This window comes from Eumetopias jubatus, unplaced genomic scaffold (assembly GCF_037043125.1).
Source record: "Eumetopias jubatus isolate StellerSeaLion01/CBP00866 unplaced genomic scaffold, mEumJub1_p1.0 scaffold_6, whole genome shotgun sequence".
Taxonomy (NCBI): domain Eukaryota; kingdom Metazoa; phylum Chordata; class Mammalia; order Carnivora; family Otariidae; genus Eumetopias; species Eumetopias jubatus.
The window spans coordinates 106834835-106956730 of NW_028274812.1; the positions used below are offsets into that span (position 1 = coordinate 106834835).

Sequence of the window (121896 nt, forward strand, 5' to 3'; positions counted from 1 at the left end):
CTTCAACAGATGAATGGACAAAGAAGATGTGGTCCATATATACAACGGAATATTACTCAGCCATCAGAAAGGACGAATACCCAACTTTTACATCAACATGGATGGGACTGGAGGAGATGATGCTAAGTGAAATAAGTCAAGCAGAGAAAGTCAATTATCATATGGTTTCACTTATTTGTGGAACATGAGGAACAGCATGGAGGACATCAGGAGAAGGAAGGGAAAAAATGAAGGGGGTGGAAATCGGAGGGGGAGATGAACCATGAGAGACTATGGACGCTGAGTAACAAACTGAGGGTTCTAGAGGGGAGGGCATGAGGGGATGGGTTAGCCCGGTGATGGGTATTAAGGAGGGCACGTACTGCATGGAGCACTGGGTGTTATACGAAAACAATGGATCGTGGATCACCACATCAAAAACTAATGATGTATTGTATGGTGACTAACATAACATAATAAAATTTAAAATGTTAAAAATAAATGAATAAATAAATACAGAAAAAATGAAAAGTCAAAAAAAAAGTCTGTGATATGTGCCCCAACATGTGTATATTTATTTGTTTAAATTTACATGTGCTACCATACTAATAAATTATGTACATTATTGAAAAATACACCCCTAAATAGACATTTTTAGAGGATGAAAGAAAAAATAAATAGGAACTTCCAGTGCCTTCCCAAATATTGATGGGCCAGTCTGGCACACCCTGTTTTGGAGACCGCTGATGCACTTCAAGAGTGTGGGTGACACATTGCTAAGCTCCTTAAATGAGCAAATGTTTCTGTGTTTGCAAATTCAACATCAGCCAGTCCTTCCAGGTTAAGGTTAAGATTAGTGGCCATCTCAAAATTGGTTTGAACTTGAGCTGACCCTAATGCTGGGCTAGAGATGGTGGCAGCGCTGGCAACGTCAGCTGACAACGGGCTCAGAGTGCCCCCCCAGCCCTCATTGTGACTGTGCTGTGTCCTTCCCTCTGTGTGGACCGCCCTGCCGCTTTCTCTGCCCCCGACAGCAAGTCAGCCCTCCAAACTCCAGCTCTGCTCTCTTCTCCTCTCCGGGACATCTTCCCTAAGTCTCAGACTGGTCAAGGGTCCCACCTCTACGTTCCCGCGGCCTGAGATGGATACCTCTATTCTGGTATTTACTGCGTTGTGCTGGAATGATGTGTTTAACCCTCTGCTCCCTCGCTAGACTATGAAGTCCTATAGGGCAGGGGCGGCTCTGCTCACCTTTGTCTCCCCAGCAGCCAGTGCACACAGACACGAACATACCCACTCAGACCTCCACAGCACTCCCCATTCTGATGGGGTTTTTTGTTTTTTTGTTTTTTTTTAAGATTTTATTTATTTATTTGACAGAGAGAGAGACACAGCGAGAGAGGGAACACAAGCAGGGGGAGTGGGAGAGGGAGAAGCAGGCTTCCCGCAGAGCAGGGAGCCCGATGCGGGGCTCAATCCCAGGACCCTGGGATCATGACCTGGGCCCAAGGCAGACACTTAATGACTGAGTCACCCAGGCGCTCCACCATTCTGATGTTTTTAGCCCTCTTGGCTTCACGTGCAGAGCAGACCAGGAAGGCCAGGGACCTGACACCAAACCCCAGGATCTCTCAACTAACAACCACAGGATGGGGGGATGATACCCGAGCTCACATTCCCTTGGGTGGTAACTTTGAGGTGACTATTCTACCCAGTCTCCAGGGTGTCCCCAGCATGGGGGGGGCAGGTGCCCACAGCGGGCACATGCCCAATCACACATATTCTATTGGCTTCCTTCCTTTCCCTGCCTCACTTTCTCACTCCCTGACCGCCGGTTCATGGGATCACCTCCCAAATGAGCTACTGGTGCTCGAATCCTCATCTCGATGGGGAACCAGCCCAAGATACCGACCTAGAGTTAGGTGCTTGACACATTCTAATTAAAGAAGGTCTATTGAGCAACTTCTATGTCCCAGCCATGAGGGTTCAAAGAGCAGAAAGCTCACCAGGCTAGAGCAGTAGTAGAAGCGTTCCTGAGGAGGTAGATGGAACTGGGCCATTCTGGGGGGCAGGGTGGAACAGACAGACAGCAGTGGAGATGGAATTCCCAGAAGGAAGGACAGGAGCGAAGGAGGCTGGCAAAGGGCAACCAAACAAGAGGGCTTTTCCCTTTTCCATTCCTCGTTCACAGTTTCCTCTTTCCTTGAATTCAGAGCCTTGGCAGCTAAACTTGGGGCTTGGCATCTTGGGGGAGGGGCTTCTCAGAAATTCCGTGCACTGGCAGAGAAGCAAGCCCCCTCCCTGCCCCCACCCTTTCGAACAACCCTCATTAAGAGCTTTCCCAAGACAGGCAAAGGGATTAGGCTGACTTCTGGGAAGGCTGCTGCCTCCACCTGCCCCTCTCCCCATGTCTGCAGAAGGGAGGGAAGCCAAAGGAAAGAGCCAGGGATTCTCTGGGTTCCTCTGCTGATCATTAGGTACGATTAAAAGAGGCGGAGAAACAAATCTGAGCATGCTGACACTGGGCCCTGTAAATACCCTCATCCACTCTGGCTTCTGGGGGTCCTGCCTTAGCTGGCAGCTTTCCAAGCAGTGGCACCCACCATCCTGGGCACCCACACTCAGTCAGAGCTTGTCCTGAGGCAACAGGCTCAGCCCCCACCCCTTAGAATTGAGCTCAGAGAGGGCTGGCCTGGAGTCCAGATACTTGTGCCCCGCCTGGCTCTGCCATCCGCTAGTTGGGAGACCTTGGGTGAGTCCCTTACCTTACATGTGACTTAGTTTCCCCTACCTGTACCATAAAGGAACTGGGTGCTATCTAGGGTCACTTCAACTCTGGTGTTTTATATTCTAAGTCTGAACTGCTTTGTGTCCAAGATTCCTCAGTCCAGAGATTGCAGAGTGCTGACCCACAAATCACACTCAAGCGGCTCTGGGGGCCCAGGCTGGGGCCCAGGTGCTGTTGTAAACACTGTGGCATTCAGACGGAAGGCAGCCTAGCATCTGAACACTCAAACACGTTCCAGGGGAAGAAGATCTTACACCGGCCCTTCTCTGAACCTCCCACGCCCCAGCAATGCCAGGCCCACATATTTCGGGTGAGGTTGTATCTGACCTCTCCTTGAGGAATGAATTTCAGGAAAGTGTGCTGATCACCTGGAGCAAGAGTGGATTCACATAGAACAAATCATGAAGTTAACCTTGTTTTCTCCTTCTATAGGGTCTCTAGTCCTGAGGGACACCACGAATATTGTGAATCTAGGAAGACTAAAAGGGGCTTGGCTTCTAGTCATTCACGGGAGCCTCTCATCCTGTGATTCTCCCATACCATAGAGAAGCAGCCTAGAAAAATGGCATGGTCTTTGGGTAACTTCCCCACTAGTGTGAGGTCCCAGCAACCTGGCGGGGGAAGACTCTAAGGCTCTAAGCTGATATACCCAAGGCCCCACCCAACCTATCCATACTGCAAGGATAAGCTGATGTGGCTTTTCCAGGCTCCTTCAGATCTGGAGATGACTTGGGTGGCTCCTGTTGCAGTTAAGAGTCTCTCCCTGGGCCAGGTTTCCACAGATTAAAGCAAATAAGGTCAGGTGCTTGAGCCCTGGAAAATCCTTCACTCCCCAACAGAACACTGCATCCTTCACCTCCCAGCCACACACCTTGTAAATAAAAGCATGTCCACAATTAGAACTATAGTAAGATACAATTTTTCACCTATCAGATTGGCAAAACTAATTTTTTTTTTTATAGCACACTTCGTTGGCCGGGCTGTGGGTAAATAATCACACTCATCCATTGCTGGTGGGAGTTTAATTGTTAAATCTCTGCAGAGAACAATTTGGCAATATGTATCAAGATTACAAACACATATACCCATTGACCAACAATTCCAGGTCTGAGAATTGATGCTACAGATATACCTAGTACGTGCGAAATGACGCATGTACAAGATTATTCACTGCAGCATTGTTTGTAAAAACTAAAGAAGGAAATGACGTAACTCAACAAAGGACTGGTTGAATAAATGACAGATCGGCCATACAATGGAATATTATGCAGCTGTAAAAAAAAAAAAAAAGGCTCAAAGCATTCTTTACATACCATTATCAAGAGCCCTCCAAGATGGAGTAAACTGAAGAAGTAAGATACAGAACCGTGTGTAACGAATGCCACCTTTTGTGGAGAAAGGGGACAAAATAAGAATAGGAATTTTAAAAAGTCATGTCTTCCCTCACAGAGACAGGGCAAAAACTCAAGAGACTTGGAAGGAACTTGCCCTGCCCACCTCTCCACCTTGAAATAAGAAGCAAATGAGTTCATGGGTGAAAGTTAGGAGCTCTGGAGACAGTCAGGGACCAGGAAAAAGCCAGGCTAGAACCTGGCTGCAATTAATCCTGTCCTCAGACCTGCCCCTTACCCCTCAGGGTCTTTGCACTGACAAGCTAACCTCATCATTAGGACCAATTGTCCTTGGCCAATGAGGAAAGAGCAGGGGTGGGGCTTAATATGTAAATGAGGTATTAGGTCCAGTGGGCACCCGCCACTCCCAGGTCCCCTTTCAAAGAAACAAAACCCTGTATTCTGGTGTCCCAGCTGTTCACACTGCAAGTGATGATTTGGTTTCAGTACTAAAGTGTATGTCCTCCCTTTGAAATCGACTGCTCATATTGTTTTCTTTGTACTTCAACTGCAGATTGATTTTCGTTTTTGAGTTGTGCATAAGCTGAAAGTGAAAGGTATTTTATATCTAGTTGTATGTCTGCATATATCTAAGCAAACCTGATTTGAGTTAATACTGGGGTCCCATGAGAATATTTGTCCTTGAAATGAGATCCTAGATGTTATTGATGGTTGAGAAAAATCTGTTTGATTACAAGCTTCTCAAGGGCCTAGAAGAAGTCTTTTCTTCTTTTGGGGGTAGAGGTGGAAGGGGGGCTATCTTCTCAGGAACAGAGTAAGTGCTTAGGAAATGTAGGTCGAAGTAATGATCTGATTGAAGTAGGAATCTCAGCCCCAAGCAGACGAAGCCCTGTCCGCCTCCCTCCCCGATTGCCGTGGCAGGGAAGTCAGAGCTTCATGGTGGGGAAGCAGATGCGGCGGGGCCCAGCGCCCACACCTGGCCTGAGTCCTCCATGCGCCTGCCTGGAAATGGGGGTGGTGGCGGCGGCAGCAGACCAGGGCGGACCACTGCCGATGTCGGGCGCGGTCCCCCAAGTCGATGGGAGCGCGTTCCTGAGATAGGGGTGCGATGGTTGGAATGTGAGACCAGAGGCAGTGAGGGACCATGCCAGCCCAAGAGCTGAACAAATATTGAACCTGAGCAGGGCAGCCTCTTGAAAGCCCTCCATGGGATGCCTCTCGGTGTTCCCCTATCTCCCGCCAGCCTCACAGCAGGGTGTCTCCAGCCGGGGTGGGGGTGCGGGAGGAGGGTGCTGACTCTCCCTCTGGGGCCCAAGGCCCAGAAACCCTACGTCACCTCAGTGGTCCTGGCATGAGGTTCCAGGGGATTCCAGGCCTGGGTCCCACTATCCTCTGGGGTCTCCAGCCTGGACATGGGTGGCCTGGATGTGGGATTAGGATGTGGGCCTCCCTGGAGCCAGGCTGCCTTTAAAATGCCCCATGGAGGGGGTGCCTGGGTGGCTCAGTTGTTAAGCGTCTGCCTTCGGCTCAGGTCATGATCCCGGGGTCCTGGGATCGAGCCCCGCATCGGGCTCCCTGCTCAGCCGGAAGCCTGCTTCTCCCTCTCCCACTCCCCCTGCTTGTGTTCCCTCTCTCGCTGTGTCTCTCTCTGTCAAATAAATAAATAAAATCTTTAAGAAAAAAAAAAAATAAGGCCTTCTGCCCAGGTCATTCAATGAAAAAGAAACCCACTACAGGCCTCCTAATTATTTTTTTGTGTGCCAGGCACTAGATGCTTTATGTGTATTTACCCATTTAATCCTCACAACAAACTTGGGAGATAAGTATTATTTTTTATCCCCATTTTACAGATGCAGAAACTGACTCACAGGGAGAGTGAGAAGTGCCAGATGGAGAAAAGCCTCTCAAAGGTATCGTGTAAAACATGGAGATTGGAGGGGGGTCCTTTAAGAAGGCTGGGTACCAGTCTCCTTTTACAGAAGGGGACACTGAGGTCCTGAGCAGGGATGGCCTGCACAAGGTCACCCTAGGCTGCAGAGCAAAGGCGCTGAGTCAAAGGTGCTGCTGGCTGGCAGACATTCCTAGGGAGCTGACTGCAGAGCCTTGGGGTTACCTGAGGTCTTGTCTTCCAAGATCCCAAATGCTTTGTTTTCTTTCCCTGCAGGCCGGATACCCTGGGCAGACATGCCCAGCCTCACTCCCCATTGGATATCTTTCTCCTTTCCCATCTTATTCACCCTAACCCTGACATTTTCCCCACATCAGCCCCACAGACTGCTTTCCAGGGCCCAGTCCCAGAGCCCTCTCTTCTGTGGCTTCTCCAAGATGTTTTCCCAAAACCTTTATGGATGTCAGTTACCCGAGCTGTCCAATGAGGACATTTGGGCCGGATCATGCCAAGACCCTTGCTCTGTACTCGGAGGTGCTAGGACTCTCAGACTCTATATCTATACTTGACAAGAGTGTCTGCTGTCCCCACCTAGGACTGATGGGAACCTGCACTGCCACCTCCCTCTCAGTTTCACAGCCAGGCTGGGAGGAGGAGGCCAAGACTGGAGACAGGGAGACAGGCAGGGTATTCAAGGGGTTCGCTCCATTGCCACCCCTCAGTCTCCCATCCAGATTTCCACCACTCCATCCCCACACACTGTTCCAGCCTCCAAGGCCTGGTCCAGACCCCAGGACCCCTCTGCCAGTAGGGGAGGAAAAGGGAATGTAGGCTGGGGTGGGGTGGAGTGAGCACCTTCCCAGGACAGGGTACGGTTGGCTGTAGCCCACTGGCCTCACAACCTGGCCTCCCCTCAAGGATGCTGAGGAACCCTGGCTGGGAATGGGGTGGGCCCCTCCAGTTCTGCCAAGGGCAGCACCTTCTGCTTAGAAGGAAACACAGCCTGTGTGTGTGTGCATGTGTGCACATGCCCCAGCCTGCCCAGCCCCAGGCTTGCCCTTTCCTTCCCAGGTCAATGACCCCTGGAACTCCGAGAACACTCAGGGCCTCCCATCCTTTTGCCTGGTTCCAGGTCAGACTCACTGAATGAGAGCCACAAGTAAAGAGAAACCTCCTGGGCCCTCTCCTCAGCTCTCACTGCCCACGTGCTTCTTGGGGAAAGGGCAGGGCAGCCCCCAGTTCCCCATACAGACCCGCACTCTGGCCCACCCTGGCTCCGCCCAGCTCAGTCTGAGTGACAGTATAGAGTCTGTGTCTTGCAAGGGAGATTCTCAAGGAGGCACCCACCTCCCACATGCCCTCAGGACATGCATTCCCTGGTTCCAGGAGAGACTGGAAGCGACGAAGGACACACAGACACCTTCTGGGAACCAGGGACAAGCACTCAGGGGAAATGATTGACACACTGAGCAGGCTAAGAATGAAGGAGGTTTCCTCGGATGGGAAGGAGGAGCCAGGCCCACGGCAGAAGTGGGTGCTTCAGAACACAGAGGAACCCCTTCATTTCTCTCACATGATCCAGAGGAGCTGGGCTTGGGAACTCTGTGAACACAGGGCTGTCTCCCCCCATTAGACTGGGGTTCCCTGAGGCAGGTTTGTGCCCCCCCTCAGACTGGGGCTCCCTGAGGGCAGGGCTGTGTCTCCCCCTCAGACTGGGACTCCCTGAGGCAGGGCTGTGTCTCCCCTCCTCAGACTGGGGCTCCCTCAGGCAGGGCTGTGTCTGCCCTCAGACTGGGGCTCCCTGAGGGCAAATCATGCCAAGACCCTTCCTCTGTACCTCTGAGGTGCTAGGAATCTCAGATTCTATGTCTTCCCTCTCAGACTGGGGCTCCCTGAGGGCAGGGTTATGTCTCTCCCTCTGACTGGGGTTGAGAGGTAGAAATTGGTTGTTTTCCTCATCAGACTGGAAGGAGCCAAGGGTGTAAGGAAATAGGAGCCAAGGGTATAAGTTAAAGAAGACCAATTCCAAGTCATGATCAGAAAGAAGTCACTTTTTTCTTTTTTTGTCATCTAAATTAATTAATTGATCTTTATGGAAAATAAGGACCACACACATTCTAGATACCAAAAAATGTTCAGCTCAGGGATGCCTGGGTGGCTGAGTCGGTTAAGCGACTGCCTTCGGCTCAGGTCATAATCCCAGGGTCCTGGGATCGAGTCCCCCCATCGGTCTCAGTGGGGAGCCTGCTTCTCCCTCTGCCTGCCGCTCTCCCTGCTTGTGCTCTCTCTCTCTCTCTCTGACAAATAAATAAATAAAATCTTCTTTAAAAAAAATGTTCAGCTTGCCCATCAAGCTCATCTACTCTGAGAAACGTATCTTCCTCTATCTACCAGGAGGGAAAAAAAACGAAGTTAAAATTCCATCCCATTTATTTTTACAATTAGATAATATATCTAAACGGTTCTAACATCAAGGTAATACACAGGGCTATACCTTGAGCATTCTCACCCCCAGCGCCTCCATTCCTCCTCACTCCCTCCCGTATGTAACCACATTCGCTCCTATGTGGTCTTCCAGTGTTTGTTTATGCAAATGCAAGTAAATACTCCTGCCGTCTTCTCCCCAGAGAGAACGTTCTGGCAGCTAGAACTAGTCCGATCAAAAGCCCAGGTTTGTAGCCCAGTTGTGACGTTGACCTGTTTGACTTTCAGGCCCCTCTCCTGGGTGGGGGATGACAGCCTGAGGTCCTGTGGGCCTTGCGGAAGGATGCAGCTTCTGTAATGGCCCAGCATACAGCAAGTGCTCAATAAGGGAGTGCTGATTGGTTTGTTGTTGTTTTTTTTAAAGAAAATATCTGAACTCCATGCGTTCCCTCTGCCCTTAAGTCGGGCTTAGCTGGGCTTGTTGGCAAGTGGATTTGGAGAGAAGAGGTCTTCAAGTGAAGAGGTGGCTTGGGAGAGAGACTGGGGAGTGGGGTGAGGCTGATGCACACGTAGAGGCAAGTGGCACTTCTGAGGTCTGCGGGTTCTGGGACTCTCCCAGCAAAGCATCCTGGTCCTGGGAAGAGAAGGCCAGCCTGCGTATCCCCGGCAGCTCGGGGCCCAGCAGCGTCAGAGGCCAGACCGAAAGCCCTATCTAAGGTACACAGCATTCTCTCCATTCCTCCCTTGGGGAGAGCCCAGGCCTCCCAGAGGGCCTGCCTCCCACCGCTTCGTTAATATTTACCGCCACTGGAAAACAGCCGGCACCCTGGCACAGGCTACCTACCACCCAGTAATGCATACGGGGGCGGGCGAACCCCGCACGCAGCAGATTGCGTCCAAGGGTCCCCGTGAGCCCCTTCCACCGCCAGGCAGGCGCCAGCACCGAGTCCCTGCACGCCCACAGGCAGCCCTGGCTCCTTCCAGCACAGAGAAGAACATGAGACAGAAAACCGAGCCCTCGCTGCCCAGCGCCCGAGGCTGGTCCGAATCGAGATGGGCTGTGAGTAAGCAGAGGGTGCACACAGCTTGTGAAGACTGAGCATGAAAAAATCATGTAAATTATCCCATGACGTCTTCATACCTTGATTACCTGTTGAAAGGAGAATATTTTTGGATTTTTTAGGTTAAATAAATATATACATAAATACATAAAATATGTCAAAATGTATTGCACCTGTTCATTTTGCTTCCTTAATGTGGCTTACTAGAAAATCGAGAAAATACAGATGTGGCTCACATTACAGTTCTTTGGGACAGCCATGACCAGGAAGGCTATAGGAATTCTATCTTGGAGGCTGCACCCTTCCCCTCCTGCCAGACGAGGGGTATGGTCACACCAACGCCTCCAGCCCCTGGAGCCCCTTCCACCCCCACCCCCATCACAGACGGGCCCTGTGAGGACAAGAGCTGGCTCTCTGCTCTCTCCTGGTTTCACTCCCGCGCCCAGACACTCGGGAGGGGAGAGGGGCTGCACTGTGGGAGCTGCTTGCCCATGCTGTCTGCCGGGGCAGCGACAGCATGTTCCCGGGAAGACCAAGCCCCGAGCCCTGTGGCCTACCCATTATAAACCTCCTCTGCCTCGGTTGATGATCAGATTAGAAGTTGCTCCTTTCATTCAGCTGATCTTGAGAGGAAGCATTGTTTTCCCAAGACTGGAGATTCAGGCATTCAGCAAGTTGTGGGTCACTCCTGGGTCAGAAGGGGTTTGAAATGATCACAAATTATAAAATTTCATGGAGAATCCACAGTAAATATAGAAAAAGTCACAGCACCGAGTCTGGTCACATTTCAGCTTCCACTCACTCAGCCTTGTGCCACCACTTTGAGACATACCTTCATAGGAGAGCTCTTCTCGGAACGGTAGACACACATCCTCCCTCCCCAAGCTCACTCCTTTGCAGGCGCTTGGCCCTCTGGGCACTCCCTGCACGCACCTGCTGGGTCTACTCCCACCTCCCCTCCCCCAGCCGAACCCAGTTCCCCGGTGCGCCTTGCTCTGCTGAGCCCAGCAGGTCAGTCACCTCCCTCGTTCCGGATACGATATGTCCATTAACCCAGCTTGTAATTGCCATGCTCTTCGGATCACTACACGTCACTGCTGACACACCAGGAGCTGTCAACAAGCCTCAAGTCTTTTGTACTTGGACGGTTGGTGTGTGGGACCCCTGTGCTGAACCTGGCAAATGCCACCTTGTATCACCACGTCCCTCACGGCCACCTGTCGTGGCCCTTCTGGGTCCCCACTCCTTTCCTGGTGGTTCACTTTTCCTCCCAAGGGGATTACCATAACATCCAGGCCCTCCTCCAAGTCCTAGCTAGTGGGAGGCGGGATGTCACCCCCACCACCCCCGCATGGTGCTCCGGTCCCTCCCAAGGTCCTCCCCCCAGTTCACCCCTCGGCAACAACTGCTTCATTGAAACTTTTTTTTCACTTTATTTTCAAGCTCTCACACTCTCCTGGTACCCCCCCCGCCACCACCACCTTCTGGCCACTCCTTCTCAGCCTGCTTTGCTGGCGATTTTCTGTGCCCCAACTCTGTAACATCGGAATGCCCCATGGCTAGGGCTTGGACCCCTTCTCGTCCTTGTCTTCGCTCGCTCCCTGGGCGATCTAATCCAGATGAGAGGCTTTAAATATGATTTATAAATTGCTGGCTCCCAGACGTCCGTCTCCAGCCCAGCCGTCCCCTCTGATTCCCGGGCCCGCATGCCTTCTCATCGCCACCTGGGTGTCTCCTGGGCACCTCAGACTCAGCATTCCAAACCCGGCCTTCCCGTTGGCCCCATCCAGCCATCCCATTCACCATCTCAGGATCTCCGGTCAGGTCAACTCCATCCGTCATTTGCTCAGACCAAATGCCTTTGCCATCCCGTTTCACACATGCCTTTCTTTGACATCTCCTAGCCAATGTGTCAACAAATCCTGTTGGCTCTATCTTCAGAACATAGCAGACTCCATCCATTTCTCTGTCACTTCCAGTCAGGTTCAAGCCACTGTCATTTCCCGCTTGGATTTTTGCAAGAACCTCATGACTTTTGCCCTTGCTCTTTGGATCACTACAGTTTCCCTGCTCTGCCTTCTCTGTCTACCCTCAGCACAGCGACCAGAATCAGCCTATTAAAAACCAATCCAGATGCCACCCTTCCTCTGTGCTGACTCTCCAATGGTTCCTGCCTCACTCAGAGTAAAAGCTGCAGGCTTCACAGGGGCTGCCACACCCTGCAGGATCCAGCCCCCCTTCCCCGCTGTGTCCCTTCTCCACACTCCCCCTTGCTCTTTGCTCCTCCAACACCCCAAGCATTGCTTCAGCCTCCCGGGCTTTGCAACAGCCTTCCCTCTCCAGAAAGCCTCATGGCTCCCTTCCTCCTTCAGGTCTTTGCTCAAATGCCACCTTCTGAGTGAGGCCTTTCCTGGCAGTCCCATTTGGAATGGTGACCCCACTCTCTGGTACTCTTTATCAGCCTTCCCCACCTAATTTGCCTCCATAGCACTTTTTTTCTTTCTAATACGCTATATACATTTCTTTTTTCTTTTTTTCTTCGATTATTTATTTGAGTGAGCGGGGGGGGGGGAGAGAGAGCGCGTGCACTCACGAACAGGAGGAGGGAGACCCAGAAGCAGACTCCCCACTGAGCAGGGAGCCTGATGCAATGTGGGGCTCGATCCCAGGGCCCTGGGATCACGACCTGAGCCGAAGGCAGACAGACGCTTAACCAACTGAGCCACCCAGGTGGCCCTATTTTTCTTATTTAATTTGTTATCATCAATCTCCTACCAATGGAGTGTCAGCTCCAGGAGGGCAGGGATTTCTGTCTGATTTGTTCACAGCTCTATCCCTAGTTCCTAAAGTAACACCTGACATGTAGTGGATATTCAACAACTATGTGTTGAATGGACAAGACGAGACTAATGACAGAGCCCCCGTGGCATCTATTGTCCTTTTCTAGACCAATGTGGATTTATTAAGCAATACCCTTGGCATATGGCCTTCTAATATACCACATAATTTACTTATTTATTCTGGTTTTCATTCATTGCCTGTATCCTCCTGTAGAACGTAAGCTCCATGGATGTTTGTTGAATGAATGGATGACCATTTTTCCAGCTACTGATCCATAAAACTACTTCAGGGTCGCAGCTCTATTTCTCCATCTTGACCATCAAAGCACCTGAGAGACGTTATCAAGAACTTTGCGGAGTTCCCGCACCTCCCACAACTTCTGCATCTACCAGTCTCCAATCCTCTTGGGAGTCAGAAAATCCATTAGTCAGAAATCTTAATGAGAGAAACACATATTAAAACTGGAGATTCCTTCTCTCTGACTGCCCAGCACCAGTAAGACCTGAAAGTCGGAAAACACGGTTAGCCCAAATACAGGGAAACAGACCCTCCTATATAGATGGATGGGGACATGAATCCACACAGTTTCTATGGAGTTGGACAATTTGACGGTATCTATCAAAATTAAACGTGAGCAAATTCTTTGCTCAACAACTCCATCTCTGAGTATTTATTCTATAGAAACGCATACATATCACATATGTCAAACACGCAGAAAGTGATGTGTATGCAAAGTTATTCATTGCAGATAAGACAATGAGAGAGAAAGCCTGGCGACTGTGGGGGGCCAGTAGAATAAATGACAGGGCATCGTACTACAGTATTCCCTGGACATCGAAAGAATGAGGCAGCCCCACGTGCACTGTTGAGTAAAAATCTCCAAAACCTACTGTTAGAGGAAAAGAAAGTTAGGTAAAACGTGGCAAGTGAAATATGCTCCATTTGCCTTTTTTTTTTTTTAAGGACTTTAATTATTTGACAGAGAGGGACACAGCGAGAGAGGGAACACAAGGAGGTGGAGCAGGAGAGGGAGAAGCAGGCTTCCCGCCGAGCAGGGAGCCCGAGGTGGGACTCGATCCCAGGACCCTGGGACCATGACCTGAGCCGAAGGCAGACGCTTAACGACTGAGCCACCCAGGCGCCCCAACACATTTGCCTTTTTTAAAGCGTAGACAGATAGGTGGATCATATACATGAGCAGCGGTAACACTGGGTGCCTTTGAGGAGTGCAACTGGGGGGCTAGAAGGCAGGGGTGAGAGGAGCACTTTTCACTGGATACTCTTTGGTGTTTTTTGAGTTTTATCCCAGGGGTGTTTCTTATCTATTTCACAACACTCTTGTTTTTAATTGGCCTGATGCGCTAGTCATGGCGAGCCCTTGCTGGCTCCCGGACCGCCCTCCCCCGCCTTTCTAAGTGCGGGTGAGCCATCCTTTTCCCAGTCTGCAAGGATCCTGGTCCAGGACTGCCCTGAGCTGTGAAGTTACAGATTCCAAACCCCTCCTCTTTTTGAAATTCAGAGCCGCATTTTCCCTGTACCCAGCCCCGTGCTCCGAGCTTCCTCAGAGGGGACCGAGAAGACCCAGCGGTCTTGTCCAGAAGCTTCCGTTTTGCCTGAAATGTTGTTTTACAGGGAGAGGCCCCCTTGCAAACCCTGGGAGCAGCTGCTGGGGAGGGGCTTCTCTTTCCTCTCCCAGTGTGGCCCCATCTCTGGTCTCTGGCAGAGGGGCAGCAACAACACAGCCCCAGGAACACCCCCTTCCTCCAGTCCCCATCGCCTAGGCCCAGCCACAGCCTCCTCCTTCCCCGGTCTCCACGGGCTCCAATCTGGCTACACAAGGCTCGGTTGCCCCTAGTATCTTTCACGAAGTTCTGCCTATTTTTGTCTTCCAGGCACCGTGTTCACAGGCTCATGGCCCTGTCTCAGATTTGCCCTTCCCTTCTCTGCTCAAGCCTTCCTAAAACAGCAACGCCGCGAGCTGCCACGCCGCCCGCTCATCTCCTTAGCCACAGCTCCTCTTTCTTCAGCACTGGGACATAGACTACCCGGTGTGTGATTGCACAATCTGATGTACATTTTTGGGAGCTTCCCAGCCCTCTTGAGACATCTGTCCCTCCAGAGATTCGTGCCATGGAATCCTTCCTATCTTGTCGCTGAAATATTGGCAGGCAGATTTGGAAAATCTTACTACAGGCCCTCAGCAGCTCTCGTCTGGATGGTGCAAGAACCTTCCCAGCCTCTCCCATCCACTCTCGGCACCAGCTCCTTCCTAAAAATCCCAGCTCATCGGGCCCCTCTTCTGCCGAAAGCCATTCAAGACCCTACAGGGTAGAATCCAAGTTAGCAGCAGGACTTGCAAAGCCCACCACGGTCTGGTTTCTCGTCACTTCTCCACCTCTACCTCTGGAACTTCCTGCTTTAATTAAACCTCTGTGCACACATCCCTGGACGCCCTATACCATTTCACATCCCTGGGCTTCTGCTCCTGCTTTTCCTTCTACCAGGTTCCCCTTCCGACTGGTCTTCATAGGGGTGCTCCAGATCTCGCTCAGGGATCCCCTATTCCAGGAAACCTTCTCTGACCCACCCAGGGAGGGCTAACTCTGCCCAGCTGGTTTCTCTCTGCATGCCGGGCCGGACCTTAGCTCTTACTGCATGTGAAAAACACTTCCTTCTACCTAACGGCCATTCCGCCCCAGCCCTTCCTCCAGAACCCCCACCTTTCAGGTGGCAATGTATCCAGGCCCCGGGGCTGAATCAAGGCTCCTTCAGCTATCACGAGCATCCTGCCTCCCCGCCCCACCCCACCGCCTGACCCTCACTTTCCCCGTCTCCCCTGCAGCGTTGCCTTTCGGTCCCGGCCAATGAGACACGAGAGGTCCTTTTCTGACAGAGTTCCTGGGAAACACTTTTCTTCCCTGATAAAAATGCAGCCGCATTTTCTCCTCGGCCTTTTTGTTTTCTGCCTTGAATATAATTGTAGGAGGCTCCGTAGCCGCCATCTTGCAACCCTGAGGCAACACTCATGTGGACAGTGAGTTAATGTGCTCAGGACAGCAGAGCAGAAAGATAGAAAAAGCCTGAGTTTTTGATGACATCACTGAGTTCTTTCACCAAACCTGGAGCCGTAGCATGTCATAGGAGATGCTCTTGTTGGAGTCTGTCTCCATGGCCATATGATAGGCTCTTGAGGACAGGAACGGTGTCTTACTCCTCTTGGCATTCCCAGAACCTAACACAATGACTCAAGAAATGACTGTTCAACTGAATTGGACCAAATTCGCTTCCCTGATGATTCTGAATAAGGGGACAGGTTCACTTTTATCCCACGTTTCCCTGATCACTGCCACTCTGCTAACCCATTCTTTCAACCAATGCTTTTTCCTTCATTCATTTCCCCCAATCCTCTGAGAGATGAAATGGTCGCCAGCACCAGGCAGAAATGAGCCAGATGCCTGCAAGTCTTCACAGATGAGGTGCCCACCCAGTGTGTCCTACCCTGGGCCAGGGGGGCACCATGTGTCAAGAAAGCACCATCTCTGCCCTCCCTCTGCCCCTGTGGGTCAGGCACAGGACATACCCTGTCAGATCTGACCAGGCCTCTGGACCCAGATCCTGACTGCTTCAGGGCGTCTCCTCTTCACTCTCTTTAAGAGCAGAAGTTCTTCAAAGGCAGAAGCCTGGCTTCCAGGATGGACCCCAGCCTCCACAAGTGCAGACACACAAAGAGGGCACTGCATCCACCACCCCCAACTGCACCCCCGGCTGCCCTCACAGTGCTTGGCTCAGGAGAATGCGAAGTTCCAGAATGAACTGCCAGCCCTGTGCCCCACTCTGGCTCATTATTAATGGAATCAATGATTTGAGGTACAAAGCATACTCTTTAAGACTGATGCTGAGCACTTAAGCCACTGATAGCATTTCATGTTGATTCCCGAGGGCTCCAACTATGTGTACTAAGTACTGAACACAGACTTCGTCTTCTGGCAAAACATGACAGGGCTGCTGTCCCCCTTGCCCACATTCTCAGTGGGTAACTGACCTGGCCCGGGGCTTCATTTGTTACCCCTCCACTCTCTCTGAGAAGCCTGCAGAGCAATGCCCCACCACCCACCCAGGGGAATCAGCAACGTGCCGGCCCACTTCTGCTCCCACAGCCCAACCACCGGGACCCCCAGAGCCACTGTGTTTGTCCCCAAACCTGTTTGTCAGTGGCGCTTGTTACTGTCATTACACAGTTTAGTTGAATCCGGGATAACACAATGAAATATGACTGTGAGAAGAACAAGGGTTCTTGTTTTCTCAAAAGTCCAAGTTGAATGTTTGGAAGAGTCTGGTAACAGCAAACCACTGAAAACATGGCCATTGGGTTGGAGGTGAAAAAGGCAGACTGTAAAGAATGGAGCCAGCAGGCCGGGTGGTTGGGGGTGCTCAAAATCTGGAAGAATCCTGCCCTTGATTAGTTCTTAAGAGGTGTAATAAACTTTACTGTAAACCAAAACCGGAACCCAGAGAAGACAGCATGTCATGGGATGGTTTATACAAGAGAGAACATTCCGGGCGCAGGAGAAGCTGTGCCCAGGGGAGGCCTCAGCCACACATCAAAAGGCTGGCAAATAGGAGCGCAACCATAGGTCTCCAGTTAAAATGAAATATTCACCCCGTATATGTCTACGACCCCCTTGCTAACCAACCCACTGCAAGCCTTGATGGCGAGAGGTGTTAGGAGGGCTTCACGGTGCCAAGTGTAAACCCTACAGCAGAGAACTTAATCACTCTGAGCCTCCGATTCCTCGTGGATGATATCGGACCCGCCTCAGAAGGCTAGGAAGATTAACTGGGTCAGTGAAGTGGTTAGCTGAGCGCCCAGCACATAGGAAGCCCTCAGCTCACCAGCCAACCAATTAAGCAAGCGAGAAATCTCAGACCCACTCCAGACAGCTCCCTCCCCCACCCCTCCCAACTGCCACCGGGGGGCGACCCTGGCAACCCCACCCCTCTGCTGCTGAAAACCTCCTGAAAACCCCCCTCCTAGGGGCTCCATCCCCACGGCAACTACCAGAGGGGCAGAGTCCGCACCATCTCTCACTGGCAGGACAGCACCGGGTCCCCACCCAGTCCTGCTGCTCTCATTCTCCCCACCTCCGATTCCAGCCTCCTCCAGCAACAAGAAGGGGTGTTTTTATTTTTTTATTTTTTAAATGTAGAGCTCTTTTTTTTTTTTTTAAAGATTTTATTTATTTGACAGAGAGACAGACACAGCGAGAGAGGGAAAACAAGCAGGGGAGTGGGAGAGGCAGAGCAGGGAGCCCAATGCGGGACTCCATCCCAGGACCCTGGGATCATGCCCTGAGCCAAAGGCAGACGCTTAACGACTGAGCCACCCAGGCGCCTCAAGAGGGGTGTTTTTAAAACACAACTCTGGTCACATCACTCCTTTTGCAACGTTCCAGACTCCTTCAAATGGCTGAGAAGACCCTCCACACACACATGCAAGCATGCATGTACGCACACGCTCACAAGCACACACAGAGCACTCCAGCCTCACCAGCTACCTCTCAGCTCCTCAGAAATGCACTCTGCCCTCTCCTGCCTCAGGACCTTTGTACATACTGCCTGCCACTAGAACAGTCCTTACCCCTTCTCAACCTGGTAAATGCCTCCTCACCGTTCAGGCCTCTACTTACATGCCATATTCTTGGGAATACTTTCTCTTTCACTTATACAAAAAATGTTTATTCAGCAACTTCTATGTGCCAGGCACTGTTCTAACCATTGAAAATACAACATGAGCAAGATGGACAAAAATCCCTGCCCTCATAAAGATGATATTCTAGTGTGAAAGAAAGATAATAAACAATTAGACAAGTAATATTTTCAGGCAGTGGTAATAAAGGCATCTGATCAAAACAAGATTCGTTTTATTGTCAGAAGAAATCAAGTGTTAGAAAAAAATGATTTATATTCTGTATTTGTTTAAGAAAATTAAGTTTCAACAATATATCAAAGGCATTTATTTTGATATAGGACAAACATGGCATAAAATATACATACATATATTTGCATATAGTAATATCACAATGACTGTTAAAATTTAGTTCTAGAATGTTGTTTCTGTTGGCATAATTTTGAAAAGGTGACTGTGGTATGTTCCCCCATTCAACAAGTAAAATCAAATACGATGGCACTGCTCCTGTGTATATACACAGGAACACACAATACCTCAAAACCGACATGCAGAGCCCATCACAGGTCACGGACTCACACGTGTACATACACAAAAATACACCAGACTCTTAACATCACACACACACGCACACAGTGATAAACACACAGAGACCGGGGTCAGGGTGTGAGCACCCCCCCCACAAAAGCTGGTGCTCCCACCGGAGGTATGGTTGCTGAGAGTGGCAAGTCCCTCTTCGCCTAAGACATCATCATTTAGATGATAATCAGCAGCTGGGGTGGCAACAGGAGGCCCTAAATTCTGCCCCCATTCGCAATAGTTACCCAGCAACCTGACCCTGGCAGAGGCTGAGGTTAAATTAAAATAAAGAGAGATCAAGGTACATTGTAATTTTGTGGTCACTCTCTACTCCGGCCTCCACGCAGCGCCCCCAAGCCCAGCAGCACTCTCAGTACCCACCCCGTCACCAACACAGCCCGCCTCACTCACTGCCCACGCGCGTGCGCACACACACGCACACACTGTACCCACACCGCTCGTAACCCCCTCCTGGTGTCCCTGCACTCACACTCACAAATCACACACTCCTATATAAGCCCATCTCACACGCACAGAGAGGCAAGGCAGCCACCAGGCTTCTCGGGAGATGGGAACAACCCGGGCTCCCCACCCTCCACACCCACACATACCCAGTGTCCATGCCCTGCTCTCTTTCCTCACCACTGCCTGAAAGGGGTGACTCACTGCTCTTACACCCAGAGCCAGCCATGCAGGGCAAAGTGGTACCTGCACCCCAGCCCCAAGCCAACCTCCAAGTCTCCCCACTGTCCACTGGTACCTGACCTAGCTGCCACACTGCCCATGAATATCCAAAGAAAGACCAAAGTCTTCGGGGACAAGGTCCCTCCTGAGTGGGGCAGGGCAAGTCATAGGATCTGAGGTGACATCAGGGAACTTGGGACATCAAGAACCCAGGGAGGGTTGAACCTTGGGCAGAGCGCAGAGCTGACTGCCCGGGTCCCTGTGTGCCTGGGATCCCTGGGGCACGTCTGGTCATGACATCAGTGAATGGAGGGTAGTGGGGCCGTCCACAGAGGAGGGATCCAGGGAAGGACCCAGGGAAGGATCAGGGGTGATCCTTCACCCTCCCTCCAAGACTTGGCTCCAGGAGGCCTCTGGGAGTAACGACAATGCCTAGGAGATCATCAAAAGAGTCATATCAGAGAGTGTCTGTAAGGAGACATGGCCAGCACCCTCTCAGAATGCCGAAGGTTCTTCTCTTCTCTCTGATCCCCTGGCTCCAAGAGAGAACCAGGCAGCCAACAAACTAGAAGGAAAACAGGCACAGAATGGTCCAGGCCCTTCCAGGCTGGGGGAGGAAACCAGCACTGAGATTCCATGGTTCTGTGACTTGGGGCAGGGGGCTGTGTAGGAGGAAGAAAATGGAGAGCGGCTGCCTTCCCCCAGCCCCAGCCTCTCCTGAGCTGCCACTGCAGCCACGCAGCCCCTATCCCAGCCCAGCCTCAGGATCCCTTTATTAAGGGCTGAGAACCAGCAGTTTACCTCCCATCGCAGGGGTTGGGGGGAGACCAAGACCCAACCGTGAAGCAGAACGACTGAGAACAGGACAAAACAGACCAAGGAACCACCACAGGAGAAGCTAAAGGGCAGAGTAAGGAAAGACTGCCTGGTTGACAAAAGACACTTTAATCCAATTAACAAATAGCTACTGAGTACCAGGTCTACACTGAGTGCTGTGCTAGGTGCTAGATCCACCAAGACGTAGGGAACATGCTCTCTGACCTCAAAGAGCTGAGGCTATAATAAAGTAATAATAATAACAGCCAGGACCTGTATCATGTTGACGATATGTTAAGCCCTGTTTTATGAGTCATCTGATTCTCATAACCAACATTCTAAGCTAGATATTGTTATGACTCCCGTTTCAAAGATGGCACAGAAATTGAGGCATAGAAGGGTGAAGTAACCTGCCCAAGGCCACATAGCCAAGAAGAGGATCTAAACTGGGTGCTCTGGTTCCGAACTGAACTGGGCGCTCTGGTTCCGGACTGAACTGGGCGCTCTGGTTCCAGATTGAACTGGGCGCTCTGGTTCCGGACTGAACTGGGCGCTCTGGTTCCGAACTGAACTAGGTGCTCTGGTTCCGGACTAAACTAGGTGCTCTGGTTCCGAATTGAACTGGGCACTCTGGTTCCGAAGGCTCTGCTCCCCTCCATCTTGCCCACCCCCTCCTAGGAGGCCATCTCGCACCCATTTTCCACAGCACTGGAAGCCCCCCCATCTCTCCCACCATGCTACCCCCAGCCCAAATCATGTGTCACTAAAGATCATCTTCATCCTACCAAACGCACACAGAGCAGCTGCTACGTGCAGGCCCTGTGTTGGTGCTGGTCATACAGACCTTAACCAGGCCAGGGCCCGGCCCCTAGGGAGCTCTGTGGTTGGTGGGTGGGGTCAGCCAGGTGGTCCTGCTGTCAATGCACGGAGACAGCTCTAGAGGTAACATAGGTACGCGACTCTGGAACCCCAGGTGAAGTAGCCAGCGCCAAGCATGACAGCATCAAGAAGAAGCATCATTCGTGAAATTTAAAATCTTCTGTGCATCTGGACACCTAGAGGGCTCAGTCGGTAGAGCATGGGGCTCTTGATCTCGGGATGGCGAGTTCAAGCCCCATGTTGGGTGTAGAGATGGCTTAAAAAAATCTTCTGTGCATCAAAAAACACTATCAACAGAGTAAAAAGGCCACCCCCAGAATGGGAGAAAATATTTACAAACCATATATCTGATACCCAATAAGGAATTAGTGCCCAGAATACGTAGAGAACTCCCAAAACGCAACAACAACAAAATAACCCAATTCGAAAACAGACAAAGACTTGAAGAGACACTTTCCCAAAGAAGACATACAGATGGCCAATGAGCACGTGAAAAGATGCTCAATGTCATTCATCATCAGGGAAATGCAAATCAAAACTAGAATGAGGTACCACCTCACACCCATCAGGTTGTCCACTATCAAACAAACTGAAAATCACAAGTGCTGACTAGGATGTAGAGAAATTGGCACTGTTGGTGGGAACAGAAAATGGTGCACCCTTTGTGGAAAACAATTTGGTGGCTCCTCAAAAAAATGTACGATCCAGCAACTTCACTTGTGGGTATATTACCCCCAAAGAATTGAAAGCAGGGTTTCAAAAAGATATTCATACACCCGAGTTCATAGCGTGGACATGGTGAACATTATTCACACTAGCTAAAAAGTGGAAGCAACCCAAGGGCCTATCAATGGATGAAGGGATCAGCCAAATGTGGTCTATACATACGATGGAGTATCATTCAGCTTTCAAAAGGGAGGAAATTCTAACATTATTCTACAACATGGGTGGGCCTTGAGGACATTTTGCTAAGTGCAATAAGCCAGTCACAAAACAACAAATACTCCACTTACATGAGGTACCTAGAGTAGTCCAATTCACAGAGACAGGAAGTAGAATGGCGGCCGCCAGGGGCTGGGGTCAGCCAGGGAAAAGGAGTCTGTGCTTCACGGGTACAGAGCTGCAGTTGGAAACGATGAAAAAGCTCTAGAGAAAGATGGTGGGGATGGTTGCACAACAATAGGAATGTACTTAATGCCACCGAACTCTACACTTTGAAGTGGTTGAGACAGTAAATTTTATGTTAAGTGTGCTTTACCACAATAAACAAAAATTAAGTAAAAGAATTAGAGGCAAAGTGTAACTCCAAAGCAAGCGAGCCTGAGATGAGAAAGTTCCCTGAGGGAGGGCGGGAGAAGCAGCTCCGGCGGGAGAAGCTATGCAAGGCCCAGGCTGAGGGAAGCTGCGAGAGGCCCAGGCTGAGGGCGGGGCTGGTCTCTGCCACCAGGCCTCGCTAGGCTTTGGTAGCGGCACTTCCTCGCTCCAGGGCTCGGTGTCCTCATCTGTCTAGTGGGATTAATAAAACCTGCTCTGCTAAACCCCTAAGAAACTGTGTGTACAAAGGGCTTGAGAAAGGATAAGCTGCGGCCTGTGGTCTCTGAGCCAGATGATAACAGTTAAAAGCCACAGGCAGGAATTTGGTGGAAATAATTAGATTTCAATGCCTGAGAAAAGACAAAAGTCCTGAATTGCTGCTCTGTGAACCACGAGTAGGAAAGGAGGGGGAGCTTGAGATAAAGTCTTCACAGAAATAGGGATGGCCCTGTCCACGACAGGCTTTCCTGTGAGGGTCATCCTGTCCATCCCTCTGCCTCCTCCAGGTCTGGGCTACTGGACAAGCCCCCTCAGGGCCCCTGGCCCTGCCCTTTGGGGGCCCCCAGGGTGCAGGGAGGCCACAGCCATTTGGAGCCACGGAGCCCAAGGCATTGACAGGCAATCCAACACGGCCAAGCTCGAGGCCCCTGGATTCCTACCACTTCCCACCCATGCTTGCACACACTGACATCTGGGACTATTGTGACCCCATCCTGCTCTTCCTGTGGATTTGTCTTTTTGTGACTGGCGTAGTGCACTTAGCAAAATGTCCTCCAGTTTGATCCATGTTGTGGTGTGTGTTAGAATTTCCTTCCTTTGGAGGGCTGAATAGTATTCCATTGTATGTACAGACTGCATTTTGCTTATTCATTCATCCATTCCCAGGCTGGCTGGGGCAAATCATGAAAGCCTTCTGGAGGCTTGGCTAAGCCAGTCTGCTGGAGAAATAGCAGGGCTGCAGCCCATCACCCACAATGGTGAAAAGCACGAAACTTTGATGCAACACAGACCAGGGGTCGAGTCCCGCTCTGCCCCTGGCTCTGTGTGTGATCTTGGGCAGTTACATAAGCTCTCCAGGCTCCCTTCTACACTCTGGGAAACGTGGGGGTGAGATCTGTACCCTCTCGCAGGGCTGTTGAAACAATTACAAATGAATCTATGTATATCCCCGGGCCTAACAAAGGGTGGCCCTTATTATCAATATTTTTACTTATTATTCTGCTTCCCAAGGCTGGGGGGTGGAACAGAGACGGAGAATGGAAGGACCAGGGAGTTGCCCGGTCAGGATGGGATGATGCTGGCGTACCTTCCAAGTGTGTAGGACATGCGTATGTCTAGTGGTTGAGGGTGAGGGACCCCAGGGACCTGCCTAGCCCAGCCCTGACCTCCTGAGGGCCCAAGACCTGCTCTTCCCTCTCATTTGACTGGAAGACGCCCCCCCAACCCCTGCTGTGGGAATCCTAAGCCTGGCAGGTTTTTTTCCTCTCCCAAACTGCTCTCCTGTCAGAGCTGGGGGGAGAAGCACCCTGGACTTTACCCCTCCCTTTTGGGCTCACAAGTTCCCCAGGCTGTCTGCCCTTAAAGACACATGTGGCCCAAGGCCAGCCAGGAAGGGAGGCAGCCCCTGAGAGGATGTGTTCAAAGGAGCCACCGTCCTCCTCTTCAAGTGTCTGCTCAGCACCGCCCCAGGGCCACCCCTCTGTCACCAGCTCCCACCCATCCTCGTACACACTGACATCCGGGGCTGTTGGTGACCCAACAGGTAACCATTAACCGGGAGTGAAGGTGCTGGCCCTTTAAGGCTGCCCTGGGAAGAGATGACAAAATCACCCCACTGGACTTTGTGCCCTGAGGCTGCTGGGGGGGAAAACAAGGCCTGGGAGCTACAGGCAGCCTGCTCAGCAGGCTCACAGCCAACAAGGCCCTTTCCTTCTTGCTTGCTTCCTCGGATAGGTTTGCCCTGCTCGTGAGAAATGGGACCTCTGCTGTGCACGCACGTCTGCAGGAGGCACACTCTCTCTGATGGGCATCCTCTCTGCCCCAGGTGCTAAGCTTCCTTCATACCCGCCCTCCTTCCAACAGGTGTCTCAGCCTGGGCCATCTTTTCAATGCCCATCTGCCACTGGGCGACGAGCAGGCCCTGGTAAAGACCTCTCTCTCCGCGCCCCACATCCAGCCCACAGCCCTGCCCAGCGAAGGCACTGGCCTCATGAAGGCAAAGGGATGTGGGCGATCTCGGGGAGAGAGCACAGGGGTGCGAGTCAGCCCCCCTTGGGGTTCTGGCCGTATCGCCCCATCCTGACCAGACCTTGGGTTCTGGGTCAACGCGGGCCCTCGGGAGTATCTCTGCCCATCTCTGAGCCAGCACGTCGGCCGGCAGGCGACAGGCCCTCTCATTGCTAGCTGCTGTCTCTGGCTCCTGATGGAGCAGGGCTTGCTGGGGAATGGCCCACATTCTCCCCTTCTCCAAGAACCAGGCCCACAGGCCGGTCACCGGCATATCTTGGACTAAAGGAGATACGAAAGGGCTCTCTTAAACACCTTGCACCAAATGAATGGTTGTGTAAGAATGTTTTAAGGGCCTCATGTGCCGCCTCCTCAGGGAAGCTTTCTCTGACTGCCCCAACATTTGGCTCCAACGCTGAAGACTGCTCTGGTAAATATCTCACCTCCTTGAGGTCAGGAACTGTATCACCTCCAACTCTGAGAACCAGAATGAGCACAGTGCCTGGCACATGGAAGGCTCTGGCCAAAAGTCTTTTGAGTGAAAAATGTGTGAACGTTTATGGTTTTAAAATATCAGCACTGCACGCAAAAGGAGTCCCGGGTCTGAGGAGGGATGTGCAGGTCAGGCCTGGACAGGCCAAAGCTCTTTCGCTACAAAGTTGGGTGACCTTGAGAAATGATCTGACCTTCCTGGGCCCACTTTGGCCCAGATCCCACGGGCCAGTTAGTTAGTAAGCATCAGTTAGGGGTCTGCTGAGTGCAGGGCACTGGGGTGGGGTGGGGATCAGGGGGCCACATGAGAGAATTAGAAGACACGGTCTCTGCCTTCACAGAGTTCACCTGTGGTTGAACTCACCCACCTGAAAGAAGATCAACAGCTAGCAGAAGGCAGGACAGGACAGACAGGCAGACCGTAGGGAGGAATGAGAGGTTCGTAAGAGCAAGGTGGAAGTAACCCCAGGGGGTTCCTAGAGCAGGTGAGTTCTGAACTGTAGACCCCGGACAGTAATCTCATCCCTCCATTCACCCATCTGTTGGACCAGACATTGTCGCCAGCCTTTGAGGACACAATGGTAAACAAACACTGTCCTTCCTTCCAGCAGCTTACAGCCTCACTAAGAAGCCGGCATCTCGACTCAGTTGACCACATAATCTGAGATGCGGCCTGATAGATACAGAGACCACATGCCAGAAACAGGAAGAGCATCTCAGAAGGGTCAGCCTGAAAGAAATACAGAAGTCTTCCGGGAGAATCTGAGCTTCTAAGGGAGCAGGAGACACAGTTAATGAGAAGGGGCAGGAGGAACCTTATAAGGCAACAGGTAGCTGACAGATAAACAAGGTTAATGAGGACCTGTTGTTTCTCCAGGTTCTTGGTGACCTCACCTTTGACCAACAATTTCCTGGCACTGGCTCAGGCTGCCAAGGGGGGGGGGGGGTAGAGGGGGAGGAAGAGGAGGGTAAACAGCAGGTGAGGCCAAAGGTGGTTCTGGAAGGCAAGGGGCACATTCCGAAAAGTCTCCCCAGCCTGAGGCCTGCGGCAGAGCCCAAAGTCCGATAGCGAACCCACACCTGCATTCCAGCCATCCGAAGAGACCATAAATACCTGAGAACCCACCAGAAAGGATGCTTTCAGCTGCCTGGGAATTCCTCCCCTCTCCAGCTCCACAGCCCAGCTCCCCAGCTCCCCAAGCTCCCCAAGCTCCCCCTTCTCCGGGAGGCCTTCTGGATTCAATGGAAGGAGCTAAGGATTTCCGTCTGGGCATGACCTCCTCCCTCTCAACCGCCTCCTCTCCCCTCTCCTTACTCCCCCTGGCCCAGGGTGCTAGCGGGAGAACCCGAGAGCTAGCAGCTGGGTCCCAGGCCCACTCTGTCACCCACAGGCTGTGTGACCTCGGGCAAGTCACCCAACCTCCCCAAACCTTGGCTTTGTCATCTGGAAAACAGAGATGTCGAAAGGGAATACTTTCACAGGGCTTTTGGGAAGAATAAATGAGATAATATACATGAAATAAAAGTAGGCATTATTATTCTAAATGCTGGATGCTATTCTAGTATCACCCAAACTTCTAATTTACTGAAGAGGAAATAGGTCCAGAAAAGACATGAAAAAATTGGGGAATAGGGTACTTTCTCTTCCTCCTCCTGCTATTACTCATCTTAGTCAGCCTGGCCTTCTAAATGTGGTTTCCTAAACTTGAGGGGGCACAGAGCCCTTGGAGAACGCAAAAGCAAAGAACTTTCTCTCCCCCAGACACATTCATTGGCATACCCCCAAAGTCCATGTGAGTAATTTCAGGCAGTTCATTTGCCTCAGGTTGGAGATGCTTGCTCTGTGACAGACTAGCAGCCACAGCCCTCAGGCCATGCTTTCACAGTCGAAGTTCCGGGGAAGCAAGAAATGACAAGGGGCAGATCCTAAACTTCGGGCAGCAAACCTCAGCCAAAGGGTGCCCCAAAGCCAATCCTCAAGGCCCTGGGAAGGAAGTCCTATCTGAGACCCCCTCCAAATAGCTCACCACCCTCTCCCTACCCCTCACCCATTCCCAATCCACAAAAACCTCCTGAGCTAGTTCATTCCATTCTGGTCCTTGAAAGTCAAACAGAATCTGAGAGACTATCTGTGCAAACCTCTTTATCTTTCCAGACGAGGAATATCAACAACAAAAGATAGACGGACTTGCTTGAAGTCACCTGGATAATCAGTATAGGAGCCTGGCTGAACTAAGCAACTCAGTCCCCCAGTGTGTGTCAAGAACCTACTGTGTGTTCTGGGCCCTGCTGGCAGGGGTGGGGCCACCAAGAATTGATGAGCTGCAACTTGATTGGCCAAGCAAGCCTAAAATCCTTGGAATGAGAGAGCAAACAGGTTACCAAGCTCCTGATTGTGTAAGAGAGGTTGCAAAATCTCTACAAGACTAGCAAAGGCAGAGTTGGAACGTCCATCCATCTATCCATTCATTCATTCGTTCGTTCCTTCATTCAACAAATATGTATCAAACCCCAAATACTAGGCATGAGCATGCAGTGGTAACTCACCCAGACGAGGTGCCTGCTCTCCTGGAATCCTAGAGAGGGAGAAAGACAATAAACATGTAAACAAAATTAATTTAGCTAGTGAGGAATACTATGAAGAAATAAAACATGATGTCATTGTTGATGTGATTGATATTGTCAAAGGGAGGTGCTCAAGGGAGGCCTCTTGGAGGAGGTAATAGCTGAGCTGAGTCCTAAAAGGTGAGGAGGAGGCATCCATGCAAAGGTGTGGAGCTGGAATGTTCTAGAAGGAGGGAACAGCAAGTGCAAAGTCCCTAAGGCAGACAAGAAACTGATATGTTCAAGTAACAGAGAGATCAGTGTGTACAGGGGGTGAGAGGGGCCTCCAGGAGGTGGAAGAGTTGGTCAGGAGGCAGGTAAGGAGGGCAGGCTTTATGCGGTGAGTGGGGAGGGTTTAGGCAGAGACGCAGCATGATCCCGCATGTGGTGTCAAAGCTCATCCTGGCTGCTGGGAGGGGCACAAATTGGAGGGACCGGAAGGGAACAAGGAAGCCTCAGAACCCAGGAGAGATGGGGGAAGAGTGGGGCAAGGGATGGAAATATTTTTGAAGTAGAACAGGCCCCAGGATGCTGATGGATTTGGATGTGGGGCTCAAGCAAAAGCAGAGATCAAATACGAAAGCCAGGCTTTGGGCCTGAGCAACCATGGGGCTGGCGGTACCATTTCCAGGTACAGGAAAGTAACAAGTTACAAGAGAAGCCAAGGGTTACCAGTTGTGTTTCAGGAAAAAAAGCTCAGTGTCCTTTGCTCACAAACTGCTCCATTAACGTCTAGCACATAAGAGTGTCCACATGACAACAAAAGATAGAGCCTTTTCAAGAATTCAAAGGAGGTTGTGACAGAGGACGGGGAAGCAGAGGCCCAGCTCTGAAAATGGTCAAAATCTCCAGAAGTGTTATCCATCACAGGAGAATTTCAAAATCGTTTTCCTTCTGGGTTTTCTACACCATGCAGCAGGCAGCTAGGCCGTGCGGCCAGGGACAGCGGGGCTGGCAGGGCAGCCTCGTGCCTGGTGTTCGTGGTTCTTTAACTCTTGCTCACTCTCTCAGCCCATTTTCATGTTATGCAAATGCGATCACCGGATTTGGGCATGGTTCTTTTTCCTAAGTCAAGAGTTTCTTTTTATTGGAAAAAACTACCAGCTGGGATCAAATGCAAAACCACACTCTTAGTGCCACCTTCTGAGGGAAACAGGGGCATTAGACCCTGCAGCTAGAGCCCCCACTGGGGGCCTCCTGACCGTCTCCCCCATGCCTGTTAGGGCAGACCCCAGACAAAGGCGACAGATTCCTCCTCTAGGGATTCTGGGTGGGAAACCGAACCTCTTCCCCCCTGTATCTTGTAAGGCCCCACTGGACGCCCGCCCACAAGCCCTTGGGGTCTTGACGGGCCCGTCTCAGCCTTGCCTCAGCCCTGCCCCTCACCTGGGCCTCTGCTGACCGCTGCCACCTCCTTCCTCTTTCCCTTCCATCCCAGCCCTCCACATGGTCCTTGTCTACTTTGTGGGTTGTTTTGTTTTAAGACTTTATTTATTTATTTGAGAGAGAAAGAGAGTGAGAGAGACAGCACAAGCTGGGGGGTGGAGGGAGAGGCAGAGGGAGGGACGGACTCCCCGCTGAGCAGGGAGCCCAACGCGACATGGGGCTCAATCCCAGGACCCTGGGATCATGACCTGAGCCGAAGGCAGACAGTTCACCGACTGAGCCACCCAGGTGCCCTGGTCCTTGTCTACTTCTGACTAGAGGTGTCCGATGGTCTTCCTCATGTGGGGCTCTAGCACTAGTCCACCTCCTCCAAGAAGCCCCCAGTGATTAAGCCTGATGCCATCATCAACCTGGTAGTACAATTTCTGGCCTTTTTTTTCCCCTCTCTGGTCTGTATGCAGATGTGTGATCATCCTGGAGAGAGAGAGAGAGAGAGAGAGAGAGAGTGTGTGTGTACAGGCCTGGATGAGCATGTCTTCCACTCAGATGGGGGGATCTTATGGGGCCTCAGAGTGACCAGTGGACACCCCCCATTCCTCTTCTGCAGGAACTCCCCCCCACCATATGGGCCTATTCCTGGTCACTGTCCTGCCTTCCTACTCTCCCTGGTCCCTTCCATCCAGCCAAAAAATATTTACTGGGTGCCTACTCTGAGCCAGAGAAGTGCCAGAAGAACACCAGGGTAGGAGAAAGACAAGGCCCCAGCTGTCACAGAACTGCTGTTCCAGGTTGGGGGACAGATTATAAACAGAAGCATTGATGGGGGGGTGGGTAAGTAGAGTCGAGGCAGAGAGAACAGGTCCCTCCCACAGGGATAGGTGCTAGTCCCTCTCTCAGCAAAATGAGCACCTACTACGTGTTGGATGCTATTCCAGGGACGTAAGATACATCAGTGAACAAAACAGACAAAGATACTTGCCCTTGTGGAAGTTAAATTCTAGTTGGGGCAGGGGGGGAGACCAACACTATATCGTGCACATAACAAATAAGCGCATTTTATAATGTGAGGGCATTAGAAATTGATCAGCGTTTAGGAAAAAGAGTAAGGTAAGAGATGAGAGTGTGGGGAAAATGTTGCCATTTTAAACAGGCAGCTCAGGGGAGGCCTCATTTTGCAGGTGGTATTTGAGTGAAAAACTTGAGGAAGGTGAGGGAATGAGTCCTGCAGATAGCTGGAGAAAGAACATTCCGGGGGGGAAAGGTCATGCAAAGGCCCTGGTGCAGGAGCATACTGCATATGTTTGAAGGACAGCAAGGAGGCCTGTGGGGTTCCAGCAGTGGAAGGGAAGGAGCTGAAGATGGAAGTCAGGGAGGCAGCCAGGGAAGGGATCACGGAGGTCCTTTAGGGCCATGTGAGGGCTTTGGCTTTTACTCTGAGGGAAATGAGGAGCTGCTGCAAGGATTTGAGCCCAAGAGGGACATGATCTGAGCCACACTTTCCTCACTAAAGGGCAAAACTGTAGAAAGTGATGGAGGAGGAGGCTGCTGCTTGAGGTAATGGGGTCAGTGGCTCTCTGAGGAAGAGCATCTAAGCTGGGGTCTGAGGGGCAGAGATTGGACACCCACCCTCCTCCCCCTCCTCTTCCTCAGTCTGTCATCCAGGGAGAGCCTTCTGCTGTCAAACTACACCTCTCTCTTTTCCCCTCACAGCTCCTTGCTGCCCCCCAGCCTCTCCCTCCCTCCCTCTCTCCTCCCACCCCCTCGCCGACCCTCCCTCTCTCATCTCCCTCCCTCTCCTCACCTCTTTTTGGCTTCAGCCTCACCCCATGGGGATGAGGGCTTCCCCCTTCCCGGGGTTCCTAGGAAACAATTATAAAAAGCACTAGGAAAGGCAGCAGCAGGCCCTTGGCAGGAGGGAGGATGGCAGATTACAGTGTCTGGTTGCGGCTGCTCACCCTGTAATCAGCAGGGTGTCTCAGGTGGACAGGGACCCTGGGGCATGCCCTGCCAGGCCGGGACTTCCCATCCCCAGTCCACTGTTCCCCAGTCCCCCACCTCAAGCAGAGGGGAGAGCGAGGGGGCATCTTGCAGGCCTTCCCTCGGCCCAGCCTTCAAGCTTTGATCAGGGGAGAAGCTAAAAGAAACTTCCAAGCTTTCCAACACAACCCCTCATGCTGCAGAGGGTGGGCCCCAAGGGCAACAGCGCAGCTCTGGATCGCATAGTCAGATTCAAACCCAGGATGCTGTCCACATCCCAGCCGGTCTCATCCTGTGGCCCAGGCCTCCGGATCAAGCAGCAGGTCAAGGCTTTGGTGCTCCTGCCTCAGGCAAAGAAGACAGGGCTGTCAGACACAGTCTAAGGGCAGGGCAGGGCAGTGGCTACTAGCTGCTGTCCCCAAAGGGCCGGGGAAAACTCTTTCCCATTTAACGTGACCCTGATCCCATACCTCTGGGGGAGTGGACATGGCTCAGGCCAACAGCCCTCTTGTCTTCTAGGAAAGGAACCTCACAGGTCAGCCTCCCGGGTCACCTGTCTGTCCAGGAACAGGCCCAGTTCTTCTTGACTATCAGGTGCCACGCGTGACTGTGGCCTCCAGCACCTGAGTCATCTGTGACTCATCGCCCTCTGCCCTTGGTCCCAAGAGGGTTGGGCCAGGTGGACTTGGCATGGGAATGGGATAAGACCTGTCCAGTGTCCCTGGTTTAGGCAGGCCTGTCCCTGTCCTCCGTGCACTGAGACAGAAATAGACCCCCTCACGGAGGACACCCATGTCAACACACATCTGCTAACAAAACAGAGGAGCCAGAGCTCCTTGTGCCGGAGCCCTCCCACCCTCCCACGCACACAGATGCACACATGCGCGCGTGCGCACCCTCCCTCACAGGGCCTTCTCATTCACACATGTGTTGAGTGGACCCACATCCCCCAAAGTCTCCATTTAGCCCAGACCACAGGCCTGGGAGTTAAGGTCTACACTTAACTTCCCTGTATGACCTCAGGAAGGACTCTTCCCCTTTCTAGGCCTCGGTTTCCTCCTCTGATCTGGGACTCACAGACCTCCAACATCCCTTCTAGCCCTAAATCTAAAGAGGGATTTTAAGAAGTGACTTCAGACCTGTGGTCAGCCAGTGAGGGAGAAAGCTAGCAGGGTGAAAGTGGGCATGGCTGAGGTAAAGGACTCTTCCCTGGTACTCTCCTGATCGTACGACACCTAAGGCTATAGGCAAACACTGCAGGGAAAGGGATGGTAATGCCTCTTCCCCAAACCAGCCAGCTCAGGGCCTCCAGGGAGAGGGGCCTCCACCCCAAGGAGAAGGGTCAAGGAGATAGACTTCCACATGCCTCCCCCTCAGACTGGGGCTCCCTGTGGACAGGGCTGTGTCTGCCCCTTAAACTGCGCCTCCCTGAGGGCAGGGCTGTGTCTCCCCCCTCAGACTGGGGCTCCCCGAGGGCTGGGCTGTGTCTCCCCCTCAGACTAGGGCTCCCTGAAGCAGAACCATGTCTCCCCTCAGACCGGGGCTCCCCGAGGGCTGGGCTGTGTCTCCCCCTCAGACTGGGGGTCCCTGAAGCAGGGCTATGTCTCCCCTCAGACTGGGGCTCCCTGACACAAAGCTGTTCTTTCCCTCAGACTGAAAGCCCACAGGTCAAGAGCTTTCAGTTTTATCTTTTTTTCCCAAACCAAATCTTCCCCTCCCTGAGGGAGCCTGACCCAGCTCCAGGGCCTATTCCCCTTCTGCCTGTTTTACAATATGTGAGTTAGACGCCAAGATGACAGCACCCATGGAGATGGAGGCAAGCAGTGATATAACAATCTAGCAGTTCTACCAGGTCTTTCCCAACTTCCTCCCGTCTTATCCTCAAATCCTCTCCAGAATGTGGGTCACACCTGGATCTCATTCCCCAGAGGAAAGACAGGGCAGTGAGTTTCAGAAAGCCAGAGGTTTGTCAGGTCACACAGCGGAGGGTCCCCAGGCCCTCACCCTCTCTGTCATGTCCACCCACCCAGACCCCACAAGGCCTGGAGAGGGCCCTTCCCCCAGCCCCCAGGAAGGGGTTAACGAGCTTTAGTGCTGGCAGGGTGGAGGGCAGTTGGGAAAGTTGGGAAAGCTAGGGAGGGAGCAGTGTTTCTCCACTTGGCCAGAGCTTCGGTTTCCCAATACAGTATTACTGTGGGCCAGTGACAGGCAGCCGGGTAGGCTGGACACTGCCAAGCTGAGGATCCCAGCACCTTCCTCTGTCGCACTGGCCCGGGAACCAGCCCCAGCCCCTCAGGGCTCTCAGTGGGGAGGGACCTGGTGTCTGGGGAGGGTGGGTCAGCACCCACAGAGGCAGGGCAGGAAGACAAGACTACCACCTAGGAGAGTGAAAGTGAGCCCCCGAGAGGGGGCTGCCTGCTGGCCTGGCAGCCATGAGGTAAAGAAGCAGCAGACCCCCACTTCAGGGTCTCCAGCTGCCCCTGCCACCTTCTGTCACAGCTTCTAAGATAGGGTCTTCCTGACATTTTTGTTTTACCATAACCCACATGAAAAAATACATCCTGCACTGTGACCCCCGAGCACATATGAACACACATACCCCAAGAGTTTCAAGAAATAATATTTACCCTTTCTACTCGCAAGCCTCTCTGAATATTTTCTATTCTCTTTCATATTTAAGAAAAAGCATAATGCTGGCTGCAAACCCCTAAACTGACCTCCTGACCCCCTGGCGGATCAGTTTGCAGTTTGGAAAACACTGCTCCAAGGTCAGCAGGCTAGATACATTGCCACTGTACATATAGGGACACTGAGGCCCAGAGAGGAACCAGAGACTGTCCAGGGTCACAGGGCTGATCAGGGACTGAGCCCCAGCCAGAGCTTAGGTGGTTCCCACCACAGAATTTCCACTGTAAGTTTCCAGAGCCTGGAGACTTCTTGAGCCCATTGCCTGCAAAAACAAGGCTGGGGGAGAGAATTACCACTGGTCGAGCATCAGAAAGGAGGAGAAGGTGGTTTGCTGAGAGAAGCAGGCTCTGCTAGGGCTCCCCTAGGTCCCAGCAGTTAAGACTCTTTTGAGTCTAAGGAAAAGATCAGGCTTGGGGGTCAGATTCATTTCCTCCGCAAATGATGGGGAGGAGAATCTCTTAATATGTTGGGGAGGAGAAATGGAGGTTCCCGGTCGGAGGGGCGGTGACACAAAGCCCCTCCCCTCAGGGAGCCCGCAGTCTGAGGAGAGAGACCCCGCCTCTGCTCTCAGAGAGCTCCTAATTTGCTTCACATCTCCGCTGCAGGCAAAAATTAGGGACATACCCAGAACAGGGGCCCAAATGCAATGTCTACACTGGGAAGCTTGCTGGCAAAGCAGCAAGAAGGATGAGCAGGAAGGAGAGAAGCATCAAAGCCCCTGAAGGGGGTGGGGGGCGCCTGCGTGGCTCAGTTGATTAAGCGTCCAACTCTTGACTTCCACTCAAGGTGGTGAGATCGAGTCCCGAGTCCAGCTCTGTGCTCAGTGAGGAGCCTGCTTGCGACTCTCTCTCTCTCTCTCCCTCTGCCCCTCCCCACCCAAATAAATAAATAAATCTTCAACGCACCTGAAGGAATCACCTAGGAGGAAAGGTCCAGCCACTCCTTTCAGGTAGGGTTGCCAGACTAAGTACAGGATGCTTAGCTAGATTTGAATTTCAGACAAATAATGAAAATTTAACTGGCTGTCCTGTATTTTTATTTGCTGTGTCTGGCAACCTTACCTCCAGGACAAAGCCTCTATACCTGTCAGGGTCAGGCCAGGAGGCGCACATAGGACTAAGACAGCAGGAGAAGCTCAGATGTCCCGGCGCCCAGTACTGTGGGGGGTAGGGACAGAACTGAGAGTCCCTAGAACTCCCTCAGACCCACAGACACCCCCAGCTTGAGCCGCCTCCTCCCCTCTCTCCCCCAGAAGCGTGGCTGGGGTGGAGAAGGCCAGGAAAAGCCTTTGGAGTGGGCATGTGGTGGTGGGCAAGGGAGTGAATGGCTTCCTTCACTCCTTCTCAGCAGCCACACCAGGCCGGTTGAGATAAGAGAGTCTTCAGGGAAACTTCCTTTTAGGCCAAAACCAACAGCTGGGCCTGGCACCTGTGGGCAGTTTCTCTGAAGTCATGGGACCTGGGGGAGGGTTTACCAGCATCAGGTGGAGCTCTTCCCCCAACTCATGTCTCTTCTGCCCTCCTTCCTCCCTGCACCCCCCAACACACAAACCCACAGTTTGGGCTTTCAGTGTGGCCGCTGGAGTTGGGCAGGGCCAAGGGTGTGGCTGAGGAGGCCACAGCCAAAACGAAAGGGGGCAAGCCCACCGGCCTCACCGGGAGGGCATTCTCTGAGCTCTCATAACTTCTGTGGGCACAAACATCCCCTCTCCCAGACCCAGGAGCAGGGCTAAGCGCTGGGTCTCAGGTCCTGCCTACCACCCCCCCGCCCCCATTACTAAGAGGAAAGGAAAAGCTGTTTCTGTCTTCCCTTGTGGGTTTCTACACTGGCTGTTTCCACATTCCTTACCGACCAAGGGAATTAATCATCTGAGATGCTGAGCGTTTGTTGGGTTCTGTAGATCAGCCTCGAGGAAGCAAGCCCAGAGTTGCACCCCCATCCTCAGGGAGCACCCAGCCTGATGACAGAGACTCTGTCCCAGTCCTTAGGGACCCTGACAGAGTGATGTGACTAATGTTCACTCTTTCACTCAACGAGTACTGTATTTATTGAGCCCCTCTTAAGTGGCAATCACTTTTATATTCTTTAACGAACTTAATCCACATTAACACCTGGGAGATAGGTGTTATCATGCCCATTTCACAGATAAAGACAACGAGGCCCAGAGAGGTCAAGTAACTTGCCCCGGGGTCAGACAGCCAGAAATTTCTACTGATGTGAAAAGTAGAGCCCAGCTCTGTGGGATCCCAAATCCTCTCTTCCCACCACCCTGTGCCCAGTCACAACGGTGACAATTGCTGACCTTTCCTGGGCACCTACTCCATGCCAGCCACTACCCCAGGCCCATCCACATTTCCCAGATCCTCAGGGGTCATGGCACCTGTTTAACAGACAACGGCTAAGACTCAAAAAGGTAATTTTGCCCTAAGACACAGTTTAGAAGTGGCCAGGGTTGGAGCTGTGTTTTAGGTTTGGTTTTTGGACCTCGGGGACCCAGAATTAGCAGCCGGGATTTGAACCCAGGCAGTCAGGCCAGGCTGGACCAGAAGTGACCTGGCGTTATCAATCCTGTGGCTGCCAGACAGAGGGTTATTAATACCCAGGAGGTTGCTATTGCAGAAAAATCAGCAGCTCCCAGAGGGCAGCTCTGGGTCATGGGACGACAGTCAGGTCAGCCCCCCACCCCCCGCCCCCAGCCCCATGGGGGCTCATCCTGAGAAGCCGGATCCCTCAGCTGAGCCTCACAGCCCCTGCCCTGGGAGCCCTTACCCAACCAGGCGGCCGCCCCGTGACTGGGAGCAATGACCCCTGTCACACTTTCGTGTGTGCGAGCCTCTGGATGAGCTCGTGTGGAAGAAGACCTGTCTTGCCCCGGGAGAGAGGATGTCTCAAGGGTGTCTGCTAGGGACGGGCCCTCCCCCATGGGATCCCAGCTTCAGGAGGCCAGCAGGCCCTAGATGCGGGCCCAGCGACCTTCTCTGTTTCTCAAGCTGGATGGAAGGGAGTTGAGGGTGGATCGACCGGGAGGAAAGCCTTGGAGAGTGAAGCAGAGGGAACTAGAATGGGGATGGAGATTCCAACCATTTTGCCAGAAGCAAAACTATACGCAGACACCTTCCCTGAATATTTCCCCAGAACACATCATCCTGCTGCCTCCCCAGGAAATGGAAGCTTCCAGCTCTCAGAGTCCCAGGGAAAGCCTCCTGCCCCCTGCCCCAGTCCCAGAGGGCTGTACCTATACCACAAACCTTCCCCCGCAAAGATCCTAGAATAATAGGACTTTAGTCTTGGGAGGCTTCTGAGGCGGGCCCCCTGAGAGCCTCCTCCACTGGGGGCCCCTCAGATGTATGCTGGGAACAGTCTGAGAGCAGCAGGCCCAGGCAGCCCTGCCTCAGGCCTCCAGGTTTTCTGCCCAAAGCCCAGCTATGTATAGAAGGGTGGACACAAAGCCTCCTCTTTCAGACTGGAGACCCTTGGTGTGTTTGGGGGAAACAGGGAGAAAAGAATGGCCTTGTGTTCTGGTCCTGTTCATTTGTTCATTAATTTCTCAAATACTCATGGCACGCCTGCCTTGTGCCTGGCGGCTTCTGAGCCACAGGGCATCATCCCTGACTGGGAGGGCTCTCTCCACACCCCTTCACCTCAGTGCGGGTTAACCCCTCTTCCCCACTCGCAGGCTCCAGGGCTGAACTTCCTTGCCTCACTTCTCAGCAAGAGAGGCAGGATCTCTACCTGCAAAGATCGGTTATAAAAACCAGTTGTGGTATTCCACTTTAAAAATTTAAAAGTGAGGGGGCGCGTGGGTGGCTCAGTGGGTTAAGCAGCGGACTCTTGATTTCAGCCCAGGTCATGGTCTCAGGGTTGTGGGATTGAGCCCCTGTGGGGCTCTGCCCTCAGTGCAGAGTCTGCTTGTCCTTTGCCTTCCCCTCTGCCCCTCCCCCTCCATGTGCTCGCGCAGGCGCTCTCTCAAATAAATAGATGAAATCTTTAAAAAAAAATTTTTTTAAGTGAGGAGGAGAAAAACCAACCCAATTATACCAAAGTAGGAACTCAGAGAAGAAAAAGACATTGACGTGGGAACTAGACATAACAACATAATTATAAAGACTGGTTTTGAGCACATCCTACATACCAGGCACTGTATTAGGTACTTTGACATGTCAACACCACCTCTTCCCCTCAAGCTCACGATGCCAGTGTGACTGTCCCCATTTCAGAGAAGAGAAAGTTAAGGCCCAGAGAGATGATTTAGCCGGTGGCAGACCCAGGATTCTGACCTAGATCTGTCAGAAGGCTTGGTGGGGCTCAGGGCAGCCCAGACTGGCTCTGCAGAGGCACCAGGCAGGCCTTCACCCGGTTGCCTGGGAGACGTCCAGTCCCAGGATGATGGTGTCAGCTGTACACAGGAGGCAGAGCAGGGACATGATCTCCTTGCAGGGAGCCTGAGGAGGTGATGAATGAGGTTCTCAGACCTCCCCAGCAGAGGGTTATCCGATAAGCAGGGCCTCAGGTGGGGGACACAGGTTGGCTTCTGTCCCATGTGGAGCCAGACCCAGAGACTGTGAGGGGATGTGTGTCAGGGCCCAGACTGGTAAGCTCTGCTCAGCTCTTAACAAATGGAGAGAGAAGACCTGCAGGACCTGTAAATGTGTGTTGGGAGAAGAGGGAAGGATGGGGGTGCAGGTCCTGGAAGGGCTCATCAGGCACCCATACTCTGTGATTCCAAACACCTACCATAGCCAAATGAAGACAAGGGAGCACCTTCTTGAGAGTGGTTTCCATCTTAGTCAACAAAGAAGTGTCCTTTGGCGGGGCTTCTGTCTCCTCCCTCAGACTAGAACCTCTGTGAGGACAGGGCACAACCTGAGGGCAAGGGCCATGTCACCCCCTCAGCCTGGGAGCTACCTGAGGGCAGAACTTTACTTCTTTCACTAACAGACTATCACCCCTCCATCCTACCGCCACCAACGCCAAATGCAACCTTTTAAAAGCTGTTTCAGATCTCAAGCCACTCGTCCTGAGGAGACCCAGGCCCAGCCCTCCTCCCCTCGGTGCCTCAGCCTGATGAGTCCTTTCCCTATGAACTACTGCTCCCCTCCATTCTAGCTCTTCCCCCTTCTGAATGGCTTCCATCCCCTCCTCTGCGGATGCTCGGCCAGGACCTATCTTTGCTTTTCATTTTTCCCTTTCCAAGCAGATTATAAATATTTACTGATTCCTTCCCTCCCCTTCCCTATTCCATGAGTCCTGACGGATGATGGCCTGTGGATGTGGCTGAACTGTCTCTCTCCCAAAAATTCTGAGGCCAACCCAGCAGAGCCTCTCAAGGATCACTTCCTCCATACCCCCCATCTCTAGGCTGGGGTGTGCTAAAGCCACCCCTATAAAAGAGAGGTCATTCTATACCAGGGCACAACACATATGGCTGGTATTCCATAAGTGCTGGAGGATGGGAGGGAGAAGGGAGGGAAAATATTCCATTAGCTTTTCCTCCAAATTCCTTGACCTTCTCTCTCTGCCAGTTCTTCTTAATCTCTAGCCTCTCCCCTCATGCTGTAGATGAGGCCCACTTCCTCCTGGTGAGCCTTGATGGAAATGACTTGCTCTCCTCACTCCAAAACTTTGGACAATACTTTGTCCTGCCTGGGACAGCCCTTGTCCTGAGTCTTCCCACCAGACTTCCCACCAAGACAGACCCCCCGGACTCTGAGTCTGTTACACGTATGTCCTTCCTTCCTTGAGCCTCATTCTACCCCCTGAGACCATCACACATACCAATAAAACACTATGGGTGGGAGGGGACAAAGGTCTAGCCCCAAGGAAGTGACCGCGTCGTTGGATGATTTAGTTATGATTGCTAGGTAACACCCACCCCAAAACTTCACAGCTTGAAACAGCAACAGTCCATGTATTTGCTCATAACTGTGTCCATCTGGGCAACGGGTGGCTTCTCACTCTATGTGTTGTCGGCAAGAGCTGCTCCCCTGGGCCCAGAAAATCCAAAATGACCTCAGCTCACATGTCTGCTGTCTCAACCTGGGGTGGTTGGAACAGCTGGGAGCTCTGCATGGCTCTCTCCCCAGCAGGGCAGTTGGACTTCCTCACAACATGGCAGCTGCCTTCCAGTAGGGCAAGATGGAAAACTGCATTGTCCCTTAAGGTCTAGGCCGAGAAGCCCCAGAACAGCTCTTCTGCCACATTCTCTTAGTCAAAGCAAGTCCTACGGCCAGCCCAGATTCAAAGGAGGAAAAATAGACTCTACTTCTTGATGGGAGGAGCAGCATGTGTGCACAGGGATGGGAAGAACGGTTGGCAGCCATAGTCGCACACAGGCCGCCATGATGGTCCTCACATATAAAACCGATCCAGAATCACCCAGATCTGTATGGATCTACCCAGCCTCCTTGCCGAGGGGGAAGAGAGTAGGTTGGCAGTGTCCCTGGAGAAGCAAATACTCCCTTTGGGGGTATGGCCAGGGTCTGTCACTGTTTAGGGAAAAGGGAAAGGGACTCAGGCTGGGCAGATCAGAGTTGAGAAGGAGCACTGTGTATCTCTAGGGAAAAAAGCGGCCAGGCCAGAGGGGAGGGTGTGAGTCCCACAGAGGGGAGATGAGCTGGGACAGCTTGGCACTGGGCCTTGCTCCGGGGTGGGGGATGAGCAGGTCTTATACAACTGAAGGATGCAACATTTTCATTTTATCCTTCTTTTCCCCATAGTCTATTTAAAGACTGTTTCTCTCCTCCAAAGCTGCATGTTGCAATTCTTTTCGTGCTTAGGTTTCGGATCTTCCACTGACAAGCCCCAGCCCCTGGAGACATCTCTTGCCTTGCCTTGCCTTGCCTTACCACACTTGGGGACTCTGGATTTCAGCCCTGGGTTTGGCCACCACCGCATCCTCCCCCTGTCCCACTTTTCTTCTGGCTGTTTGTATTCAGTCTAGACGATTCATTTTCATTTGTTGATGTTCTGCCCTAGCCCAGGGCAACCACGGTGTGGTGGACCAAGCCCTAGAGCTGGAGTCGGGAAAGCTGGCTTAAATTCTGGCTTGGCCATTTACCGGCTGTGCGTAAATTCGGGCACGTTATTCACCCTCTCTGAGACTCCTGCTTCTCATCAGCCAAGCAGAAATCATGAGCCCCATCTCCAGGGTGGCTAAAAGGAGGAAACTGTGCCTGGCACTGACCAGGAGGCTTCTGTCGCTAATCCCAACATCGGACTCCAAGTTCCCTCCTTGCCCAGCCCCATTCAAGTGTCTCCACCTGTCAGCGAGCCCCTCCACCAACCACCGCTGCCGGCCTCACCCACTGCACCGCAGCCTTGGGATGAACCCCTCGGTCACCTCAGCCGCGGTTTCGCAATGTGTCATTCAACAAACGTTAATTAAGCATGTACTATGTTCCAGGCACTGTTCTAGGAGCTGGAGGTATAGCAATGAACAAAACAGACAACGATCTCTGCCCTCACGCGCTGCCTGCCTTCTAGTGGGGGCAGGGGTGGGGGCGAGGGTGGGGGTGGGGAGAGACAGACAAAAGGGAAAGTACATTTTAGAGCTATTGTGGTCCAAAACAGTAGCCACTAGCCACATGTGTATATTGGGCCCTTGAAACGTGGCTGCTCCAAACCGAGGTGCTCGGTAAGAAGAAAGCACACGTCAGATTTGAAGATTTCACACAAAAGAAAAGGGAAATCTCTCCTTAACAATTTTTACATTGATTAGATGGCGAAATGATATTTTGAGATACATCGGGGTTAAGTAAAATATAGTATTAAAGTTAATTTCCCCTGTTTCTTTTTACCTTTTTAAGTCTGGCTCCTAGAAAATTCCAAATTACATGTGTGGCTCCTGTGGCAGTTCCACTAGACACCACTATTCTAGAGTGGTTGAGAAGATGGCACACGTTATGGGGGGAAAGATGGGGTGGTAAAAAGGAGGACCCAAGTGCAGAGTGAGGAAGGGGTGTCAATTGTAAAAGAAGTGGTCAAGGTGGCCTCCCTGAGAAGGTAACAAGACTTGACGGTAGGGGAGCCCCACGTTGCCACAACTAGGAGAAGAGTTCCTCACTCCAGGAAGTGAGGACAGCCAGTGCAAAGGCCCTGGGGTGGGAGAGCACCCACAGTCTGAGGAAGAGAGAGGCCATAGTAGCTGTTGCTGAGTAACCAAGGGGGGTCAGAAGTCATAGAGTCAGGGAAGAAGAGGCCTCTTCAGGCCTCTACTTCCTTTGGTGCAGGGCCTCTTCAGGCCAACGTGTGGACTGTTATTTTTTTTCTCTGAGTGAAATAGAGTCTGCAGAGTTTTGAGCCGAACGGTGACATGAGTTGGCTCACAGTTTTCACAGGCTCACTCTGGCTGTGGTGTGAGAATCAGCTTAAAGGGGGTGGGGGTGAAAGAATTAGGGGGCCGTTCAGAGGCTCCAGCAAATAGCCACTTGGGATGACGAGAGCCCCTACTGCACAGGGCTGTGGTGTGGATTCCGTGTTAACCCATGGAAGACCCGGTAGGTGCAAAGCGCCTACTAGACCAAAAGCTCTGTGGGTCAGGGACCTGGCCTCCCATCTTCCTCACAGTATAGCCAGGAGAGGCAGAAGTTGCTACTACCCCCTCCGCCCCTCCCCTTGGAGGGATGCAACAGCCTCCTTTGGCTTCCCTGCCTCCGGCCTACCATACTGCTGGGGTGCTTTTAAAACCCCTCAGTTGCTGCTCATCCCTGACAGGCCAGAGGCTCCCTGCGAGCTAACCCTGCCTCTCTCCTGCCTCCATGCCTCACCACTGCCCGCCGGAGTCCCCCCTCAATCCTTTGCTCATACCACGCCTTCTGCCTGGGATATCTGCTTCAACTGTCCCCCCTCCCCTCCCTGTTCTATCTCCTCCTACCCATTCTTTAAGGGGCTACTGAGAGGTAATGTCAGGAGAAGACCCCCAGACTCTGCCACCCCCAATACATCCCAAGCTGAGCAGATGCCCCCTCATATGTTATGTATCTTTCTATTCATGGATTTATAGTTTCTGTGACTCCTCAGCCACCCTCACCAGAACTTTATAAGGACTGCAGTTGTCTTATTTATAAGAGCATCCTCTGCCCTAGCATGGGGGCTGGCCCAATAAATATGGCTTGAGGGGATAAAAGAGAGGCAAGAGGAAGTGGATCTGGAAGCCTTGCTCATAAATGCCAAAGACCTAGACAGCATCTACCCTGGCCAGGACCACGGGAGAGCAGGGCCTACACAAGGCAAGGCAGGGCATCCTCTTAAGGGCCACCAGAGCTGCGGGTCCATCTTCCAGAGGATCGAGGATCCAGGACCCACTCTGTAAAATTTAATTACACCCTGGGGCCCCATGAACACCCCATAGCCAACCTCAGCCCTCTCCTATCCCCTGGGCAGCACGCTCAGACACATGGCCAGTTCCTTCCCCAACCAAGGGAGAGGGCCCGGATCATGTGATTCCTGAAGGCAGCACTGCTCACTGCAGGCCCTGGCTCCTCTCTAAGGTGCTGTTTCTCCCTCCCCCATTGCAGAGCTCCTCCCCCCCACATCATGGCAGAGGGTGGACGGGGTCCTCCAGGACCTGCTCAGCCAGAACGGAAGCACTGTGGCCCCCAGCACAAGAAGGTGGGCCACCCATCGCCTGCATACCTGGGACCCCCCCTCTTTCCCAGACCTAAGACAAATGCCATTTTCCCCAAGGGAGGAGGGAAAGGGGGCAGAAGGGAGTCTGGAACAAGGACCCAAGGGAGAAGGAGAAATCAGGAGGAGCTTTGAGATCAGAATTAAATTCTTTAATACAAAATGCTTTTTTTTTAAGATATATCTGTATTTCTTTGTTGCTGTTTAAAAATAAATATGTACTACGGAATATCTCGAAAAACTGTACTAGAGACAAAGATGTGATGTTAATATCTTTTCCCCCACAATTATTACGGATAAACAGTAGCACCAATAAATAAATGATAACAAATATTAAAATTAAAAAAGGAGAGAGATTTAGTATGTAGAATTCTCTATTTTTTCTTGTTTTGTTTTTACATATAAAAAACAGAATAGCAATGTCTATTTTATCAGAATCACATATATACATAAACATATATATATATATATATATATATATACACACACACACAAACGCAAGTTGCCAAATATATATATAGTATGTAGATGTATATTGAAACCTTAATTCAAAGGAATGTGTGGTGGGGAGCCAGGGGAAAGGGGAGGGCAGAGCTGAGTGTTAGCAAAATTAAATATCTGGTTCAGGACAAGCTAGTGACTGTCACCGATCGGGGAGATAAGAGATTGGAAACATGAATCTTAACACACACAGACCAGTACAAATAAGAGAGAGCAAGAGAGCGCAAGAGAGAGATACATCTCATAAATAGTTGAAATTAAATATTAACCAAGAATACTGAAAAAAACCCTACTCTTTAATTAAATTAACTGTTTTAATTTCTAATTAAAAAGGGATATTAAATAAGTACCATATATAAAACACTTTCTCTGCCTCCGTGGTGGGCACGTGGATCCTGCCCTGTCTCTCTGTGCCGCGGGAAGGGTTGGGTCTGGGGACAGAGGAGGGTTAACCACTCACACACACACAGCCAGGTCTCCTGGGGGGACAGAACTAGTGGTTTCAATGGTCTGAGGACATCAGGCCCTCCTGGGCTGCACCCAGGAAGGGGAACTGGGAGAAGGCCAAGGCAGGAGGCCTTTTCCTTGGAGGACAAGCTGCCGCCAGGCGGCCCTTCCTCCACCAATGTCTCTCTTCTTTTTGCCAAGACATCTGTTGGCAGCGGTGCCCTGGGCATCTCGGGAGCCAGTGAAGAGTAGGTGAAGGCTGCCCGGTCTCGTGAATCTTCCAGGCAGTGCCCCTGAGGGCAGGATGCCCGTGCAGCCTGCAGAGAGGATCCCCAAAGTACAGCAGTGTCCTGAGGCTCCCAAAACTCCTGGTCAGAGCCAGTGCCCTCGTCCCTGTACCTGCCGTCTGTCCATGTGACTCGGGGTAGAGGCTTGGGGCCAGGGCTGGGTTTGTCGGTGTTCCCAAAAGCAGGCCAAATTTGCCCCCATGCCCTGGCCATGCACGTTCCTGGGCAGGGAAGGCGACCCTGGCTTTCCTAAGAGGGACCGAAAGATCATGCCAGAGTCTCCCCTGCCATCCTCCTCCCTGTTGGGATCTGGGTAGGGACATTCTCCTCCCAACTCAAGTCCACAGCAGTCAAATACATCCAGTGAAGACACCAATAACATTAGCAATGTTAATTTAAAAAAAAGAATATATATATTTTATATATATATAAAATATATATATTTATTTTTATATATATAATATATATATATATATAAACGTACGTATGTGGGTGCGTGTGTCTACAGGAATCCCAGAAATAAAACCCTCTAATCTTCCGGGCTCGGTGATTTAGCAGCAAGAAAAATAAAATGGCGATCCAATTCCAAGAGGGACCGTGCTTGGTCACCTGCCCGGGAATGCTTCTGCCGGAGTCGCACCCTCCGGACCCAAAGTGCTCTGCGCAGAGTCTCCTCTTCCTTCATTTCAGGTTTCTGGATTAAGGATTGTTCTGGTGATGGCGATGGTTGGTGTGGTGGTGGTGGCGGCGGTGTGGTTTCTGTAGCGTTCTGAATCAGGCTTTCCTGGTGAGAGGTCTGGTTCCCGAAACCCTGAGGGAGGCTCCTTCTTCCAGCCCGGCTCACCGCCTGGGCTTGTCACATCTGCGGCAGATGGGAAACAGAGGCCGGGGGTTAGGGCCGGGCGCGGGGACGTGGTAGCGAGGCAGGCAGCCTTCCCTTCCCGGGAGCCCCGAGTCCCTGCGGCAGAGAGGATGGCGAAAGCACGGCGCTGCCAAGAGGAGCCCAGCGTGAGGGGAGAGCCAGCCCCTGCCCACGCCCCCCCCCCGCCCCCGCCAGAGCAGGAGCTGAGTCCAGGGCTCCCCTCTGCCCTCTAGAGCTTACAATCTAGTTGAGACAAGACAAGGACATGGGGACATGCCATCAGAGGCGACAAATGAACACATACTCAAGAACAGTCCCTACTTGGCATTTAAGAGCTGATGGTGACCAGAGGTGGACCGAGTTAGTCAGCAAAGAGTACCCGCAGCGAGAGGGGCTTCAGCTCTGCCTCTATGGGGCTGGCTTGCGGAAGACAGTGGGGAGAGCACCCTGACCCAGGGCTAGGGCCAGCTGAAAGGGAGGGGCTGCTCCGGCGAGGCCGTGAGGGACACATCTCCCTTCACCATGCCCTCCCTCCAGGCCTCGTTTCTTCAGCATGCTGGCCGCAGCGGGCCACCGGCACCAGGCTGCTGGGTGGGGAGAGGTGATCGTTCGCTGCGCAGCTCCTGTCCAAGCAGAGGGGACACCAAGAGCTTTCGTGTCATGCCCCTGCCCCTGGGACTTATTGCCTTTTCCCTTCTCTCCCATGAGAGGTCAGAGCAGGCCCCGCCCTTCTGAGAGCCTGCCAATGGGCATCCTAAGCCCCCAGTTTGGGGGGGTCCTGAAACTCCCCCATAGAGGGGGAGGTCTCTGGAGGCTGGGGTAACTTCTGTTAGCCCCCAGATGACTTCACACACCCCATCCCAGAGAGTCTCTCTGCAGAATAATCCCCACAGAAATCGTGAAAATGATAAAGCCCTCACCTTCCCTGAAGCCCCCGGGGCATGTGGAGACCCCTCACTGGGCCCTGGAGTTAGGCAGAGCCCCAAGCCCGCACTCACATACACTTCCTATCCTCACATACCACTGAGACAGAGAGAAGCCTGCACCAACACCCCAGGGCCTGGTCCCCGGCATCCCTCGGACAGCCACAGCCACAAGAACATGGGGGTGGGGAAGGCAGCCACATTCCAAGGACTTTGTTAATGGAGCATCTGGACTAGCTGTGGGTACCCTGACCCTGCCAGGGAATCCTGGCATATAAGCCCCCCTCCCTGGGTGAAACTCAGGCTGGCCCAGAGGGCTCCCGGCCTTTGAGCAAAGGCCAGACTTGTATAAACACCACCGAAGGCATCGAAAGATTGCCAGCCAACCTGTCACGGCTCTGTGCTCCTGACCTTACCCCCTGAACTCAGTCATGTATTCGCTTACATACTTGACACTTTCTAGGTCCCCACTGTGGTCAGAGGACAGAGGTACAGATGCCTGGAGGGTCACCCAGGTGAATAAAAGCCAGGCCCTCCTGTGAGGAGTTCCCGACCCCCCATCCTGGAGGCATTTGGAAATATGTGGGCTGTTTGGGGTTGTGACCATGAGTAACTGGAGTATTAAAGGTATCCAGTGTCCCCCAAACGTTAAATCTCCAACCCACCCCCAACCAACAGCAGGAGCCCGTGCCCTTGGGGACCCCAGTCTCGGAGGGACTCGCCCCCTGCCCCCGTGAGGGACACTGAAGGGATGAGAAGCTCAGCGGTGCAGACTTCACAGGGTGGTGGCAAGGCCCCCAAGAGCATTTGAGCTTTGGAGATGGCAGCACCCCCCACACCAAGAAGGGCCCTCTGTATTAGTAGCAATAGTAGTAATAACAACATCAGGACCGACAGCCACCACAGGACACCGCGGGACCACAGGACACGACACTCAGCCTGCGTCCACACCGTCACCTGAAGCCACACCAGGCTACCCCCTCAGGCAACCAGGGCAACCTCGGAACAGGCCCCAGCAGGCCAGGCCAGCGCCTGCGTCCCACCGCAGGGGCCCCGCAAGCAGAGAAGGCGGCGGTCAGTCACCAGGCAGGCAGCTAGAAGCCGAGCAAGCAGCTGGCCCCTCTCGGGTGCGCGTGCGCGCAAGCTCTCTCTCTCTCTCTCTCTCTCTCTCTCTCTCTCTCTCTCTCTCTCTCTCTCCCCATCTCTGTGTGAAGCCCCTCTCTGACTCGCTCGCCCTCTGGGAACCAACCTGCAAGTACGTTCGTTTAACTCAAGCTGCCTCGCCTTGCAACGCGAGTCTGTGTTTTTGCAGGAACATTTACACGTCTGCGGATCTTGTACAAACAAATGCTTTCTCCGCTCTGAGCAAGGCCCACAGGGACTGCAAAAAGGCAAAAGGAAAGACATCTAAGCTAGAGCGTCAGCAGAGAAAGAGAAAAAAAAAAAAAACCATGCAACACCCCCTAACAGTCCGCAGCTGCACCCCCACCCAGCTCATCGGCCCCTCTGCCCCTTCCAAGCCCTGGAAGGATCCGAGTGCTGCAGCGGAAGACAGACAGAGCGGCGGAAAGAGGCAGCACTGGCTAGGAAGCCTGCCTGCAGGAAGAGGCAGACACAGGTGGGCAGAGAGTGCAAGGAGAGGACACTGTAAGGGGGGAGTGGTGTCCCATAGGGACAAATTCAAGTCTTGGGCCACAGGGCCCCAACGGCTACCGCCCCCGAAAGAGCACACCTTGACTCTTCACCTGCTGGGGACAACAATCCGGGCCACTGCTCAGGCCCGGGCCCCTCCACCAAAGGCGGGCTGAAGGAGGGCACCACGGCAGGCCAAGCCCAGAGGCAGCGTCCACAGCCAGGCCACTGGTGTCCAAAGTGCCCACCACAGCCTCCAACCCAGAGGAAGAGCCTCCAAACCTACAGGGAGGTTTCTGTGGGTGCCGTGCGTCGGACTAGAGTAGAGGGCTCCCCTCCGGAGGCCCCAGGTCCACGAGGAGGGGCTGCCATACGGTGCCTGACCCCACCCAGCCTCCTCCTGCAGCTGACAACAGGCTGCCTCGCGTCACTTGCACCCCTTCCTCACGCCACGTCTGCCCGCCCCACCACCCTCAGCTTCCAGACAAGTGCAGAAGCCCAGAGCAGTGGAAACCAGTCGGGTGAGCAGGCACCGGTGCCTGGCACCCGCGCCAGATGGGCCCGCCACCAGTGCCCAGTGGGTGAGAGAAAGGCGGTGCCCAGCCAAGCCGGAGTCCCCTCCCTGAATCCTCCAGGCCCACTCTGCCCACCCGGCCAGCCCGAGCCTGGACCGGCCACGCCACCACCGCATCTAGCCGCTGGTGCCAATTAGTGGAGTGAGAGTGAGAGAGAGACACTGGGGGGGAGAGGGGGAGGAGAGCCGGGGGGGGGGGGCCGGGAGGGGCAGTGTTAGGGGGTCCCGCCGGCGGGGGTCTGACTGGGGGCCGGGGAGGCTCCAGGCAATGAGACAGCGGAGGCACCACGTACACGCTCCAGGGTTTATACCGGGCTTTCTTGCGCTTTCTTTTTTGCCCCTTTCCCTTTCCTCGAATTGATTTTCTGGAAAATAAAAAAACAGAGACAGACAAAGAGAGAGCAAGGGGGAAGGGGAAAGGAAAAGGAGCAACGAGGAGGGCAAGGTTCAGGACAAACTCCCTGGAACGAGCATCAGGAGGCCAGCAGGCTCCGGGAAAGGGCCTGCCCGTGCACACGCACACGCACACGCACACGCACAGCAAGGCTGGGGCAACAGGAGCTCAATGGCTCCTCCTTCTCCCTTCGGCCACCCTGGGGTGGCCAACCTGGCCTCCGGCAATGCTCTGCGTGGGGAGCAGAGGCTGGGTGCAGGACACAGGACCTAAAGGCCTGAGTGCTCGTGGCAGCTCCTGGTCCCAGGCAGGGGGCAAAGCCCTGTGGGCAGCAACCCTGGACAAGTCTGACCCTGAAGGTCAGGGGAGGGGGGCTATAAAAGGCAGGCCACAGTTTGGAGAGACCTGACTTGATGGGGGTGGGGGTCGGGGCCCAGGCTGTGCTTTGGGCACCTTCCGCCTTCATTTCCAAGTGCAAGGGCAAAGGGGTCCTCAGGGGCCCTGCCTCTGCAGATCCCGGTGTGGGAGAGCAGCTACACTGGGAGCTGGCACAGACCCAGGGGCGGCACATGAAAGGCGCCAGCCTGCCCAGCCATAACCTGGGCCGAGAGGCGGGGACGGGTGTCCTCAGAGCCCCAGGCAGGCGGTAGGGTGGGGTGGGAGTTAGGGAGGCATGGGAGGAGGGGCCTGGGCGTTACTTGGCAGGAGGTTCTCTCCCCAGCCTGTCAAAGCCTGCTACACCATCTCACCAGACTCTCTTCCGAGCCCAGGCGAGCCCCCCGCTCTCCCTGTGGGCAATGCAGACATTTGGGAAACGGGCAAGGGGGGGGCGGGCTGAAGCCTGTTCCCCTCAAGGGAACCAGCACTCTCCACACCTGCCAGGCCAGAGGATGCCCAGAACATCTGCTACAGGGGAAGAAATGAGGGGAAGGGACTGAGGAGAGGGGCAAGACTGCTCCCCTAGGAGAAAGCACTGGGAAGGAGGAAGGTCTACACACAAATACACTCTCTCTCTCTCTCTCTCTCTCTCTCTCTCTGAGACTACTCTCCCAAATCACTGCTCTGGGAGCCACAGCCGCCCTGGAAGTTGGGGACTTAGGGAAGAGGCAAGGAGTTGAGGTCTCGGAGCTTCTGGACCCCCAGAGCTTTGGGGGCAGACGGGATGGTGAGGGAGGGGAGGGGAGGGAGGGACACAGGTGCTCTCTCTCATTCTCTTTCCCTGCAGGCTTGTCCCCTTTGCTCACCGGGTCTTGAAGGCTCACTGCCCCCAGACGATGCCCCCTGCTCCATCCTGACCCAACACTCCACACGGAGCAACTAGAAGCCTCAGAAAATGACCAACAGTCAACTCATTTCTCCCTGGCCAGGGAGGGCTGAGTGGCTCAGGCCCGCCTCACTCCTACAGGAGGGCATCACCAAGAAAATCTCTCAGCCGGCCCCCAAGTCCAATCGCACCATCACAGCAACCACGGTGAGAGACCGTTTCCTCTGACACACAAAAGCTGGCCTCTCTGCCACCCCCTCCCTCTCCCTGCTCTGGGGGGACAGGAGACTAGAGCAGGCCAGGGAGCTGCTGTCCACACGCACCCCACACACCAAAACTGCAAGTCCCGGCCAGGAATGACCTGGAGACCTGGAACGTGTGGTCTCCTTCCACAGAAGCTCCAGGCTCCAGGCTGGGGTTTTGCCCCTAATCCTAGAGCCAGAATCCTCGGGTTTGCTCCAACCCCCTACTGCCACCACAAGTCTTCGTGAGGCCAACTCCCGGACTCGGTGAAGCCATGAGACCCCCCTGACAGAGGAAGCCAAGAGCCCCAAACCAAGATAACCGGCCAAGGAGAGGGAGAGGAGCTAAAGTCATGGCCACTTACTTTTCTTGCCTTGCTCTATCTTTCTTTGGTCTGCAGCGGGCAGAGGAAGAGAAAAGAACAAAACAGAGAGGGGTTCAGTTGGTGATGCTAACAACAAGAGCAGTAACGTACTATTTATGACATATCAATGCAGTTTTAATCCCTTTACGTAAAAGAACTCACTTAAACCTTCTAACAATGCCATGAGAGACATCCTATTATTGTGCCCATTTGACAGACATAAAAACTGAGGCACAGAGAAGTAAAATGAAAATGCCCAAGGTGCCACACCTGCAAGGTAGAAACGGCTAACAAGTGAAACATGCTTAACCCTCCCACCATCTGCTGAACAAACGAATCCGAATGCGTGACTGCGTCCTCACCTGCATTCACATTTGCTGTGCTGTAGGAAGCTCATCTCCCCTATGTGCTGGCCTTGATGAGGTTTGATCCGCATAATCTAGAGGGAAAGGAAGCAGATCACAGAAGTTAGTGACCCAGCCAGCCATACCCAGATGGGACATCCCGTGGCTCTTGCCACTCAGCACCCAGGGGTTCTACAGAGCAGGGGTGGGGGGTAGAGGGAGGAGGGACCATGGGCTCTACCAGAAAGAGCCTCAGGCCCACCCCAACTCCCCCGACCCTACTGACCTCAAGGAGCCCCTGGCTCTTCTTGAGGGCAGGCGTGGCTGCACGGGTTGGCCAGGCTGGGAATTCAGGTCCTGGGTTCTTGCCTGTGCCCGTCCCTCCCCTCCTGTTATCCCCTCTAGGCCTCACCTTGACCCCTAGTCGCTACCCAAGAGCCACCTTCCCTGGGGTCTCAGAGCTCCCTCCCACCCTGTCCAGGCTGAGATGTGCCCTGTCACCAGGCAGCACCAAACGACTACCTTCTAACACTCTCCATGCACCAGGCTCGTCCAGCACCCCGAACAGAGCCCCCCAGGAGGAAGGGCCCTCTTCCTCCAAGAGAGGAAGAGGGGGCTCCTGTCACAAGTGTCAGCCCCTCCTGAGCCCAGGGGCAAAGGTCAGGGAGGAGGAGGAGGCAGTAGGGACTTGCGGGGAATCCCAGACCAGGAAATGCAGGGTATCTTTTTCTCCAAAGGGGGTAAGACTCCCCACACTGCCTCCTGACTGACTCAGGGGCAGGAGCTGAGCAAGGGAAGTCTGGCTTTTCCTCTCAAGAGTTGCCCAGGAAAGGGCGGGGGAGCACCTGTTCCCAAAGTCTAATCCCGCTCCCGCCCCCCCACCCCCCACTCCCCGCAGATGCCCACCTGCATGGTGATGTTGAACTCCTCGGTGGGCACGCACTCCAGGCCCTCGTCATTACAACAGCCCCCACACCGCATCAGGGGCACGCAGGATGGCTTGAAGATGTACTCAATCTCGTCAGGATACTCCTGGAAGATGTCCACCAGGGTCTCAATGGGACGGCAGTAGCTGCGCTGGTACACGTCCATGAACTTCACCACTGCATGGGATGGAGTGACACATGAGCCCAGCCGGTCACACAAGAGATGGCCGGCCCCCGTCTCCACCGAGCTTTATAGGGCAACCCCTCAGGGTTTCTGGGAGAGGTACCCCCTACTGGGCCAATCCTTCCCAAACTCTAGCTTAAGTCCCTCCAGCTGTGGTTGACATCCTTCCCTAAGCTTTCCACCATGGGCACTGATGGAAGGTCTGGTTTTATTCCAAAGATCACACGAGGCTGTTGGGCTCTGAGGGAGATGGTCTGCTACATCTGACCCCACCACCTCGCCATGACCGCTGAGCCACCTCCTGGGTCAACCTTGATACCAGGGCACAGTTTGAGGATGAGTATACTTGTCGGCGGGGCGGAGGGGGGAGGGATCTAAGTTTCCCATGAAAGGAGGAAGAGCCAGCTTGGCAAACCTACTCCGCATTTCCCTACAATCTCTGTCACACCATCCACCATACCAACAACCATTGGATGAGGACTTATTATATGCCGGGCATTGTGCACCATCGTCCATGGCTTCCATGGCCAATAATTCTCCCCACATGACACTATGAGGTTCCACTAGGAACCCCATTTTACAAAGCGGGAACTGGAGGTTCAGCGAGGCTGAGGAACTTGCCCCGGGCCCACACTTCCAATCAGCTCTGACATCAAAGCCTTCCCAAGGCAAATCATGTAGGAGCATGTGGTGGGGAGGGGGGCACTTTGCCACCTGCCAGACCCCTCCCCAGACACGGGCTGGGGAGGTGGTGAACATCAGCACAGCGGCCAGGCCTGCCTAGAATCAGCAGGTGGCAGTGGGTGGGCACACTATGCAGGCCCTGCCAGCCACCGATAACCCCGCCCAAGAGGGCAAACTGCTTGCATCATGGAAAAAACGGTGCCGCCACCGCAGCCACAGAGCATTTCTAGAAGCTGATCTGGAGGGAGAGCAGGGTAAAGACAGCTTCCCAGGCTGGCCGTGGAGCTCAAGGTGCACTGGAGCATGAAGGGGTAATTCTAGGCCACAGGGGCGGGGCCCTTGAGAACAGACACACTCAGGACCTGGAATGATGACTCCAAATTGTGGCCCAGCCTGCCACTCTCCATCTCACACACACACCCCCCACTACCACAAAGTAATGCTCTCCCTGAAATGTCACTCGCCCTCACAGGAGGAAAAAGTGGCATCCAGCCCGTGAAGAGGTCCGGGTTCTGTCCATGACTTGGTGTGACCTTGGGCCAGTCCCTCCCCTCTCTGGGCCTCAGACTGCACATCTGTATAAGTGGTTGGGCGGATTTCTAAAGACACCGAAACTGAGACTGAAATGTGGGGTTTTTGTCTCCCATTTCCAGCCCCCAAACAAGCGCTCTTTCTCAGCCCAGGTAACACAAGGTTTGGAACCTCACCCAGGCATCTGAAGTGCAACCCCCTAGCCTGCCTCTCCCCAGAGACTGTGGCTGAGCCTCCTCTTCCCTCCGGAGGGTAAAGGAAGATGAGCCTGGGGGTATCTATACACTAAGTAGGTTGAGGAGGATTTGGGGAGCTGAGAGGAAGGGAGGGGAAGGCCATAGGTGTGAAAACAGCAAGGGAGCAGTGGGGGCTCCCAACCAGTCCCTGGCCTTGTCTGAGATCTACTTCCCCTATGCAGACAACAGGCATAGAATTCTCCTCCACCCTCAAAAGGGTTAAGGTAAAGCACTGTCAAAGAGTACAGATGAGAGCAGAGAGCTGAAGAAGCCCTTTTCTAAGTCAAGTCTATCTCGAAGAAGATGACTAGTCAAGAATTCTTGACCTGACACTTTGTCATGGTTGGGGACAGAGGTGGCCCAGGCTTTGGGGCCACAAGGCCCCAACCAGGACAGGAAAGCAGGAAGGTCTGGTCTAGGCCATTGGCAGTTGGTAGCTGAGCGTACAAAGACCCAGACTAGGAATTCCTTGGAAAAGCTCCCTGGAATCCCCAAGGGCCGCAGGAGGGAGGTCGAGGGGGGCAACTTCACCCATACCCCTCATATTCTAGCCACTGCCCCCAAGGAAAGCTGGCCTGCTTTTGCCCAGGCCACAGACATACACCGACTCCCACAACAAGCTTTCTTGCTTTTCCTTATTTCTTGAAGACAACCTTGTCCCCAGCAAACAAAGACCATTTGTCTTGCCTCTCCCAGACCACAGAGACCACCGGGAGGCTGATGGGGGTGGTGGTGCACACTGGGACCCAGGAGCCTCTGAGCGGCACAGGCTGTGGGGTGGCTGGGAAGCCAGGCCCCGGGCCAAGGAAAGAGCTCCTGAGTGAAGAGGGAGGCAGAACCGGCTGGGCATCACCACTGGCCCAGGGAGTGCAAACACCACCCCTGGCCACCACCCTGGGCCACAGGGGGCTGAGGTCTGGAACACTCGCCTGGAGGAAGACCCCAGGGCCTTCCTTACTCAGAGGTGGGGCACTGGGGGAATGGCATCCGGCACTCCTCCCCAAGGCTGGAGTAGAGGCCACATTGTGGAGGGGGGGGCAGGCAGGGCTCCCCTAGAGAAATGGGAGGATCCCTACTCCAAACCACAGAGGAACAAAAGGCAGGCTGACTCTGAATTGGGCAGGGGGCGGGGCACCTGGGAGCTACAGCCAGCCCTCTGCTGGCCCAGGAGGGAAGTTCACAGCACCCAAACCTATCCCACCCGGAGGGCAGAGGGAGACTGCTGGGCCTTCTCTCCACCCCCAAAGGAATACAGGCTGTGGGGAGGGGGTCTCAGGAGGTTGGGCCCTCTGCACCTCCAGCTCACACACAGCCAGTTTGCTGGACAGCCAGGGGCACAGCCCCCTCCACACAGAGCCCACGGGGGTGACACGGCTGGGCTGGATGTGACACAGACTATCCATTCTCCCCTGGGGGCAGGTGGGACAAGGGACCCCTCCCTCGACAACTGGGATCTTTGAACACTGTCTTTCCTGGCCTGTACTCATGGCTCCCTCTCCAAATAAAATTTTACTGGAGAAAGCAACAAGTTCTATTTCCAGCAGAGGCCTGAGTAGGAAAGAGAGACCTCCAGAATGGTGACTCTCACGGTGCTCCCCTCTTCCCTTCTTAATTCCCCATTCCTGCACCCCTTCCCCGCTCCCCCACCGCCACAGACCTGAAAGAAAGGAATCGGAGCCTCCCCACCCATCCCCTGAGGAGACAGGATACCCATCCAAGGGCCAGAGGGACTCACCTTCGTGGGGTTTGTGCTCTCCTTCTGCCATGGGTGCAGCCTGGGACCACTGAGAACAAAACAAAGAGCAAGGCATAGGCATGAGCAGGGATGCAGAGGCCCAGCCACCCGCCCAGCCGGCAGCCTCTGGCTTCTCTGAGGCTTCTGAGTGGAACAAGGCACCTGCCCGGCTCTGCACGGCAGAGAGCATGCCCACAGCCCCTGTGCTGCTCCAATTGTGAAGGAAGAGAAAGAATGACCAGATATTGCGGGGGGGGGGGGGGGGGGGGGGAGGTGGAGAACGGAAAACACAGGAGGAAAATACCAGAACACTGTGCCGTCTGGGTCCCCGCCCCTTCCCCACATTTCCCTCCCCACCCCTCACTGGCCCATTGCTGAGTTCAGGGAATTTTCTCAGCCCCCCAACTCCCTGGTCCAAAGCCACGGGTAAGTAGTAAGGTCAAATAGGAGGACAAATTTGGACTGGGGCAGGAAGGAAGGACTGGGGGCGAGAAAAACAACATGGTGACCTTCTCCTGCTGACATGACAAATACCAGGGTGAGCTGGTGGTGGGGAAGGAGAGTGCAGAGGAACGAAGGGCGCCAACCACCCTCCCCCTTCCAAACTCCTCTGTTCCTGGGAATACTCAGCAAACCCACAGGTTGCCTAGAAGGGAAAACCAAGGAGGAAACCCTGGGGGGAGGGGAGAGCCCCATTTCTCCCAGCACACAGACCCTCCAGAAGCCTGAATGTATCTCCAAAGCTCAGAGCCTCACACTCGCACCTTGTTCGCTAGTTTCTTCTCCCTCCCGGCCTGAGGGGGGTCCCAAGTCCCTCTCACCCAGCTGGGCACGGTTTCCTCAAATGCAACCAGGAAAGCCTTTATGCCTTAGCACTGCCCAGCCCCTAGGGGGCCCCCTGCACTACCCAGGCCTGAGGCCTCCCCTAGGCCTCGCCATCCCTCCCCACCCCCATCAGATCATTCCTCCCCTCCCCAGAAGCTGTGAAGGTCAACATGCCCAACCATGTGGACCTGACAGCTCCGAGCAGGCAAAGGCTTCTCCCAGCCTTCAGTTCTCACCAGCTGCCCACCCCACCTGCCCTTCCTTGCAGGCACATCCTAAGCAGCAGAGCTGTGGAACTGCAGACCCCACTGACAAAGTCTGTCTGTCTCCTTCCCACACACCCCCAATGCACCCCGGATTCCCGAGCCTTGCCCCTAGGGCCAAGGTCAGATAACAGCTTCCAGGATCCCAGCTGGGCAGCCTCCCACAGCAGCAACCTCAGGGACCCTCCAGGGTCTCCACCTTAGCCCCTGGCCCATCTCCATGATACCCCCGGGGCTTCCTTCTGCCAACGTTCTTCCTATGCCCTCCACTTCACCTGGGCCCCAACAAGGAAGGGGGGACAGAAATTTAACCCCCTCCAAGGCCAGGGGGCACTTGGGAGGGGCTGTTCTGGGCAGGGAGGGGCCAGGTGCCCTTCTCTGGGGGCCTCTGAAGGTCATGCTGTGGCCAGGCGGCCACTCCTCCCCCTCACCCCCCCTTGGAGGCCTGGAGCCAAGGCCTTTGTGCCAGGGTCTAAGGCACCCGGCGTGGCAGCAGGGACCCCAGCCCATTTTTTTCCTTCTGCCTCTCTCCAAGGGGAGACTCTGCGGCTGAGGGAAGGTGTAAGGGAAGAGTGTAAAGGGCCCCTTAGATGGCTTTGAGAAGCAAGTTGGGTGGGCAAGTTTTAGAGTTCCAAAAAACCACCTGCTCCTGCTCCAACACCCCTTTTCACCAGGACAAAGTGTGTTTGCAAGGCTGGCAGGAGCTCCCTCCAAAGGTGGGGGTGGGGGGAGCTGGTCCCACAATGCAGACGTCACAGCAAATTTTAAGCCATTTTTCCAAAAAGTATAAAGTGGAGTAATGACTCTTTTCATTCCTCCCCTAGCCCACCCCCATAAAAACTAAAGCACAGCTCGGAAGTGTGGGGGAGGGGAGCAAAGCAGACTGTCACCAAGTGGGGACTTTAGGTAGTCTGACAAAGCACCAGAGTGTGCCCCTGCACCCTGACCTCTGACAGCGATCATCCTTTCCCTGGCCTCTGGGGTCGGAGAGGGGTTACACGGGTCTTCTCAGCAGAGGGGAGTAAAAAATAGAAAGGTGGCAGGGGCTTCTCTCCACGTCAGGGAGAAATGGGGAAGGGGCGTCAAGAAATCCCTCCTAGCACAGGAAGGGGCTAGGGGCTGGGGACAGTGGGGAGAGGCGTGGGGTGGTTCTCCGGGTAGGGATACCTCGAGAGGTCACCTTCCCGCGGAGGGCCGGCGGGGGGAGGGGCGCCGCTCGCCGCCCGGGGCTCCCCGCTCGGGGCCGCCGAGGCTCCGGGAACACGCGGCCGGCCAGGCCCGGGCTGATGTAATCGGCTCCGCGCCGCGCGCGCCCGGCCGGGCGGGGGAGGGCGGGCACCGAGCGGGACGCGAGCGGGGACGGGCGGGGGTGCCTCCGCGCAGGTGGCCCGGCGGAGACCCGGGGTCCCCTCGGCAATCCACCCCGAAACTTTTCTCAAACTCGTGGCAAGGGCCTAAGAGATCGAGCGGCAGTGACAGCAAGCCCCCTCTCTCTCGCCCGCGCCCTGCCCCCTCCACGCTCTCTGCCCTCCCTCGGTCCAAGGTCCGGGCACCCCCCCTGCCCACTGGGCTCCGGCTCCCGCCCCCGCTACCCGGACTTCCAGTTCGTCTGGGACCAGCGGCCAGGAGCAAACTTCAGCCGCCCGCGGCAGCGCAAACCCAACCCCCTCGGCCTCCTCCTCCGGCTCCCGCCCTCCGCTGGTCGGCCCAGATCGTACGTGCGGTGACTCTGGTGGGTGGGCAGGGCCCGCGTGGGCGGTGAGATTCTATCCGGGTGCCCTCCCACCTAGCGCGCGCCCCCTCCCCCTACATGTACAAGGATTGAGGGGGAAGCCGCGCGCCCGGTGCCCAAGGACCCGCGTGGGGTACGGAGCCCCCACGCGCGCGCTCGCACGCACGTCCCCAGCCGGGAGAGGCGCTCGCAGAGGCCCGCGACGCCTGGTGGGCACGGCCGCTTACCTTGGCATGGTGGAGGTAGAGCAGCAAGGCAAGGCTCCAATGCACCCAAGAGAGCAGAAAGTTCATGGTTTCGGAGGCCCGGCCGGAGCCGGCGCGGCTCGCGCTCCCTCTCCGGCTCGGGCTGCGGGGCGGCCCGCTCTCTTCGGCGCCTAGGCGGTCTCCTCTTCCTCCCCGAGCGGAGGCCCGGGCCAGGGCCTGGGGCGCGCGCGCGGCTGGAGCACTGTCTGCGCACACAGCCGCCTCACCCGTCCATGAGCCCGGCTTCCGAGCGCCGAGTCGCCACCGCGGCCCCCTCTCCTCTTCCTTCTCTTCTTCCTCCTCCCCCTCCTCGGACTGCGGCTCCTCCCGGCCCGAGCTAGCACTTCTCCCGGTTCCGCTCGGCTCGGCTGCCCCGGCGCGGACCACGGCTCCTCCGGAGCGGGAACAACCCAGAAGTTGGACGAAAAGTTTCACTGCAACGCCGCGAGCCCCGACCCCCTCCACCCCGCCTCCAGGCGCGGGCTCCGGCTCTTGCCCGCGGCTCGCCGCCGCGTCCACCCTCGGCCGCCGGCCGGGGAGGAGGTGGGAGCTGGGGCGGGGGGCGGTGTCTGTCTGTCTGTCCGTCAGCGCTGCTGGTCCGATGCGGGATCCCGAGGGGGAGGGCTCGCGCCGCGCTCTGGCGGTCACCCCCAAAAGCAGGTCACTCACTTTGCCCCTGTCCCTGTCGTTGCTCGCTCGCCCGCGCGCGCTCTCTGACCCCGTCTCTCTCTCTTCCTCGACTTCTCTCTGGAGCTCTTGCTACCTCTTTCTTCTCTCTACTGGTTTCCAAAATCCGAAGTGATTTGGGGAAGTAAAGGAGCAATCTCCCCAAACAGTCGGCCCGATTTAAGCGGGGAGTGGGAAGCAAAAAATAAATTAAAACGAGAAAGAATGTGGATTTTAAAATTGCTGAAGAAAAAAAGGAGGGTAAACCCTGGGTAAATGAATATCAAATTCCAGTGCGGAGCCCCCTGGCTGGTGACCCCGCCGGTTCGTCCGCCTCGCCGCTGCGCCTCCCGACCCAGCGCCGCTGCCGCCGGTTCCACTCGCCCCCTGCACCGCGGCCTCCTCGCAGCCCGGCTGCCCCAAGCCTCTGCGCTCCTTACCACTAGCGGCCGCTTAAAATAAGGTAGGCCCCGCCCTTTGGCACGCCCTGGGGGCGGAGACAGGCCCAGTGTCTGCGCCTCTCCGACTGCCCCGCACGCCCCTCGGGCCTTCCCCTGGGACGTGTAGCAAAGCCTGCCCCCCTCCCCAGTGAAGGGGGAGCTCGACCCCCACCTAGGTTCACAGCCTGAAAATTGCCCATCCGCCCCCCCCCCCCTTTGCCCAGACACACACACGCCCGCGCGGTACTGGGGGGAAGGGTACAGGAAAGTGAGGTTATGTGCGGTCAGGGCTCGAGAGCTATTCCTTCTTTACTGGGAATATTGGAGGGAGGGGGGTTGTCTGGGAGGGCAGGGAGTCGGACAGGGACGGGTGTGGGGAGGAGGACATACAGATCTATTGGAATCCTGGCGTGACCCCTGGCCTTCTCCGCACTCCAGCACTCTCAGCCCGCCCCCCCACACACTCACTCACACTGACACACGCGTCCTCACTCTCACGCAGACGCTGCTCTTCCAAGTTCACCCAGCTTCCCTGTGGTGGCCGAGCGCCCCCTAGTGACTACTGCCTGCACACCCCAGCTCTGGCTCAAGAGGGAATGGGCTTCAGGAAGAGGGTGGAGGGAGGCTCCCCCTGATCCCGTTTCTGACCCCCCAAACAGTGGCATGTTTGGGACTCGAATGGACCCACGTGCAGAGAGCCCAATGCTGGGCACAGGAGGCATGGCATATCCATGTGGACAGTGTGCCCATCTGGAGACTTCGTCGGGCCTGCTGACATCAGAGTGAGCTACAGCAACGGACTGGGGTGACTGGGGTCCTTTGGGAAGTGTCCAGGGAAGCTTCCTTGGGGAAAATTATTTGGCACCAGGTTTGTAGGGCTGAAAATGGGAAGCCGTGTGGTTCTTGGGTTAGTCAGTGGCCCAGAGGGAAGAGGACCTGTTGGAGCCCACGTATGCACTGTGGAGTCTGGCAGAGCCCAAAGGGAGAGGCAGCTGGGCAGACAGAAGCCCTTGTTCCTGCTCCCCCCCCCAGATGTTGCCAGGGAACTGAGGCCAGGGGGCTGGTGGGGGCGGATGGAGGCCAGGGCCTGAGTGATGATTCAAACCTACTCACCAACACTAAGGAACGTCTGTAGGCCAGCTGCCCGGAGCTCCCACCAGGCTGGGGGCCAAAGCTTCTATCAGCCCCAGCCCAGTCTCTCAGCTCATCTTCTGAACAGAATTGGGGTTTCTCCTCAGGAACCCCAGACCCCTAGGATCTCTTGCCTACTTCTACTGACTGGGAGCCTCTCTCCTCTTTCCCCCAGTCCCCCCACTCCACACCCGCTCCCTTCAAAGCCCCCTTTTCTCCAACTCCCCTGGTCTTCCCTAAGTGCTCCCTGAGCCCCCCCCCCCCCCAGCCCACCCTTGCCTATAGGAACCAGCCTGGAAAAATTCCTGGTTGGGCTTTGACCCAGCAGCTCCCAGGTTTCCCCAGGGAACAAAGAGGGGGCTCTGATACCTGAGGGAAGAGAGGGACCAACCAGTCTCATTTTTCATCCAGATCCGGGCAGGGCCTGGCCCAGGGCTGAGGTAGCCTCTGTGAGTGTCTGGGCTGAGAGCGGGAATGCCGCAACTTCCCCCAAATTGACCCAAACGATCCAGGGAGGTTACTCAGCCAACCCCCTGCCTTGGCACATGGTACTGTGGTTTAGTGAGGGTGCTAGGTTACCTCTTTAGCAGCCCAGTTCCACGGGAGTACTGTCCTGAGGCCCCTATGAGCAGAGGGGCTGCCCACCCCCACCCCATCCTACCCTTTGCATCATTCATGCCTCCAGTCCTGCCTGCACCACCTGGCAAGCTCCCCAGCAGCAGGGAGAAGGGTTAGTAAATGTTTATTTGCTGGCTTAGGGGGGAGGGAGGGCCCTCCCTCCCAGGCAAGCCTCCTTACCTAGGCTCCATGCTCCAAGCTGCTGCATGGGATACGGAAGGGAAGCAATTAAAGTTCCTCCTTCCAACCTGGTCCACATCTAGCACCGCCAGAGCCCAAGATGTGGGTGCTTTGGCAGAGCCCCCCTCCCTCATCCCTGCCCTGGAGCAGGCAGAGTCAGGACCAAGGCTTCCAGCACCATGAGCCGACACTCATGCTGGCCCCCTCCACCGCATCCCTCCTCAACTCAGCCTTCCTTGGCCCTAAAGAGGTCAGAAGAGGAGGTCTTAGTAAAATACCCTGAAGTTGAGAGGAGAATGGAGGGATTCCAAGGAGGGGTGGCTGTCACTTGTCACAATAACCCCAGGGCTTTCCCCAACCTGAGCCAAATGTCCCCTTGGTAGTATTAAGTAAGGTGTGTCTCAGCTACCTATTCGAGGCTCCTTCTGTGCACTTGGCCCAGAGAACCAAGGGAATGAGGGAGCAGAATTGCATCCTGGCCTGAGGGGCTTTGGAGCACCCTTCTCTAGGGTGGGGAGGGGTCTCCCACCCCTACGCCTCATTTCAGAGACAAGTAGTGGTGACTCCAAGGAGGGTTGCCTCTGGATGCTATCCCCCAGTGTGGTGTCACCAGCTTTCCCAACAATACACTATCCTGATGTACAACACCCAGCCGCTGCCCACATTACCATCGAACTGAGAGCCCAACACACCTGGGTCTTCCAGAAAGAGGACAAAAAGCCCATGGAATCAGGAACACAAATCAAATGTCATAAGACCACATCGTGTCTCTCTAGCCCCCTCTCCTCCCACGGACTTAATCCCCACCGGCAAACTTGATTCCACCACCCTCCCTCCACAGGCTGCTGCAGGGCAGGGAGCATCCGGACCGACTGAACACCCAAAGAAGCCCAAGCGTACAGAAGGACCCGAGGTCACCTAGCAGCAAGGAGGGTGGGGCATGGAGCAGAGAGCGGCCCAGACAGAGGTCATGCTGGGTCCCCTCCAAGGGCATCCTCAGCCCCATTCAGAGGCCTCAGGACTGGGGCCACCTCAGCTTATGGCTCTGAAGCAGTCCCGCAGGAGCCAAGGAGGAAGGGGAAGCTGTTCCAGGTGAGGGGGATGTGGGGAGAGGGTGGGGGTGGAGGTAGAGAAGAGTGTGAAAGGTAGCCAGGAGCCAGCCGTGGCCCCAGACAAAGGAAGTAGCGATCAGACCCAAGGCACCGTAATTGTACTTTGTCCTGACGTCCTGTCACTCTGGTGTTCAGGGAAGCTCTCGCCTGTGTGAGTGCGGGCGGTCAACCTCCAAGCCCACGAATGAAGGGACAGAGCCCCTCTGAAGTGGGGAAGGAGGGTGAGGACAGAGTGGCTCATTCTTGCTGTTGTCTCAGCATTTCTCCAGGTGGTTTCGCCGTGATGGGAAGAGAGGTCCCCTCCCTCACGCCATCCCCTGACTCCCCGGGCACCTAGCCAGACACAGATCTGATCCACTGGAAAGGCAGGGACACAAACCTGTTGAATTGAAGGAGAGAGAATTGGGTTGGCTCCCCTCAATTCGCTGTCTCTGGCTGCGGGTCAATCTCTCCCTCTCTCTGTCTCTGTCTCTCCCCCCCACACACACACACACGCACCCCCGGTCTCTCCCTCAAGGAAGAAGGGCCTCTTTTTCCTCGTGCCAGCTTCCTGTCCCCATCTGGATCTGGAGGTTTGACTTGGGGTAATGATAGGCATTGATGCTGATTGGTAATGAGACTGGAGCAGAGAAAGCCTGAGAGGCTAACTCCCCCAGAGAAGCCCGTCAGGAAAAGGGGAGGGAAAAGGGATGGCGAGCAAGCAGGAGAAGGGGCAGCCGGGCAGGGCAGGGTCACTGTCTGGGGGAGCCACCCCTAGTCCCTATCAGCCAAGTCTCTGCCTGTCCCTTACAGACCTCGGTTTAATCCCCGAATGCCAGGCTGTCTCCCTGGATTGCTTCTCCCTGACAGCCCCAGACATGCTCACTTCTTGACACCCCCAGTCTGTGCTACCCCTCAAAGTCTGACCCCCGCGTCCTGCCCATTGCTGCCCCTGCTCACGCACCCCCACCCAGTCTCGGAGGGAGTCCCTCTCCTGGGAAGAGGGGTAGCACGAGGTGACAGCTAAGGTCCTAAAGCTGTATTCTCCCTTCAGATTTGGGCCTTGCCTGGGAACTGAGCCTCGTTCCAGCCGTGGATCCTTCCCGAGGTCTACCAGGCATCAGGCATGGTGCTGATGCTATAGGAGATACAGGGCAGTGGAGAGCACGGGGGCTTTGGATCCAAATGGACACAAGTGATACTCCTGTCTGCCACTCTTTAGCTGAGTGACCTTGGGCAAGTTACTCAACCTCTCTGACCCCCCAGTTCCCCTCATGTTGTAAGACACAAGTGAAAATGCCTGCCTTGGAACATTGCTGCCCATGGACAGGTATGCATATAGCTCCACCGGAAGGTGAGGTGGGAAAGTGGCCCTAAAAGAGGCCCAAGTTTCCAGAGCCGTCAAACTGGCTGGGCTGAGCCTCAAGAAGGGTTTTCTGCAGGAGGTAGCATGAGACATTTATTCCATAAGCAAGTATTAAACTCAGCCCGTAAGCCCTGTGTTGGCTCGGCCTGGGGGCTGCAACAACATGGAAGGGGCTTTCTGTCCAGAGGAACCAAACAGTAAACTGAAAATAGGAACTCTGAAGGGGCCACATGATTGCTGTGGGTAGAGGAAGGCTTCCTGGAGGAGGTGGTGCTTGAGGATAGAGGGAAGAGCGGCATTTTGCCTGCAGCGTGGACAAGAATAAAGAATAGGCAGGGGAAGTGAGGTCTGGAGGATTCTGATGGCTCACACAGTTCTCCCAGTGCTTCTCTGGGGGTGATAGAGACTCTGAGGCTAGGTAGGGCAGGGGATTAGGGCTTCTTCAGAAACATACCCAGCCAAAACCCACAGGGACAATGCTGTCCCTCAGGGGGTGAGCCCCACATGGGTTTCCCCGCCCTCTGGGACAGCATGTCTCTGCCAGAGAATTTAAACAAACAAGCAGACACTAGAGGTAGGTCCCAGTTTGCATGGTGAGCCCTACTATTGTTCGCCCGGGAGCAAGAAGCAGAGGGCAGAGGACACCAGCCTATGACAAGCACAGGGCCACTCAGCTTTGGCAGGCTACAAAGCAAAAAGAGGTTTTCTAGCCCCCAACAGGTGCCCAGAGGTCTGGTCTCCCATCTGCCTGTCACAGACACCTGGTGGACACCTGGAAACAGCACTGGGAGGCCGGGGGCGGGGGGAGTCAAGTCTGCCGCATGCCATGTGACCTTGGCCAAGTCTGTCCCCTTTCTGGACCTCAGAATCCTCCTAGATAAGAGCGGGAGGTTACACCCCCTAAGCTTTAAGACTCTGTAACACTCCATCAAACACTCCAACTGAGATCACTGATATAAAATGTCACATCTTCCAGGGGTCTGTGTATTTCAAAAGACTTCTGGAGAGGACAATGCTTGACTCAAAGATGCGTGAAATCTGGGGCACAGTACCAAGTGGTGGAGGGGAGGTGTGGTTCCAGGGAACCCCTCAAATCCCAGCAGGTCAGAACAGCTTCCTGTCTTACCTAGGAGACCAGAACCTCTGTCCTTTTTAAAAAGACACTGGCTTGGTGAATCCTCATTGTGAAAAGCCCTCACCAGCTACCCTGCCCCATCCCTGTACCCCTATGGTGTGATGGAAAAAGCCAGACAGGCTGGATTCCATCTTGGTTCACCACTTCCAACCCGGGAGACTTTGGACAAGTCACATCATCTGCCTGGTCCTTGATTTCCTCATCTGTAAAATGGGAGTTGTGGTTGTAAGATAAATGGAGGCTATGAATACAGGTGAAGCTCTGGTCTAGAGTATCATATGCATGTTACTTCCCTTCCCTTTCTCTGTCCCTACCCCAGGAGTGAGCAAACTCTCAGAGAATAGAAACCTGCTAGCATCCAGCTAAAGTCAAACAGAAAGGATTAGGGAAATGGGTTTATTCCATCCCCCTGTAAAAACAAAAACAAATACAAAAACAAGGGATGCCTGGGTGGCTCAGCAGGTTAAGGGTTAAGCGTCTTCCTTCAGCTCAGGTCATGATCCTAAGGTTCTGGAATCGAGTCCCGCATCTCCCTCTGCCTGCCACTCCCCCTGCTTGTGCTCACTCTCTCTCTCTCTGATTAAAAAAAAAAAAATTAAAAACGGAAGGAAGGAAGGAAGGAGGGAGGGAGGGAGGGAAGAAGGAAGGAGGGAAGGAAGGAAGGAAGGAAGGAAGGAGGGAAGGAGGGAAGGAGGGAAGGAGGGAAGGAGGGAAGGAAGGAAGGAAGAAGAAATCACACAGTGCTTGCCAGAGATGACTAGGGGTGGGGGATATGTTGGCTTGGTTCCTTCTTTAGCCTTTCTTCAGAGTGACTGCATCACCAGGCTGTCACTGAGTTGGCTACATTATGGGTTCCTTCAGGAAAATCCTAGGGGGGAATAAAAGAGGCAGGTACCCAAAGTGTCCCTGCCTCTTAGCAAGAAGTGTCCCTTCCCTCCTCCCCCAGGGACCCCCTGGGCCTGGGCCGGAAGCTTGGCCCATGACCCAGGCCCCCCAGGACGGTCCACAAAGATAAAGCCTGTTAATGATTGGCCCCCTGAGAGGAGTCACCCCCACCATCCTGCCTGCCTTCCCAGACCTAGAAGTGCAGGGCCAGCCACAAGGAGTGGGGGAGACTTCCTCTCAGCTCCCAGGAGCAGCCTGGCCTAATATCCTCAAGAAAATCAGTGAAGCAGGCAATTAGTCAAGAGGTATCCATGTCAGGAGAACATCAGACCTGGTTCCTGGGAGCCTAGGGAGGTCCTAAGAGGCGGGGCAGGTGGGGGGAGGCTGTGGGAATGGGCAGGCACCGCACAGCCAATTTTATCGGCTGTATTTATTGGAGTTTCACTTGAGATTTCATTTGAAGAAAAGGTTCCACGACTAAAGAAGTTTGAAAATCCCTTCACAGGCCGGATGAGCAGAATGAGGCCCAGAGCTGCCCGAAGCATGCAGCTACCTGGAGGCAAGACCTAAACTCAGATCTCCTGACTCGCAACTTGGTGCCCCTTCTGTTTCTCCAAGAGCTATTTAATCACTTCACTGGGGCACAGCACTGAGCCAAACACCTTTGGGGAAAGTAGGGCTTCTGCCCCCAAGGGTTGACTGGCTCACTGGGGAGCCCGGCAGTGCCAGGGAGGGGTGCTGGCATGAGGTGTCGCGTCCATCTGAAGCAGGTCAGCTGCTGGGCCCAGGGCTTCGTCGTTTGCTTCTCCTTCCCATGTGGAGAGTCTCAGCAATCCCTCATTCCAGGCAGTGCCCTGCAGAGGGCACAGCTGGTGTGACCCATGCCCCCTGGGGTCCCCTGGAAAGATTCTCCCGCCTACATCTCCCTGGATGTCAGCCCATTCCTTTGAACCCCTATCCTTCCGAAACACAGCTGGAAGCGTCAGGAGAGGTGAGGTAGGGCACGCTCCGGGCTGCTGCGTCTGCTGCCTGCTTCCCCAAGTCCCAGGACCTGGCCCCCGTCAACTCCATGGGGACCAGTCCCCACCACCCAGCTGAGAGCGATGGCCAGAATATTGAACACCCATTATGGTTCCCATAGAGCTGGGGGCAGAGGCCAGGCCACACATAAACCCCACAGGTTCTGTAACATGGGGAGGTCCAGGGGACCCAGGAAGGGACTGGGGTGGCCAGAGAGGCACACAGAGGGCTGGGGGGTAGGAGGGACCAGGTGCTGGAACGGTAGCTATTTACGAATCAGGTGGCCTTGCTGGGGCGCACCAGCTGAATGTCTGCCCTGCCCTAGTTGGCTTTCTGCTCTAGGCTGGAATTTACAGTTCCCAGTTGAGAAGGAGGCCTGTCTGGGGCCCTGGTCTTCATGCCTCCATGTCTCCTCCGCTCCTGGGAAGACCAAGCCAGGACTCCCCACATCTCCATATATAAATGTAGTCCACCCAATGTAGCTGGGGCTTCACTGCTCATGGGTTCCAGCCACTGTTGAAAAAATGGCAGACACATGGGACGCCTGGGTGGCTCAGTCGGTTAAGGGTCTGCTTTCGGCTCAGGTCATGATCCCAGGGTCCTGGGATCAAGCCCAGCATTGGGCTCCCTGCTCAGCAGAGAGCCTGCTTCTCCCTCTGCCTGCCACTCCCCATGCTTGTGCTCTCTCTCTCTCTGACAAATAAACTAATTAAATCTTTAAATAAAAAACGGCAAAGCTAGGGGCAAAGATGGTCTTCACATCTCCTCAATTCCTACTGGTCCTCCAAGGACTAAGGGAGAACCTGCAAAAGGGAGATTTCTTAGGAGGTGGGACACACTTCTGCCCATCTGGGTGCCAGGAGGTTGAGGCGGCAACTCTAGAGAGAGACACAGGTACAGTGAGGGGGGCCACACCCCCTCCCCCAAACCCCCGGCATGACCTGGGGCTTGAAAGAGGACAGAGGTAGGCACAGTGAGTTTTACACTCAGGGGAACTACTCCTCCCCCATGGTGTGACCCTCTCCCCGCCACTTATCCATCAAGACCTCCTCTTCTCCAGAGCTCCTCAGTTCTCCAGGCTGAAGGCCGCAGGGACTGATAAACCACACAAACACACACACACACACACACACACACACACACACACACACACACACACAACCACACCCCACCACCACCACTGCTCCTACCACCCGTGACAGGGCCCCACAGAGAAGAAAGGAGTGTTCCCAGAAACCCAGTGGTTCGAGGCAAGCTGACCTGGGTCATGGCACCCTCCTCACTGAGGGCTACAGAGGCTGGGTGCCCCCTGAACACCCTCCCCCAACACCACCGCAAATTACCTTGAAAGCCCCTCATACAAATAGTGTCTCCAAAGCCCTGCCGTTAAGCACTGCTGCTCCCTGAGTAGCTCCTCGGATATCCACGTGTGGGGCTGTGGTTAGGGGTGGGGGCACCTGAGTTCAAAACCAGGGAGTGTCACTGCCTTTGCTGTGTGACCTGAAGCAAGGCACTGCCCATCCCTGGTCTCAATGTCCTCTTTATAGAGTGAAGGGGTGACTGATTTCTGAAGCCCTGATAGGGCTCCCAGACCATGGCTGAGGAGGATGGGGAGGAAGCAGTAAGGCTGAGAGGTGTGGACTCGGCCTGCTGAAAGGTATGGAGGGAGCACCACGGAGCTCCGCCTGGAACCACCTTCTAGAGATGTTATAAAGATTACTGGAACAGAGGTGGGCAGGGAGGCAGACAGCCATCTCTTCAGTCCATTGTCTCATCACCAGCCCCGGTTTGCCTATTGCCATCAACCAGAACAGCTCTGGGATTACCACACGAAGGATTTAAGTTACCTAAGCAGAGGCCCACCAAACTCATCTTCTCTGGGGGATTTATGGGGATGCTAGCAGTGGTATGTTTATCTTGAGACTTCTAGGCCCATTCCTAGCTGGGACGAAATGTTGGGGAGTGGGAGAGAGAGGAGGAGAGACAGGGTGTCAGCTCCTAGGCCCCCCCTTTGGGAAGGGGTGGGGTACCTGTGCCTCCAATCTGAGAGCTGAAGTGGGGGAAGGAATTTGTCAGGGGTGTGGTGGGGCCGGGAGTAGGGCAGTGAGGGAATGGAATGAGAAGGCTGTCAAGTGGCAAAGAGAGTGTTTGTGGGAAATGATGGGAAAGACCCTTCCCTGGTGGGAGGGGAGGAGAGGGAGCCTCAGCCCCGGGGCTCTGAGCCCTAGGCACCCCCAGCCCCAATCCAGGCACCATACCACCTCAGTGGGGAAGGTCCTGCACCTCTGCTGTGATGTCAGCTTAGCTAGAGGAACCCAGAGCCCTAGTTTGAGAAGTAGAGATGACACACTCTTAGCTTGGGCCCAGGCAGGCACTGGGGTGTCCACAAGGCAGACTATGAGGACAAGGGCCCTTCCTCCCCCCAAGCCTGCTGGGATGCTCAGACCAGGCCTGCTTTTCCTCTGGGTGTCACCCCCACCCCTCACCTAGGGCCAGCTGGAAAAGTCCGAAAGGGTCTTCCCTTGCTCTACTCCTGGCCTGGCACTTGGGCAGATGGGACAATTCTGTGACTCATTCCTCCTCTGTCCCACACCCAGGTATCTCTTGGTCTCCTAAGGGAACGGAAGCTGAAAAACCACCCAGGAAGGAGGACCCTTCCTCTTTACTGCAGTGAGGACTGGGGAAAGGGGAAGGATGAGCCAGTGGGTAGGGCCAAGCCCTCCAAAGACCTCAGCCACATAATGGACAACTTGAGGTGAGCCTGGGGTACGTTGATGGGGGGCCAGGTGAGGAGATGCACTGCTCTGCAAATGCTTTATGCATGTGTGTTACAAGGAAGCTGGGCCAGCCCTGCCCCATTCGCTCTGGAGGCCCAGGTCCCCAGCACCCAGTCTTCCAGGCTGGAAAGGCTCCCATCCTCCCAGGCTCTCCCCACGTCACTGCTCTCCCCCTTCCCTGTCTGTCCTACCCAACCAGGAGTTGAAGTTTCCTCCCACCATTTTTCTGTCTTCGTAAAGCCACCTTGGGACACACTCCTCATTCCTCTGCCCCTCCTGACCTAAAACTCCTCGGGTCACCCCTGGCTATCTGAGGAGTGGTCTTCCGGCTTTCCTGGGGCTGGCAGGGCTAGCTTCCAGCCCCTTTGCTGCTTCCCAAGGGGAAGGTGAGAGGTAGAGAGGGGCCATCCTGCTGGGCTGGCTGGGCAGAGACTAGGGAGCTTCTTCTCTGGCCTATAGAAGGAAGGACCCTCCACACCCAGACAGAGGTGGGGGGCTTTGAACCCCTTTCTCCTGAGCTGACAGCACAAACTCGCTGGGCCCCTTCCAGCCGTGGGCTTCAAATGAAGCTGTTGTCTGACTGTGGACGCCTTCCAGACATTCTTGGAAGCCCAGGGCCCCCTCCTCAATCAGGACCCCTCCTAGATACCTCACCTAGTGCCACCCCAAGCCTCTAGAGGGCGTGGGAGAGCAGTGCTGGACTTCCCAGCCCCTGGGGCAGACCACAGTGGCTCTCTGAACAGGCCTCTGGGATCACCAGCTACCCCTACCCGCTGCCCCTGGGGGGAGCGGCACCCTGCCCTGAGACTACAGCCAGGCGCGGGAGAGTATGGGCCGGGCCTGGGAGGGCGGCTCCTTGGAGGATGCAGGGCCCAGCTGGCCTGTGGGGCACTCTGAACAAGGGTGGGTTCAGTGGAAACAGTGGAAAGATGATCGGAGACCAATCTGAGATTATCCTGCTTTCGAATGTGGGGACAGAAAAGAGAGCAGTGCCCTGAGCCCTGGGAATTCCTGCCTGACCTTGGAATAAAGAGGGGCCTCTTGGCCCATACAGCAAAGCTGCAGAGCCCCCCAACCCCTGGCAGGGTCAGAACTAGGGTAAGGCAAGTGAGGACACAAAGTGCACAGTCAGCCCTGACGGTGAGCGCCTCCTTAGCCACCGTAGCCCATCGCCCCACTTCCCTCATCTCCGTCCCAGCCCTGCCCTCTGAGCCGTGCTGGGGACTAAAACTGCAGGAATATTGGAGGCAGAGGTGGTAGAGGTGAGCAGAGGGGTTACTTTCTCCCCCGGGACCCCTCAAAGGAAAGAACTAGCCCCTAACTCAGCTAGAGGGGAGGGGAGCAAAGAATGAGGAGACAACTGTCTGTCACCTGAGCCTGGGCCCCTGTGTGTGTCTGTCTGTGTCAGTGTCTGTGTGTATTTGTGCACCCAAACTGTGGGTCTGCCGATTTCTAGCTCTGTGTCCTTGGGCGAGTTACCCAACCTCTCTGAGCCTTCATTTTCTTGAAAACTTGTGATAATAATACCTACACCTATAATGATACCCATTAGGGTTGGAGTAAAGATTAAATGAGGTAATATATGGGAAGGGTGTAGCATGAGCACATTGTCTGCACAGAGGAAAAACTAAATAAATGTGGATTTCTATTCCCATTGGTGTCAATAATATTATTGTGTGTGGCCCCAGCTTTGCAGGCTTATTCCTGCTGCCTCCCTACACACCCATCCCACGCTAGCCAGAGAGGGTTCTGGACAGCCCCAAGCACACTTATTTCTTCATACTCACCTAGGTATCACCAGCCATGAAATTTCACCTCTTAACATAAGACTCCCTGGACCACTTCTGTTCAGTGGTCTCCCCAAAACTCCTATAGCATTTGCTGTCTATGCCTCACAATCCAGCTTCAAATTGTTGACCAATCAATACATTTAACTTTGCAAGGGAGTGTGGGGTGTGTGTGTGTGTGTGTGTGTTATCTCCTCCAAATGCACTTGTATAGGAAGAACTATATTTTTCCATGATCTGTACACCTCACACCCCAGCCTAAGGACTAACACAGGCCTGCAGGTATAGACATCCATATGTAGACTTTCTCTGAATGGTGATGGATGGTACTAATAGTAAATGCTGCCTTTGGTTGCATTCCCACTGTGCACCTTACATTTCCTCATTAACCCCACATTCACCCCATGGAGTAGATTATACTTGTAAAATTACAGCTTAGAGAATGTAAATAACTTGCCCAAGGTCATCCAACAAATAAACAAGAAAGCTGGGATTTAAACTCAGGTCTATCTGGTTCCAGAGCCTACACTTTTAATCACTACAGTTTCAATAGAAGAATGCACCAAAAACCAGAATTTCCTTTCTGTGATCAAAGATGGAAATAACAAGAAAGCAAGGTGATACCAGAACTTCAATCAAATGCTTTCAGGATTTCAAATCAGAGTCCACTGGGCCCAGGGCCCATCACACACTGTTCAGAGTGAAGCCAGAGAGTCCCAGTCATCACAGAAAGAGGCACCCATAAGGTTAAAATAAAACCTATCCCACGGCACTTGGGTAGCTCAGGCAGCTGAGTGTCAGCCTTCAGGTCAGGTCATGATCCCAGGGTCCTGGGATTGAGTCCCACCTGGGGCTCCCTGCTCAGCAGGGAGTCTGCTTCTCTCTCTCTTTCTGCCCCTCCTCCCGGCCCATGCTCTCTCTCTCAAATAAATAAATAAAATCTAAAAAAACACACACACACAATTCATCCCAGAGTGAGTCAGAAAAATTGCTTACCTTGATTGATTGTTCAATCACTGGAATGTTCCAGTTGATTCTAGCTCTTTCAACTGTTCATAGGTGAAACATGAACAATATTTAATTATCAGTATTTGCTGGTCGGTCAGCAAAGATCACATGGAGTAACCACCAGAAGACCACTCACTGGCTGATTTTCACATATGCTTCATCAATCCCCAGCTCTTATAATAAAATCTGGCCACAGGGAATATATTCCCTTCAAGCCTCCATCCTCCTTTGCCATCTTCCTTTAGTCATTCTGGGGCTAAATTGACTTGAAGTGTCTACATTACATTCCTCTCCCTGTGACTTAATTTCCTTACCCGGAAAATGAGGATAATAAGACGACCGACCCCACAGGGCTATGGCAAGGACCTAATGAGGCAACGTGTTTAAAGCTCAGGGCCGGCATGGAGTGAGTGCATAATACACAGTTAGGGCTGTTGGTGGTGTCATTTCCAGCCGGGGAGAGGTGCCCAGATTCCTGACCCCACTTTGGTTTCAGAGAAGCTGCTTCTCCCAACACCCCTTCCTTCTTGCCTACTAGGATGCACATCCCAGAGAATCAGCCTTCTGCTTTCTCTTGCCCCTCCAGTCATACCTCAGCCCCCAGAGATGTAAAATCATCAAACCCCATGGCCAAAAAGGTAGTGATACCTCATCTGGTTCAGCTTTAGTTTTGGGTTTTTTTGTGTGTGAAAGGGAAGGCAGAATCTTCTGCAACCTAAATGGCTTGCCCTAAAATCATACACCATTTGCTTCCTTTTGTGAATTGACCTCAGATTTCATTGTACACCAAACAAGGAAATCAATCTCATAACTTGGTGCCACACCTTGTTTGGGACCCAAAAAAAAAGGTGTTGTTTTTACCTGCTTAACTTTGCTCACTCTCTTCACACATCTTGGCACTAAACAACCTCTGGCTATTTCCACATACTATTCAGTTCCCAAAGGTAAAGTCTTGACATCCTTGAGGGAATTTTTTAATGTAATAAAGGCTCTGAAGGCAGCTCATTTGTTTATTTGTTGATTCATGCATTTAGTAAATATTTCTTGATACTTTTAGGGGTGCCTGGGTGGCTCAGTGGGCTAAGAGTTCAGTTCTTGGTTTTGGGTTCAGGTCATGATCTCAGGGTTGTGGGATTGAGCCCCACATCGGTCTCTGTGCTCAGTGCGGAGTCTGCTTCAGATTCTTTCTACCTGTCCCTCTCACTCACTCACTCTCTCTCTCAAATTAATTAATTAATTAAAAATATGTATTGATACTTTCTTATATACCAGGCCCTGTGCAGGCATGAAATGCCACAGTAAAGCAGACTGACACAGTTCTGCCCTCTTGGAACATACAGGTTAGCTCCTGAGCAAAGCACACCTGGTCCATTCTTTTAGTATGATTACATAGAATTGGGGGGCGCCTGGGGGACTCAGTCAGTTAAGCGTCTGCCTTCAGCCCAGGTTATGATCTCAGGGTCCTGAGATTGAGCCCCACATCAGGCTCCCTGCTTCTCCCTCTCCCTCTGTCCCACCCCCTGCTTGTGCTCACTCTCTCTCTCTCAAATAAACAAATAAAATCTTTAAAAAAAGAATTGGCAATAATAAAAGCCTCTAATAATGGATTAAGGGACTTCCAGGAAAAGGTAGCAGCCTGAACACTTGCACCCCCCCCCCACCAAACACTGAGAGCAGAAAATGATCACATGGTGGATTCTGAGACCCAGGTACCCCGGGAATCCCAGGAAACTGGCAGGAAACTGGAAGGTGCATCTCTGTGGAATCTGACTCACCTGAAAGGAAGAAAAGACCCAAGATACTAACATCAGAAGCTTTAAAATGAATATCTGAGTGTGAGGCTCACAGATGATAAACTAAGAACACACACACACACACACACACACACACACACACACACACTTAGAGCTCCCAACCAGCTTTTCAGATCTTCACACTTAAAAACAACCAAACAACCAAGGATTATGAGACATCTGAGAAAAGCTTTTAACACAAAAGACAGACCAAAACAAAATAAAACAAAAAGTGACTTGGAGGAAGTTAAGACTACATAGCAGGAAGAAACTTAAAAAATAACAACACATTATCGTTATGAGAATAAGGGAAAATATGGCAAAAATGAAACAAAAGCAGCATAGCTTTTTCTAAAAGAAAACAAGAGAGAAATCTTGAAAAATCAAACGTGATAGCAGAAATAAAAAATTCAGTAGAAGTTTGGAAGAGAGGGACAGGGTGGCTCAGGGACTGGAGGGACTCCAGAGGAGTCCCTGGGTGGCTCAATTAGTTAAGCGTCTGCCTTCGGCTCAGGTCATGATCCCAGGGTCCTGGGACTGAGTCTAGCATCGGGCTCCCTACTCAGCAGAGAGTCTGCTTCTCCCTCTGCTTGTGCTCTCTCTCTCTAACAAATAAATAAATAAAATCTTTTAAAAAAATAAGAAGTTTGGAAGAGAAAGCTGAGGAAATGTCCATTAAATAGAAGGAAAATAACAAAAGGGTGTAAAAATATGAATGAATGTACAATAAAATTAGAGAACCAGTTCAGGCAATAATATCCAAGTAACCAGGAAAATATCCAAATAGTAGGAGAATCAGAAAAACTAAGGGAAAGAAATCATTAATGACATAATCTAAGAAAATTTCCCAGAACTGAAGAACTGGGAGCCCAGGGCAATGAATAATCACTTTTAAAAGTATTATTTTTAAATTTCAGTTTCCAGTTGTTCAATACTAATATATACAAATACAATTGGTTTTTATATATCTATCTTGTATCTTGCAAACTTACTAAATCCGTTTATTAGTTCTAGTAGCTTCTTTGTATATTCCACCAGATTTTCTACACAGATGGTCATGTCAGCAGCAAATAATGACAATTTTACTTCTTCCTTTCCTATATGAATGCCTTGTATTTCTTTTTCTTGCCTTACTGCACGGGTTAGAGTTTCTGGTACAATGTTGAAGAGACACAGTAAGAAAAAGCATCCCTATCTTATCCCTGATCTTAGAGGGGAAACATTCTTATCTTTCACCACCATCAGTTTTCTTTTGTAGAGGTTCATTCAGGTTGTGGAAGATCCTTTCTATTCCTGACTTCTGAAATTCTTTTATGAGGAATGGATATTGAATTTTGTCAAATGCTTTTTCTACATCCACTAAGATGATCATTTTTTTTCTTTCTAAATATGATGAATTACATTGCTTGATTTTTCTTAATGGTACCAACCTTGCATTCTTAGGATAAATCCCATTTAGTCGTGGTGTATTATCATGGAGGGAGGGAAAGAGTGAGATTCAGTTTACAATATTTTGTTGAGAATTTTTGTATCAATGTTTATGGGAGTTTTTGTTGTTGTTTTGTTTTGTTTTGTTTTGTTTTTTTTAAGTAGGCTCCACGCCCAATGTGGGCTTGAACTCATGACCCTGAGATCAGGAGTTGCATGCTCTACCAACGAGCCAGCCAGCACCCCTCATGAGAGATATTGATCTATGGTTTTCTTTTCTTGTAATATCTTTCTCTAATTTGGGTATCAGAGTAATGTTGGCCTCATAGGATGAATTGGGAAGTATTCCCTTCTCCATAATTTTCTAGAAAAGTTTGTGTAGAATTGGTTATTATTTCTTCCTTAAATGTTTGGCAATGCTCATCAGTTAAGCCATCTGGGCCTGGAGTTTTCTTTGTGGAAAAGCTTTAACTACAAATCCAGTTTTAAAAATACATATAGGTCTATTCCAGTTATCTATTTCTTCTTGAGTAAACTTCTGTAGTTTGTGTCTTTTAAGGAATTTGTTTATTTTATCTAAGTTATGGAAATTACTGGAGTAAAATTGTTCGTAGTATTCCCTTATAATCTTTTCAGTATCTGTATAATCTATAGTGAAGACACCATTTTCATTCTTGATATTGGTAATCTGTGTGTTTTCTTTTTTTTTCTGATCAGTCTAGCTAGAGGTTTATCCATTTATTGATCTTCTTGAAAAAAAAACAGCTTTTAGTTTCACTGATTAATGTTTTTCTGCTCTCTGCTTCATTAATTTTATCTTTCTTCTGCTTACTTTGTGCTTAATTTGCTCTAGTTAAAGATTTTCAAATGTATTAAAAGTTTTAAACTGTGAACCAAAAATAATACAGGAACAATTTTTCATCTATTTTGTGCTCTGGAAGAGCTTTTCCATTTAAAAGACCTCAGTAGGTATAAAAACACATCCAATTAGTCATTCATCAAATATTTATTGAGCACCTACTATGTGTTGGGCACTGTTCTAGGCACTGTGTATAGAAGAGTGATTAAAACGAAGTTAATGCCCTCACTGAGGTTACTTCTAATGAGAGGACACAGGCAATAAATAAATAGACATATATAATACATCAGGTGGTAATAAATGCTATGCAGAAAAATAAAGCAAGGTGAAGAAATAGAGACTGAGATGGAGTCAGCAAAAGCCTCTCTGTACAGAACTCAAAGGAAATAAGGGAGAAGGCCATGGAAATGTCAGAGTAAGAGCACTCTAGACTGAGTGAACAATAAGTGCAAAAGTCCCTGTCATTAGAACATGCTTGCCTTTTAAGGGAAAGTAAGAATGTCTAAATGGCAGGGGAGAGAGGTAGCTAGGAGTCAGAACCTAGTCTTATAGGGCTGCTGTAGAAGCTTCCTTTTTAATTCTGAGTGTGCTAGGGAGAATTCTAAGATGGCCTCCCCACAATCCCCTACTCTCTGTATAATCCCTGGACTGTGAATATGATAGCTTGCACTCCTGTGTTTAGCTTATGTTATACGGCACAGTTGACTCTAGAAACGGGAGTTTACGCCAATGGGCCTGACCTAATCACGTGAACCCTAGAGAGTTTTCTCAAGAAAACTCTCAAGAAAAAACAAGTAACCCAATTCAAAAATGGGCAAGAGACTTGAAGAGACATTTCTCCAAAGAAGACATGAAAAGATGCTTTACATCACTAATTATTAGGGGCATGCAAATCAAAATTACAATGAGATACCACTTCACTTCCATCAGGATGGCTATTATCAAAAAGAAATTTTTCTGTAACAAAAAATAAGTGTTGGCAAGGATGTAGAGAAATTGGAACCTGTGTGCATTGCTGGTGGGAATGAAAAATGGGCAGCCACTGTGGAAAATGATATGGAAGTTCCTCAAAAAATTAAAAATAATTATCATATGATCCAGCAATCCCATTCCTGGGTATATACGCGAAATAATTGAAAGCAGGGTCTCAAAAAGATATTTGTACACTCATGTTCATAGCAGCATTATTCATAGTAGTTAAAACATAAAAGCAACCCAAGAATCAATCAATAGATGAATGGATAAGTAAAATGTGGTCCACACATACAATGAAATACCATTCAGCCTTAAAAAGAGAGGAAATTCTGTAATATGCCACAATACAGATGAAACTTGAGGACATTGTACTAAATGAAATAAGCCAGGCACACAAAGATAAATGCTGTGTGATTCCACTTATAACAAGTACTTAGAGTAGTCAAAATCATAGAGACAGAAAGTACTATGGTGGTTACCAGGGGTCAGGGGAGGGGACAATGGAGAGTTAGTGTTTAATGGGAACAGAGTTTCAGTTCTACAAGATGAAAAGCGTTCTGGGAATGGATGGTGGTGACAGTTGCACAACGTGATGAATGTATTTAATACAGCTGAGCTGTACGCTTAAAATGATTAAGATAGCAAATTTTATGTTAGGTATATTTTACCACAATTTAAAAAGTTGAAAAAGAATTAAAAAAAAAAGCAGAGTTTTCTTTGGCTGGTCAAAGAGGAGGAAGTCAAAGATTTAAAGCATGAGAAAGGGTTGACATGCTGTTGCTGCTGCAACAAGGAGTGGGCCATGTGGCGAGGAGTACAGGCAGCCTTCAGGAGCTATGAGGAGCCCTAGCCGACAGCCAGCAGGGAAATGAAGGCTCCATCCTCAGTCACAAAGAACAGAATTCTGCCAATAATAAGAATGAGTATAGAAGTGGGTTTTCCCCCCCCAGAACCTCCAGATAAAAAATCAGTCCAGCCAACAATTCGGTTTCAGCCTTGTGATACCCTAAGCAGAGAACCCAGCTCTACCATGACAGACTTCTGACCTTCAGAACTGTGACTAATAAATGCATGTTGGTTTTTATTTAAGATTTTATTTATTTATTTGACAGAGACAGACAGCAAGAGAGGAAACACAAGCAGGGGGAGTGGGAGAGGGAGAAGCAGGCTTCCCACTGAGCAGGGAGCCCAATACGGGGCTCCATCCCAGAACCCTGGGATCATGACCTGAGCCGAAGGCAGAGGTTTAACGACTGAGCCACCCAGGCACCCCTAAATGCATGTTGTTTTGAGGTGCTAAGTGTGTGGCCATTTGTTGTACAACAGACAACTAGTATACCCAGTGTCGTGGGAAGCCATAGGCATATGTAGCCTCTTTCATGAGTTTTACTTTAATGTCACCCCAATTAGAGAGTAAATTTCCTGAAGGCATAAACCCAACAGTCTACATGTCCTTACATAAGATTGGGCCAGGTGCCTAGTGGACACCCAGGAACTATTCCACGAATGGCTAAAACATTTTGATCAAAGGCAAGCTATTTGGGAAAATTGTCTAGCCCCTTGTACTGGCCACTTTGAAGAACTGCTGATATTTATAGAAGTTCTTTAAGAAAAAATCATGCTCTGTATCTGCGTGGCTTGCCTTCAGTCTTGCCCTCTTCTGGGGGAAATGACTTATCTTCAAATGCAACATGCTGAAATAGAGCACACCTTCTATCCAAACAGAGTTCCAACAGACTTTCCCTTCCATTGCCAGTAACACCACCATCACCCAGGTCCTCAAGACTCATACCCAATTCCTCCCTCTCCCATCTCCTGCATAGCTGGAGTCCTGGAGATTCATTTTCCAAAATGCCTCTCCTTAAGTCCAAGCTTGGTCTCACCACTATCAGCCTAACTGAGGCCTCTTCAACTCTCACCTGCACCATCACCTCTTTCCTGCCTCAAATCCTCCTTGGTCACTGCCAACTTGGCTAATCTCCATAAGAGAATCCTTAGTACATGTAAGCCCTTTTTCTGAAACCTCCATAGGCTCCTCATTTGTCGCTCAGGTGAGCTGGGTGTCCCACACCAGGCTGTGAGCCTATTGAGAGCAAGGGCCATATGTTGGGCATCTTTGTAGAATGACCGGCGTTCCGTGCCTGTATGAGGCTATCGATGATAATGGTCATGACCATGAGAATTCAGAGGCTTCCTTTTTTTTCGATCAGAGAGGACCAGCCTGAATTGTCATTCTCCCCAACTCTAAAGACTTAATCAGGGGTCCTGGGTAGCTCAGTCGGGTAAGCGTCTGCCTTTGGCTCAGATCATGATCCCAGGGGCCTGTAATCAAGTTCCGCATCAGTCTCCCTGCTCAGCGGGGAGCCTGCTTCTCTCTCTCCCTCTGCCATTCCCCCCCAACACACACACACACACCCGTTTGTGCTCTCTGGCTCTCTCTATCTCACTGTCAAATAAATAAATAAAATCTTAAAAAAAAAAGACTTAATCAGAAGCAAGGGAAAGCTGTGAAGCGAATCTATTCTTTTCTATAAACCTGATACCACCTGAGAATTCTGGTGAGCCAGTCCCCCCATCCCAGTTACCCGTTTATCAATATCAGCTATCAGATCTTTTAAAGGGGTTCCCTTCCCAAGGGTATTTGCAACTTAACAAGAAGACGGTCTTAAAGAAAGCAAATGTTAACTGATGGAGTTTCAAGTATCAGCTGGTGGGTGGAGTGCGATGTTTAGACAGGGATATAGAGCTTTGTTCCTGCATCCAAAAACACACCCCCGCCCATGTGGCAGGACTGATGTTAATAAAAGAATGGCTTCAAACACATGTACCTCCCGCTACAGCTGGGAACAGAACAAGAATCCCCAAAATGGGCAGGATCCTGAGTAGGCTGCTGGAAGGAATCCCCAGTGAAATGATGGAGAGGGAGATGCCCAGTGCCCTGGAGAACTTAATGGAATAAAAGCAAAGCTCCTACCTGCCTTCCCCAGCTGAGACCCTTCTCCTACACCCCCACGGTGGGGAGGGGAGTGTCACTCAGTCTAGAAGCACAGGGAAGGCTACTGTGGCTTTGGTCATTTTTTATGCCCCTCACCTCAATACCAACTTTCCACCCCCCACTGGATGATGGAGAAGGCATCTTCTAGATCCAGCAGCCTCTCCCTACTCTGTCTACCCCGTTCACCCGACTGAAGCCCAGAGGAAGGGGTCCCTTTGCAATGCTTTCCTCCCTATAACTGTAGCCCACTGCTCCCCGGGCTCAGAGAGGGGAAGCCTGTGTGTGTGCGTGTGCACGTGTGCGCGCGCAAGTGGGGAGGGGTGGGGGAGTGTAATGGAAAAGGAGGAAGGGAGGAAGATGTGCGCAGCTGGGGGGCTGGCCCTCTGGCATCCTGGGGGAGTCTTCCTCCTTAATTGCTTGAGTTCTACAGCTGTCGTCGCTAACAAGAAATTAAAAAGCACCCTGACCCCTGCCCCCACCCCTGCCCCCACGCCTCACAAGTGCTCTCTCAGCACGTTGCTCCTCGGAGAAGCACCCAGCGGAGGATCCTGTAGAGACGCGGTCGCCTGAGCTGACGGCTTCCGGGCCCCTGATGGCCACAGCAGGGAAGGGAGGTGGGAGTGGGCCCCAGCTTCTCCACTCTGCTCTGCTCTGGGCTCTGGGTTTCGGACCTGCCCTGACTATTTTATATATCCTGCCTCAGAATCCCCACAGCTCACGTGGGGCTTGTCAGACCTCGGGCCCAGATGTGGGGTTTGGGAATAGGGTCCCTAGAAGTGCAGATTGAAGATCTACATTCAGCTGCCCTGGGCACAGTGAGCAATTATATAAAATGGAGAGAAACGAAGATGGGATGGGTCAGAAACTACAGCAAGAAGGATCTCGGTTAGCACAGGATAGACCTCCCCAGCCGTCTCTCGCTCCACACCCGCACCCAGAGAAGCAGTCTCCTCTCTAAGGATGAGGAGCCTGGCTTAGCCATCACCGCGGGAGTCTGCATGATCTGGCCCCTGCCTGCCTCCTCTCCCCACCCCCATCCCAAACTCAAGGCCAGACACCAACGTACTTGTTCTAAGAATGGACTTTCCGGCAGCACCTCTCGGGCACCCACCCCTCCCCTCCTTCCCCAAGAACCACTGAATTCTCCCCAGCAAAATTCTAACATCACCCCATTGCGTTTCTCACATGCACCACCCCCCACAGTTCTCCACGGGGACAGTTAAATGTGGCCTCAGGAGGGACAACCTCCCCCTGCGGATCCTAGTCCCTCCACTGGAAATAATACCATGAATGTCTTTGCTCACATAGTGGAATGAACATCAGTCTTCAATACATTTGCTGTTGTTTCGAACTTGCGTATATTCTGGGGAGATTAATGACACGTGACTTCATCTCAAATTATTCCTCACTTCCCCATAAGCTGGCTGCCTTCACAGACTTTCCCAAATGATAGACACTTGTCATGACAACACCTGCCCTCTGGAGCTCTGTGACGTTTGGGAGTTAAATTTTTAGTGTTAAAATAAGGTTTTCTGGTTACAGGTACCGTAGGTATCTGTACACGAAGGCAACCGACCGTGCTATACACATGTGGTGCCCAAATCAAGTTAGTATTCTGTTCCGGCAAATCTTATGTAAGGCCATTTTACATAAGTCAGAATCCTTTCAAATCAGGAGATAATCGAAGGCAGGTATCTGCTTGGCAGCAATGTAAACATGGGGGGGTGAGGACAGAAACCTGCCTAGTGAGGGTGCCACCAGCTCTCCTTGCCCATGAACAAGGGTTACTTCAGAGCGAAGGAGCGAGGAGCGTGACATGCGAGCTTACACCCTGTCAGCCAGCGCGCTCTCTTCGCCAAGGCTGCTGGAAAAGCTTGACTCAGGCTGAGTTTACATAAGTCAGCCTTGCGTAAGCGTATACCTATAAAGACATTGGAAGGTACAAGGAGAAATGTCAATAGCCGGGATTATGGGTGTGAGTTTAATTTGGGGTACCTGATATTGCAAGACTGCTTTAAAAATAGTTTAAGCGTACTCAAAATCAGGCTTGGGCAGAATGCCTACTCTGCACCCAGCGCTGTGGAGGGGTTGTCAGATAATTAAAGAGAGGTTATGAGACGGTCCCTGCCTTAACCAAGCTTATATTCAAGTTGCGGAAGGGAGATCTGGATGCGCTAAAGCAGGCTTCCATCTACCTCCCACTCAGCTGGGCCCAGGGTCCGGGCCACTGTTTTTCCCTCTTAATGTCCCTCCCTTCCCCACATTACTCCCTAGCCAATCCCTTCCTTCATACTGTCCCCCACCTTGTCCCCACAGAGAAGTAATCCTCTTCATTTGGAAAGAAGGATATTCCTTTGCGTGTCACTGATATTCACAGCCATGATAATGTCAAAAGACACAGACACACACACACATCCAGATCTCCCTCCCTCAGCTTCCTTCCTCGCCTCCCCAGTATCTTTGGGGGGACACCAGTGTTTCTGACTTCTGTCCCCAGCCTCCTCCCCAAACACAGCCCCGCAGACGCAGAATGGGAATGGAGGGAGGGAGGGACAGCCGGGCCTCTGCCATCTGCATGTTCTCAGCAATCAGTCCTCCCCAGCACCCATCCCTGAGTCTGGGGGGGGTGGGGCGCGGGTGTGATTGCTGAGTCAGGATATTCCTCACATTCCCTCCCTTCTCCCCTGCCGGCCCAAATGCCACAAACCCTGCCTCTGCTCCCTCGACCCTAACCCCAGCCCTTGAGCAGCCCTCCTCCCTCACACCCTGAGGGGGAGGCCCCCTCTCCTTTGGGGCCCTGCTAGGGGGAGGGGCATGTGGCCACACTGTCTCCTGCTACCCCCACGTCCTTCCCTCACTCCTGGCTCCATCTCCCCCCAACAGGCCTCCCTCACAGAGTCTGCTGCCCCTGATTGGGAAAGGACAGAGAAGGTGGCAGGCAACCAGGAGCAGAATCCCACAACACACACAGCCAACGGGGCACCAACATGGGGGCACAGTCACCCCTTAGTGCAACATCAGAAGTTTCTCTGTCATGGGGCGCCTGGGTGGCTCAGTTGTTAGGCGTCTGCCTTCGGCTCGGGTCATGATCCTGCGGTCCTGGGATCGAGCCCCGCATCGAGCCCCACATCGGGCTCCCTGCTCGGCGGGAGGCCTGCTGCTCCCTCTCCCACTCCCCCTGCTTGTGTTCCCTCTCTCACTGTGTCTCTTTCTGTCAAATAAATAAATGAAATCTTAAAAAAAAAAAAAAAGAAGAAGAAGAAGAAGAAGTTTTTCTGTTAGGCAAACAGAGACAAGCCTAGAGGGAGGCCCAGAACAGCCAACCCCAAGGGAGCCCCCAGTCTGAATGAAGGGTCTGCCCTGTCTTCAGAGGGCTCCTAGTCTTGAGGAGAAAGACCTAGAAAGGCTGTTGGACAAGGGAGGAAGGAGGCTGTTCTCTCTCATCCGCATGGACTAACACATAAATAAACAAAGAGTCAGAAGTTCAAGTGCAAAGCTGTGTGAATGAACCTGGAAGGGGCAAGAATCACGGGAATAATCAGAAGGTAAAACTGGTCTAAACAGGAAAGGAAGGCTCCCTGAAGGAGGAGATCCTGGGAGAGAAAGGACGTTTCCGGAGGCTCAGAAGCGAGGGAGGAGGACAGGGCAAATGGGAAGACCCAGGGTAGAAAGAAGCCCTTCTAGGGCAGTGGGGCCCAGGAAGGAGCACTGGACAGGGAGCAGGAGTCCAAGGCTCCATTCCCAGGTGACATGGCCAAGACCCTACCTCTCTCGGGCCCACAGACATTTCCTTGGCACAAGGCCACAGCGGCTTGGCCACAGGACTCCTAGGGTGCGTGATGGGGGGCCCCCCTGCTCAGCTTAGTGTTCCGCAGTTGAACAAGAGACCTGCATTTTCATTTTGCACTGGGTCCACGGGGGCCGGTCTTGCCCCCCCAGCTAGGAAGGTCTATTTTTCTCCCCATGTCTTATCCTCTGGAGAAGCCCTAGTGGGGAGGAAAGCAGGAGGGAGGAGGCCTGAGAGGCTTGGCTCCCCACTCCGCCAGGGCTCCCTGCTCTTAGAGCTCCTAGAGGCTGCATGCAGGGAGGAGGTGGGCCCTCCGTAAGCCTGAGGCCTGAGCCCTGGGTCCCATAGGTCCCCAGCCTGACCCTTGGCAGCCTGCAATGGGCCACTCAGCCCACAAATGGCCTCATCTCTTGGAGGGCCCAGCAAGATCATTTCACAACTGTACGCACTCAATGGAGACTGTTCTTGGAAAGCTGAGAACAGGACAGCTCAGTCCTGAGTATGAGAAAGCCTTCGGCCCCTGAGGTCTGCGCTTGTACAATAAACAACAGAGGAGGGCTTGCTTGGGTAGGGAGGGAGAGTGGGGACAGATTTTAGCCAGCGTTCTGGTGGCTGGCTGGGGGGAGTCAAGGGTCCCCCGAAGAGCTTGGCACATAGCCTCTCTCCCTCAAGAGGAATACCCCAATCTGATGGGGGGCACAGGATGGGCCCCTACCAGACGAGGCTGGGATCCTATGATTCAGGGCTTGAAGAGCATAGTACGACAGGGGAGGACATTATTGCCCAGTAGGTAGAGAGGGCTCTGAGGGCAGGACCACCCCTGCCTGTCACAATGCCTGGTTCCCATGAGCACACCATGGAGGGGTAAAAATTCAGGATTCAAGTCAGGGGTGGCAGTAACCTAGCCTTGCACCACCGGCATCCGGCCATCTGAGGCAGAAGAGAAGCCCACACCTCAGGAGGGTTCAGACTCGGTCCTGAGAGCACTAAGAAATGGGGTGCACTAAGAAATAGCTGAGTGGGGGCCAGGCATTCTCAGAGAAGCTTCCTGAAGAAAGGGCTTAAACCCTCTTTGCTAATAATGCAGTATATATTAATTAAATTGAATTTAAATTTAAAAAAAATTTTTTAAAAACCTCTTTGTAACCAAGGAGAGGCTTTGCACAGAACAGGGCTGAGGGTGTCTTGGCAGAGAAAGCAGCATCTACAGAGGCGCAGGAGTGTCTGGGAAATGAAGATGTCCTCCCCGGTGGGGGGTGAGATTACGGATGGTGAGAGAGGCGAGGAGTGACCTCCTCAGCTGATCCATGGGAAAAAAAGCCCCTAATGAGGAGTCAGGGCCATTCTGCCTTTGATGTGCCAGTTCAAATAGCTGAGGCCTGGATGCCTCTAACAGGCAGAGGCCAGGCTGGGGCCACGTGGGGGATCCAGCCATGATGGCCAAGGCACAGGTGCTCAAGAAATGTCTTAATGAATGAATTGACCCAATGGTTGATTGATTGACAGGGGTCATGAGTCAGGGTGGCACTTTTCAGAGAGGCTGGCAACTTAGGCCTTTGGGCTCATCAGAAGGGGGCTGAGCCCTTTTGTTTTTTTTAAGATTTTATTTTATTATTTTATTTTATTTTATTTTATTTTGACAGAGAGAGACACAGCGAGAGACGGAACACAAGCAGGGGGAGTGGCAGAGGGAGAAGCAGGCTTCCTGCGGAGCAGGGAGCCAGACGCGGGGCTCGATTCCAGGACCCCCCGGGATCATGACCTGAGCCGAAGGCAGATGCTCAACGACTGAGCCACCCAGGCGCCCAGGGGCTGAGCCCTTCTGATGGGGGTTATAGAAACCTACACTGTAGGTCTCACCCATGGAATAGGGCCCCCTCCATGCTGCCTCCTTGGCTTTCCTGACTCAGTATCCTCGGAGATCCTGGCCTCTGAACAGTACAAAATTAGCAAAAGGGACTTTCATGTACATAGAACAGCAATAGCAATAATAGTGAACATCTAGTGATTGTTTTCTACGTGCCAGGCAAGGCGCTGATGTACAGGCCTAACCTCCTAAACCCCAGAACGAGCCTTCCGAGTAAACACTATTAGATGCAGGAAAAAGATGTGAGTCCAAGAGAAATGTTTTTAACTTTTATTTTTGTTCTCTGACACACATTTTTGACATTTTAACATCACTGAAATCAGGATGCGCCTTGCAATCAGCAACAAGAAGGCACTGTGTCAAAGTTTAATGAGCGGTGTTCTTTCTTTATGGTGGGACGTAAATTAATCATGAGTTTTGTTTCTGATGAGATACAGTTGATTATGTCCTTGGTCTACATAACTGACCACTGCCCCTTTGAGTCAACAGTGGATGACACACAGAGCAGGTGTCTGTTTGCAACCCCTTGTCTCAGCCCATCGGCCTGGGAGCTGCCTCAGGATAGGCTGTCTTCTCTCCCCGGAGCCCCCAGCAGCCCCTAGCCCAGCAGCTAGCCCAGCAACCGGTAGGCATGGGGGATGGGTGGGCGCTGAGAACCCTGGGCCTCCCAGTGAAGCCCGTTTGAGGCATTATTGAAAGAAGAGCCCCGGGAAGCTGGTCTCAGCAGCCTGGGAGGAATGGAGGTAAAAGGGAAGGAGCGAGATTGCTCCACACTCCACCAGGAAGCTCTAGGCCAATGGAAATGGTAGGTACAGGCCGGCACTTGGCCAGAGGACCGGGAGCCCGTTGCAAATGCTGGCCCTAGCCTTGCTCAGCACCCACTATGCTTACCTGCCAGAGCGTGTGTTCCCCTCGGCCTTTCCCTCTGCCCTCACGCCTGGCCCCAGGAAGGGAGGCAAGAGCAAGTAAGGCAGTGATCAGCCCCATTGGAGTAACCCAAGGAAAAGGAGGCCCGAGGGCCCCTGGCCTGGCTTCCCCAGGGCCTTCACTGCTCCGCTGTCGCAGAGGTGCGGAGCTGGGTGCTTGTGAACTGCCCTAGGGGCATGCCTCAGTGGGGGATCTCCGGGGTGGCGAGGGGTGAGGGGAAGGGAGAAGTGTTGTTTGCCAGGGACTCTCCCACTTGTTCAGAACATTTCCACCACCTCTCGTCTTTTCCCTCCTTTCCTAGGACTCCTCCCCTCAGAGGCCTGTCTTCTCCTGCCTCTACTTCCCAGAAGCGCCACCCTGGAGTGCCAGTGACCCCCACATGCCCATTGACCGCTCAATCAGGTGCCCAAGCCCAGTCTTGGGGGTGGGGGTTGGGGAAGGGACAACGACCAAATCCGTAGATGTCTGTCCCCTCCCCACTACACCTGGGGGTGGAGGCCTCTGAATCAGCCAGGGGGAGGGCGGGAGGATTAGGGTCTTTAATGAGGACCAAGGACTTATGGGGTTAGGGAAGGGAGCCCGCGGTCTGGCCTGGGTGGGGGAGGGGCGCCCACTCTCTCAGCATCCCTGCCCCTCTCCCCTGTCTGTGGAGGCCCACTGACTGATCCTGCTGAGGTACGGGGCCAGCGGGGTGGGGGGAATAATGGCTGCCCCTCTTGTCCCTGGCCTGCCAGGATGCAGACACAGCCTGCCAGAGCCACACACTCAGAATCCCCGCTCCCAGCTGTGGTCCTTGAAGCCAAAGCTATCCCTCCTGCCCATCTCACACCTCGTATGCCTGCAGGTGAGCCTCAGACGTACCTTCCCTTCTCTCCTTGCCTCCTGGCTGTGGCCCTGGCAAAGAGGTGGGAGGGTGAGGTGTGCAGGCACAGGGACTGACTGCTGCCTCTGTTGACATTGAGCTTAGCCCCATGTGCGAATGGAGGTGGGGAAAGAGGAGCTCAGGGTTAAGGGCAGGGACTGGGGACTCAAGTCCCATGACTGGAACGGGGGAACTGGGGCTGCAGTGCCTGGGATGTGAGTGGATCATGACTCCCCATTTGTCAGGGAGAAACTGGTTCCTAGGAAGGGAGAGGGCCATCCCCACTTACAGGGGCTGGACCCCAGGAAGAGAATCTTAAGCTCAAAGGCTCTCAGAGGCAGAAGGAGCGTGGGAGATGAGTATATAACACTGCCCATCTCACAGCCTGGGAGACTCAGGCCCAGAGAGAGAAAAGGGCTTGTCCGAGGTCCCACAGGTTATTAGGAATGGGGCAGGAATCAACCTGGGGCTCCTAACTCCCAGCCTAGTGCAAGTAACCCATAATAATGCAAACAACTATATAGTTATTAACTCACATAATTCCTCTTATGAGAAAATTGAGGCCCAGAGAGGCCAAATATCTTGCTGAAGTCACACTCAGGAGCCTGGCTCTAAAACTTGTAAATATCTGGGTTCACAATGACCTCTCCAGGTTGCACCATGGGTATAAGTAGTGAATCCAAAAGTCAAAGCTGAATGTCCCTGGGGATGCGGAGGTGCAGGAACTGGGGGCTGACCCAGGAGTTGGGGGGTTTCCAGCCAACTTGAGCACCAGACCTGCCAGGACCATCCCAATCCTCACCAAGAGGACCCAAGGCAGGCAGGGAGACCTGGCACCCCAGATCCAACCTGCTCACTGCTTCCGGAGCACCAGCTCATCCTTGCTCCCCTAGCACAGAAGGGCCACACTGGGGATAGAGCTGTCCCTCCGTGGTCAGCGGATCCTGGGCTTTGCTGGGCCCTGAACCCCCACCCCATTCCAGCCCACCCCACTTTCAGCGATGCAAGCAGACACCACGTAGCAGGAAGAAGGGACTGCGAACACTAACCCAGACACAGAGCCAAGTGCTATAAGGGATATAACTTTCTTTTTTTTTCTTTTTTTAATTTTAATTCAATTAATTAGCATATAGTGTATTATCGGTTTCCGAGGTAGAGGTCAGTGATTCATCAGTCTTATATAACACCCAGTGCTCATTACATCACGTGCCCTCCTTAATGCCCATCACCCAGTTACCCCATCCCCCGAACCCCTCCCCTCCAGCAACGCCCAGTTTGTTTCCTATGATTAAGAGTCTCTTATGGTTTGTCACCCTCTCTGATTTCATCTTGTTTTATTTTTTCCTCTCTTCACCTATGATCCTTTGTTTTGTTTTGGTTTGGTTTTGGGTTGGGTTAGTTTTTTTTTAGATTTTATTTATTTATTTGAGAGAGAGGGAGAGAGAGAGAGAGAGAGAGAAGGAGCAGGGGGAGGGGCAGAGGGAGAGGGAGAAGCAGGCTCCCTGCTGGGCGGAGAGCCTGAATCTATCCCAGGACCATGACCTGAGCCAAGGCGGACGCTTAACTGACTGAGCCACCCAGGCGCCTCTGATCCTTTGTTTTGTTTCTTAAATTCCACGTATGAGTGAGACCATATGATAATTGTCTTTCTCTGATTGACCTACTCCACTTAGCATAATACCCTCTAGTTCCATCCACGTCGTTGCAAATGGCAAGATTTCTTTTCTTTTTTTTTTTTTTTTTTTTGATGGCTGAGTAGTATATAAGGGATATATCTTTCAGCAGCGTATCTCCAGGCCCCTGGCACAGTGCTGGCTTTTGAAGGCACTCAGTAAGTGCCGCATGAATGACTGAGAAACACAAAGATCAGTGAGGCATAGACCTGCCCTCCAAGAGGTGACAGTCTGATGGGAGAGTCAGATACAGATTGTTAGTTATAACACAAGGCAGAGAAAGTACAGTCGGAACCCAGTGGATGGGGGGCTAATTCTGACTGCAGGACTGAGGAAGGCTTCGTGGAGGAGGCAGCATTTGAGCTTTGTTTTTTTGGAGGGGGGGGTTGGGTTTTTTTTTTTAACATTTGAGCTTTGTAATAACAAGACTGATGATGATGATGATGATGACAATGGCTTATACTAAGGGATGTGTTTGGTACACTTCTCAGTGCTTCCCGTACATTAGCACATTTATTCTTCAGACTATCTAACCAGATGCACATACTGTTAATACACCCATTTTACAAATGAGGAAATTAAGGCTCAGATAAAGTAAGTTGCCCTAAGTCACATAGCTATAATAAATGAGCAGAGAGCCATGATTTGAGCCCAATTCTGACTCAAACGGGTTGTGAGGGGGGGTGGGGAATGGTTCCATTTGCCCATTTGACATTCATTCAATGATTATTTCCTGAATGCTGCTCTGTGCCAGGCAGTCAGAAGTTAACTGACCACAGAACCAACCCCAACAGGCAATTCAACAGGAATATAAATAACCTTAATGCAAAGCAGGAAGTGATTTGGGTCATAAAAGATGTACAGAGGATGGAGGGAACGCAAGGCGAGAGCCATAGAGGCTTCACGGGGGAGGTGGCCTAGGAGCTGGACTTTGAAGGATGGATAGGGATTCAGACACCCAGAGATGGCAGAGGGCATTCCAGGCCAAGGGAACAGCTTAAGCAAAGGCACAGAGGCAGGAATGGGAGGGGCGTATACAAGAAACAGGAAAGGTGCCATTTGGCCGGAGGAGAGGCTGCCAACTGGCGCCTGTGGACCACATCCGGCCCTCAGACGTGTTCTGTCTGGCCCACCCGCGCTGGCCTGCACAGCGTCCTTGAAAAAGGTGCAGTCCATCTCCAAAGCCAGAAGGTAAACAATGAGGCTGGGGGTGGGAGAGGACAGGCTTTGGAGTCTTAAATTCCAGAAACGCAACAACCATTGAGAAGCTGAGTAGCACACCTCCCCCCTCAGTCCAGTCCACTTCCCTTGTCCCCAGTTACCTGTCTGGCCCCTGTAAGGCATCTGAGTTTGAGCACCTGGATGAGCGCCCAGGGCACCGAAAGGAGCAGCAGAGGATAACCAACCATGGGAAGGTGTCTTGAGGTCTGAACACAAAGGGCCTTGAGCATCAGGCTAAAGAATATGGGCTTTATGTTGGCAACAGCTCTGTAATTACAGCCCCTCCAGCAACTGGGTGAGAAGGGCATGCATGCACGCACGCACACACGCACAGACTGGGACTGAGGACGGTCTAAATTGGTGTCAGCTGAACCAGAGTGGCCTCACTGTGCCTCTATACACATTGTCCTGGCCTCGGCCTCAGATCTCACATCCCTGCTGCCCCCATGCCCAGCACCCCCCATCCCAAGAGTTGTCCAGCTGTGCCCGCACCAGCCCTCCTTAAGCAAGCCGCTCTTTTCTAGAAGCAGAAGGGAGTCCCATAGGTGTCTCCAGGGCCTGTAGTTCCCCACCCCCCAGTGCAGAGCTGGCTGGCCAGGGTGAGAATTCCGGACAGGATTTAGGACTGGAATTTCCCTCCGTGTGGGCGGGGCCGATCAGGTGAGCCTTGTTACAGGGCTGGGGGCTGAGTGGAAAAATTTGGTCTGTTGCATCCCTTTGCCCCTGCCCTGGTGACTCAGGGCCCCAGTGGTGGTGAGTCTGGGGAGGGGACAAGACAGGAACCCACAGAAAAATTTTCCCTTGTCTCTCTGGCCCGGCCACTGCCCAGTTCCCCTCCCCCATTCCACACACACCGCGCCTTGCCGCTTACCACAGCCACGGTCTGTACCTGCAGCAACAGCCCCAGAGCCGGTGAGGGGCCTTCTCAGCCTGGCTGGGAGCACTGCGGCCAGCCCACGGGAACCTGGGCCTTCCCCACTTCCAGACAGCCTTAGGGAGACAGGTGTCCCTGACAAAGGCCCCGGTGGGTGTAGGGGTAGGATTGCCAGGCTTAGCGAATAAAAATTCAGGACACCTAATGTCCCGTGCAGTGTTTGAGATATACTAAAAATGATTTGTTATTTATCCTCTCCTTCTTTATGCGGAAAGGCAACCTCCCCCACCGCCCCCGTGAGGCCCAGAGCCAAGGATTCTGAAATTCAAATATAACTGAATTTCATCTGGCAACTCTTCGTGAGGGGCAGGGGTGAGGACAGGGAATACCCAAGGCACTCCAAACCAGTCAGGCCCACCCATTGTCCAAGACCTTCCCCACCCCCGCCCCCTCACATGCACCCCTGCTAGACCTTACTGTGCTCCTTTTGGCCTCAAGGCCTCTCTCAGACCTTCTAAGTCCCCAGCACCAGGTTCTTTCTCCCAAAGAGAAAGTCCTGGGACCTCAACCCCCCATGCCAGACAGGGAGCCAGCAAGGATGTGGGGTGTAGTTTCCTGGGAGTGACTGTTTATGTCTAAGGACACCTCACCTTCACAGCATTCAGCTTCAAGCTAGAAGAATTGTGGGAAGGAGGAGGGTCCACAGTTCCAGGGGATCTCCTAGGGGACCTCTTCAACACCCCACCTTCCACACCTTCTTCTGAGTTTCTACCCATCTCCACCTCTGGTTGAAACAGTATTTCTCTTACCCTCTCTTCTTCTGGACCCCACATCCCTCCCAAAACAGACTTGCCCATGATCTTGTACTATTCCCCTTTACTGAAGTATTGGAGCCCAGGCCAGGAGCTGTGTCCAGGGTACAGGGAAGCAGACAGGGACCAGGTGCCACCAGCCATCCCTGCCTGCACCAAATGAGCATCTCTTGTGCAGACACGGCCCTAGGCCCCAGGACAGCAGTGGTCAAGGTGCTCACAGTGCTCACAGCCTGCAGGGGGACAGAGGACATTCACCTGGCCGTGAGGAAGGGGCAGAGAGAGATGAGAGCAGGCCAGAGGACATGGCCACCTTTGGGGCTGGTCCAGAAGGCCTTCTGTGGGTTTAGGAAGCAGATTTATCTGGCCAGCCACGGTGTCTAGGCTGTAGCAGTGGGGGCTTCTCCTCCCTCCTCCTCAGCTCTAAACTGGGCCTCTGCCCCAGCCTGTACCTTCTGACTGGCGCTGACAGTAAACTCTCAGAAGGCAGGGCCACAGCCTGCCCACCGCTGTGTCAGATGTTCTCTGGAGATGGAGCTGTTCTGACTCAGGATTGATGGCCAATTTCTTTGGCAGGAGCCGCCTCAGGCCTTGGGGTGAGGGGTAGGTAAATGCCAAAGAACCATCTTGTCCCAGAGACCCGCCCTCTCCTTCCTAAAGATTTCCACGCCCACCCATGGTAGAGAGAAGGCAGGGCAAGGACCTGTGGTGCAGAAGGAGAGGCAAAGTCCCAGGAACTCTGGACGCCTGGGCGGCTCAGTCATTAGGTGTCTGACTCTCAATTTCAGCTCAGGTCATGATCTTGGGGTCATGAAATGGAGCCCCGCATCGCATTGGGCTCCGCGCTCAGCAGGGAGTCAGTCTGCTTGAAGATTCTCTCCCTCTGCCCCTCTCCTCCCCCTCCCCAAATACATAAATCAATCTTTAAAAAAAAGTCCCGGTGACTCACTTAAAGTCATGCAGGCTGGGGTGGGGGGCTGTGTGGAGCCCAGAGAAGAGCCCGGGGTCCTGGAGCACACCCCAGGGCTCCTACAGCCTCCCTCCCCACAACTCCCCAGCGGCTGTCTGGTGATGCTGACCAAAAGGGAAGATACTGGCTGTTACTGTAGTGAGGGTCCTGCACTCGTCCCAGCAGGACAACAGAAGTCAGAGCGGGAAGAGAAGCATTTCTCTGACCTTAGGGACCCCTCTACCCTCTAGCCTCGGTTCTGACCCTCAGAGGGGGCTGGGGCCGGGCAACACCCCAGTCTGGACCCCCAGACATCTGGTTCTGAGTTTGGCTTAGCCAGCACTCCCCTACCCGCTCCAGTTGGGATCCTGACTTCTGAGCCCGGTGGGTCCTGCCCCCGTCGCTGCCTCCATAGCTGTACGCACCCTCCCCACACCTTGGGGTTGCCTTAAACAATCGTATGCTGGCAGAAATCAAATATATCAGGCATCTGTCAGACTCCAGGTTGGATTGTCCAGCGGGCAGAGCACTGAGCTGTGAACCCAACAGAACCAATCTGGCCACTGCCCAAACCAGGCACTTCCTACACAATTGCCTCTGGTCTCTTAGTGCACAGCGAGGGATGGGGGGATGGGGAGTAGGAGGATTGGAGGCGTGGGGGAGTGGTTATGTTGTTGAAAACAGAGGCTAAACCTGCTGGAAAGGTCCTTTTCCCTCACCCCACCCCTAGCCACCTCCACCAGCAAACCTGGGCACCTCAGCAGGGAAAAACAAGGAGGGAAAGAGGAGTGAGTCTGAGCAGGTCCACAATATCAGAGCTAGAAGGGAGTCGGGAGACCCCTTGGCTGCTGGAAAAGGGACAGAAAAGTCGCCTCTGAAGCTATGGGTTCTAGCATTAGCTCAGCTATTGTATGACCCTGGGCGCATGCCTTCCCCACTCTGCGCTCTGGGGTCTCCCCACCACCTTGCTGTTCCAGAGTTCCAGTTAAAGCACCTTGCCTAAAGAGCTCAGGCCTGACTGCTGCTGTCAGTCTCCCATGGACCCCTCTCCAGACAACCCCTCCAGCTCCCACCCCAGCCAGGCCCTGGGGACTTAGGGCAGGTGGGGTGGGGGAGGGGAGGAGGTGGTGTCACCCCAGGGAGGGGCAGCAAGGGAAGGGAAACTGAGTGTGTCCCTGGCTTGCCCCAGCCTGTCCCTTGCATCCGGGGAAGGGTAAGAGTGACTGTCAGCTGGGGAAGGGGGGCAAGAGGGGCAGGCTGGGAGGGGCAGGGAACCCCCGTCTGGACTTGTCGGGGCAACTGGGTGCAGCTGTTTCGGCTGATGAAAGGACCCTGATTGATATGGCAGCAGTGACTGATGATCACCCCCAAATCTAAGCCCTTCCCATCCTCTTGGACCTGGGCACGCCCGGGGGCCCACTTTAAGGACAGGTAAAAGCCAGGGAGAAAAGAAGAGTAGGGCTTCTGCTGCCACTGGGGACAATACCCCAAAGACAGGGAGGGGGGATGGTATCATTTTCCCTGCCCCAGCCCAGCAGTGGTGGGAAGTTGGGGCCGGACCCTGGGGCTCCAGGAGGACGGGGCCAGGGAAGAGGGGCAAAGGACTTGCCCCCTCCTCTCCCCATCCTGGGGTGTATCCACATACATTCAAATGCTCACACAGAGAGATAGATCCTATCCATCTGTCCTCCGGAGATGGCTGGGAAGAGAGCAAGGATTGTTATGGTGCATGCATTTTATAGTCTAGCCATCTGTGTTTTGCTAAACAATGTTGATTGAGCAGGTCTTGTGTGCCTGGTATCCTTGTAAGACCTTTTGGTGCACAGCCCTATGAGGTAAGTGTTCTCATCACCCCCATGTTATAGATGAAGATGTAGAGGCCCAGAGTGGTTAAGGAACTTGCCAGTAGTCACACAGTGGTCAGAGGCAGAGTGGAGACGTGAACTCAGTCTCCAAGGCTTGGGGTCCGAGTGCTACACTGCCCACAGGGAAATCATGGTGGGGCGGGGGAGACAGGGCCAACTTGTAACCAGCTTGTAAACAAATAATGAGCTTATAATTGGGAAAGGTTTTAAATAGAGATGCACAAGGTACAATGAGTCCTCAGAGGAGGGGCACTGTGGGTGAGGGGAGGAGGGAAAGGGGAGAACCAGGAGAGCTTCCAGGACAGTAAACATTTGAAGTGGAATTGAAGGGTTTTCTCTAGGTCAGTTACTTTTTTAAAATTTTTTTATAGTAAAATATACAAAACATGCAATTTACCATTTTAACCATTTTAAGTATATAATTTGGTGGCAGCTTTTAATTTTGATGAAGTCTAATTAATCTTTTTCTTTTGTTGCCTGTGTTTTTGACATCATACTAAAGAAATCATTACCAAATCCAAGGTCTTAAAATTTTTCCCTTGGTTTTCTAAGAGTTTTAAAGTTTTAGCTCTTAAACATGGGTGACTAATTACCATTTTGAGGTGATTTTTATATATAGGAAGGTAAGGTCATCAGCAAACAGATAATTTTACTTCTTCCATTCCAACTGGATGTCTTTTATTTCTTTTTCTTGCCTAATTGCTCTAGCTGGAATTTCCATTACTGTATAGAAAAGAAGTGACAAAAAGCACTTGCCCCATCTTGTTTCAGACTGCAGGGGAAAAGCTTTCCATCTTTCACCATTAAGTATCATGTTAACTGTGCGTTCTTCATACATGGCCTCTGTCATGTTGAGAAATTTTCCTTCTATTCCTAGTTTATTGAGTGTCTTTAATCATGAAAGTTTTTGTGTTTGGTCAAATGCATTTTCCCCCATCAAATGAGATATTCATGTGTCTTTTTTCCCTTCATTCTATTAACATGGTGTATTACATTGACTGATTTTTTTAAAAGATTTATTTATTTATTTTAGAGAGAGAGAGCATGTGTGCACAAGTGGGGGGGTGGGCAGAGGGGAAGGGAGAGAGAGAATCTCAAGCAGACTCCCCACTGAGCACAGAGCCCAACACGGGGCTTGATTCCAGGACCCTGAGATCATGACCTGAGCTGAAACCAAGAGTTGAATGCTTAACCAACTGAGCCACTCGGGCACCCCTGGTTTGTTTGTTTTTTTATATTGAGCCATCCTTGCCTTATAGGGATAAGTCCTAGTTGGACTTATAGTCCAACTTTTTGTAAAATGCTGCTGAATTCAGTTTGGTAGTATTTTATTGAGGATTTTTACATCTATATGCATAAGGAATACTGGCCTGTAGTTTCCTTTTTTTTTTTTTTTTTGTATTGTTTTTGTCTGGTTTTGGTATCGGGGTAATGCTGGCCTCATAGAATGAGTCAGAAATGTTCCCTCCTCTTCAATGTTTTGGAAGAGTTTGAGAAGGATTGGTGTTAATCCTTTACATGGTTGGTAGAATTCACCAGTAAAACCATCGGGTCCTGGACTTTTTTTTTTTTTTTTGGTTGGTCGGATGGGGTTTGATTCTTGATTCAACCTTTTTCTTATACTTTCTATTTCTGTTTAAGTCAATTTTGGAAGTTCATATGTTTCTAGAAATTTGCCATTTCATCTAGGTTGTCCAATTTGTGGCAAAGAATAGTTCATAGTATTCTTTTTTTTTTTTTAGTTTTATTTATTTAAGTAATCTCTACACCCAACATGGGGCTCAAACTCATGACCCTGACATCAAGAGTCACATGGTCCTCTGACTGAGCCAGCCAGGCACCCCCATAGTATTCTCTTATAATCCTTTTTATTTCTATAAGGTCAGTAGTAATATCCCCACTTTCATTCTGATTTTAGTAGTTTTAAGTCTTCTCTCTTTCTTTCTTAGTCAGTCTAGTTAATGTTGTTGATGTTTACAAAGAATTTTTGGTTTTGTTTATTTTCGTTATTATTTTTCTATTCTCTATTTCATTTATCTCTAATATTTATTTGTTCCTTCTTCTGTTAGCTTTAAGGTTACTTTGCTCTTCTTTTTCTAGTTCCTTAAGGTGTACACTTAGGTTATTGATTTGAGATCTTTCTCTTTTCTTTTAATGTAGGCATTTATAACTCTAAATTCCTCTCTCATCACTGCTTTCTCTGCATCCCATAAAGTTTTGGTATGTTATGTTTTCATTTTCATTAATTTCAGTGTATTTTCTAATTTTCCTTGCCACTTCTTCTTTGACCCAATGGTTGTTCAAGAGTGTGTTGTTTGATTTCCACATATTTGTGGATTTTTCCATTTTCTTTCTGATACTAGTTTCTAGTCTCATCTCATTGTGATCAGAAGAGTTACTTTGTATGATTTCAATCTTTAAAAAACTGTTAAGACTTATTTTGTGGCTAATCTATGATCTATGCTAGAGAATATTCCATGTGCACTTGATAAGAACGTGAACTCTGCTACTATCAGATGGAGTGTTCTATGTATATCTGTTAGGCCTAATTGGTTCATAGTGTTGTTCAAGTCCACTACTATTTCTCTATTGACTTTCTGTCCAATTGTTCCACATGCTGTTGAAGGTGGGTTATTGTAGTCTCCAACTATTATTGTAGAAATGTTTCTTTCTCCCTTCAACTGTGTCAATTTTTGCTTCAGGGCCTCTGTTTTTAGGTGTGTAGAGGTTTATGATTGTTATATCTTCTGCTGAAATGAACCTTTTATTAATATATGATGTCCCTCTGTCTTAAAGTATTTTTTTGACTGATAGTCTCTTTGATATGACCATATTAGGCCACCCCATCTCTCTTTTGGTTACTATTTGCATGGGATATCTTTTTTTATCCTTTCACTTTCAATCTCTTTGTGCCTTTGAGCTTCTTATAGACATCATAAGATGTTTTTAATCTAATCTCTGTCTTTTAATAGGAGAGTTTAATTCATCTGCATTTACTGTGAATACTGATAGTGACTTATTTTGCCATTGAGCTGTTTTCTGCATATCTTACGTGTCTTTTGTTCCCCAAGTCATTCATTACTGCCTTTTTCTTTCACTTAGTTGATTTTTTGTAGTGTACTATTTTGATACACTTCTTTTCTCCTTTTTAATTTTGTTTTATTATTTACTTAGTGGTTACCTGGGAATTACGATTAACATCTATTTTTTAAGATTTATTTATCTGAGAGAGAGAGAGAGAAAGTGCAAGCAGGGGGAGGGGCAGAGGGAGAGAGAGAGAGAAGCAGATTCTCCATTGAATGCAGAGCCCAAAGTGGGGCTTGATCCCAGGACCCTGAGATCATGACCTGAACCAAAATCAAGAGTTAGATGCTTAACCCACTGAGCCACCCAGGTGCCCCTACCCTACAATTAACATCTTAAACTCACAACAACCTAGGTTTTTTTTTTAAGTTTTATTTATTTATTTTAGAGAGAGCAAGAGAGGGAGAGAGAATGTGTGAGTGGGTGGGAGGGGCAGAGGGAGAGAATCTCAAGCAGACTCCTCACTGAGCACAAAGCCTGATGTAGGACCCAACCCCATGATCCATGAGATCATGACCTGAACTGAAATCACAAGTTAGGTGCTCAACTGACTGAGCCACCCAGGCGCCCCTATAACAACCTAGTTTTAGTAATACCAACTTAGTTTCAATATACAAACACTCTGCTCCTTTACATCTCCATCTCTCCCCCTTTATGTTATTGTCTCAGATGATATCTTTGTACATTGTGTGCCCATTACCATAGATTTATAATTACTGTTTTGTGCATTTGCTTTTTATATCATATGATGACCTACAAGCAGGAAAGATTTCAAAGAAAGAGGTACAAGGTATGATGAGTCCTTGAAGAAGGGGCACTGTGGATGGGGGCTAGGGGAGAAGGGAAGAACCAGGAGAGCCTTCCAAGACGGTAGATATTTGAATTGGAGTTGACGTGGGTTTCTTTTTAATATTTATTTGAGAGAGAGAGAGCATGAGCAGGGTGGGAGAGAATCTCAAGCAGACCTCACGCTGAGCATGGAGCCCCACACTGTGCTCAATCTCATGACCCTGAGATTATGACCTAAGCAAAAATCAAGAGTCAGACGCTTAACCAGCTGTGCCACCCAGGCGCCCATTGAAATTGACTTTTGAAGAACAAAAAAATTACTATGTAAAACTGCTTATTCACAGGAAAAGATGTCCAAAATATTTCACTTAGGGCACAAAGTAGGTTACCAAATAGCACAAATGATCTCATTTTTGTAAGTATGTATGTATTTATATACATTTAAAGATATATGTGTATATATATGCACAGAAAAAAAATTCATGATTATACTCATAGTACTTTAACAGTGGTTATCTCCAATTGTTGGAACTGTGGGAAGAGGCAACATTTCCTTTTATTTTTCCTAGTGTATTCTAGATTGCTTGAGTTGTTTACAAGAAACATGTGTCACTTTTATAACCAGAAAAGGCAACGGTGCCTTCTTTGTCCTGAAGGGTAAAATGAATGAATGGACATTCACCGTAGAGACAAAGTCGGGAAAGACCTGCTAGGCAGAGGGAACAGAACAAGCAAAGGCAAAGAGGCATGAAAATCATGCTCTATTATAGGACCTGGCAGTATATGGCATGGCTGGCGGGCACTGGGTGGCGGTGGGGGTGCGGCTGGAAAAAAGGTGTTTCCAGGGGCCACATTACCAAAGGCTTCCCGTTCCATAAAAAAAAGTTTAGTCAGTTCTTGGCATGAGGGCAAGAAAGTGACAGGTTTTGATTTACATATTAAGCAAATTAGTTAATGGGGGTGAGAAAGAGCCCAGGGGCTGAGAGGCCAGTGGGGAAGGCTGTTGCAATCATTGAGGATAGAGAAGTTGGGGCGGAAACTGAGTCAGGGCTTGGAGGGTGGAGAATAAAAATGAAAATATGAGAGAAGTGGAGGCCAAATCAGACAGCAATTATCCCTGAATGGGAAGTAGATTTGTCTGTCTCCAGAGTCTCCAGTGCTGGCATATTAATGGCAGGAGGCCAGATCTAAAGATGAGCATGATCATGATCATGATGAAGATAATGGTGATTCCTGGGGAGGAAGAGGAAAGTCCCAGCTGGCAAAGCCCTCTGACTTTGGTCTCCCAGCCCAAGACAATGTGTGTTCCCATTCTACAGATGAAGAAAGGCCTGGAGTGGTGATGCAGCCAAAGCAAGACCCAGAGAACATCATTTACTAGGCACGTGCATGGGCAGCCACTGCTTTTCCCAGCAGAGCCTGAGGAATGACTGTGTGACACTTTCTGGTCGAACACTTTGCATGACCTCCCTGTGCCTCAGTTTCCCCTTTCTAAAATGGAGAAAGTAGTACAACTTACCTCATATGGTTGCTGAAAGGATTGAATTCCTTAACACATGTAAAGAGCTTAGGGCCTGGCACATAGTGAGCGCTCAGGAATTATGTGGTCTTATTTTTTGTGTTAGTATCTACACAGCACCCCACATAGAGCACCTGGAAGGAATGAATAGGAGGAAACCATGTTCCTGCCAGTCACCAGGCCCCTTCCTTACTTCCCAGACCCTACCTCCAGTGGAAAAGACCCAGAGGCTGGCATTTGCATCCTCGGTCTTGTTCACTAGGGCTGTAGGGTCCTTTGCAAGAGGGCCCTATTCATTTCTTTTCTATTCATTTCCATGCTCCTTGGTACCAACTTGTTCCTTTAGTCACTCATTTATTCATTCATTCAGCAATCATGTGCCAAGCCCTGGTGTGGGCCTATGCTCGTGGCTGGGGCTACAAAGAAAAGTAAGGCATGTGCCTGTCTTCAAGGAGCTCACAGTGCTGCTGCCTCAACTCACTCCCTCACTCCCTCGCTCCCTCTCTCATTCATGTATTCATCACTTACTAGAAGCCTCCTCCGGGCCACACACATATGCTCTGTTTATATCTCCTGCCTGTAGATATGAAGCAATTAGAGTTTTTCCCAGGGGTTGTTATGTTTCCAATCTTCTCATACTTTCCCCCCTGTGCGCCCACTCTGTGCCCACACACAAAATCACACAGAGAAACCAAAACAGAGACCCAGGAAGAATAAATCCTTCCCCCATATTTCCTGTAGCTGAACATCTTCCCCTAGTTCCTGGAGTCTGAAAGGTAGAACAGCAACAACTGAGTTCTCTAGACTCTCCTGCACTCTTGTATTCATCTAGCAAAGTGCTGACTGAGCCCCGTGCTAGGCCAGGACCTGTGCTGGGCAGTCGGCGCTAACATGGTGAAGAGCTACAGAGCATACCCTCAAGGAGTCTCCGCTGAGTGGCTCAGTGGCTCATTCTTTCCACAAATATTTACTGAGCATCAGCCATCCACAAGGAAAGATTCTGGAATGTGAATGAGGAAGGACAAAGCCCCTGACCTCACGGGGCTTGCTGTGTAGACAGAGAGACAAACAAATGGGCAAACAAACATGTGAACAGAAGACAACTATCTGTGATCAAAGTTCTAAAGAAAATAACCAGGGTGATAAGATAGTGATGAGGTTAGACAGCACAAGCTTTTGATTTTAAGCAGGACACTTCCCTTCCCTGAGCGTCAGCTTCCTCACAGATAATTGTGCGTCCCTCTGCTGTGAGGAGGAAATGAGTTAATATGTGAAGCCTAGCACACAGCAAGCACTCTATGGTATCTACCATTATTTTTTTTTTAAGATTTTATTTATTTATTTGACAGAGAGAGACACAGCAAGAGAGGGAACACAAGCAGGGGGAGTGGGAGAGGGAGAAGCAGGCTTCCTGCGGAGCAGAGAGCCCGACGCAGGGCTCAATCCCAGGACCCTGGGATCATGACCTGAGCCGAAGGCAGATGCTTAACGACTGAGCCACCCAGGCGCCCCTCTACCATTATTTTTAAGTAGATACGTAAACAGATCATCAAAACAGCAGGCAGTCAGTGCAGAATAAAGTGATTGAGACACGAGGCATTCTGGGAGCACTGAGGAGGAGCCCCAGGGGGCCAGGTGCAGCCCAGCCAGGGAAGGAGGTGAGGACGCAGGTCACAGATGCCCTTCTTCCCCTTTCCTAGCCACTGGTGACCCTGAAGCATGTTCCCTCTCTGAGAGACGGGAGCAGGTGGAAGGGAGCAGAAGAAACAAACATACCTCACCTCCCTCAAGGACAAGGGAGGGTTCACAGCTGGCCACTGAGACCCTCACCAAGCACAGGGCAGGCAGGATAGGGCCTGCTCTTACTGCTCATCACCTTCCAGGGCCCCTGGCTCTTTAAAGTGCCCATTGCCCCCATCTGATGATGGAGATGCTCGATCCTTGTGGGATTGAACGAAAGGGCAACTCTCATTCACAGGATCCCTCCTTAGAGATCCTAGGGTCCCTGTGGCAGATGTATCATTGCCCCATCTCTCAGACAAGCACATGGAGGCTGGGAAAGAACACAGATCATTCTCACTCTGTTCAGAAATAGCGGCAGGCTGTGGGAATCTGACCTGGCTGCAATGTGGCTGCTTCTCAGCCTCTTCCGTTTTGCTTCTCCTCAAGGGGGAGTGTGCAGGAAAGGCCATGGCAGGGAGAGGGCTGGGGAATTCAGGAAGATGGAGGGAGCGAAAGACAAATGTTGTTAGGCAAAATGACCTGGAACTGAGGTGAGGGCTCCAGGATTGGCGGGGGGGGGGGGGGGGGGGGGGGGGGGGGGGGGTGAAGCGGGGCTGGTGTCAATTTTACAACTAGGGAGAAATGGAAGAGATGGACCCACAGGGAGAAAGCCTGGCCGGCCCCCACCCCCATGACAACAGGCACCCAGGCAAACAGGATGAGGGTGGGGCAAGTCCCCCCTCTCTGCACCAGCGCCCCCCTTCCAGCATCAGCTGGCCAGGCAGCCCCGTTTCAAGCCCTGCGCCCACAGGGACCAGGATGTGGGCACCCAGGAATGGACAAGCCTTGACGCAGACAACTCTGCGACCCCCGTGCCCGGCCTCCGCAGCCACAAGCCAAATCCTCCTTGTGGTCTGGGCCCCAGCCAAGCGCCCACACCCCAGCTCACGGGACCGCAACTTCCCTGTTGCATCAGGTTACCGAGCGCGTGCACACACTCCAGAGCTGATTACACAACTGTGGGGCGCGCGCCCGGCACCCACACACCCCGGGTGGCCCGGCCGGCCCACAGAGGAAACCGCAGCCTCGCTCTGAGGGCACGGGCCCCTCTGTACAGCCTCCTGGCATGAGAGCTGCGGGAGAGGTGGGGGGGGGGGCCCTGGCCAGGACCCAGGATTCTGCTGGCTCTATCACTGCCTCATTGTGAAACCCCAGTAAGCCATGGCCCCTCTCAGGGCAGGTTGCCCCACCTAGAGAGGAAGATCCCCTTCCACGCGGATGGTCCGAACACCCGCTTCTCCTCCACGCCACTCAACAGCCGCTAAACCACCGCCACCATCCTCTTGCACCCTGGGAATGTTCCCAAGAAAGGGAGGCAAGAAAGGCACAGGGTGGAGACAGAGGGTTTGCTAGGATGACCTCTCAAAGGGCCCTCTTCTGACAGGGCTTCCCTGCAGCAGAAGTAGGTGTGCCTTGAGGGGAACCCCATGGTCCCCTCCTCCTCCCTGGGAAGATGGAGGACAGCGGCCAGAGCTTTCAGGGGTAGCTCTAAGGAACAGCAGGTGGCGGAAGCAATTTTCTTCTTTGCGCTTTTGATTTCTTCCGATTCTCCACGACAGACATGTGTTACGTATTACTTTGCAATAAAAGGTGGGGGGAGGGGGCCGGGCTTGACACATTAACCTCCCGGGGCACATGCCCTCTGCCCACGACGACGCCTTAAACCGCTGTTTCCCTCAACCTGTGGTGGAAGGGCTCACAGGAGCCCAGGAAGCCTGGGCCGAACAAAGTCTGACAGGCTTTCTCGCCTGCGGGACTCCTCGGAGCCTCCAACACGCTAATCGGGGCCACGACCCTCTGAGAAGAGGATGAGATGAGGAAACTCATTTGGTCTCAGAGCTCTTTATAGGGAAGCATCTCCAGAGACACGTTCTAGGTGCTGCCAGAAGTCAAGTCCCAGGGAGGCAGAAATCCAGGCACACACCCGATATGAGGGCCTCCACTGAGGCACGACAGCCCAAGCCCTGGAGGACACAGAGCAGCGGCCCTAGGCGGCCACCTCCAACCGCATGAGCCAAATCCCAACCCCACTGCCCAGAACTGGCCTGAGCCCTGCCTCCCAGGGATGGCAGTGACAGAGGCAGAGAGTAGTGTGTGAGAGGGCCCTTGGGTGGCCTGAAGCCTCCCTGAGGTTACTTAGATCTGCAGTGACCCCTGCTGGCTCTGCCCAAAATCGCCCCTCCCTTTAGTCCTCACCTTCCTGGCCTCCCTCATCCTCCTCACCCTCCTCCTCAATCCCTGGCCTTCCAGCATCTTCCCACTAGCCTTGACTCAGTCCTACTGGGATCTACCCTGACCACACCCTTCCCCCCCACCCAGGTCCCCACTCTCTTCCTCATCCCTGGAATTGGAATCTGGCTGGACTGATAGAGCCCACTAGTGAATTCTGGGCCCTGAACCAGGGAACTCTGATGGCATGAGGAATGGGGGGCTCCAAGGACTCCCTGCTCCCCTACCAAGGGCATAGAACAAAACCCCAAGGCCACTATAATACTAGCAAATATCCTGGGGCGCCTGACTGGCTCAGTCGGTGGAGCATGCGACTCTTGATCTCTGGGTTGTAGGTTTGACTCCCACGTTGGGTGTAGAGACTACTTAAAAAAAATTTTTTTAAATAGTGAACATTCATTGAACACTTACTATCTTCTAGGAACACAGCTAAACCCTTTATGTAGATTATTCCATTTAATTCTCATAAGAATTTTAAGAGGTTGGCATTATTCCTGTATTAACCCAGTTTTCAGATAAGAACCGAGACTCGGAAATAAAATAGTAAGTGGCAAATCCAGGTGGATTCAAATGCAGTCACTGACTTCGGAGCCCATCCACGTATCAACTATGCTTATTTTACTATTCCTGCATCTGCCCACCAAGACTACCTGTGCATGCAAGTGTCTGCCCAGTACCCACTGCCTTGAGGAATTGTGCCTCAATGGGCCTTGCCCCATGCCCTCCAGGTATGACCCTGTGACCCAAACATGGCCATCTGTAACCTTCCCCCTGGTAACCTGGACTGCAAATTTGTTTGTTGAGCCTCTGATCATTGAGTCTCAATTTATTTCAGGCGAAGCACATGCCTTCAGTACAAGTGGCGCAGAGGGAGATGAATCCGCCCCCTAGCTCTAGGGGGAATCACATGATTCAAGCCCGGCCACTCAGAGCACCGAATCGCCCTGGCTACAGGGTGGTTCGAGAAGGACATATGACCCAAACCAGGCCAATAGAGCTAATCCTGGGAGTTCACTGGGGGAGTCACTGGTTTTCCACTCGGAGTTGCTAACTGGGTATGTGTCTAGCAGGATCTCCTGGGAGTGCTGCCCAAGGAGGTGACGCCTGAGAAGACAGCTTAGAGACCAGGAGAGCAGAGACCAGACCTGATGACATTATTCGCACTGTGCCAAAAACAGGTCCACCCCCGGACTTTTCAGTGATCATGAGCCAATAAATTACTTTTGTGTTGTTCTTGTCTTAAGCACATATGAGTTGGGTTCCTTCCTTTGAAACAGAGATCTAGCAAAACCTCCCCACCATTGTTAATCATTGGTAACAACTGTGTCTCCTTCTTGCCTTTTCCTCCTATGCTTATTTAGACATACTGGACATTTTTTAAATAAAAATTGACACCACTGGCTACTCCTTCCTTCAAGATAGACTCTTTTGCTTATTTTTGTGAAACCTCACTCTCCTGGCTTTTCTCGGGCCCCTCTGAAGTCCCGTCCGGCTCATTTTCCTTTGCTGGCTCCTCTTTGTTTTCAAGTAACAGAAACCAACCCCTGGCATTTACAAGCCAAAAAAATTTTTAAAGAATTTATTGGGAAAATATTGAGGAACTAGCTAGGGAATTGGCTGGAAGGCTAGAATACCTCGCTTGGAAATGGGACAGAAACTACTTGGCTGAACTCCAAAGGCATCTTCCAAGCTAGCATCAGTTGCTCAGATGCCCGCTCCCAGGAGAGAGTCTGTCCAGCTGAGCTTAGGTCACATGGCTTCCCCTGGGCCATCCCATGGAGGTGAGAGGGACGGTCTGGTGGAACAGGTCTCTAGGGATCCTTCCAAACTCTGGAGTGGGAGAACAGATCATCTGATTTATCACTCCACAAGATGGTGGGAAGACAATGCTCCAAAAGGGAACCAGAGACCAGAAGACCACAAAATGAGGATGAACATCTTCCCTGGGTTCTTGGGATTGTGCCTTAGGTGTTTTCTCTTCTCTACACTGCTCCCTGGGCCTTCTCATTCCCTCGCATATTGGCTGCAGTTGCCACTGATATGCCGACCATTCCCAATATAGACCTGTCTCCTGTGTAATGATGAGCTTCCTTCATGGATGGCTCACAGGAGCTTCAACTCGATGGGTCTAACCTGGAACTTGTCCTGATCGCCAAATCTGCTCCTTCTTCAAGGTCCCTTAGCTCAGCAAATGCAATCACCGGTCAGCTGACCACACTAGGAACAGGGAGTCACTGAGTCATTCTCAATGCCCTACCTGCTTAACAGGCTTCTAACATGGCAACGCTTTTTCTGACACTCTCGTCTTTATCACCCCCATATTTCACCCAGCTAATTTCTTGTGGCATAGACTTTTATCCATCAACTCCTCTTCTTCTTTACTAATAGAACTGATGATCTGTAGCTAGATCCATGGCTGCCCATAAAGACAAATTCCCCAGCTTCCTTTCTAGCTAAGTATATAACCAAGCTCTGGACAGTGGTATATAAGTAGAAGTGATGTGTGCTACTGACAAAGATATGGCCTTAAAAGAAGGAGCAGCCTTCTCCCTCTTCTTTTCTCCTCCCCACTGACTGGACTGTGGGCATAATGACTGGAGTTGGAGCAGCCATTTTGGACCATGAGATGGAAGCTGTGTATTTGAGAATGGCAGAGTGACATCATTAGATAGAAGAAACCTGCGTTCCTGATGGTTATGGAGATGCCCTACCAGCCCTGGAGTACCTAGCTCTGGCTTCATTTATGTGAGAGATAAATAAACTTTTATCTTGTTTACCCCACCATTATCTGTGGAATTCTTCTGTCACTCACAGCTGAACCTGACCCTAACACACTATTCTCATTCTACAAGTCTCAGCTTAAATGTCATTCCTCAGGGAAGTTTTCTCCAGTCACAAAGACTCAGATAGGATGAACTGTTATAAATTCTCATAGCATAGCATCCTGTAGTTCTTTCTAATACTTTCCAAATTTATATCGAAGTCAACTGTTTGTATAGTAATCAGTATATTGTCTTGCTCTCTACTTGAACACAATTTCCAAGGGGGCCTGAACTGAATCTTTTTATCACTAAATCCTTGGTTCTTAATACAATGCCTGGAATAAGGCAGTCACTGATGAAATGAATGGATGAATGACCTTAATATTATAAACAAGATTATTACCCATTTCACAAGTCTCTGGAGTTGCTTGCCATAACAGATTAACCCAACCAGATCCAACTCCTCAGGCTCACCAGCTTCCCTAATGAAGTCTACTCCCCTACGTAGAAATTTGCCCTCCCTTGCCTCCATCCCAGCCTCTGTGACTCTACTTCTCTTTCCCTTAAAGAGGTGATCATCTGGGAGCATCTGTTCAAGTTGGCCCTAACAGGTCTCAGGATTCCAGCTTGTCAAACAGGTTATTGTCTTGCAAGAGGTCTCCTCCAGCGAGGAGGAAGATAGCACCCACCATCCTCCTTCCACTCAGGCACCGGCCCAAGTAGCTGTCTAAAGAAAGGGGTTCCAGGGCCTGGTACATCTGTTGTGGGGCCTGCTGTCTCCAGCTCCCACTCTTGCTGCTTGCTCTGGTGCCCCCAGATCTTTTCTGATCTCCAGACCCCCGAAAAGTCCTTTTCTCCACCTTTGGTGATCCTCCAAAGGCATGAAGGTGTGTCTAAGTGATAAAGTATAGAGAGTAAGGAATGAAGAACTGGTTTGAGCTCCTTAGGGCAGAACTCAAGCTGTATCCATCCCTGTCTTCTTACACCTGGCAAGGTACCTGGCCCATAGTGGACACTTAGCAAACATCTACTGGATAAATAGATAAAGGCTCTCCAGGGTGGGGTTTGGAAGGGAAGAAAGGGCTTAGTCCATGAGGAGGACAATTTGAGGTGCTGTTCACAAGGTGCTCTGAGGACTGGAGGGGAGGGGATGGAAGGGTAGTGAGAACTAAGGGTCTGACCCTATCGCTCGCACTGCCTTTGTGGGGCTGAGCACAGGCAGGGAAGGCCAGAGGGAGTCCAGGGCTGGTAGGAACTGGAAGACAGCAGACCCTCTTCCTGCCCCCACCCCACACCCAGATGCGGTCTGGATAAGTGAGCAAATTTGACCATTGTCTGATCTGAGACACTGCTGCCCCTCTTGACAGAGAAGAATTAAAGAGGCGGCTGCCACACGGGCACACAAGAGCTGTCCAGACACACAGGTCTTCCAGGCCATTGTCTTCTCCCCACCCTGGAGTAGAGAAGAGCATAAGCTCTGGAGTTCAGACAGACTAGGCACAAATCCCAGGCTCACTTCTCAACACTATAACTTCAGAAAACATTGGACCCTATCTGTGCCTCAGTTTCCTCTACTGTAAAATACAGATAACAGGAATTATACTAATCTCACAGAGATATTGGGGTGACTAAATGAGTCAAAATGCACTTGGAGAGGAACTGATATGTAGTAAGTGCCCAATAAACACCTGCTGTCACTATTTGTGGACCTCAAAAGGTCCTCCTGATCTGCCAAGGTCTTTCCTAACCCAGCAAAAAGCCTTCCCCTGAGGAGTGATTTGCAGTGGCAAGCGGGCGGTGGTTCAGCCACACCCACTACCCAGGGTTGGGGCAAGCCGTGGCCCCTCCCCAGTGTTCACTGACCCCACTCTCCAATCCCGTCTCTGGGACTCAGTGGCCCCTCAGCCCCTCCAGTCGCCAGCCTGTCTGCCGGGCTCTCACGCCTGATGCAGAGATAAATGCATCCCACGATAGCATTGTTTCTCACTTCCAGAAGCTCTCAAGTGCAATCCTAGAGGGTGGGATTAGCCAGGCATTTGGACAGTTCAGGGGTTTGGAAGGATGGAGAGAGGCTGTTCCCAGAGCCGGTCACTCCCATCCTTAAAGGTGGTGGAAGTGGCTAAGCATGCAGGGAAGGGGCAAGGGGAGCAGCTGTGGCCTGAGCTTCTGGAATATTCTGCCACACCCCCAACACACACACACACACACACACACACACACACACACACACACACACACACACTTGTCCTAAGGTGGAAGGAAGGGCTGCACAGCTGAGTAGAGAAATGGGACATCCCTCTCCCACAGTCCATTCTCTCCCTGCCCCCAGCTCAGAGCTGTCTGGTCCAGGTACTCCCTCAGGTGACTGAACTGAATAGCCAGGTGTCTCTGGAGAGAGAAACTCAGAGCCCATAGCGGCCTGTGAGGAGGAGGCAGGCAGAGGAGAGGGGAATCTGGGGGAAGGAGCATCAAGACGTGCTTACTTCATCATTTTTGATAGGGTCAGCCTGGGGAGAGAGGCCTTCTTCCCTTCCCAGCCAGGGCGGGCCCCCTTCTCCTGACCCTGCTCCCCCGTGCTCCCAGTACAGCCACTCGCATGACCTCACTGCCATGACCAGGCCAGGCAGGTGGCCAGGAGCCAGGGACCCGCCAAAATCCACGTCCCCAGAGACACGCATGAGCCAGGCAGGGCCTAGATATGTCACTCAGACAACCTCCACCCGCTGAACCCACGCCTCTGAAGACAGCCTGTCCTGCTAAGTGTTTACTCCAGCCAGGCAGGCTCTCCTCCTCTCTCAACAAGCCTGGACTCAGAGCAGTCCTTCACTCCCGATCACATCTGTCAGCCAGACACATCCTGACTCTGACTTCGCTCCACTGCTAACTGCTGCTCAAGCTGCTCCATCACAGGACATCCCCAAGGAGTTCCCTGACCCACCTCTAGCCTCTCCATTACTTCACGCGGCAGAGGCAGTCTTGGTGGTGGTGGCAGGGTAGAGCGGAAGTAACCGAGGTGATGACCCGGAAGCGACAGTGCTGCCTCTGACAGTGGTTCTAGAAGTTTCGGTGTTCGTGATGGGGATGGAGGTAGTGGTGATGGTGGTGATGGTACCAGTGATGATGGTGGGGGAGGTGGTGGTGATGGAGGGGTTGGCGATGGCAGCAGGAGCGGGGATGGTGCTGGTGGTTGTAGCAACGAGAATGAGGCAAGTAGGGGCCGGTGTCTCCCTCCGCTTCCTAAGGCTCAGGGATGTGAACAGACCCTCATGAGTGTCCCTGAGGGTTATAGCAGCAGCGGTGAATAGAGATTGTCTGGTCACCGAAGGCCCCAGGACAATGGGGTAATGACCCTTTGCCCTGTTCCACAGTGAGGTCTACTATGTTCCCCTCCTGGACCTCTGGAGGCCATCCCCTGCCACCTGAAGCACGTATCATCTGACCCAGAAACGGCGGAGGCCCCCCCGAGAGAAAGTGGGACGAGGCCAGGCTTGCGAGACAGAGGATGCAGTGCTGGAATCCCAGCTGTTAGAAAACAAACTTGGGTCTGAACCTCACCAAAGAATGGGAATCATAATTCTTCTTGGCAGGATCATTGTAAGGTCTGAGATAAGCATCTTTAAAAGTGCCTGGCACAGAATAGTAGCACAATAAATAATAAATCTTTTTCATTCTGTTTTCCAGGTCTTTCTTATCGAGCTCTGGTATACCCACCCACCCCCAACCCTTTTCCCCTATGCACCCCGCCATACTAGTTTTCTGGAACTGCTATAGCAAATTGCCACAAATCTCGGGGCTTGAAACAACAGAAATGTATCCGCTTGTACTTCTTTTTTTTTTTTAAAGATTTTATTTATTTATTTGAGATAGAGAATGAGATAGAGAAGAGAGAGCATGAGAAGGGGGAGGGTCCAAGGGAGAAGCAGACACCCTGCTGAGCAGGGAGCCCGATGCGGGACTCGATCCCGGGACTCCAGGATCATGACCTGAGCCGAAGACAGTCGCTTAACCAACTGAGCCACCCAGGCGCCCATCTGCTTGTACTTCTGGAAGCCAGAAGTCTGAAATCAAGGTGTCAACACTGTGGTGCTCCCTCTGAAGGCTCTAGAGGGAGAATACTTCCTTGTCTCTTCCAGCTTCCAGTGGCTCAAGGCGTTCCCTGGCTTGGAGCTCCAACCTCGGCGCCTGTCTTCATGTGGCTCTTCTTCACATGGCCTTCTCCCCTGGGTTTCTGTATGTTCTTTTCCTGTTTCTTTTTTTTTTTTTTTAAAGATTTTATTTATTTATTTGACACACAGAGAGAGAGAGAACAAGTAGGCAGAGAGGCAGGCAGAGGGAGAGGGAGAAGCAGGCTCCCCACGGAGCAGGGAGCCTGATGCGGGGCTCGATCCCAGGACCCTGGGATCATGACCTGAGCCGAAGGCAGCCGGTTAACCAGCTGAGCCACCCAGGCGCCCCTCTTTTCCTGTTTCTTATGAGGATTCTTGCACTAGATTGAGGGCCCGCCCTAACCCAGCATGATCTCACCTCAATCCTTACCTTCATTACATCTGCAAAGACCCTATTTCCAAGTAAGATCAGACTCTAAGGTTTCGGGTGGATATAACTTTGCGGGGGCGGGGACTATTCAACCCACTACACACGCCCCTCACCTCTGAGTGAGCCAAACCTAATTCCCCCACCCCTGCTACCACCTGGCGCAGTCATGGCCCCTGTCCCTCTCTCCCTCCCCAAGCCTGCTCCTGGACACCCCTGCCCCACCCCCACCCCCGAAGCAGCCCAGGTCCTCAGGTCCTGTGCCCCGGGCTCCCTGGTGCCACGCGTGCATGCCTGTATGCATGTCTACAGACTCTCTTTCTCACTTGGCGGTGACAAAGGGGGATTCTAGGCTTGAGTCGGAGTCCGCAGGGGCCTCACTGCTCGGAAATGCTTCTTCCTCTCCCCCTGGCAGCTGTTTGGCTTGGCGGGGTCCCAACTGGCAGGCTGTGCAGCCAAGGAGTCCTGGGGGGCAGGGGGAGGGAATGGTGAGGGGAAGGCAGGCCCTGGGAGCTGGGCCAATCGCGGGCCTCCCTGCTGGCCAGCTCCAGCCCCCTCGCTCCTGGTTCTCCTCCTCCCTGCTCTCCAATCCTCCCCATCTGACAAAGGGGAATTCTGGAGACCCTCCACCGCCCGCCCCAGCCAAGGAGAAGACGTGCTGAAGGGGAGCAACAACTGGCAAGGCTAGAAACACACACACAGGGAAAGAGCAATCATGGACCCTGGGGCTTTGCTCAGGGAGGCTCCGGGTCCTCTTTGAGGCCACCCTAGGACAACCTGGATGCCTTCCAACCTTGGGACACCCTGTCCCCTGCTTCTTCCACGTTCCTGAAATCTGTTCTTAGTGCCCCCTTCTAGGGCACTTGCTTTCTCCTTCCAGGGCCCCTCTGAACCCCCAAACTCTTGCCAATGTTTCCGAATCAGTCCTCTCTTCAGATAAGCGAGAACGAAAATGATGCCCCCCCCACCCCAACCCCTAGCGGGTCCTACAACCTTTTTTTTTTTAACCACTGATGGAAAAATAGTAAAGAAACAGGCAGGGAGGGACGCAGTACACTGAGCCTGGGTTTTAGGGTCTAACTGGCCAGGCTTGATGTCGCAGCCCTGCCACTTAACACCTGCGTGACCCTGGACAGGTAATTTAGCCTCGCTGAGCCTTGATTTCCTCTCATAAAAACGGGGGTACTCACAGCTAACTTGCAAGGTGCAAGGCTAAAATGGCATAGCTTCTAAAACAAGGAAGGTGTCCTCTAAACGGTAAGAAGGGACGGCATGCCAGGCAACGCCTTACATGTTTTGCATAGATTGTGACATTTCACCCCTAATAATAACTTCAAGAAGTAGGAACCACTGCATGGCTAAGGGAGCTGGGTGGTTTACCTTGAGAGTCAGAATTGGTGAGTGGCTGAGCAGGGACACTGCCCCGCAAGCCGCTGAGCTCTGTGCTTCCACCATGGGCAGGGTAGCCAAGGTGGACAGGGTTAGTACTAACACTGTTAGGGAAAAGGTGTGTTTTGTGTACGTTTCAGATGGCAACTGCAAGAAGTTTTATACTTATTTGGGCTTCGTTTTACACTTATTTGGGCTTCATTAAAAAAAAATAACCTTTTAACCCAATTATTTCCCTCGATTTGCTAGCTTCAGAGAAGAGATCTGAATGTTCGACGAGTGCTGAAGTTTCGGTGTTGGCATGGCTGGTGCTGGCCGTGGTGCTGTGGTCTCGTTGGAGATGAACCGTGACATCAGAGCGCATCCCTGCCCTGTCTGTCTGGACCCAGAGATGTCACCGTTCCTGGTTCTTTGTTACCGCTTAATTGGTGTTGATTGGAAACTTTTCCTGAAATGGGGCAGAGCTGCTTCAGTTGTCTTTTCCATGTAACTTAAGCATAGCAGTATAAATAAAATAATAGTTGGATGTTTAAAAAAAAAAAAACAAAAACAAAAAAAACCACCAGGCCACAGGGAGCAGCCGGCCGCAGGGGCTTTCCCACGGGCCCCTGCAGGTGCAGCACGGAGGGCTCCCTCATGCTGCACACATGGGTGTGCGTGCCGTTTTCCAGGAGGGGATCTGCCCAGCTGCCTTGGCAACTCTGAAGTCCTGGCCGTGGAGGCCAGCCCATCCCAGCCTCCCAGCCACAGCAGGAGACCATTGGACTGGAGGCTCCCTTGGCTCACATGCCCTGGCACATCTGGAAGCTGTTAGCTCCCATCCCTTCTCCCACTTCCCCCTCCCTGCTCCAGCTGTTCTTGATGGCTAATTCCGGGAAGTACCCCTCGGTCGCAGATGCTTGTAGAGGACAGGGTGGGAGGAGGGGGGGTCCTCACCACTGTTTTGGTGGGTGAGAGGGAGGTGGGCAGGCCGCAGAGGGTTCATGTGAGTCACCCAGAAGAGCCGGTCTCCTCCTCCCCTGGCCCTGCAGGACAGCTGGTAGGGTTACTAGGGGTTGAGTAATGAGGAGGGAAAGACGGGGAGGAGGCAGGGGCAAGTGTGGAGGGAGACCAGGGAGCGGAGACTGCAAGAATGTTTCTGCCGGAAGAGATTGCCAAAGGGTCATCTGATAGTGTCCATCCCCCCTGCTGCCTGGGGTTCGCGACGTCCACGTGGTGTGGTGGAGAGAAGGCAGCCTTTGTGGTTGAGCAGAGCTGGGTCACAAGCCCAGCTACATCACTGTTGGTCTATGTGATCTTGAGCAAGGTCCTTATTCTCTCCAGGCCTGAGCAGCCTCAGCTATGCAAGGGAGGGATGGCACCTCCCAGGCAGGCAGAAGGGTTCAGTTCGGTGGTCTGGTCTGCACTTACAAGCACTCCCTCCCACCTCTCTAAGAGCTGCTGTAAGCTGCTCGGGACACCTTCCCCTCGCTCCGCTCCCCGCCCCACTTTCTCAAGTCTCACTCTCTAGTGCCTCCACCCCACACCTGGACCTGCTCTGGAAGACACGCCCTCCCCAGGTGGAGTCTGACCCTCCCTCCTCTCTGCTCAGCTCTGCCCTCCTCGCTTCCTAAACTCGTGGAAGATGCCCCCCTGAAAGGAGACTGCCTCTACCCCCTAGCACCTGTGGCCTTAGGGAAGCTATTGAACATCTCTCTGAGACTATATCCCAGGCGTTAAATATCATCACTGCTGCAAAGATGCCTCCTTATACGCTTTTGCATGCCATCTTCACAGCAATTCTGGAAGACAGGTTTCTCAGCCACCACTCTCTTACAGATGTGGAGGGAAGGACAGATATAGCATTCATCGAAGGCTTGCTGCACACCAGGCCACGTGCTGAGCCTGAAAGAAAAGCCGAGGAAATCCTACAGCCTCCCCTTAGAACATATGTGTCTTCAAAAGCCGAGGACTGGTTAATAGCTCCTACGGGTAAAACTGTAAAGGGGCAGTGCCCCCAGGCAGCCGGACAGCCTGCCGCTCATCATCCTGGCTGGGACACTCAGAGAACGGTCACTCAGTCCCCAACCCAAGGAGCTGTTGTCAGCTGCAGTTGGATGGACCCTATACCCCCTTCCAGAGTGGTTCCCCTTCCTGTTGCCCCACAAGCTCCAATTCCCTGGGACAATGAAATCACACACCACGCCCCTGGCTGCAGTCTCATCCTTCGCCTTTCCTCTCCCAGCTCCCCAGTCTGCACCCCCCCCAACCCATCTGATGACTGGTGTGCAGGAGCTGATCCAAGTTGGTTCTTCAGTATATTTTCGCTACCATCTGAGAGCTAAATGCTTTATGGCTACTATCTCATTCAACCCCCCACAACAACCCCCAAAATGAGTATTATTGCACCAATCTTGCCAAGGAGGAAACCAAGCCTTAGAAAGAGGGCCACCCCATCTGCTGTGGGGTCTCAGTCTGTGGGAACAGCACCCTCCGTGCCTGGCAGCAGGCCTGCACAGGTGCTGAAGGACAGACTCAAGTCCATTCATAGCAAAGGATTCTAGGCCTGAATAATCAACTGCCTATGCATCAGCACCACCAGGTGCCCACTGGACGGCCCAGATCCCACAGGTCCAAAACCAAACCTCTGACCTTGCCCTCCAGTGGCCCTTCACTCACAGCTCCCCCACCACAACAAATAGCAACTCCATCCTCCCAACCCCCTGGGCCAGAAATCTTGGAGCCACCACTGACACATGTCCCCAAGATCTCACCTTCAATCATCTGAAAGCCTTGTTGGCTTTACCTTCAAAATATATTCAGACCCCATCACTCCCAAACTCTGCTCACACCAACCTGCCATCCCCCCTTGGATTACTTCAATGGCCTCTCACAGGTCGCCCTTCTTCTGCCATTGGGCCCTACTGTCTACACAGTAACCAGAGTTAGAGTTGACCTTTTAAAGCCAACATCATCCCTCCGCTCAACACATTCCAGTGTTATTTCCCACTCAGAGCAAAAGCCAGGGCCTCACAATGGGTTCCAGGACCCACCCCATCTGACCTCTGCCCTCTCCCCCCAACTCTTCCCTCCGCTCCAGCCCCACTGGCCTCAAACACTCTGGATACACTCCTGCCTCAGGGCCTTTGCTTCAACTGTTTTCCTTCCCCCAAATTTCCCCATGGCTCCCTCCTTTAATCATAAATCTCACCTCAATTAGGCCAACTCTGACCAAGCTATTTTTTTCTGTAACCACTCCTCCCTCAATACTCTCAATCTTCTCCTCTTATCCTATTCAACTTGATGTCCAAAGACTTTATTGTTTTCTAATATACCCTATGATTTACTTATTTTTATGTTTTCTTCTTTATTGTCTCTCTTGCCCACTAGAATGTCAGCTCCATGCAGGCAGGCAAATCTGTTTTGTTCACTGCTGCATCCCAAGTACCTAGAACTATGATTGGCACATAGTAGGTGCTTAATAAATATTTCTTGAATGAATGAGACAACTGAGCTGATATATATATATCCTCATGACACCTTTGGCACAGCACATCTTAGGAGATTCTTTTGGTCAATGCTTTTGGAGGGCTGCCATGTGTCAGGTCCTGTGCTAAGTAAGTCTAGGAAAGTGATCAAGGACCGATGTAATCCCTGCTCTGGAGACTCTTTACCCAGAAGAGGATACAAGTATACCTCCACTATATCTAGTCATGGGCTGTTGCAGGGGGAAGGGCAGTCATTGAACTTAATGCAAATAGTAATCATTGAGCACACAACATACAGTTGTGTGGCTTAAACAAGTTTTCCTTTGCCCTTAAAATACATTTCACAATTGAAAACATCTTTGCATCCATATCTCCTGGGATCCTCATTATCACTACTACCATATCACCCCCACATTCTTCCTTCCATCTTGCCTGCCTGCCTGCCTGCCTTCTCTCTTCCCTTTCTTCCAGAACACTTCCTTGGCACCTGCTCCTTCCATAACACAGCAAGGTAGGGTGGTAGGCTGCCCATGTGGTTCCAGAATCCCAGGAGATTTAGAACCGCACCCACAACAATTTCAACAAGACCAAGCTGTTAGATAAGGAACAGGACAAGCTATAGCCCCCCAGAGCAGGTAGGCTTGATCAAAGATACAGCAAGTTCTCATGGAGAAAGTAGATCTGAGCCAGATCTTTTTAAAAAGGATTTTCAGATATTCCAACACCGAAGGGAGGAAGGAAAAGATGCCCAGTGAAAGGCACAGCTTGAACAAAGGCTTAGAGAAAAGAATGAGCCTGGCATAAAGGGCATGAATCTGGTTGCACCAGCAAGGTCATTTGAGGGGTGGTGGGATTCAAGGAGCACCTCGCCCAAATGATGAATGGGAAGGTCAGCAGGTCAACTGTGCAGCTGGATTTGTAGCACGGATGGTATGGAGCTGGACAAAGCACCAACTCTGCATTCATGCAGACCTGGGTTCAAATCCTGACCACGCCCCTTGGAGAAGTCACTTTTCTGTCTTGGATTTCTTTTTTTTTTTTTTTTAAGATTTTATTTATTTATTTGAGAGAGAGAGAGCATGAGAGAGAGCATGAGAGGGAAGAGGGTCAGAGGGAGAAGCAGACTCCCTGCTGAGCAGGGAGCCCGATGCGGGACTCAATCCCGGGACTCCAGGATCATGACCTGAGCCGAAGGCAGTTGCTTAACCAACTGAGCCACCCAGGCGCCCACTGTCTTGGATTTCTTACCTCTAAAATAAGATAATTCCCAGGTCATGCAGAATTTGAAGATTAAATGAGATGATATATATGAAAACCTCTGGCCTAGCACTTTGTAGATGCTTTTTAAAAATGTTTATTGAATCTGAGAAAATTAAGGCAGTGGGTGTGAACCACTCATTCAAGAAGTTTAGTCATGAAAAGAGGGAAACATATTGCACAATGGCCACAGAGTGCAGAGCAGGGTCAAGAGAGCCTTTTTTTTTTTTTTTTTAAGCTGAGGAAGACCTGTGGGTGTTTGAAAGCTGAGAGGGCGGGTGCTGCCAAAAGACAGGCTGGCTGGTGATGAAAATGCTCTAGAACTGATTGTGGAGATGGTTGCACAACTCTGCAACTAGACTAAAACCACTGGATTGTCACTTTCAATGGGTGAACTGTATGGCATGTGAATTACATCTCAATAGACCTTTAAAAAAAAGAAGAAGGCAGGATGGATAGAACCACGAGCTCCTTTGGGAGTCAGGAAGGGGGGTGCACAGCAGGGGACAGACTCAGAGAACAGAGGGGCTGCAGGGTTCCTCCAAAACCCAGTGGCAGGCTGGAGGACTCACTCATCACTTGCATGGGCCTTAATGAGTGCCTTCTAAGTGCCAAGCGCTGTGGTGGGGGCTGGGAGACTCAGTGCTCACAATGCTTGGGCGAGTCCAACATGAGCAGAGCTATGGAAGGGCACACGGAGTGTGCTGGGAGCAGGAAGAACAGGCGGAAGCAGAGACGGGACAGTCGCCCTGCTAACCTGCTATCATCACAGTCTTCACCAACCAGAATGGGCTTGATTTCTCAATCACAGATAGACTCGCAGGTGAGCTCAGAGCTGCAGCAGACAGACAGATGCTTGGGCTGTGACTGGGGAGCAGGGATCAGCAAGGTGGGGAGCTCCATAGCCTAACTGGGAGAGTTGTTGGAAGTGCCCCATTGTGGAAGAGGTCAGAGAGTCCTGAAACTATCATCTCCAACCCCCAAGTCACTTCCACTAGACCTCGATGGGGGGTGGGGGGGGCGCTGAGAACATCAGGAGTCTTCATGGTGTACACTGTTCTAACCTGCACATGGTTTCTTTATTTCCTTGAGTGAATGCCTCCCACCCCCCAAAACCACCGTAGGGGCTGCTCATGTGGTAAAGTGATGATAGGTGCAGAGAGAGGGACCTGGTAGGTTTGGAGACAGGGCAAGGAGCTAGTTTGGGCCACAGAGAAGCCACCAAATGGACAAACCACAGTTGGAAGAGCACTGAGAGTCAGATATATCTCTTGAATCAACAGTAAGGGTCTTCGGGACACACCCTGGACCCACCTGTAATGTCAGGTATTCAACATGACCCCAAGCACCAGGACGTCCTCCTGACCACCACCCAGAACTAATCACAGCCTTTCTCTTCATCCCCACAGAGCCACACCCCTGCTGACCCTCTCCCTACACCACCCTGCTCCCCAGTACATCAGGCAAACTGAGGCAGTGTGCTGGAGAGAGGGTCTTAAAAGGGGTCGTGGATTCTAAACCCCCAGGTTCTGCCCTCAACTTGCTATGTAGCACCTGCTCTGGGCTCAGTCTCCTCACCTGTGTAAGAGGTAGAATGTGTGAAGCTTCAGAGCCTGGGCTCCCCACCAGACCCCCGGGTCTTGATTTCCAGCTCTTCATTTACTAGCTTTGTGAACCTGGGACTGTTATGTATCTCTTTGTGTCTCACATCCTTTATCTAAAGCTGGGATAGTGGTAGCATCCACCTCAAAGGTTAGTGTGAGGATTTAATGGGTTAATCAGCACAAATATTTGGAAGGCTGCCTGGCACAGAGTAAGGGCTCAATAAATGTTAGGTATTTGTGTTATTATGACCATGAGGGAGGAGTGCTCAGTGGTCTCCAAGGGCCCTTCTAGCTCTGGGATTCAACCTGTACTATCGTATTTCGCTACGTTTCTAATTATGTGACCGTTATTTGAGTACCCCAGGCATCTCAAATCCGAATGCTTGCTTGACCTTGGGCCTCCTTGATTTACCTTTTCCTATGACATCCTGGAGGAAGCCTCGAGCCCCCATCCACACATTGTGGGAAGTCAGAGCCCTTCCTAGCATCTTTGAGGGCTGGGAATGGGGCGTTCTCTCACACCTTTCCTCGTGAAGCCCTCTGCCGTGTGGTGATCTGCTCCTAAGCCTCACCAGGCCCACGTCTGTGTGGCTGACTTTCCTGAAGATTCAAGGGTACATGGGGAAATTACAGCACAGAGCAGGAAGTGACTTGACCGTGGAGGTGGGACAGTAGGATTCTGGATAAATAAACCTCTGTACACAAACCCAGTGGAACACAGCACAGCTGTCAGAAAACCAGAAAGCCCTGCTGCTCCCGGGCTGATCACTAAGGAAATGCAAAGCTAAGCAAATGCTGAGTAAATACAGAGCGAGGTGCAGGGTCCTGTGAATGACATATTTGCAAAAGAAAGGGGGAAAAGCAGGAAGGAAAATATGTTTACATACAGTTGCCCTATATACATAGAAGATCTCCCGGAAGCCACATGAGAAATTGGCGGTAAGCTTAGTGGCCCAGGGGCAGGGGTGGAGGGAGACCTTTCATTGTACGTATACACCTCTGTGTGCTTAACTTTTTTTTTTTAAGATTTTATTTATTTATTTGAGAGAGAGAACACAAGCAGGGTGAGGGGCAGAGGGAGAAGCAGACCCCCCGCTGAGCAGGAAGGCCAGGGCTCCATCCCAGGACCCTGAGATCATGGCCTGAGCCGAAGGCAGATGCTTAACCGACTGAGCCACCCAGGCGCCCCTGGGCACTTAACTTTTTGAAATATGCAAACATATTCCCTACTAACAAAAAACAGTTTTTTAAAAATTGAAATGAGACTTCTCCCTGGAGATTTCTTTGCTGGTCCTCACGCACTGGCCTCTTTGGAGGACCCTACCCCCAGCGCTCTCCTCCCAGCTGCCCCAGACGTGACAGTTCTCTGAACACCTCAGGTCATGCGAAACTTTCACTCTGCCTTCACCTCATCTTCACCCACTCAGGCCATGCCTTTCTCACCCAAGGGGCCCATTGCTGTGTGTTCCCCACAAAAGAACCACTTCCTTAACATGAAACATAGCACGTTTCTAGAAAGCAGAAAGAACAGCAGCCACTTCTGCATTAAACAGCCCTTTCGTTTCTTTGCCGGATCTCTTTTGGCACCAGCCTCCCATCTGGACTGTGAGTTTCTGGAGGGCAGGCACCTGTCTCGTTCACCCTTAACCCCCAAATCACAGGTGCTTGCGTGCACACCACATCACATCTCCGGGAAGACAGCTGCTATGGAATAAGAACAGCTCACATTTTTTGAGCATTTTACTACGTGCTGGGTACTCCTCTACACGCTTTTCGTGCATTAACTCCTTCAATCTTCGCAACGACAGCCCTACTATCACTCCCATTGTATAGACAAGAAAACTGAGACACAGAAGATTGAGGGACTTGCCCGACATCACAGCTAACATTTGAACCCAGTCTGAGCCCAGAATATATGCTCCCAATTATTCAAATTGTCTGACGTGGCCACAGTATAAGCCACACTATCCAGCCCAGCCACTGCACAAATGAGATGGGGGGTGGGG

At 52.2% G+C, this 121896-nt stretch overlaps 1 protein-coding gene across 1 annotated transcript; it reads right to left on the reverse strand.

Annotated features, from left to right (window-relative positions):
• Window positions 1-43424: 43424 nt before the first annotated feature.
• VEGFA (vascular endothelial growth factor A) lies at window positions 43425-116404 on the reverse strand. The gene is made up of 11 exons (XM_028097850.2): window positions 116398-116404; window positions 112500-112638; window positions 110688-110820; window positions 58467-59243; window positions 55420-55468; window positions 52030-52226; window positions 51142-51218; window positions 50780-50809; window positions 48808-48879; window positions 47558-47689; window positions 43425-45385 (listed from the first exon to the last, which is right to left on the reverse strand). The coding sequence occupies exons 1-11, from the start codon at window positions 116402-116404 to the stop codon at window positions 45364-45366; spliced, it is 1635 nt and encodes a 544-aa protein (XP_027953651.1). The 3' UTR covers window positions 43425-45363.
• Window positions 116405-121896: the final 5492 nt, after the last annotated feature.

What these genes read in the sequence shown, in the direction of transcription:
- VEGFA (XM_028097850.2), bottom strand. An exon ending in AGTTCAACATCACCATGCAG is followed by an intron (nt 51,219 to 52,029) that starts GTGGGCATCTGC and finishes CTTTCCCTCTAG; the next exon opens with ATTATGCGGATCAAACCTCA. An exon ending in CGGTATAAACCCTGGAGCGT is followed by an intron (nt 47,690 to 48,807) that starts GTACGTGGTGCC and finishes GCCTTTTTGCAG; the next exon opens with TCCCTGTGGGCCTTGCTCAG.